The 143,698-nt window shown below is 39.4% G+C and overlaps 6 protein-coding genes, 1 long non-coding RNA gene and 2 other non-coding genes across 17 annotated transcripts; 2 read left to right on the top strand and 7 right to left on the bottom strand.

The window, feature by feature from the left end:
• Positions 1-23,380: 23,380 nt before the first annotated feature.
• cpne7 (copine VII) lies at positions 23,381-79,185 on the bottom strand. Of its 2 annotated transcripts, none has more exons than XM_066647238.1 (16): positions 79,110-79,185; positions 74,983-75,430; positions 60,951-61,133; positions 60,203-60,277; positions 57,057-57,131; positions 51,567-51,650; positions 51,023-51,112; positions 50,787-50,885; positions 50,232-50,318; positions 47,042-47,101; positions 44,478-44,611; positions 33,152-33,206; positions 32,063-32,114; positions 30,572-30,705; positions 29,595-29,831; positions 23,381-27,780 (listed from the first exon to the last, which is right to left on the bottom strand). In XM_066647238.1, the coding sequence occupies exons 2-16, from the start codon at positions 75,154-75,156 to the stop codon at positions 27,640-27,642; spliced, it is 1,680 nt and encodes a 559-aa protein (XP_066503335.1). In that variant the 5' UTR covers positions 75,157-75,430; positions 79,110-79,185; the 3' UTR covers positions 23,381-27,639. The 2 variants fall into 2 exon arrangements, with proteins under 2 accessions (XP_066503335.1, XP_066503336.1); XM_066647239.1 differs by lacking the exon at positions 79,110-79,185 and adding an exon at positions 77,823-77,899.
• A 9,040-nt stretch (positions 79,186-88,225) lies between these two features.
• Positions 88,226-91,823, bottom strand: rpl13 (ribosomal protein L13). Its single transcript, XM_066648217.1, has 6 exons — positions 91,744-91,823; positions 90,833-90,949; positions 90,524-90,665; positions 89,365-89,538; positions 88,576-88,632; positions 88,226-88,433 (listed from the first exon to the last, which is right to left on the bottom strand). The coding sequence occupies exons 2-6, from the start codon at positions 90,934-90,936 to the stop codon at positions 88,275-88,277; spliced, it is 636 nt and encodes a 211-aa protein (XP_066504314.1). The 5' UTR covers positions 90,937-90,949; positions 91,744-91,823; the 3' UTR covers positions 88,226-88,274.
• Positions 88,694-88,781, bottom strand: LOC136672499 (small nucleolar RNA MBII-202). The gene has a single exon (XR_010795878.1). It is a non-coding gene; the product is annotated as a small nucleolar RNA MBII-202 (small nucleolar RNA).
• Positions 89,618-89,700, bottom strand: LOC136672500 (small nucleolar RNA MBII-202). The gene has a single exon (XR_010795879.1). It is a non-coding gene; the product is annotated as a small nucleolar RNA MBII-202 (small nucleolar RNA).
• Positions 91,824-94,699: 2,876 nt separating the features above from the next.
• On the bottom strand, positions 94,700-98,696 carry gcshb (glycine cleavage system protein H (aminomethyl carrier), b). Its single transcript, XM_066648257.1, has 5 exons — positions 98,557-98,696; positions 95,538-95,617; positions 95,289-95,352; positions 95,061-95,192; positions 94,700-94,973 (listed from the first exon to the last, which is right to left on the bottom strand). Exons 1-5 carry the CDS (start codon positions 98,684-98,686, stop codon positions 94,879-94,881), a joined length of 501 nt encoding a protein of 166 aa, XP_066504354.1. The 5' UTR covers positions 98,687-98,696; the 3' UTR covers positions 94,700-94,878.
• A 1,144-nt stretch (positions 98,697-99,840) lies between these two features.
• On the bottom strand, positions 99,841-107,159 carry kars1 (lysyl-tRNA synthetase 1). 2 transcript variants are annotated; one of them, XM_066647529.1, is made up of 15 exons: positions 107,002-107,146; positions 105,118-105,263; positions 104,804-104,948; positions 104,491-104,656; positions 104,311-104,404; positions 103,769-103,955; positions 103,449-103,574; positions 103,177-103,296; positions 102,934-103,096; positions 101,977-102,150; positions 101,721-101,806; positions 101,453-101,538; positions 101,165-101,291; positions 100,935-101,078; positions 99,841-100,589 (listed from the first exon to the last, which is right to left on the bottom strand). In XM_066647529.1, exons 2-15 carry the CDS (start codon positions 105,249-105,251, stop codon positions 100,515-100,517), a joined length of 1,827 nt encoding a protein of 608 aa, XP_066503626.1. In that variant the 5' UTR covers positions 105,252-105,263; positions 107,002-107,146; the 3' UTR covers positions 99,841-100,514. The 2 variants fall into 2 exon arrangements, with proteins under 2 accessions (XP_066503626.1, XP_066503627.1); XM_066647530.1 differs by lacking the exon at positions 105,118-105,263 and having other exon boundaries at positions 99,842-100,589; positions 107,002-107,159.
• A 4,661-nt stretch (positions 107,160-111,820) lies between these two features.
• LOC136672357 (uncharacterized) lies at positions 111,821-113,170 on the top strand. Its single transcript, XR_010795791.1, has 3 exons — positions 111,821-112,007; positions 112,120-112,230; positions 112,561-113,170. It is a non-coding gene; the product is annotated as an uncharacterized lncRNA (long non-coding RNA).
• Positions 113,171-119,686: 6,516 nt separating this feature from the next.
• LOC136671863 (uncharacterized) lies at positions 119,687-126,514 on the bottom strand. 4 transcript variants are annotated; one of them, XM_066647738.1, is made up of 20 exons: positions 126,371-126,514; positions 125,854-126,080; positions 125,586-125,689; positions 124,698-124,748; positions 124,499-124,612; positions 124,296-124,394; positions 124,164-124,208; positions 124,000-124,080; positions 123,730-123,879; positions 123,599-123,642; positions 123,393-123,462; positions 123,192-123,278; positions 123,000-123,098; positions 122,834-122,917; positions 122,490-122,594; positions 121,492-122,301; positions 121,254-121,386; positions 121,072-121,119; positions 120,889-120,956; positions 119,688-120,789 (listed from the first exon to the last, which is right to left on the bottom strand). In XM_066647738.1, the coding sequence occupies exons 1-16, from the start codon at positions 126,379-126,381 to the stop codon at positions 122,161-122,163; spliced, it is 1,512 nt and encodes a 503-aa protein (XP_066503835.1). In that variant the 5' UTR covers positions 126,382-126,514; the 3' UTR covers positions 119,688-120,789; positions 120,889-120,956; positions 121,072-121,119; positions 121,254-121,386; positions 121,492-122,160. The 4 variants fall into 4 exon arrangements, with proteins under 4 accessions (XP_066503834.1, XP_066503833.1, XP_066503835.1 ...); XM_066647737.1 differs by lacking the exon at positions 126,371-126,514 and having other exon boundaries at positions 119,687-120,789; positions 121,072-121,116; positions 125,854-126,317; XM_066647736.1 differs by lacking the exon at positions 126,371-126,514 and having other exon boundaries at positions 119,687-120,789; positions 121,269-121,386; positions 125,854-126,317.
• An 8,312-nt stretch (positions 126,515-134,826) lies between these two features.
• LOC136672100 (uncharacterized) lies at positions 134,827-139,740 on the top strand. Of its 4 annotated transcripts, XM_066648049.1 has the most exons (14): positions 134,827-135,339; positions 135,410-135,452; positions 135,658-135,701; positions 136,293-136,342; positions 136,439-136,507; positions 136,630-136,707; positions 136,825-136,923; positions 137,239-137,295; positions 137,401-137,484; positions 137,589-138,183; positions 138,289-138,421; positions 138,556-138,603; positions 138,719-138,786; positions 138,886-139,738. In XM_066648049.1, coding segments are annotated over exons 2-10 (633 nt in total). In that variant the 5' UTR covers positions 134,827-135,339; positions 135,410-135,450; the 3' UTR covers positions 137,739-138,183; positions 138,289-138,421; positions 138,556-138,603; positions 138,719-138,786; positions 138,886-139,738. The 4 variants fall into 4 exon arrangements, with proteins under 4 accessions (XP_066504146.1, XP_066504145.1, XP_066504144.1 ...); XM_066648048.1 differs by having other exon boundaries at positions 135,325-135,452; XM_066648047.1 differs by lacking the exons at positions 134,827-135,339; positions 135,410-135,452 and having other exon boundaries at positions 135,506-135,701; positions 138,312-138,421; positions 138,886-139,740.
• Positions 139,741-143,698: the final 3,958 nt, after the last annotated feature.

Raw genomic sequence — 143,698 nt, 5'->3', positions numbered from 1 at the left:
TAGTGGGCAGGGTTCTGCAACGTTATCCGTTGAGGCTGTGCAGAGGTTGCAATCCTTTGTACAGTGCTAGTAAAACAAATTTGTAACATAACAAATGTTTTGCCCACTTTTTGTGTAGTGCTGTATACTGAAGAAACACTAACTTCTTCTTTGTAAATTAGGTTCAGGTTTCTTTTTTTTCCACTGTGCCATTGCCTTCAGAAATGTCTTTGAATCAGTTGAATAACAGTTTCAGTGTATAACGTTTCATGCAGTTCTTTCACAAGGATTTACAAGGTTTTACTCAAATTCCTTTGCTGATCACTGTCAATTCAAAGTGAGGTGAGCATATGATTAAAACCTTTAGTCAGCTCTTTCAAAAGCTCTTCATCATTCCTCCGTTGCTAGGCAAGTCACTGTGGATTATATAATCTATTTATTACAGTGCAACTATTTGTTCTGCACTCTGAACAAGGTCCCACAAGACGTCAGTGAAGATCCGGAACTGGATATGGCTGATGTGACTACAACACTATATCCATCAAATGTTAAGCATGCACTAGAGCTCCTCCCAAGCAGACTGATCAATAACAATGATCTATTTCTTGGCACACGGCATCGAGTCTGACAATTGATGTAGTGGTGTTCCAATGTGTCTCTTCCTTACCACATCGGAGACATTAGGCAGCACGTGCCTGACTGAGCTCAGCTCTGGAGACAAGGAGTCTCCCCTCATCACTAATGGATGCACTGAGGACATCATCAATAAGACATAAATTAATACGACTGGACAGTGTCATGTGATTTCATTCTGTGAAAAAGGAGAGCTAATCCATATACTTCAAGCGGGGGGAGTCGAAGGGGCGGGTCAAAGATAGAGATATAGGGTTGATACAGCAGAGTAGACAACACCACTGCCCCCCACATAGCAGACTACTGTTAGATTCCCAGCTTAGATACAAACCAAAACAAAAGAATCCTTAGGCAAGACTCCTAACCCTAGATAATCCTGAAACATGTAAATGTAAAACTGTAAAACGAATACATCAGAACTGTTTATACCCTGTGTGCCAAATCATATTTGCATCATTGTTTTTTTTTTCCTTTTTTCTCTATTGTAACTGATTGTACACATCTTGCAGAGACATCGCAGGCATCGCACACTAACAGACTCACAGACTCCCATCTTCACACTTTCCCATAGTTACTCATACAATGACATCCATGGCCAGTTTCACACAGGTAGTCCACCAACCAACTTGTGTTTTTCCATTGTAGAAAGAAATCAGGGCAATCAGAAGAAACCCACACAGACACAGAGAAAACACTACGCAGACTGAGCACAGACAGTGTGAGCTGTGACCCGTGGCTTTGAACCAATTGAACCAAGGACCCAGAGACCCTGGAGCTGTGTAAGACTACCTGCAGCATCACTGTGCAACCTTGTTTCTCTTCACTATATGTGAAATGACCAAATATTAGTGAACTCTGACTCATCCAATCAGGATTTGATTGCATTCTGCTCATCCAACAGTTTTTCCTGAAAAATGCTTTTAACAGATAGGTTGCTCCTCTTTGTTGCAGTAACAGCTTTCATTCTTCTGTGATGGCTTTGGATTAAATGTTCAAACATAAGTGTTGGAATTTGAATGCAATCAGCCAGTGTTGGTGAATCCAGGCACTAATGTTCGATGGTTAGTTCTGGATCACATTCACCACTTCAGCTCCTCCAAAAAGCCTTCCGTTCCTCTCTAGTATAATTTTACAACTCTGTGGTTTTGCATTGTTTTCAAGTGGAGGATAATTAGCCTTTGTTTTGGTCACACAGAGGGCGCTAAGAGGTTAAACAAATCTTTTTTTTCCTCAATTAATTTCTTGGCCATGAAGTTATTCAGTGCTTGGGTTAAGCCAGCATATTGCACATGCACAACTGTGCCGGGGAATTGCCACCTCTAGTGAGCTTGAAATACCATGTTAACAATTCCAAAAATGGCTTGTGCTTACCAGTGTGGGGGCATTCTCTCCCATAGGTAGTTTGGACAGAGATCTCCCTGATTGTTCTGGCACAGAAGGAACCCTCTAAATCCTCTGCCTGCTGAGTGATCTCACCTACAGGGGCCTGCCTGTGGAAGACTAGTCTGGTGGCCATGTTGGAAATAAGAGCCATCGTTGGCAGGCTATGAAGATTCAAGGCCCAAACCAACTCGGCTGAACAGTCTGCCTTCTGCTGCCACCAAAGAGCTAAATTGGCTCGGAGAGGATTCGCATTTGCCCCAGCTTATGTAGAGCTGAAGCAAATGGAGCAATAAAACTCCAGCTAGAGGACAATGCAGTGATGCGTTAAAGGTGAGTCACTGGGAGGTGGGTGTGAATAACGTTCAAAATGCTGAACTTATAAAAGAGTGACAGTAATAACAGAGGTCTCGTCTACATTTGACCATTTGAAAAACACCTCGAGATTTGATAAACTCTTGATGGACTCTTGGGTCGATGCGGCTAAAAGTGAGCGTGGCACGTGTTTTGTCTGAAAATGAGTCCTGGAGCGAGGAAGGCTTCAGAGAGAGCTGGAAATAGAACATCGCATTTAATTGCTCTGACCCCGGTATCCTTTCCGTGCTTGACTCAACCATTAGCACTGTTCACAGCATTTGGTGAGTTCTGCTTGTTTATGTGTGTGTGTGTGTGTGTGCGAGGAAGAGTGAGGGAGAGAGGACGGGAGATAAGGAGAGATGTTGTTTCGATGTGAGCTCAGAGATTGGAGTCGCATGACAGGTGGGCAGTGTAGGGTCAGTTAGAAGGTCAGTGGATTGGCATCGATTGGACAGCCACGGGAAGAAGCTGGCACTTCACTGAGTTTGAACAACCTCATGAATATTATACAGTTGCCTCTTGCTTCAGGAGCTTTCTCAAAGACATCAATGAGGCAAAAAGGCTGATTAAGCTTTACTGGATTAGTTAATGAAAATCCATGTATAGCACCAATTAAAAGTCTGGACACACTTAATCAAATGTATGCTGTTTGAAGTTTAAAGACAAGGATGTATAGCATCCTCATGGTGAAGCAACAAAAGCAGTAAGCTTGATGTTTGCACCCCTTTTGGAGGATCTTCAGTCTGTTAAACCCGAGTGAAGGACTGAGACTTCAGGTCAATAGGGCCCATATGTATTCCTCTAACCTTACCCCCTGCAGACCCGCAAACCAAGTTGAATAATATGGATACATTCTGTTTGACATGTAATTTCTCTGTTTTTTTAATTTAAAGAAACACCACATAGTATTTTACCTTAAAAATACAGCTTCAAAATTATTGTGATTCTCCACTGAGCTGTAACACTAGCAAAGAGAGTTGTTCAAATAGGGTGAAGATCATTAATTTAGCAATGAGTTACTGATGCTAGAATGCTATCACAAGTGATTGTTTTCCTCACACAGAGAGACAATAAACCTAAAAACAGTGTAAACATGTAACTAATTATAAATCATACCGCAGGAGCAGCTTCATGAGGAGCCACCTGGGATGCTGCTCCCACAGTCTGGAGTCAATGAGGGAATGGTGAAAAGCAGGTTTTTCAATCAGATCACACTTGCCTATGGCTAGTTTGGCCTCTGTGGGCTAATTAGCTAGACATGCAAACATTGTAATGCAAAACGTTTTTTTGAGCTGTTTAAACTCAATTACTCCAGTCGTGAGAATAATTGCTTTGCTTGGATAAAAGCATTTAAAGCAGAGGTGTTCTGCTTTATATTTAGTTGTTCCTGTCTGTGTAGATTTTAGCATGCTAATAAGCTAGCATGGTAAAGTATTGATGTTGTATCAGTTCAGTCTCATGTAACAGATGAAGGCTAATCTTCACTTATCAAATTGTTTGTAATTGTCTTGTTACATTTTATTGCTTTGGCTTTAAAAAACAGTTTTATCTGCTTGTTTCTGGGCCAGTTCTGCTTCTGATGTTCACACGATATGTTGGCTTTTTCACTAGCTACAAGGGTCAATTTGATAAATGTCACTAATGAAATAATGATGAAATGAACACCCATTAAAATGGTATCAGGGATTCCCCAGAGAAATGGCCAAAGCTAAGCTGTCTTTGTTAAGACCAGTATTGAACTGAGTGGTTAAATTAAATCCACTTATACGGTATACTGAGCACTGCTTGAGTGCTGAAATTCTAAATAAGTGGGGAGAAGTAAAATCTTGCCTGGATAATTTTCTATTGGGAGATTCAAAATATTCAGCAGGTACAAAATTTTTGTTCCCAACAATGAATGTAGTAGCAATCATCTTGCAAGCACGATGAGCCAATTAAATAAAACATTCATTGTCTGTAACCGCTTATCCAGTTCTGGGTTGCGGTGGGTCCGGAGCCTACTCGGAATCATTGGGCGCAAGGTGGAATCACACCCTGGAGGGGGTGCCAGTCCTTCACAGGGCGACACATTAACTCACATGTTCACTCACACACCTATGGACATTTTTGAGTCGCTAATCCACCTCCCAACTTGTGTTTTTTTTGGACCGTGGGAGCAAACCCACGCAGACACAGGGAGAACACAACACAACTCCTCACAGACAGTCACCAGGAGCCGGACTTGAACGCACAACCTCCAGGTCCCTGGAGCTGTGTGATTGTGACACTACCTGCTGCGCCACTGTGCAGCCCTTAAATAAAATGTAATATTTAAAATAATATTGTGACAAATAAAAATAATAAATATGAAATTAGTTGTTGAAAGTTTTGTTAAACTGCTATTATACCTATTCATTCATTGTCTGTAAATGCGTATCCAGTTCAGGGATGCAGTGGGTCTGTTACCAACCTCCAACCACTGGGCAGAACACACCAGAATCCTGGGGCTGTGTGAAAGTGACAGTACTTGTTACGCCACCATGCTGCCACTATTATATTTAGTGTTGAAACTTATTAGAAGTTGGCCCTTTATAGAATATTAAAGGGGACTGCTCAGATGTTCTGCTGTAGATACAGGTATAAATATTACGTGATATTTAAGGCTCAGGTATAATACCTGTATTTGGGAGAACAAATGAATGCATCAGTTCTTCATAAGCCCTGCAGCTACATGTACTTCACATCATCTGATGCCTCCTCTGTGGTTTGTTTAAGCTCAGCTCCTGGGTGTCAGGAGCAGTAAGCAGTGACTGAAGATGAACGTTCTTTCTCTTATTTGTCCTCCTCCACATTCTCTGTCATTCTCCCTCTCCCTGTTGAAGCGGGGCCCAGGCTGGGCTGGACTGAGGGTGGACATGGCTTTTTAAATGCAGTTGCCATTGCTCATCTGTTTGCTGTGGCAGAGCTTTCAGAGTTGTTTTCTGTACAAAATTCTGTCTTCACCCACAATGTGCCTGACATTCTGGAGCTCTGGACACCACAAAAAACCCTGCTTTGAGCTGAAGAACACGCTCATCCCCTCTGCACTTTTCAAGCTTACAAAAGAGTCAGTTGTAAGCTTAGACCGGGTGATGGGAGAGCACAAATAAATGCAAGCTTTACAGATGCAGAAAGCACACACACAGAGAATGGTTGGCTTTTTTCTGAATTAGAATCCAATTAACGCAGAACCTCCTCCATGCATGAAAGAGACTGTTGCACAGCAGTAATCCTCTGTAAAAGACCCCAGGCGTGCATGCCATTAACTTCTCTAAGGTTTCAGCCGAGAATGGCTGAGCCCACAACTGTGGTAGAGGTCAGCACAGTGGGCAGCAGAAAGCCAAAGCCACCGCTGACCACATTGCATAATCTTATTATTAAAACTGTATCATATTGAGAAATATTACATATTTTGACTGTATTTAACATGATTTCACTTCCTTTCAGTGTACACTGATTTGAAATATCGTTCAGGGGAGGCAGCTGTGATGAAAGAGGCATTTTGCAAACATATTCTAAGCATTGGTTCATATATGAGGCCTGAGGAAGAAAAATATGCTCATACACCTACTCCTGAAATACTGCAGGTATATACACTCACACAGAACGCAGATGCTAGCAAGCCACCAGTGTACAGATACATGGACCTGAAGTAAATCGATGAAGGTCACAACAGGACGACCTACACGCCTCGCTAACATTGACAGCCACAGGGGTGTCTCACACTGAGCAGCCTTTATTACCGTAAGCTTGCATGATCAAGTTTCTTAACAGAACTAGCAGAATAATTGAAGGCCGGATGGCTCAGGGCAAAAAGCACACTGGCATGCCTCCAGCCATGAAATTAATGTACAGTGAAATAAGAGCTGGGTATTGCACTACACAATTAAACAACAATAATGTCCACATTGTCCATGCATTAGAAAACACTACATGGAACTTAATGAGAGGTACTTTGATAATGCTGCAAAATCTCTAAAGACCCTTTGTGAGGTGAAGCTAACAGAAGCAATTTGGCCAAAATTAGAAATGTAATCAGCACTATATCTTCTGTTGTAAACATGCCCTACTCCCTACAGTGGTTCCACAATAACAGAGAAAGGAAATTCCTGGTATAAAGACTAGAAGAATGTCCTTCTGAATGTACTTTGAAGGTGGGATTATTTCAAAAAATAAAAGTGTTTGGGGTGGCTAAAGAGGGCTTTATTTTGCTACTGTTGTGTAATTTCTTCTGGAGTTGTATGTTGACGACAAAGAAGAAGTCTCTCCTCAGACACTGTCTGAGACAATGTCTTACTAACCCTTACAGAGCCCGGAGAGAGAGTCATCCAATCCTCGCCATCTTGTCTTTCTCTTGTTCAGCTCCTGTCTCCCCAATATGTAGGCTGCACTCGGTCCAATACAAGGTCAAAGCATATGAATATTGTTTAAAATAACCTATCTGTATGGAATGGGGAGAGATCGCTGGGGGACCTCTGAACTCCAGAAAGATATATTGTACCTAACATTTATAGGGACTTAGAAACTATATGTGGAGGCTCAGAAAAGTTAGGCATTCCTAGTGTTGCACACTTAGTATCATATGCATACATGGTAGATGTTCAAGTATAATTTTCATGTATAATACACCTCAATACCTTTACAAGGCAATTGAAAATTCTTTTGCCTGTATACAAGTTGTACGTCAGCGGATTTTGGAGGTGATACTCATTTGTATGATGTACACTGTGCATTTGATAGTGCATTTTAACCTGAGGTGGAAATTACAATAATTGGATTTCTGCAGTCATCTGATTATTCAAGTGGTTATGTAAACATACTCTGATTTTGCGTTAGGAAATTCGAGAAAGAGGACTGGATTTTAGATTAGTAATCAGGTTTCTCAGTTCATGTATACTACTACCTCGATTTATTTAGATTTTCTCTGACTGCACATGTATGCCATTTTAACTAGATAAAGTTTAGCGCCGTCTCTGTCACATTCTGAACTTCTCTCGCCTTCTCTGTATCCCACCAGTCTCTACTACAATCAGGCATTCAGCCGGCACACTTCTCTGTCTGTATCAGAGGGACCCATATGCTGCGCCCAAGAACAGCTGCTCGTCTCAGTCTCTACAGGAGTATAGAGAAATCTTTAGGAGGAGCACCTTTAAATTATATCAGAAAATGTTAAAATAACTAAATAATAAGATCCATTTATGTTTTGGGACTTTGTTCACAAGAAACGTAGTTTGACTTGTTGCAAATTAACTGATTTCATGATAAAGCCGTCTCTGTCACAGTTATTTTGGAAAGTGTTGCATGCATCAAATTTGTATGTTTTTATTATTTAGAGTAGAATGAAGTTGTTCAGTTAAAACATTGGAAATCTTATGCATTTGTCACTTATTTCATTTTGTGAAATGCCCCAACAATTCTGAAAATAGGGCTTGTATACTATTATGCATGCTGGATATTGTAGTGAGAGCACAAAAGATACAAAATTGTGATTAGTTACTAGATACACTCCAGGTGAGTGACTGATAACAATAATTTAGGAAATAAAGGCGTGAGATTGGAAACATGAAAAATGTTCCTAATATTTGGGAAGCCATTTTATATGCATGATCTTTCCAAATTTAAAGAACGAAAGGGTTTTAGAGCTGGTTGTAAATAAGCATCTCCTTTAAAGTGAAATCAGTTGGTTGTTTATGGGAGGCATCAATAGTGACTAAATAATACGCTAGGATAATCTCTGTAATTACCCATTAAGGCTTCATGCAGTCACAAAAATGAATAAAACAACTGAAGCTGAATGATATACTGCTATGAACAATTTGGAGCCAGGGGTCATGTCTGTGAGCAAACAGAAGGACCTGCATGAAATTAAGCACATTAATCTCATGTAGAAGCCTCAACCCGAAATAGTCAGGGAAATATGATTATACATTAGGGAGACAAAGGGCAGCTCAAAATCATTGAAACATCTGCACCATTCTTCATAGTTGGAAAAAGTGATTTTTGTATTTGGTGTGAGTAACATTTATCTGTTTTAAAATCAGTGCATCACAAGTATACCATAGTTCATCCAATCCTGGGCCTCAAGTTTAAAATTCAGTTTCTAGTAACAGTCCCCAGTACATATTTCAGGAGAGCAAATCTGTTTTTTGTCAGACTTTAATCACATTTGCTTGAACAGCCATAGTGCTTTCCAGAGTAATGTCAGTTAGCTGATGGCAACTTGAAGGCTATAAATTGCCCCTAAATGTTTAAAATAAATGTTTGTGATTTTAAACCACTTACAAATTATGGTTTAAATTGGATTTCCTGTGACTCTTTGGCATTCCGACTGCAGAAAATCCTCTCTTGTTCACATCTAATATGATCTAATGTTCTAATAGTCTATTATAAATTCTAATAGTGTAGTTTTCTAATTATCTAATTAATAGGGGTGTTACCCCAATGTCCTTAATCTACTTTTGTGGCCACCTCTGGTCTCTTTCATCCCTATCTTCAAATAAATTGGCTTAATTAACCCTTCTATTCTCATTTGTAGTTAATAATAGTGTGGCGAGTGAACTGGTACAGATTGGCTGCTGTCACATCATCCAGGTGAAGTTTGAAGTGAGTCATAATGTCCCAAACAATGTATATTCCTTTTATTTTTTTTAGACAACCTATATATAAATGTAACTTTCATTCAGATTTGAGCTGCCTGTCTGACCAAGGTGAAATATGTTTATTCTGATTCCACATTAAGAAGTGATTTCAAAATGTAATCTTATGAAATCCCAGTCGTCAGACTCAGTTTTGTGTCATCAGATCAGATTTCAAGGGGATTGGTTGTTTATGTTTTGGGGGTGGGGCTTCCTGCCGTCTTGCCCATATCAAAATCAAGCCTTTATTGTTATGATGACAACCAAAGTGGTTACACTAGCAAATATGACAACAATCTGATCATGCATATTATTTTATATCATTTTTACCTTGCAGTAAGGGCACAGGGTTTAAAAGCAAGGTTTAAGAAACCTCTACACTGCCCTGCAATGAGAACAAGGCCTTAGTCACGCACAAGCTAATTCAGTGCCTGGATCTTCAATTAGTTTTATTATGGTACTGCATTTAAAAAGTTGTAAAAGCGCTGTAGGACTCTGCCCTTCAGAAAGCTCGACTTGCAGCACAGTTGGGCACCTGCACTAGATTCAAAAGCTGAAAAGTCAAAATTAGCTTTAAATGATCAGGTTTCTCACAGGGTACAATTTGACTGGTTCTTCAAATATGTGACTATATTTTGTGTGGATTACTATTATTGAATCACTGAATAGCTTAGAATGCATTAGGCTTCTCGTTCCATATTACATTCTAGTTCTTTTTTATTTCCTTCCATTGCCTTCTTTCTTAGTTAATGTGACCTTTTCCACCTTCCTTTTAGTCAAGAAAACTTTTGATTGATGGATCTGAGCTTTCCTGATAAACGTCTACGCATGCTATATATGTATGGAAACTAATCTACTTTTAGAATGTTTCTATGTTTCTATGCACTCATTTTCCATTTAATCAGAGCCACTAACCATAAAGGTGGACTTTTTTACAATTTATGTTTTAAAATTACAAAGTGTATATCTGTATTCACCATTCTGTTAATTCTAATTCAAGATACTTTTTCTAAACTGGTCAGAAAGAGTCTGACCTCAGCTGCCAATCACTGTGAATAAAATGCAAAGCTAAAGTAGGTTAATACCACACTTTGTGGCGTGATTGACACCTGACATTGTGAAGCGCCACTGCCATGCAGTTTCTGAGAATGTAGGAAAGGGAGATATATGCAAAAGAGAGAGAGGCTGGGGCATTTTCACTCCTTCCAATTGTCATAAAAGAGTGAGATGCAGAGGAAAAAACCTTTAAGTTCACCTTCTGGATTTAAAACTGGCAGGGTATAGAAGTTCAGCAGCGAGGTTGATCAAGTTTAAACCTCTCAGTTAAATATCTCTAGGGTTGAATTAACACCTACAGTTCTAATTAATAAGTCTAAGTGAACCCAAATGAATACTGGAAGAAACAATTCAGTGCTGTAGGTGTTAATTCAACACTGGAGGTTTTTTGATGTGCTCTTCTTAATGGATGATTCACCAGATCATGGAATTATGCCTAAAATAACCCATCTAACTTGTATTAATCACACAAAACACCAGTGTGTTCTTTTTTCAAAACTGTGTTCTTTTTCCAAAGTTCCTGAATACACAAACGTGAGATAAGCATTCTCCAGTTCTGAGCAAATCAGCCATTTGCTCATGTGCTCTGATAGATAGGCTCGTGAACCTAATTATATGCTCTGGGACTTCTTGTCCTCTGATTAAGAAGGAATACCATGAACTTTGAAGACATGAAATAAACCCAACCTTTCAGAGGAGCTTATCTAAATAACCTGTTAATAAGTCTTGTCTATCAGCTTTTTCAGAGAGTTCAGAGCAGAAATACGCCATTTTAGAGGGGGCTGAGGTTAAAGTCAGAGGTAGTGATAAGCCCCTGTCCCAGTGCTTTGAGGAGGAAACATTCATTTACATCAAATATGCTAATGAAAGTGGGGCAGAACATCAAAGACAACATACGGCTCAATTGAAGTTTGTGGTTTTTTCAGGTGTATCAAACCAAGCCCAGATGGAAATGCCTTCCAAACAGGTGAAGGCTGGAGTCTGTCACTTTCTCAACGAATTCAAAGCTTAAATGTGCTAAACTACTGCCCCCTCAAACCCTTATGGGCATTGCTGTTGCATATCATTCATCCCTTCAACTTTGCCTGAAATTAACAGAAGTGTAGAGGTTATGCAGAGAGGGGAGTGCACCTACCATTTTTGGAACAACTTGCCAATCATTTCCTTGGAATATTTCCATTCCTAACACTGTCTTGTACAAGACTTTCAGTCTGATAAACCAACTTAGTATAAAATTTCACATGCACCTTAAAGCAACACTGCCACTAAGATATTGGGTTTATTCCTGTGTGGTCCTCGTGTCAAGTGTTCAGTCCTTCTTTAGAATTTGTGACTTACAAATATTTTAGTAGACTCGCTGCATGGCCCTCATGAGCACCGCAATCATCGCACAACACCTAATTACAGTCGTTTCCATAATTCCTCAATGCTCTGACGTCCTAAGTGCTTAGTCTGGCAATATTAAGATAATTGTGGAGGGAATGAGTTAGACACTTTGTTACACTGTGGATTACACCACGGGGTACAGAGAAAGCACAACCATTAGATGGAGCTTTTAATTGCTAAATTCAGTGGTGCCACATAGGTCATGTAAATTTGTAGTTAAAAGGGACGTTTCCTGCTTCCTTTTGAAAATTAATACATTTTCTGACAGCATGATATGAATAAAAACACATCTGAAAAAGCCCTTGTCATTAGCTCTATCCAACATTTATTCAGTTCACTTGAAAATGGTGTGGGAAAAGAATAACTCCTATATAACTGTACTATAGGTCTACATTTATACATTATCCATGTTATGGCGGTACGGTGGTGCAGCAGGTAGTGTCGCAGTTACACAGCTTGTAAACAAGTTAAACGAGTTAAACAAGCTGTCTGTGAGGAATTTGGTGTGTTCTCCCTGTGCCAGTGTGGGTTTAAAGTTTAAAGTATGTTGTAAAACACCAAAACTGTGTTGTATTCTACAATAATTCATTCATATTCTGGACACAAAGCAAAAACACACCTTGAACAAGGAACCAGTCCATCACAGGATATCAAGCACACCCAAGCAGTCACTCACACTCACACCTCTGAACATTTCAGTTCTGGTGTTCTAATGCAACTTTTTTTCTTTTTTGTCTTGTTTGGTTTCTCATTAAGGGCTTCTTTAAAGCTCCACATCCTTTCAGAACCGTAATGTTGAATTGTCTTCTCACAATGGAAAGATGGACCCAAACACCTGTGGAGTCAAAACTGCAGCATTAGTTGAGACTGACTGTCTCCCATCTCTCAATGATGAAAGTCATTTACATCTGATTCTGAGGGTTTTGATGCTGTGTAGGTCTTGCGTGGTTCAGCTGTCTCTGTTTCTTTTAAGCTTTTGTGATTATTTTCTGTATTCCAGTGTGATTGTTTTCTTCCTTGCTTCTGTTGAACAGGATTTCTAGAAAAATGAGTAATTTCCACTTAATGGCCATTTTGAATGGAAATCAAAAGCACATTGGGCACGCCTTTGCGCAGCATACAAGGAAATGTGGACATTTTCTGCTTTACACTGCCTCGGCCACTGCCGCTTGTCAAGCTCAGTCTTTGAAGACAGGCTGCATGGTTAAGACAGTTGTTCTCTCCTATCATCTTGCTTTCTGTGCATCTGAACAGGATCCAGCAAGTTAAGCCGTATTATTTCCACACCAATTTGTTTGAATCCCTGCTATGTTTTCTTTGAGCACTGGCCACTGGCATAAAATGAGCTTCTTAAAAGGCAGTTTTGATGGTCTGATAGTTCTAGGTCAGCACAGAAATTGAGTGCCACATACATAAGCAAGACAATCAAAAAATCAATGTGTAGGCCCACTGACCAGAGCAAGCACTAAATCTTTGGAGCTGTGGTTGAAAGCCAAGTGTCCAGATGAGATCATTTGTGTCTTGGAATGAACAAGCTCTGTTTGTTTTTGCCTCTTCCCTGAAAAGTGCTTAAGCTTTTAATACTGTTGCAGCCTGCAAAAATAATGAATACCTGCAACGATCACTCAGGCTTAATGGAAACTGCTGAAGGAGATTCCTCTTCCACTGAAGCCTGTGGGATGAACTTGGAGAGAGAAAATGTCACTATACCTGTTTTTTTCCTCCAGAATTTCTTTCTCTAATCGTAAAAAGCGTGTTGGATTTCTGCAGGGGTTTTGGCAACGTTTCCTAAAATCCATGTGTGTTTAGGAAGATAAAAACTAGTCATGTTTTTTAACTTTACACTAGAAAGCACACAGAGATGCGAGATGAATTCATAAAAGCTCTGTGCTCTTAGATACTAGGTGCGCTGTGAGTCAGGAAAATGCTACAAGCAAACCGAACAGACACTGTATTTTAAACAGGATTCTAAAACATCCACAAACTTATTAGATTTATCTGTGTCACCACCGTATATTAAATATATTTGATGTTCCCAGTATACTAATACATAAAACAGGTTTTACACTGTGTAGTAACTCATCTTTAATGTGTAACCACACTGACCAGCACTAGGATGGACCTACTGTCAACCACAGGGAACGTAAAACATGAATAACATGAATAACACAAAAGCGGGGAAAGAAGAGCAAAGAGAAAGCCTTTGAGAGCAAAGGAAAAAATAGAATCCTAGTTTTGCCAGACCGCCATTAGCCATATAGCCATTGTTTGTGGCATTTCAAAAACAGGAAAGCCCAAAATACATACCCTTATCATTGGAAGGTCTGAAGAAGCTTTGGTCCTTCATATCAATGTCTTTCTTTACATGTGGTATTTATTGTGGTGTTGTACAGAAAATATGTAGGGCATATGAAAATAGGTGTACAAAGTTTTGTTCATAATATCAGTGTTTTTCTTGTTCCTTTTATTTAAAAATAAATACTAGAAGATCTACAACCAAAGAAAAAAGAAGACCAATAAAATGTTGTTGATTTAAAGAATTACATTTGCTTATTTATTCAGTGTAACTATTTAAAGCACATGAATTTTAAGGTGGCGGTGTGCAGAGTTTTATAAACACATTAACACCACAAAATGTCTCCCCACCACACACTCACGTGAAATAAGACAAATCCAGCAGTCCTCATCTCTCTGTGAGATATAATACGTGTGTAAATGTTGCCGATTTCAGAGCCCTCCTGCTGAGCTTGTGAACTAACCAACGCCGAGCCAAGGCTCTGGCCAATCACAGCCCCTGAAACACACACAAACGGAGCGTGTTCCTGTCTTATTTCGCATTATTCAGCCACTCTTCTTTGGTTCCAGCTGGGAATGATTTTTTTCTTGTCTGGGAACCAGTTTATTTCAGTGAAAAAATGCATTCCAAATTTAGTCCATGGATCCTCATTGCCACCCACTGTTCTCTCCCACACCCTCTTCTCCCACAACATCCGTGGCTGCAATATATAAAAAAGACAGATAGAGAGTGGCATAATGGGACAGCAGGTAATATCACTGCCCAACAGCTCAAGCGTCCCAGAGTTCAATCCTCATCTCAGGTCACTGTCTGTGAAGGGTTTGGTGTGTTCTCCCCATGTCTGCATGGTGTTACTTCCTACAGTCCTAAAACACATGTTGGTAGGTGGACTGACTGTGAAACTGTCCACAGGTGTGAGTGTGTGAGTGAATGTTTGAGTGTGTGCTGCCCTGTGATGGTGCCCTGTCCAGGGTGTGTTTTTTCTGAATAGCACTCACTGTGAACATAAACAGAATGAAGTAGTTACAATTTTTTTTTTTTACGTTTGCTCCTTTGGTCCAACTGCAGTGATATAACGAGCTCATGATGGATCATGAGTGTCCCTAAGATAACTCACGGTCATTGTGTCCTCATGGAGGGGATAGACAGAGAAACTCAAAGGACACTGGCACTGTGTAGATATGTAATAGCTATTTTACTGTGTTAAGATCACAATTTCAGTGTAAAATATAGGGATGGACTGGGAATGAAGAGTGGAAGGGTTTTTTGAGGACATTATATTAGTGTGTGTGTGTGTGTGTGTGTGTGAGGGACATGAGAGAAGGAGTGCTGCATATCTGTGATTGCCTGAACCTCAGGAGGGCAAATGTGTCTCAACTGAACATCAGTGTGGCACATTAATCCCAGCCATTATAACCACAATGATGCATTTAGTGTCATGATTAGACTCTTAGTGGAGCAGTTTTATTCCCAGTAATCCATTCCTCATCTCCACTGCAGCAAAGAAGCATCAAAACTTGCATTGCAATAACATCTGTTATTATCGATTGCTGCCAGAGAGACTGAGCCCTCAGAAGGAGGACACCGTTTTCAATGATTTTTTGTATCAGTCTTCTCAAGAATATAAAGTTCCCATTTGATGCTCCATTACAAACACTCAACATGCTCTCTGTGTTATTCCTTGGCTCATAAAAGAATTGTTTCCCATCCATCTTCCTCATCATTCTGTAGTGTGTTAAAAGGAAGGTCTATTTTGTTGTTCTTGTATTTCTTAATCACAGGAGAGTGCTGCTATTTCTGCTATCTGTGCCTCACCAATATTCATAAGCACAGAAAATATCCAAAGCCATGCTACTTATATACGGGGAGGTACCAATCCAGTACTTTTTTCTGCAAGAACAACAGGAAGCTGTAGAGTGCAGGTGTGTAATATCTTAGCACTTAGTTGCATTAAATAAAAAGTGGAGACATACTCTATACTGGTAAAAGTTTGTGTATAATAGGTCCATCCAACATATCTGCTGAAATGAAATGTAGTGATGCAGTCTGCACCCTTTTGCTGCATTAATAGATTCTATTCTTCTGGGAAGCTTTTACATCAGACTCTGGATCACAAATGCCACTCCAACCCATTCCACAGGCACTAGTCCAGGCTACGCAGTTCCAATGTTCCACAGATCTGTAAAGGACAGTCTTTATGCCCCTTTAGTTAAAATTTTGCATTCATATGATAACCTAGGCTCACGTGAAGAAAAAGGCTAATGGGCATTCTGAGTTTTGCCAAAGGATTCTGATTGGTATTCCTACCTGAGCTGGGATTTAAACCTACAGTGTGCTGAGTGGATGGCAGTGGTGTTAAATACTATACTCTACACAAAAAGCACTACACGCTAATACAAAAAAGAGCAGTTGATAGAGAAGCAGGGTTAGCCCTCTGTCCCTCTAGGGGGCGAGTGAATGTGACAGCTAATTACACCTCTGCACCCCTTACTCTGTTCCTAGAAATCACTCATTTGCCCATTAGGGTCAGGGACTGAATCTCACACCAATCACTGGTGACCCTCCCCCTCCACCTGCCCCTCCCCCTTATGGGGGGAAATCAACCTGAGCCAAAGCACATTAAAGTCAATCTGATACACAAGGCCAGCAAACGTCTCGCTAATCGCCGCCTGGTCTCCAGGCTCCAGTTTGTTGTTGATTTTTATTGCCAGCGAGTGATTGGATGGACTGAACAGTCTTTAATTGTGGCTGTAAATCAGGTTCTTGGCACTCGGCATCCCATGAGTGCAATGGCTCGGCAGCCAGTTAGCCTGCCACGGAAAAGCTTAGACAGTGAGGCTCTGCTAAATCAATTAAAAATCTTTTGCCAACAGGCCGCCAGCAGATGCATTTTTGTGGCCAGCGCTGTAATAATGATGGAGATAATAAGCACAGCTTATTGTGCTCTTCTGCAGTGTATTACCAGAGCATAAAGCATTCCTAAAATCACAGAGCGAATACAAATTAAATTGCGAGGCTTCAAAACACTCATTCTGTGATAAACAACAAATGAAAACAAATAAATCTTAATGAAGCTAGGATTAAATACACTTGAAGTATAATTAAAAAATAGATTTTAAATTTATGACCTGTAACTTTGCAACAAACTCATGTGACCTGGTCACATGACAGACTTCATCAAAAAAGAGAAATCAAAAATTCCTATAGATAAATAAGCGATTCATATTTCCCGAATCACAATCATAAAAGTCTGAAGGCTGTTTCAGCTCAGTAAATTGTGCAGTAGGATAAATGTCAAAAGACAGAATGAAAACGAATAGTTCATTTCAGGCCACAGCTTCAAATTTGCACAATGAATACAGGCAATGTTTTCCTGTTCAGTTCAGCATGCCCTGATCCTCGCATTGCTAAAATTTATGAAACCTTACACTTATTTTATATAGCACTTAACACTCAGTGTTTGTTCCCTTTTTTTCGGAATTCTTGTGCATTAAAAGTGACACATGATTTTAATCAAAATTTACCCTTGGCTAGCCCTCTATTCTATGTGTTAGTAAGCAAGTAAAAAAACAAATGGTCTCCATCCTGTATGCTGGGCTTTCTCTTTCTCTCTGTGCAAAGAAATTGCATCTGGAGAGGTTTAGACAGTGATGAGACCTTCAAATAATGAAAAGAATGACCCAAGATGAGGATATTTCTCTATTATTGCTCCATAGGTGGGTGCTATTGACTTATTTTTACTGTTTCAGATTACTTTCAGGTGGAACTGATTCCAAATTTGGAAGAGTGATAACCACATGAAAGTAAACACAGAGTGCAATGCTACAAAACTAAACAATCTGAGTTACAAATTATTTTCTGTGGAAATTCAAACAGTGAATAAATTTTTTTTTTCCTCAAACATACCTTTCCACCTTAAAAGAAGCAGGGCTTCTGAACGTAAACAAACCAGAGAGAACAGATGTTCTGCAGAATTGTCGACATTGCTTTTAATAGTCCTCTCCAGTTCCACCCTTTCAATAACTCTTACCAATCACACTCAGTGCCATCATCCTCAGGACGGTGGAGGCGAACTTTTGATTCCCCTGAGACACAAAAGACTAACCCACAGCTTCTTTTCAAACTGCTGCTAACACAGTTCCATTGAACACTTTAACTCATTGGAGAACAAAGACTGCCCAGATCTGTTTCATCAGCGAACAAATGCCCAGGTTAGCCAGCACAGTGAGCAGAGAGATGAGATAGAGGATGGACTGTTCTACCCACCTAGAGATGAGGCCATTTGCATTCTCTAGGCTTTTGAAGCCTCAGAAGAATGAGGATTGAACCAGTGGATTGGACCAGGATTGTTGATTGAACCAGTGATTTCCTGATTTACTCCTTACTTTTTAAAATCAGAAAAATCTGGTATTAATACCTGACTGGTGCAGCCAAATACAAAGCTGCTGTAACTTGTTTTATTTCTTTTAAGCATTAAAAATAATAATTTTCTATACTGTAGTGAAATGACTCTTGTCTCTTTTGAGTTATTGCTTTATCAGACATTTTGCCTGTGTGCTGTTATACTGTTTTTCTACAATAGTGGTGCTTTCTTGCTGTTGTATGTCTCCTGGACCTTTTGACTTTGATAAGATCTCTCAGGATAGCTTTCAGTCTAAAGACAAACACACAGAACAATGGACTTGGGGCTTGTTTGACCGTGTGCAGAAATCTGCTTTCTATCTTTCAAGCTGAGCTCAGATGTGTTTGCCTGTGAAATATGTTTTCTATCGTCTCATTGCTCCATGACATCAGCAAACTCCGCCTGCAGCAGACAGGCTTATGAATCAGTCTCAGCGATACATGAAAGAAGCACTGATGCTCAGATTCCCACAGCGTACTAGAGTGCATGGACCCTTTCCTGCATGATTTAGAGGAGGAGTGTTTATTTTTTTTCTCCTCACTCCCTCTGAAAGACCAGAGCCTCACAATCAAGGCTGTTTGTTTCTCCCAACAATCACTTGGGCCTATTCGCTGGCACCCATCTAACCTCCCCCTCCCAAGCTTGTCTCAATCCATCTCTCTGTCTCCCCCTCCAAAAGCCTTCAGCTATCTCCATGGCAACGACTATTATTCACACTCTGACTATGGCAGGTAAAAGAAGCAAGGCCATCCAGAGGGGCCTTGACCCTGCTGTCTTTTAGTGAGACCACCAGGGATCCTCTCTGACCTCCTGGTGTTGCAGGAGAAATGAGTTCAGCGAGTGTGAAGCACTGTCATGCAAACGCAGGCTCTTTGCTGTCTCCCAGGATGCTTTGATTCCTCTCGTGGACATGCATCTGGGAAATCGTTGAACGCTGAGGCTCACATGACGTGAAAAGTGAGGAAACTGGAAGATGAATAGAGAACAAAACGTTATATATGCTGTTTCCTCTGGGTTTAATGTCTTTCGGCCTGACAGCTGAATGCAAAATGAGTGCGCTTCCACAAAGCGAGTTAAAGCTGGTAAAGGGTGATAAATGCACATGGACTAGGTATTCTCATACCTGCCAAAAACCACAAAATCCAGTGACAGCTATGCATTCAGTATGGTCTACCCCTGATATACTATATCAATTAGAAGGAATGTGTTTGAAGAAACAAGGACACATATTGTCTCTGATGCTCAATCGCTCTGAAATAAAGGCCTGTTTTTTTAGACTCCCAATGGTGCCACCTAGTGGAGGATTTTCAGCCTGCTAAATATGAGTGGGTGGGTGAGTGTGAATAAGAGAGTGAATACATTTGTGAGCTGTGAGCTTGTTCTATATGTGCCTAGCATCTAAAACACATAATCCCCTGTACAATGCCCAAGGAAACAGTTCCCTGCAGAACATTTCAAAGAAACCTTCATTTGAAAGCCAATTTAGAGTCCAAAAGTAGTCCGTGCACATCATCACCCTAAAGCACAATTTGTGATTTATTTATTTTTACAAGATATACTTTAGGCATTTTGACAAAGGTAATAAAATGGCTTTAGCTTGAAAGGCCCCCTAGGGACCCTTGAATTGAACATTTTACCCATTGGAAAGCACTGGCATCCACAGTGCACACAATGAGTTACATAAAGGCTAATGTAATGGTGACATGCTGAGTCTTTCAGTAAAGGATTACTCTACAGTCCCACCATTACTATTAGATCCTTTAGGAGAAGGGTTACATAATCAGCCTGCAAGCCTGCAACCTGTTGGGCATGACCTCTAAACTTCTAGCAAGAAAACTGTACTTTAGTGGAGAGGGCTTTGAAAAACTAAAAGTAATTTTCCCAAAAATGGTGTTCTGACTAAGTTTCTGGTCAATGGAACCCACCCCAATTTTTTATGAATAATTTGCATATATATGCATGAATATATGTTGAGATTTGAAATTAAGCCAATTGAGTGTGGTGTCTGATTTTGGCACAATGTAGTGTCTAGTTCAGGCCAAATATCAGTAAGCTGACTTTCTAAACATAAGCATAAAAACTGGATCATTTTAACTGATAATATATTTGTTAATATGGCACAGAGTGTTCTAATACATGTCTGCAGTACAGCAAACTATATTTAAATTAATTTTTCTTGTGATGGTTATCCTGCTGAGATTCAGTGCAGCCCTAATTATACCCACCCGATTCTCACGCTCAGATCCTGCTGAAAGATTGTCCCACAGAGCCAGGTGTGTCCAGTTATCACTGTGCAATTAATTCAATCATAAATACAGCCTGTAAAATATAATTAAAAGCATGGTCTTCACTTTCATAAAATGTTAGACATTGAGTACTAAGCAGTGGAAGGATTTTGCAAATATTTTTTGAAGCTGCAAATAAACATGGCTTTATCCAAAAATATCTAGATAGCATTCAGATTAGTGATAGCATCTGATTAATGATGCACCCATTTCAGACACTGATGTCCAGATGCACATACAGTGTGTATTCTCTTCAGAAAAGCAATGTAAACTAGCCTCTTTTAGCCTCTAATTTGAGTAAAAGCACTCCTAAAAATAAGAGGAAAAAGTCTTTTTTTAATGTAAGTTTATCTATCATAAGCTGAAAAAATACATTTTGTTAATGTTTAATAAATAAATAAATAAATAAATAAATATAAAAAAGATCCATGGAAAATGCATATGAAAATACAAAATATTACAGCAATCCCCCCTCCCCTTCCCCTCACCTAATGCTGCACTTTGCTGGTTGATACACCCAACTTCTAACATTTATTTTGTGTGTGTGTGTGTGTGTGTGTGTGTGGTCAGCCGAATACAGTGGATACTTGATTTAAAAAAATATAAAATAAAAAACAGCCAGGGTCAGGTGAGAGAGAAATGTGAAAATGATGTGGCTTATTTGCCCACAGTAGGGTGATCAGATGCCCTAAAAAAGAGAAATTGACTAGTCCTAAATAAAATTTTCCTCATTTTTCCTAAACAGTAACTGATTTAGCTGTAGAATTGTTCATATTAACAGGGTAAAAAGAGAGCTGTCTGTATGCTGCCTGATGAAAAAAAAAGTTCACCAGTGTAGCTTCTCATTTGTTAAACAACCATGTCGAAAGACACATCGTCGTGGAAAAGATGTTAAAAAGATGTTTCAGAAGGGCATGCATCAAGCAAAGAAAATGTTGTGTATTGTTTTATGTTCTATGTCTTTTGCAGTTTAATGTGTGTGCACTGTTTTATGTTTGCACTAGCTTTGCACTAGTTGCACTTTAATGTTGTGTATTGTCTTATGTAGCACCTTGTACCTGGAGGAACGCAATTTCGTTTCACTGTGTACTGTAAACACTGTATACTGCTGAAATGACAGTAAACTTCTTGAACTTGAACTTGAAAACATCTAAGAAGATTTGCTGAAACTACTAATATCGGGTGAAGGACTGTCCAACGCATTATTAAAAAGTGAAAGGACATTGGGAAAACCATCTTTGAGGAAGGAATGTTGTGTTCTTCAATGATTGCGATCGGTGATCACTTAAATGTTTGGTGTAATCAAACCATAGAAAAACAACAGAACAACTCAGGGATATGTTTAATAGTGAAAGTAACAGCATTTCCACATGCACAATGCGAAGGGAACTCAAGGGATTGGGACTAAACAGCTGTGTAGTTTTAAGAAAACCACTTATCAGTGACCGGCAAAAACGGCTTCAGTTTGCTAATGAGCATAAAAATTGGACTCTGGAGCAATGGAAGGTCATGTGGTCTGATGTGTTCACATTTATCCTATTTAAGAGTGATGCGTCTCATCAGGGTAAGAACACAGCCGGCTGAAGTGATGCACCCATCATGCCTTGTGCCTACCGTACAAGCCTGTGGCAGTGCTATGAACTGGGGTTGCTGCAGTTGGTCAGGTCTACGTTCAGTAACGTTATGTGCCTAAAGAATGAGGTCAGTTGAATACCTGAATATATTGAACGACCATGTTATTCCATCAATTTTTTCCCTGATGGCACAGGCTTATTTCCAAGATCACAATGCAAGGATTCACTGGGCTCAAATTGTAAAAGAGTGGTTCGGGGAGCATGAGGCATCATTTTCACACATGGATTGGCCACCACAGAGTCCAGAGCTGAACCCCATTGAGAATGTTTGGGATGTGCTGGAGAAGACTTTGTGCAGTGGTCCAAATCTCCCATCATCAGTATAAGATCTTGGGGAAAAATTAATGCAACTCTGGACAGAAATAAATGTGATGTGGCTCAAACTTGTTGAAACTACGCCACAGTGAATGCATTTTGTAATCAAAGCTAAAGGCGGTCCAATGAAATACTAGAGTGAGCTTTTTTTTGACCAGGCAGTGTATGTAGCCAATGATTTCTGTTTTTAGTTATTTAAATGAAACCAGACGGGGAGTGTACCTGCTGTGGGAGGAAAAATTATCAAAAAATCTGTCTTTCACCAGTGTGTGACTAGGAATAATTCTCGTTAAAAAAATTGGGGTGTGGTTGGTGGGTGCTTAGTACCCTTACAGTTCTATTCCTAGAATGGCCCCTCACTCCAAAGCAGCCTTTAATGAGCTCAAAATCCTGACCATACCTTCAGCTCATGGCAGTAGCAGAGAGGATACTGAACCACCTGCTAGAAGAGAAACAGCAACCTGTATTTATTTATTTTCTGACAGTACTCAATGTCTCAGTGTTCACTTTTTATCTAGGAATAATAACTTATTTTCCTTAGAAGTAACTTTTTCAGGACACATTTCAGGTCTTCACTTTAAGGAACGCAGTCAATATTTAGATCTTTTACTCTTTATTCTCTCCACGTCTGAGCTCTGGACTCAGTGCTTAAGTGGATACACAAAATGAAAGGATGTTGAAAATAACTATAAAAAATATTTTACATATATATTTTATTACATATAAGCATGATATAATTATTTTTTATCAAGTCTTATTAAACCTTTGAGAATAAGTCATGATATCAAGGTACATACTCAGATTCTGCCAGAAATACCTCTTCTGCTTGGCTGATTTACCTTCCATAGATATTTGATAGGGGGAGGTTCAGTCAGGACTCTTACACTAAACCTATATTATTTTGGGCTGCATTACCCAAACAAACTATTCAACCCACAATTACTCCTAAACAGTTAATATATTTTACAGAAAATTACAATAAACATGCACACTCAGTTCACTGAGAGGTTTTTATTGGCCTTGTTGCAGGATTAAGAGCACACACACACACTACAAGATCAGGATTGCAGGAGGCAAAGATGGACTCCCCTCACACCATGTAATACTCAAAAGGAACAAACAGCACATTTCAACACAGAGTAAATGCATGCAGTAAAATTACAGTGTTCAAAAAAAGGAGACAGAATAGATCTTGCGAGGCTCGCTACAGACCCTATAGTCTCAAAACCCTTCTCCTCCAGTAGCAGAGGAGAGAAGCTGCAGCAAACTGCTGAAGTGATTTCCCAGCTCGCTTTAATCCAATAACAAGAGAAGCAAGAGCAGTAAGCGTACACAGAAACACAATGAAAGTCTTTTTAATTTCTGCAGAGAAATGTTTGCATCTCGCAACCTTATGGATGGAAATGCAAGCGGCCCAGAGCGGAGTTTGTCCTACATGCATTTTGGCTGACTTCATATGCTGCTGTTATGACTCACATCTCTTGGAGACTTGCTCCCTCTGTATATGTACACTACTCCACTAGCTGGAATGCATAAACCCCATAGGAAAGAAAAAAAGTTATAAGACAAAGTAGACCATGCCTTCAGATATTTCACCTTAGAAAAATATCTCCACGAGTTATAGTCGAGATCTCAGCAAAGTCTCACACTGTGCTCAGATTTTTTAACACCAACAGCTGAGTTAACATCAGAAGCTCAACCATTTCTCTTTAACACTAAGAACCTTCTCTGTTACTCCTCCAAGCCTGAAGGGGCAACATTGCAGAGATATTAAAACTGAAATGAATCGCTCAAACAATCCCACCCTCTGTCAGTTTGTGTATGTGTGCATAAAGAGAATGAGGGCCACAGCTATGGTGAAATAAAAAGGGCAGATAATTGCCTATATTAATAATTAGCATACAGGGTCATATTGGGCAGCCCACAATATAATGCATAATTAAACCAAAATATACAAATAAATGAACAGCTGTTATCAAAATATAATTTACAAGATGCAGTTGGACTGTCTCAGTACAGCTGATCCTTCACTGCAAAAAGACGGCCAACCAGCAACAGCAATTTTTGTAGATGCATTGTCTTAATACAAACTGTCATGTGCCTTCATGTGGAGATCAAAGCCTACCTGCCATTTACATTCATCTGATCGCATGTGTGCGGTGGTAAATCTCTCTCTTCTGCCAAAACACTGCTCTTCAAAGCTCTGGGGGGGGGGGGGGGAAGCAGAGTTCATGCTCATTTTATGGTCAAATGTGGTGTGCCGCTCTCGACACTGAGCATATCCATGTGCACATAAAATACATGGCATTGCATCACCCAAGCAGCAAGTTAAGGCAGCTCCAGGCGAGGCCGAAGCCTATCCAGAAAGCATTTTACAGCTTTGCGCCACACGTCTAAAGGCAAAGCCTGTTTTCCCAAGATATGGTGGTGGTAGTGCCATCTGGACCACCAGCTTAAGACCATAATCATCATGGAACATGAATATTTTATGATTTTGTACCATGATAATAATCCTAATAAAGCATATCCAAGAAAGAAAACCACTCAGTAAAATCTTTTAGAAAGAATTCTTACATATTTTCACTCAGAACAAACTGCAGCACCATGAGATGTGTCTGTAATATGATTACTCACACCAGAGCTGCTCTGGGCAAATTTACTGATAAAGCTCAACCCTGTGATGACACTACTTGGCTGGTTCCTATGAAAAATGAACAGGGGCATGATTAGCTTTTCTGTGTAAATGAATGCAGTGGGTTTGTAGCTATGATTTTCTTTCAGTTGAGTCAGCCAAGCCATTACTTTCCCTTTGCTTTGTTACAATGTACTATGATTTCACCTTAAATACACAGTGACAAATCATTTCCAGCTTTAAAAAACGAGTAAAACGGTAAAAAACAAGTGGTGGCTCTGTTTGTTAATTCCAGTTAAGTCGTATCTGCATTGTGTCTGTTACATTTGCTGTTTTTTTCCAAAAACTACAACATTTGCCTCATATTTGTAGACACCTGCTCAAAATACTGTATGTTTCTCATGCTCTCTTAATTGTTGTACATTTGGCATGTACTATTTTTGAATTATATGAAATTATACAAGCTGTATGTACAGCTGAATATATGTGTTTGGAATAGGTGCACACTAATGTAGATAGGTGTCTACAAACAATTGGACATACAGCCATCCCACAGTATCTGTGAGGGGCCCTGAAACCAATTATTCATGGACAGGGTATCCTTAAACATTACTTTATTCACGTGACTGCAGTTTAGTGCTTGAAGCATGGCAAATTCAGGTTGAGTTTTTTGGGTGTATTTGTTCAGCGACTTATTGAATCTGCAGATACAGAACACACACATATATGAAGGGATGTATATAGCGTGAACTAGAAATTCTTAAAAAATCCAAATAGGCTTGGTTGATGTGTGATATTTGTGTTGTGGGCAACATTACATCCCTTTAATATATATTTTATTCTTATACAGAGTAGAACAACTCTGTATGCTAATGTTAGCATTTTGCTAGCGTGTTAGTTTTGCTTGAGTTACTGATTGTTCTCAGCATTAGCCATTAAAAGATCATGAGAATAATAAAAAAAAACAAAAACAGACTTTGCTTTAATTAATAAAACCATCTCCAGAATGAATCTTTATATGGCTACTAAACTAGCTAGATAGTGCACTTAATTGTCAAAGAGGCATTTTGTCCATGTGCTTATCTTCCTGTGGCAAATTCTCTAAGAATAAGGCAACATCAATCTGTAATTTCTAAATGATGTCAAGAAAAGGAAATCTGATACTAAACCTGATCCAACATTGGGAAGGCAGGTGTCCATATTTTTGAGGCCATTTAGTTTTATTTGTAATAGAAGGAAGGTACTGAGGTGAAATATGGAATATGAAATATATCATCAAAAGTGGACTTCCAAGCAATGATCAGTGAGTGTTGGACTTAATTATTTTCATGTGGGAAAAGGCTGATAGCATGCATATGTAAGCATACTGGCAAATTTTCCCCCACACACTAATCTTGGGACATCTAATCTAAACAATTTGAACTTGATTTTCCAGTATTTTGCAGTTGTGGCAGTACACAAAATGGTTGACCACCACAAGATGAAAGACTGAATACATCTTTTTCATATAATTGAGTTGCCAGTGTGGTGCACATCTTTGTACGGATTGCAAATGATTACTGGGCAGGGCCCCCTCCCACCCCTCACCTCTTTGAGGTCACTTATTATCATGCATAGGGTACATATACCAGCAGCTGAAACAATCATCTTACATCAGAATTAAAAAAAAGATAATGATATACTGACTTCATTCTATTTTTTCCTAAACTTAAGGTCCCAAAGCCTAATCTGTCTGAGCCTAAAGGGAAGAAATCTGTTTATTCATAGGAATAAAAAGTTGGGGATATTCTTGTGTGTTGTCTACAACAGGAACCTGGACAGAAACACAATCTACAAGAGTACAACAGAAGTGTGGAAATAAATGTGAACAATATCAAGAATCTTCATCCTTGGTATGAAATATACATATGTCCAGTGCAGGCAGACAATCTCTTCAGGACTAATAAACATGAGAGACTCATTTACATATTTACGGATCCTCCTAACATCACGTGTTCTTATGTAATTATGGATAATGACCAGCCATTCTCTTCTTACTCAAATCTCGTAAGTAGCTGCCAAAAGCAGGATGATGAAAGGCCAGCCATACGCCTAGAGCTCAGAAGGTAATAAATAAATAGGAACAACACAGGGCCAGAGAAGATGAGCACAGCGGGGGGCAGGGCAAATGCCTGGAAGAGTCCTGAAATGCAAAGTATTTAAAAAATAATAATAATAATAAAAAAGAAAAACAAAAGAAGCAGAATACAGATGTGGCCTTTGCAGAGCAGTTGTAGAGAGCCGTCGGCAGTCAAAAGGTCTAGGACTCTGGTGGGAGGCGTGTGCAGATTTCTGGCCTAAATGTCCTCATGCAATGGCCTTGTACAGCAGGTGGAGGGGAGAAGTCTCCTGCAAGCACCACGCCAGACCCAGGACAACAATTCAGCCTCCAAATCCCATCCTTTCACTCTCTAGAAACATGTATTAACAGAGGGAAAATGGCAATCGGCACAACAATGTAGTGTTTTGTTATTTTTTAGTGTAGTTGTGGTTTTCCTCCATATTGGCCCTTTTCCAAGCACACTCTCCCTCATCCAGTACTGGAGGAAGTGCACAGGGACATTGTGGAGGTCAGGGCTCAAGATAGAAAGGTTAATCTGGGGTGTTGGCGATGGAGTTTGGAGTAGAATCCAACACAGGTCTCATGGGTGGTATGGCCTTGTGGCTGAAGTACTCCACTACCTGTTTGGGCACCTCGGCAAGGACACACTTTGCCAGTGCTGCAGGAGACGCCTGGAGAAAACAGAGGGAGATGTATTCATGTATAGAGACAAAACAGTTTACATTTTATTTTCAGTTTATTCTTGTCATTAAATAACAAAATGATCCAAGTGATTTCAGTTAGCCACTGCATCTATAATATACAAAAAGAAAGCATTTAACTTCTAGTGAAACTGGCCATTTACTTTTTTCAGCATCAGAAAATAATCTAAAAAATATACACAGATCAACTAACAAATTAAACCCCTCTCCATGTTTCTACATTCTTTGTCCCTTTTTCTGGATCCTGTGTGTATATGGTATCTTCCTTGGGTGAGTGGGTTTTATTTTTCATTTGTGTACGTGGCGACAAACTGTGTTCATGGACAATGATTTTTGGAAGTGATTCTGAGCCAATGCTGTGATTTGCACTAGAGAATCTTCAAGCTGAAGTTTTTAATACAGTGCTTTCAGAGGGACTGAGGACCACAGGCGGCCAAAATAGTTTTGTCTCTTAGATACACGGTTTTCTCTGGATTTTGTAATAATATTATGTGCCATAGTTGGTGAAATCACCAAGGTCTTTACTGTTTTATGTTTAGAGACATTACATTAATGAAACTGCCTATGCAGTCTTTCAAATGATGGTGAACCACTCCCTTTTCCCCTTTTATATTATTGCATTCTGTTTCCACTGATTTGATAGTGTCGTTTTAGTTTGTTGTACTGGTAAGTGTGGATCAGACACTCTGTTGGAGTTATGGACCACTGAAGCATAAGTGGAAAGGGGAACAACAAAACAAGTCCCAAATAGACTACATTCTGTAATTCTAAAGCTACAAAATATTATCACTACTTTCGCACATTTAATATTTAACTGTAAACAACAAAAGTCACTAGCGTTATTAAACTTGACTTAATAAATTACAGACTTGGTCTTAAGCAGTGGATCAGGCAAAAATGTGTCTATGAGCAGTTTCTTGTAAAGAGCACATTCAAAATAACGAGAGCTCAAAGCATTGATATTAGTTTTGGAGAGGAAAATATAAATTAAATAATTTGTCACACATATTTGTGACTTGAAAAGGAAAATGGAGTGAGCAGAGCACCCAATCAGCATTAAAACCCAAACCCAAGCAAAATCATAGCAAACTATGTTTTAATAAAAAAAAAAAAACAAAAAAAAACAATGGGGATGTACAAATGTATGATTGAAATTTGGATGAAAGCCAAAATGAGCAGGTGTGTAATAAAAGAAGCTTAATGGTCCGGAAGAATTTTACATTTATACAGCATACAAATCATAAACTAACAGATTTCATTTTGCTGACAACAGAGAGGTATTTCTCAGCAGATTTTTGTAAGAATCTTTGAATTCTACTTATTTCTCAAGATTTTGCTTGTTGTAAGAGATTTTATCTTGTGTCTTATTCTTACTTTTGCTCTTGTTCTGCCAATAGAATAAGACACTTTCTCTAAATAAAATCGCATAAGCAATTACATGTATGCAGAAATGGGTTAAATGATCTCATATTATTTTTATTCTTACAACAAGCCCTATTAGATTAAGTAACAAACACTTCTTAAGTAAAAAACACTTCTAGATGTTTTCACTTAATGAGAGCCTCTTTTGCAGTTAGGCTGTTTTGGGTCCATCTGCAGCTCTGGCATGGCTCTGGCTCTCTGGCTGATTTGACATGGCTCCACTTGAAGGGAAAGCTGGTTCAGAAGCACACTAGAGGACATGCTTGGAGGGCTCATAGATCAAAACTACAGAGGAGCTGCAAGTTGTGTCCTTCTCCAAATGACCGCAGGGGATCTGGTGGGAATTGAGGCCATGGACTCACCGTTTTGAAGTCTCTGAAGGGCACAAACTGAACGATGTCCCTCAGAACTGGTTCTCCTTTAGGGGAACGTAGAACCCCATCATCTCCATCCAGGATCTGCATGTCAGTGAAGTCTGCATTACCCACCCCCACAATAATGATGGAGAGGGGCTGGTAAGATCCTCGGACAATGGCCTCCCGTGTGTCCGCCATGTCTGTCACCACCCCGTCCGTCAGGATCAGCAAAATGTGGTATCGCTAGGAGAAGAAAATATCCCTTACTGGTCTAATCAGTAAAGGTACAAGCAGAGCTGTAAAATACTTAAGAAATTGTACTTTGTTTCTATGATTAATAATTTGGAAGAATTGTACTCCATGTGATTTTATTAGATTTAAATAAAAGCCAATAAAAAATGAATACTTTTTTTTTCCTCACCCATTTGAACCCAGCTTTCCCCTTGAACATTTTTTTTACTATTCAACTACAAGGTACAAGCACAGCAAGCTGCCAGTCAATGGGCTAAAATTGGAGGTGCTGGATGGATTACTGGCCTAAATGTCCCTGGGGGGTCCAGCCGGTATTGAACATGCCAAGTCTGCAGTTTGAGTTTTCCACAGTTCGAGCTCATGTACTGAAACCTGATCACTTTACTGAGAGGGGGTGATCCTGGAGATTGAATAATAAATGAAGATCATTGCAAGGACAAAAACGCTGAAAAACAACCCATCATGGACCTCTTTTGTGGCAAAAACCCTGAGGCCACACAGTTGACCTCAAAGTGTGTATTCTTGTAATATTAGGAGATTTAATGGAATCCTTAATTGATTTTTTGTAGTCATTAGTTACTTAATTTGTTCCCTAAAGCGAATTGGTTTATATACACCCATGTACCACTTCACTTTTGTCTTTGAACTAGTTTTGAAAATATGAAAATGCAAAACACTGGGAAGTAGTTTGTGGAATGGAAATTGTGCTGGGGTGAGGAGGACACACTCACCGAGGCATCTTTGATGGGCTCCTTCCCAGCAGACTGTTTGGCTATTCTGTTGATAATGGGGGCCACATTAGTGGGGCCATAGAGCTGGATCTTGGGCAGGCAGTTCTGGTAAGCTTCCACCACCCCCTGAATTTCTGATGAGAGAAAGACAGATAGAAAGAAGGACAGACAGAAGGGTATCAGTTGTGCTGTGCAAGTACACTTCTCTCTGAAAGGTATGCCGGAGTGTTTGCAACACCGTCAACACAGCTTAAGCAGCAGATTTTAGGATCAGCTTAAAAGAAAAAAAGACTTGGAGCTATCCCTCCTTTGCCGAATTGGAAAGGGATGGAGGGAGCCCAAGATTCTCCACAGCCCCTCACTCATTTCTTCCAGCATTCTTGGCTTTCTCTTTGAAAGGGGCTTCGAAAAAGCCAGGGAAAGGAGGTCAGTCCTGCTCTGTAGAGATGTTCACTTCTTTGGCCAGAGCACAAATGCAAAGAATTCATCAGACATGGTGTACAAACCAGAAACACTGCAAAAATTTTTATTCTTACAAAAACTCACAATAAACAAGTTGCTGTAGTACCACTGTGGCCCTACACAACATTCCAGTCCAAACCTTAAGAAAAGCTATAATAAATAAAAAACTGACATGTTTTGCTTTTTAAAACAAAAGACCCTGGTTTAGTATATAATCGCAGTTACAATATATGTAATTGTATTTTTTCACTTCCCAGCTTTCCTATGGAATGTGAAGTCAAAATTCTTATGTCATGAAGGATCGAATTTCCACGGAAAAAATGTTAAAATATAGTTTAAAAATTTGTTTAAAAAAATAATTTAAAGCAAAAGGTGCTGAAACCCGTCGTTCTGTAAAGGGCTGTTTAGATGGAGGGACAATGATGCGGTTTTGTTTGATCCTTGTGGCGTTTTGACCAAATCATGTCACAGGCTTTTCATTAAGACCCCAGAGAACTTGCAGAAAAAAATATATCCACAAATTCAGCAAGGACTTGCGCCCCCTCCAGGGTGTATTCCCGCCTTGTGCCCAATTATTCCAGGTAGGCTCTGGACCCACCACAACCCTGAACTGGATAAGCGCTTACAGATAATGAAATGAAAAAAAAACAACTAATTCAGCATTCAGGAATGTAGCACTGCCCAACATTCACACACATTCAGTTATGAGAATATATCAGTGACATATAGCATTCAACTAATTTTATAAGAATTATTTTTAGCCTTAACTGCTTTCTGCTTTACAAAGCCCAGTCAGAACAAAGCTCATTCACATTTTTCTGTCTTAAAGGCACACATAGTGACAACCTGTTTAAGAGTAAGGGATAAACACAAGTTGAAAAATGGTCCTGTGAAAATGAACAATGACTATTTTTCTGCACAATGAGCGTAGAATATGGGCCTTCTAAATAATGCATAATGCAGCAGGTAAAGGTTCTTATGAATGTGCCTTTGAGAGAGTAGATTGAAAAGGCTGTTTTTCTTTCTTACCTTCACATTCATCATCATCAGGGTTAAAATTGATGGCAAAGTCATGCGACACCTAAAGGCACAGAAAACATGGTTAGGTGAATGTTATATTCAGATATAAAGGCTTCGTCCGTTAGTGGCAGCGCCGCTAGAGGTTTCAGAGAACCTTCATTTTTCACAACAGAAGATCAGAGCTTCGGTTAAAGGAATAAAAACAACAGCAAGCAAAAAAAATGCAATGCTTGTTTGTTTTGTCTTCATGCTTTTAGACATGAGTTTCTGCAACCCTGTGCAAGAAAAAAAGACTTATGTTACAACTGCATTCCTACTCTCAGCATCTCTATTAGAACAACAGTGGTGAAACCGAGGATAAGGCTCAGTGTGATCTATGAGTCAAATTGAGTTGTTTTTATTGCATTTTAGTCCATTTTGCTTTCTTGTATTTACTTATTTCCACTTTAAACTTTCAGCCTGTGTAGTAATACACTGAAGCCTACATACTGGCCTCATCTTTGTTTGCATTGTGCCTCAGAGCCAGGCCCCAGGGTACTAGTTAAAATGACTGCCTGCTCTCTGTTCTCAAGGTCCAATCTGCCTAAACAAATGTGCTTGTGGAAAAAGAAGTCCCAAAACCTCTACACAGTTGACAGAAGGAGTGGCCTAAGCGTCATGCCATTATTTTCATTCCCTCAGCCTCTTTCCGCCTGCTTTTTCCTTGCCTAGGTTGGAATATCAAGGGGAAGGAAGAGGCTGTGAATAAAAATACACTCAATTTCAACATATCAAATGTGGGTTATTTGACAGAAAGTAGTGTGGTGAATGAGTGGGGGCAGGTGAGGTATGATAATAAGATGTGTGTGTGTGTGTGTGTGTAAGATGTGGTATATATATATATATATATATATATATATATATACACACACACACACACACGCACACACTTATGGTAAATGGTAAATATAGAGTATAGAGATGGAGGATAGGGCTTCTCAAGCAAATCATACGCCAATAGAACAACAGTTTGCCAAGGTCATATGAAAAGAAGAGTGGGAGCAGAGGCTAAATCAAAAGACAAAAGACGAATCTCAATGAATGGAGACATTCTCTCACCTCGTAATTTGGTGGAATTCTCGCACCAAAGCCCAAAGCTGAGAACCTTTTGTCACTGTCATGAAGGAAAAACAACAAGAAAAATATATTTAAATATTTTTAAATATTTATCACTTTTAAATGATAAACTAAAAAGAATCCCTACTAAATATCATTAATTAAACTCCCCAAATCTCTTTTAGCAAAACGCAACACTCATAGATTGATGAGCAATCAGAAAAATGACAGGGACATATTTGTAATCGAACTTCCCACATATTGTCCCTGCATACTAATCACTCCTTATCAGCGTAAGTAAATCAAATGGACAAAAATCTCCTTACATCATCACAATTTTTTTGGATTAGACAAAAGCTAATCTACTTCATTTTATTTTTAATGATGACCACACCTGTCAAGGCTGAAACGGGGAGGTGAACTCAGATACATTTTGGGCTAGAGTTTGGGGCAGATTAAGAGTGTGCTTTGAACAAAAGTTTATACAAAACATAATACAAAATATGAATATTGAGGTTGTCATCAGATTGCTGGCCTTCATATTACTCAATACTGGGTGAAAATGCAAATCTGGGCTATCACTTATCCTTAGTAACAGCATTAAAAATCCTTCTGATTCTTTTATTTTTTCTTTTCAAGTTCAGCATTACTTATCCCAGTTAAACACATTCAGTGTGTGATCTTCTATTCTCTTTGTTGTTTAAACAAAGTAGCCAGGTTGGTACTGACAATTAACTCAACCCCAATGCTAACATTTTCTTGACTATTTTATAAAAACTTTATTCATTCATTCATTATCTGTAAGCGCTTATCCAATTCAGGGTTGTGGTGGGTCCAGAGCCCACCTGGAATCATTGGGTGCAAGGCGGGAATACACCCTGGAGGGGGCGCCAGTCCTTCACAGGGCAACACACACACACACACACAGACGGACGGACACTTTTTTTTGAGTCGCCAATCCACCTACCAATGTGTGTTTTTGGACTGTGGGAGGAAACCGGAGCACCCGGAGTTGTGTGGAATCTGGTGTAAAATTGGGTAAGGGCAGTGAGCAGTGTAACGCAGGAGACAGCGGAAGGATGAAAGCAGACCCTCAGTGACAGGGAGGACGAGGTGAGGCAAAGGGAGGATGAGGCCTGGCACAGCAGGACAGAATGGCACTCAGATCATTACTCAGCAGGCCCCGGCTCTAAGCCCAGAAAGGCGGGGTGGGGGCAAGGAGGGAGCAGCAGGACGCTGGACACAGCGGGGGACGAGCTCAACCGCAGCCTTGGAACACTCTCGGGAACAAGAGACTCAGAGCTATCAGACAGAAGAGAGCCGAAGTTCTACTGAAACAGAGCTTGTCTTTCAGCAGCCTAATGAAGGCCGGGAGTGCTATCAGTATACAGCAACAAAACACACTGCTATAACCAGAGGCTCAGAGAATTTATAGTAAGCTTCAAATCTCTCAGAGCCACCATCCTTCTCGCCAGCTGATGAGGCATGATTAGAATAAAAGGCTCCATTTAAAGGGATGTGGAGTATCATTCTGATCTAGTCTGAGACGAGCATTCTTCACAGTGGCCCAGCTCTAATGTACCAACACTCTGGGCTCACAGGAAGTTCCTCGCATCAGTAGCTCACTTGTCTTGAGGCGCGATGCCATTTCAGCCATTTACAATGTGTTTTCCATGCTGAACCACGGACAGGAACTCATCCATTTCCAGCACTGCGCAATCTCCTCTGCAGTCTTCATAACAGCATGCTAGTTGCGGATGTTAACAAGAGTAATTAGCCTTGCTAATTCGTTTAGTGTTGCGAGGGGAGATACTGAGATACTCCCACAAGGCAAAGTCATAAGCCCAAGCATGCAAGACAATCTTCACAGTTTTGTCTCGCTCCTCTAGCTTCATGCTACCTGCTATAATCTGCTTACACTTCCCACTCCTGCCCAGACGACACATCAGAACAAAATACAAAAATAAACGTCAGGAATGAAATGAAATTGGTTCGTTATGTACAGTCCAGTAATACGTCACTGTGCCAAAGTAAAACAAAGTTTTTGACACCACACTCTGCCTTTTACTGTCACTCTGGTGGTACATATTCAGTACCTTTAATTATTTAGTTATTTATTAATTATTTGTTTAAGTCGTGTTGATTTCACACACCTAATTTTATCTCAAGGACTTATATTTTGTTGTTTTTTTTAACACAGTTCTATGAGGAAACCTTTCCTTATGAAATGAAATGTTCATTCAGGCAACACAACCGGACTTTAAAACTAATTTTAGTGATAATAACGTACCTGTACAGTACCTTTTTTTCCATTAAATGCTAATGGAGAGCATAAGTTGTGCTTGTACATGTGTTACAACAATTTAAATAGAAATGTTTAATCTTTTTTCTTTTATGTCTATCTCCCTGTTTTTTTGTTCGTTTTATTCATGTTACATTTTTATTCCCCACAGACGCAGTAGCAATGATGAGTTTTTCTAGTAGGGAATTGCCTAAAACAGTATCACATGTTAATAGTGCAGTTATAGTATCCCAGAGAAGCAGAAACTTGTGTGCAATGTTCTGCCACGGCCTTTGGCCCTTGTCTCTGTTTATTCAGTTTTTATCCTGGTTCATGTGTCTTTCTGTTTTGTTTTGGCCTTCATTTCCAACCTCTCTGTTCTTCATGCTGTTCCCTGCCCTAGCCATGCCCTCCAGCAGCCGTGGGTAACAGTAGTAATTTGAGAGACATCACAGATGTACCCTGTGCTCTGTATGTTTAAAATCCCTATGTCTTCGTCTCAGCCTGGTCAATCATTTTCTGTGTGTTTGTAAAGACGTCCCTAAAAAAGACGTTTGTAAAGACGTAAAGACATGTCCCTATATTTTTGTTTTGAATTTATATCCTGTAGTTTCCCTATTTTTCACCTGTGTAAAATAACCACATTCACACCTGCATCCTGTCTCTTTGTCTTTGCCATATAATTAAATTTATTTGACTATATTTGTAAACTGCATCAATTAGCTACTACCAACACCAGCAAATGTTGTGTTTTGGACACCGGTATACTCCTCAACAAGCATATCATGATCAGCAAAACCAGCATCAGGCATGCATAAACTGGCATGGACCTGTACGAATTCTTTTGCTGGTATATGATTCCAGCAGAGAATCCTAGAGAATCAAATGCCCGTCTAGATCCAGATGTAGTCCTAATTTTCATTAATGTTAATGCATTGGCATCTGTGAACGTATGTATGAAAATAAGTATATATACATCAGCCTACAATCCTCATATTGGTGCATTCCTGCTCCTCGAACTCTACTTTCTGCAGTTTCTAGGTACAGAAATTGGTCGTCTACGTGTACTTCCCACTTTAAACCATTTCAGATGCTGCCAAAGATAATGTACAAGCGCAATCTTACAACCCTCACCTAGGGAAGAAAATCACTTCCCCACTCTACAGAACACTCCAAACGAACTGTCTGACATGCTGTATCCGTCAAGAAGAATTACAGCATGGGCGCATGATGGAGCTCTGCTTGGCGAGCAAAAGCCTTCTCACATCCATGATTGAGAGGCGAGCTGTTCTGACAACTGTGACTCCTTCCCACGCAGTCAACTGCTTTCCAAATGGGTAACGAACTATGCCATGTCAGCCTTCCCGAATGTGTGCTGCTTTTTTCCTGACTGCCGAGTCAAAATGGGTCAGGAGAGCTAAGCCCCTATTAGGCAGCAACAATCCGTTTATTCAAAGGCTGTAGAGATGAATATGCAGCACATAATTTGGAGCCTAATTACAGTGCTGACCTTTATCACAGCATCCTAGTCATCTTGCGTTTGCATTTAAGCTTCTTTCCAGCCTTGCTCGACCCTCATTTTCTTCATATTGTTATACACACACACACACAAATAAGTACATCATGACACTGTCAGACACGAGAGTAACGCTGTGTAGTGGCTTTGTCTCCAGGCACATCATGCTCTCAAGAGGACATCCATCTCTCCAAGCAAGAAAGCAGAAGAGGCTTTAAAAGCTCTGATCAATTAAGAAGAGAAACACAAAAGCTTTTCACACTTCCCTTCTCCAACCATGTTCCCTCTTAGAAAATGCACCCCCCATCCCTTCACAGGGAAACGCATCAGTATGTCTCAGATCTGAGCAGTACACAACAAATATCCTGTGTTCGACTACGTTCTAAAACACAGCCAAAATGCTCTCTTAGAACGTGAAACTACCTTGAAAGTAGTTTATATATCTAATGAGAAATGAGATGGTTGTAAGAAATGTATAAGACTCAAACTATTCCTAGAGGTTTTTACATGATTTAATTAATTTTATCCAGTGAAAGCATCCCCTTGAAATATACTGCTGCCAAGCAAAATGTTCAGGAAAAAGAACAGGACTCTCTTGATAAAATCACTTAGACTGGATGTATCTAGAACTAGGTAGAATATTCTTCTTCATATACATCACTAGTTATGTCTTAAATATCAGTAGCTATAGTCTATGTTTGATTAAGTCAAATATAATTAGTACATTTGTTTGAACCACTTGACAATACAAAAACATCGAATGCAGGCCAGGTACAGAGAATCAACATAGATATGTGTTTTCTGCTTCTTTTCAGACATAAACAATCTCATTATTTTCTCCTCAGAGAAACCTGCCTGACAATGAAAAATGACAAATGAAAACACTAAGCGGTCAGCAATATCAGGACACCAACTTAGTCCACAGGGGGCAGAATGCAGCTCAGCATTGTGAAAGGGCTAATCCAGCTTTTAATGAAAGCCCTAAAGACAGGGGATGACCTGCAGTGAGCCAGGCAGGAGGGATGGAGCAAAATTAGTCATATCTGCTGGCCAGAAGCACATTTGCTCTGACAACAGATCAGAACAAATGCAAAAATAAACTGCATCAGGAGTGAGACCAGCGCGTCCTGATTAGTTAATTATTTTCAGTCCAGTAGGTGAGTCATGGCGCCGGATGGCAGAAACAGCTTTTGGCTACAATATATGCTGATGGACAACACATCCATAGAGATATACGTGATATATGCATGTGTTTATACACTGCCACACACACAAGAGTTCATAATTATAAATACACAACTCAAACCAGCACAAAGAAAATCTCAATCTGTTCATACTTCACACCCTTGGTAAAGTGACATGTTTTGTTGATTTTTTTTTTAAGGCAGAATAAATGAACACAACATATACTTCTACAACTTCTAAATAAAATGTGCCTTAACTTTTGCCCTGGGCACATGTAGTGTTGTTTTTTTTTATTATCCAAAATATGTTAAATGAACCATAAACATGAATTCCTCTGAGACTTGTGTAGCCAGATGCTGCTTCTTCTTGAACTGCCATTAATTTATATAAGCCTTTCCAGTCTGCCCTTGTTAAAGTTGTGAATGACTTGCTGATGTCTACAGATGCTGGATTGTTTAACATCCTGGTCCTCCTTGACCTAACGGCAGCCTTTGACACTGTTAACCATGAAAGTCTTACTTCTTGATTACAGTCTGTTGGCATTACAGGCCTAGCCCTCCAGTGGTTAAGGTCAAACCTTGCTGATAGGCGTCAATGCATAAACACTGGCTCTATTAACTCCATAACTCTTCTATTGCTCCTGCTGATCATGGAATGCCCCAGAGATCTGTTCTCGGACCTCTCCTCTTTATCATGTATAGTCTACTACTTGGTCAGATCATTCGTAATCACTGTTTTAGATTTTACTGCTATGCTGATGATCTTCAGATCTATGTCAGCACTACTTCTACCTCTGTCTCTGCCCAGGCTCTGAGCTCATGCATCTCAGATCTTAATGTCTGGCTGCATAATAATTATATAAAACTTAATGCAAGTAAAATCTGCACTCCCCCGAGTAACAAACTTTTCAATTGGCATTGATGGTGTTGCTATCAAGCCAGCCCAAGTCATTAAAAACGTTGGGTGCCTTCTTGACTCGACGCTCTCTTTTGAGTCACACACTAAGTCGGTCAGCAAAACCACATTTTACCCTCTGCATAATATTGTACGATGACGCCTTATGCTATGATAGTGATTCTAAAATGTTGATTAATGCCTTAATCTTTTCCTGTATCGACTATTGTAAGTAATTTTTTATGGCCTACCAGATAAACTGATCAGTCATCTCCAGTATATTTAGAATTCAGCAGCCAAGCAGCCTTACTTTCACCAAGCATAGAACTCATATCACTCCCGTTAATCAACAATTGCATTGGCTTCCTGCAGAGTCTAGGATTAAATACAAAATTATTCTTTTAACCTACATGGTCTAGCTCCTACATATCACATTATTTTGATTCTAATTTCGAACTTCTTACTGTGTCTTCTTTTAGAATTTCTACTATGGGAGTCGGTCTTTCAGTGTCGCTGTATCCAAACTCTGGAACTCTCTTCCTCCTGCCCTTCGTAATTGTTCAACCCTGTCTCACTTCAAATCTCTGCTCTTCTGGGTCCTTAGAATATTTTTTATTTTCACCTATGATTGTAAAGCATCCTTGGGTTTGTGAAAGGCGCTATATATGTTGAAATAATTATTATAATTATTATTATTAACATGTCACCAAACAGAAGAATTCTAACTGCTCAGTTTTGTTTTGTTAGCTGACACATGCTTGCAATGGCTAGTTTTATACTGATTAATAATTGGGAGAGGGAGGACTATCCTATACCACCTTGAGAGAGCAAGGCCATCTGTGTTTTCTTGGACTCCTGGTCTCAGATGTCTGAGGCATCACTAGGGACTGAACTCACAATCTCCTGAAGACAGGGCCAACATATTGCCATTGATAGATATGTACATGGAAAAGATCTCATAAATATGATATTCTTGGTGCATCTCCACTTATAAGCATTAATATTGTCCTGGTTAGTATAAATAGCCTCAGATTAAGATACCGCTACAGAAATCAGTGTGCATATGTGAAGGAGAAAAATACAAAATATATTAAATAAAGAAAATATCAAAATAACACAATTGCAATGTCATACAGCATGCAAATACAATTTCTGAGACCTTGGATTGACACCCAGCTGTGCAGTTTAAGATTTCAAGCAATGGTTGTATCTTCTTCATGTGTACAGTGTACATTAAGCAGTCAAAATGAATGGCTATGTTTTCATATTTGCCACATTATCTAAGTATTAAATAAACTAATGTAAAATTCCTGCAAGCAATGTGCATCTCAGGCCACTGCAGGTCCACCGTGAAGCAGGAGGCAGAGAGGAGATACAAAAAAGAAAGTGAAAAGCTGAAACATTCAGAATTTCTGAAAGGATTCAAACAGATCATGGGCTTTCATTTGTAACACAACTGTCTATCATTGGTATGCGTTCCTGAGGGAGCATGAGTCATTAAAACTGGGTATTCATACTGTTCCTTCTGCCTGTAAAGTGTGAGGTGGTGCATTTGTGTGTGTGTGTGTGTGTGTGTGTGTGTGGTTCTCTATAAATGCAAGCTCATTTTAGAGAGAATATAAGCATATGTGCCTCATATCTATTTTGGGACTTTGGGATTTAAGTTACTTTTATTAAACATATATTTTAGCATTTTTATTACTAGAAAGAGGATAAAAATGAGCATTTACACTATTTTACATGATTAGTTCCAGCTAACACGATCATTGTTATAGTACTCCAAGGTTATTGCATAGTACTTCATGACTCTAGAGAATGTAGTTCCACTGCTACACAGCCCAAATGCTTGGCACAGAGCATTGTGAATTTAGGCTTGTGTGACAGCTCCAGAGCATCTTATTCCATTGGCAGTCATTTCCCCTACTGAGTGTGTGTATATTATGTATGGTGTGCATCCTAAAATAGTGGAAATAACTCAGTAAAAAGGTGCCTACACAGTTCTAGGCACAGTGTATGTTTGAATGGGCTTCCCACTCACATAAGCCTCATTCATGTGAGGAAAAACAACATGAACCTTCAACATTTCAACACTTTTTATGGACACCCCAACATGTCCTCCAAAATGAGCATGGCCTAAAGCCTAAGAATCAGGAGACAGCTGTAAGACGTGGCAACAGAGCTGCTAATGAGAAGCTGATAAATATGGAGATTTGATTGGACAATGTGGCATCTCATTCTCACTTACAACTCTCATGTGTGTGGGCAACTCAGAAGGGGGTGGGGGTGTGGTGGTGGTGAAAGGGGAGTAGAGGTGGTGGTGATGAGAAAACAAAAACCCTACTCCATCCCACAAGCAGAGCCATATTTATATCTGCAGGTGATCACCTGATGTGTGTGATCGCCCCACAGGCTGCTCAGGAAACCCACACAGTGTAGGTGTCCGACCCTGAGGGCTTTGAGCATCCTCAGCCAAACACTACATCTACCTGTTGAACTCATGTTCCCATATTCTCTTCATACACTGAAAGTGCCTACCTTTAAAGGTAGATAGTTTAGAATGAGGCCATAAGTCAATCTACAGCATTAACAGCGGCGCATTTAGATTTTGTTCAATGGTGGGATTCATTTCAAAGCTCAAACCTTAGTTTGGCTCTGTCTCGCTGTGACTGATCTCATTACAGGCGTGCGAGATGCTAATTAACTGCTTCCTCTGAGGTCAATTTGAGGAACCTCAACGCAAAGTGAGGTAATATTAAATTAGCCATTCTGAGACCAGCACGACAATGAGTATCAAAACAAAGGAAGGTCGAGGGAAATTAAGAATGCACACAAACCCCATATGTTGAAGCAGAGTGTAGATCTGTTTTTAGGCTCTTGGGATGCTCAAAGCTGCTCTGGGTTTTCTACTACATTTGCTTTCAGCCTTAAAGGAGTATTGCAGCTACTGCTTATTTTGAATATGGTTGAGAACAGCTAACGCTAGCAATAGATTTAGATGTTTCCTGTACGTAGGAACCCAGCTGACTCAAAACTCATTCATAATAGAAGCCAATGGCCAGTTACCGAAGTCTCTGAGTGAATATATATGTGAAACACATGAGTTCAGTTGTGTGTGCACTGCTGTCAGATCCTCACAGAGAAAAAGATGTGGAGCAGCTGTGCATGATCCTGACGTTTTGTAACCCAGAATATCACCATAAATCTTCCCACATCAGCACCTGACCTCATATATTTCTTGTAGCTGAATGCCATCCTCACAGAAATCATCCAACCTCCCCTGTAAAGTTTCAAGTACACTACAATTAAATCTTTACACTACAATAATTCCTAAGTGTTCACCTCATGTTTCAAAACAAAGTGTTTTGCCTTTTCTGAGTACAACAAAAAGCACCAGAGTTACTGCTGTTGTAACTGATTGTATGAGACAGATGCAGTAGGTTGAAAACAACACTGGAGTGTCCCACTAATAAGCAGCGTTCTTCAATGAGATGTTAACAGGATGATGCAGTTGGTTTAGATTTCTGACTCGTGTCTGTGTGCTCTCCTCTGGGGCTGAGTGTTGTTAAGGCTGGAAGTCTCTAATAGGCTCCAGTCTGTTGGCATAGGGACCGTGCTCAGTGCCAAGGGCTGGCATGATGTGTGGTGCCACTGGTTGTTAGGACACAGCCTGGAGGAACGGTCCGGCTCCTGTAGCTTCTGTCATCTGATCAGACAGACCACCAGACAGCCCAGCAGACAGCCCACTGACACCTTCACAAGCTGTCGCACTCATCAAACAGCAGCAGCAGCGCTAACAGCAAAACAGCACAGTGTGCAGACAAACAGTGTCTCAAATACCAACAGAGCCTCTAGCCAAGCTAACTGGAGATTTCCCTTGTGTCTGCTCCTCTGGTTTGATGTGCATCTAGGTTGTTTCACTTGGTCTTGTTTTGGCCGTAACAAACACTTCCCTGGCTCATCATTAGAAGAGCTGCGAAAGCAACCGGACAGCTCTGACACTCTGACAGCTCTATTAACATTAGCCTCCTCAGATCCTGCCCTTGCACTAGTGTACATGCAGCTTCAGAGGCCAATTTTGGAACAAATTCAGAACGACAAAATCTCATTCAGATTTGGTCGATCCCATACCTGGCCTGAGCACAATTAATTGACGTGATGACAAGACTAATAAAAGCGTACTTCATTTCAAATGTAATAAACAAGTGCTAGCGAGTGGTGCATCTGTCTAAGTGCTGGCTTTATTGTCAGGAGACAAAGGAGTAGATTTGTGGAGACAGGCACATGTATAGATAGATCTGAGGAGCAAAAAGTGCTCCTGCACCCTCTTGGACTCTGAAAGGTATAATATTTTACAGTTGCGATATGAATATTTGTGAAACTTCATTTTAGTGAGACTTAGTGAGCTCAGCCTTGCACCAGGAATAATGCTGGGAGGTTTTCTTCAGGTTGCACACTCTTTCACACTCTTGAGCACCCACTCTGGTATAACACTGGTGCCCACAGAGATTTCACATCAGTAACTTTTCAGGGATGTGTGCATCGTAAACAGAGCTGAAAATTCCATCTACAAAGCACCAATAATCTCCAAACCCCATTTCCAGAAAACATGTGGCATGACATCTGATGATTGGATAATTTTCCTTTATATAACTGATCAATGTACAGAGAAAATATTTCCAAAGTTGTCACTAATCAACTTGATTGTATTTTGTAAAAATATACAAATTCTACCTTTGATGCCTGAAGCACAATCAAAAAAAAAAAAGCAGCCTCATTCTGCACTTGCTACAACAGTGTGGATTTGAAGACAAGGAGTGTGTGTGCAGTGACTGTAAGGTAATGTGACTGTATTGGGCATCACACAGAGGAGAATCAGACAATGGTTGAGCAGCTCAAGTGTTGAGTGTAAATCAACAATGTACAAAAATAGCAGCAATTAGTATCCTTGGTTCCTAAATGATTGAATAGTGTCATTAAAAGGAAAGGTAATGTATCACAGTGGTTTATATCCTTCTATCAAACATTTTTAGAGTGTGCTGTAGGCATCAAATTCTAAATGTGTTTGTATTTACATATTACACTCAATTATTCAAAAATCATCTTTTCCAGAAATGGGGTATATAAGAATTCAGCTATTTATTTTCAGCAACCTCTAAACATCAACAAAGGCAGTGCACTTGTAATGTACAACGCTGTAAATTAAAGATTTTAAATGACATTTCGGACGTTTTTCTTCCAAAAATTACAATAGATGTTCCACTATGATTTTCATTACATTCTAATCATTCAAGCTCATTTGAGGCAGGATGGGCACAGCCAGAGTAACCAACATATTCAGGCTCAGAACCAGATTGAGCGTAAAAGCCGATACACAATTCCATTTTCCACACAGCAGAAAGGAACATCTCCTCTGATAGAGACTGGCTCTTTCCTGCACAGTTGTCAGGACTAACCTGTCATAATCCTGGCAGATCTCTCCCACAGCTATCAAAGCCTTCAGATATTCGTTTGGCTGGTAGGGGTTGATGTAGTGTAGTGAGCAGCTATTGCGGGGGTCTCCATTAGATGCTGTGAAGTCAATGGCCACCTGGAGGGAAAGGAAACATCACCGGAAACACTGTTAAAATACTGACAAAGACAATAACTGACAGAATGGATCATCACCATCATAACACAATTCATTTTTTCCATGCTTATCTTATTATTGTGTGAACATTTCACAATATATTGACGAATAGAAATGGTTCAAAATAGGAATAAAATCTTTTGACATTAACATACAGTCAAGTTATGAAAGCCTGTTCCTTCTCGTATAAAACTACTACATCAGAGATATGAGTTTTCTTCATATGATCAAAGATAGAAAACATGGGGAGAGGAGGATGGGGGGAGAGGGAGGTGGGTGTCATATTTTCAGAGCTTCCAGCTCAGTAAATAGGTCCTAATGGGCTAGCATTACTGCTGAAAAGCCATCCACAGTTCAGGTAATAGAGAGTCTGTCTATCTCTAAAAGGCTCAAATTAGTTGGCAGTCATTGCGCCTTCAGAGAGGCTATTTGAAAAAGAAAAAAATAAATAATAAAAATATTCTATCTGTAAAAAGGCTCAAAGTGTTCCATAAGGAAATGTAACCTGCTCAACTGCAGTGCCATTTATCAGAATACAATTAGCCTTTGCCCTGAATGTAATATGTAAAATGCAAACTGTAACAGCATCTAATAGTACATTATATGAGAATCACAGCAGAATCAGACACAACCGTCTTGGTGAAAAAATACACATCACTGTACAAAAGTCAGAGACAACCTTCTCAACCATTCAAACAACCATAAACAACAAACTCTCTGTTCTGTTGTTCAGGAGATATTTCTGTGGAGACCAGTCCATTTGCACAAGGAAAGGGAAAAGTAAAATGAAAATTAGCAACACTATCAAATCTTTAAAACTTTACACTTAAATTAAACCTTTGCTTAAGATCTGACATGTGCCTTTTGTGCAGCCCAACACTATGTATCTGAAAGATTTTTTTAGCTGTCAGAAGACATACTGAGAAAAGCTTATTTGCAAAAAAGAAGAAAATGTGGCCGGCAAACAAACTGGCTGTAGGTTTATTCAGAACGATGGACTGGCCACTTCAGAACCCAGACCTCTGCATTACTGAAAAGATTTGAGATAGTGAGTAGAAAATTAAACCAACACCTAATCCTGAACTTTTTGATGTGTGGGAAAATATTCCTATAAAAGCAAATCTATTGAAAAGAATGAAAGCTGTAATTAAGGCAAATGCTGGACCGTAAAAAAACTGCATAGTACATTAATGGCTGTTTTCATTGGAAGTTAAATAAATGAACAAAAATAAGTCTCTGACTTTTGCACAGTACAGTATGTATATATCGCTTTCATATACTGTTCCTTCTGCATCATCTATGAATATTCACTTATTAATATTCTTGATTGTCTGGTTAATTCTCATGGGGAGTATAAGATGAAAAGTGGCAGAGAAAGGGGCTGGAAGAGATTTTAATTTGTTCGAGACGGTGCCTCTAGCAGAACACTTCTGTGCAACAATGATTCACATTTAAACGCTGTGTGAAAACTTAAAGTGGCAGATATCCCGCGCAGACGATGAGAAACAGCCTAATGTGCTTTAGCAAGTGTTGTAACATTTAATCAACAGAGCTGTAGCATTGCATGATAAAGGGCGGAATGGAACAAGAACATGAATCAGAGGCTTCGCTGCTTCTTTTCATTTTGCAGACCCTGTATCAGCCAAGGTCGAAGCACGGTCATGTACGCTCCCAAAAGATTTACCCAAAAAAAAAATGGGCAAAGGAAAATTGACAAATAATTAAGCTTTTAATAGGTAATACATTTGCAAGAAATATAAATAATAGATACATTTATTGAGTATGAGAAAACATTTGCCAAATTCAATGCTGAAGAATTGTAGAGAGCTTTTCACAGAGTCAGAACTGATTCACTCACTGCTGATGAAAAGCCCATTTCCAAGGAGTTTTGTATTTAAACCAAATACTATACTAGTTTATACTATAATAAACTAAATACTAAATATTCTCTGTAGGGTGTAAAACTGGACTCTGACCAGGTCAAAACATGAGCCTGATGGGTTTGTACTCAGACCTCTTTAACATGTCTAATAAATTGTACACGGGACGTCTTTTCTCACAACATCCATGTTTTTGTTGCTTTATGTCAGCTTTATGAATCTCAGATCTGCAGAATACATCCTCTAAAAGTCTTATGCAGTGGTCCAAAACAGAACATCGGCCAATGTTAATGGGACAATCTGGCTCTTCCTCTGAGAAAACAACTTTTCAACCATGGAAAATAACTTTGCCGTACTTTATTTATTCATCATTTGTTGTTAATGCAATTAAAGACATTTTGCCATTTTGGGTTTTGGGCTTAACCCTTTACATACAGTAGTATGAAGCAGACTCTGGTTGATTCAAGACTACATTTGCATTGAGTTGTAGTACACTGTTTCCCAGACTTACTGTGAAATGTATTTGGCATCCTCCCATGATGTAGTCCAGGAAGGAGTAGAGTCTGTGAAGCTGGAAGAATGGAGAGAGCTCAGAATAAGTCATGACCTATCAATGCTCTGTCCACAAGTGCATTCTCTCCTTTTGTGAAATGGGACTGGCTGTACAGAACACTGGCAAAATGGAGAAATTGTAGAAAATTTAATTGGTAACACTTGCATTGTTGTTCAAAAATCTATACTAATACATGACACCTACATATGTCTTTCTTGACAAAGGACATACATTTACATAAACATAAAAAGGCTTGTGTAGGGTAATGTCGCATCATGAAAGGCTGTGTGGGTGTCCTCTGAGCATGTCATGACAAGTGACATACATTCATAAACATCTATAAAGTTTTACTCCAACCAGTGTCAGTTGTTGTAATACTTTCTAATATTCAATTGTCAAAATCAGCTTTTATGACATTAGAGGCTTGTTGGAACAACTATTTAAAATATCATTAAACACTAAGCTTCCATCTTTAAGTGCTAGAAGGATAGACTATGTTGTCATAGCTAATTGCATGTTAGCAGGTTTGAAATATCAGATCTAACTGAACATTCCTGAAAGTGTGCTCATTACATACATTAAGATGATACATCACATTTCAGTTAATAATATATACGACAGTGATACACTTAATGGCAGAACTATTCTGTAAAGCTTGTCCAGCATCACACCACAGCTACAATAAAATGTGAATAGAGCCTGGAGAGAAAAATGTTGTACCACTGCTGGAGCTGTGAGGAATCCCAGGTATAAGTTACACTTAATGCAGCCATGCCATCATATAGAAGAACAGATTTTCCTTGCCAATTTAACACTACCAAAGCCTCATAGCAGTGTTTAAGTGTTTGATATAGCATATTAACCCCTGTGATTTAAGGACCACTGTACTCTTCTAGTAAATGTCCTTGGGCAAGATTCCTAATGCTAGTTTCACCTCCCTCCGCCCAAATGTGATGCCCATGTACTAATTGGCCTGTGCATGACTAATCATTTTTGTGATGAATTAATATATATCCATCAATTCAGCACCCAACAGTTTAGCCCAACTGTTAGATAATAGCCCTTTAATCAAAGAAAAGCAAAAATGAAAACAGAATTTTGTTTTGCACTTCTGGATACACTTGTGGAATCTAAACAGAGACCTGTTTTAACACAGACTCTGCTCAAATGAGCATGGCTTCATTTTGAAATTAATCCAGATAAACAGGATAAAAGAGTATCAACACAACAAGGTCACAGGGTGCCAAATCAGCTCTGTCAATTAAAAATGCTGCTTTTCAAAAAAGCACAACAGTGAGAACAGCATCCACCCACTTCTCTCCTGCTGCTGATGTGCTCAGATATTTGCCGCACGCTCCCATATTAATAACACTATCTTCCATTTAATGTTTACACACTGCTGTGGCAGCGTTATCACATGATTAACCTTGCCTTACCTTAACATTTCCTTGGAATTACAGTCAGAGACATTGCCTTTGTCCCCTTTTTGTCATTACAATCTCTCTGTAGAGTAGGTGAGATGTCATTAAGTATAGTAAAATGTATCAGCCTATGAAATTGGAGCATCCTCTTATTTAACAGGTTGTCTGTCATTATGTAAAAAAGCACCACACTGCATATATTGTTAGATGCTGTGAGTGTGCACATATTCAGAAATTAATTCAAGTGCTTCTTATTGATTTATTTCCTAAAAATAACAATAATATGTGGCTGAAGTGTCAAGAACATTATTATTCTAAGTACATTCTCTCAGTGCAGAATATGATCAGACAAGAACAGTCTCATTACAGCTAGTCAGAGAGAGATATTAAGGCAGGATTGCCATGCATAATCTCCTCATAATAAAGACAAAGACACATATAGCAGTTCAGAGCCATAAAACCAATAGTTACTGATCATTGTGGGGGTGTGGTTTGGGTTTCACAAGTTCTTCAAATAAAAAACAAATTCTTACTGATCAGTTTAATCCTATGATTAAATATTTCTATACTCATGGCTGTCTCTACCAGAATCCATCTCTCCAGTATAGTTTCTCACACTTTTGAAAGTGTACTGAAGCTGTTTTGGAGGTTCAGAGTGGCCTAACATTGTATTTAGACATTTTATGCACGTCTTACTTTTCCTTTAATTCATCACCACGTGTACTTCACATTTCAATCTCACAAAAGTTACAGAAAAACAACGTTTTAGTCTTAAGATTAATTAGGACAGTTCTTCTACATAGTAGGGTCCTTTAACATCTGTATGTAGCTCCTGCAAATGTTTAACCAGTCTGTGGTGGTATCTTTTTTATGTTGTATTGTACTGTGGAGACAGCAAGTAGAGAGACAAAATGCAAAGGAACAAGTTGGTCAGGTGAGCGGGTCACTCTGTAGTCAGTGCGGCTGAGAGAGGGACTCATTGCAAACTGCTCTCCAACATGAATGATGATGGTGATCCACTACACGCCATCATGATGGAAAAGAGAAGCAAGTTCAGTGGCAGACTGCTGTCACAGAGCTCTATGGATAGAGATTCTATGTCAACTTTATATTTGGTGCTTTATTTAGACACTTTATATTCAGTATTTTATTTTTGAAGCTTATATGTAAGGGGTGGGTGATATGGCCCTAAAATAATATCACAACACGATATTTCTGTTTTATTTTGGTGATATGAAAAAACAATGAAAACTAATTTTATTAATTTCAAGAACTCACTATTGCAGAAAATAAATGTTATCTTAATATAAATTATATTAATGTAATAATATATTTAATTTCTTATTAAAATTATGTTTAATTATATTTTCTTTAGCACAAATCTAACAATTTCAAACATTCTGAAGAAACAACAAATACATATGACATTATATAAAAATATTTAGAATATTGATATTTTATATCCAAACCACCTCCACATGACTGAAGTCACTCGTCTTTTGGAGCAAATTTCGTACCTGTTTCTGTGCCTAAATGTATATATATGTATATGTATATGCTATCTCCTGTACACTGTAAAATTATTTCTTTAAATATTATCTATGTATCTATCTAATAATAAACTCCAAGAGTTGATGGAGCAAAGTAGAAATAACAATATTTTTCCTCAGAATTAAACCACTAAGTTAAAAGTACAAATCTTTTCACAAAGTTCAAGTGGCTCTTACCTTGAGGTCAGTGAGAATGACCAGGCCAGAATTCTTGTAGTTCTTCTTCTTTAGTTTGTACTTTGGGTTGACACAATCCCAAGTGACCTTCAGGAACAGAGGGAGAGAACAGAAAGTGACAAGTTAAGCCTTGTCAGGGACTCTGCTGCTAATTCATTGTACCACATACACAGAAGCTTGGTAAAATGTCAGGACATGGGCCTTACATATGGCCTTTATGCATTGTATATATAGCTGAATAATTTAATATAACAAGATGACTTTTTAAACCTTTTAAACCTAAATAAGCATAACATTAACCCATTAACCTCAGTAACCACCCAGAACACTCTTTGTTTTTCTGTAGCTTATGTCATTTCTGTCCTTTAAAACGTACAAGAACCACCAGAGATATTCATACCCAATCACACACACCCAGATAGAGCTGCACACAACAGGACTGTGGCATTTCTTTCATCCACTCCAGCCACCGTGCGAGAAAAATTGTCCATCTGTGACGCACATCAAACGCAAGGAGTCTGTGTGTGTGTGTGACTGTGCATCTCTCACACTGACCTTGTTTCCTCCAGTAGCTTTCTGCATTTCTCTGAACGTGGCGTAGAATTCACCGATGAAGTCGTGCTTCCCCCTGGAGTCATAGTCCCACACTAGGCACTGCGGGTAGCACCCACAGCAAAAATATTACAGACAGAGCCTACAGTTAAATGTATGAACTCTGCATACTTTTGGTTATTTGTTTCTTTTTTTTTTTTTGCTGATTCGCATAATTATGTTCATGTCCTCTTACTCACCCTTAACTTTCTGTCCTCGTCGCAACTGCATAGAGAGATCAGGGAAACTTTAAAGGGTTCCCACACAGGATTCAGGTTATTCTTGATTACCTGTAAAAGATAACAGTGGCATTAGAGTTATACTCCAGCTTTTTTCAACCAAAGGTCTATCTGCATTATCTGTAAGGTGTGGTCAGGTTCCCAGTTAATTAACCTGAGCAGAAAGTGCTTCGTGTTTGGAGGCACTGGGCAGTTGCTAAATTATATCAATAAACGTACACAGAAACCAAACATAAAAAGTACTGTGTGTATGCCTTAAATAGTTTAATAATCATGAATTTCACATCTTTAGCTGTGCTATCCCGGAGCTGCTAAGTAGCTTCTGTTAAAAGGTTTTGAGCCCATTAATTTTCCCAATCTTACACAGAAATACACTGAAATTACTGTCAGTGGTAAATGGTATGGTCCAGATGTGGCAGTAAGGCATTCGGCTGCAAGTGAAAATTAAATGAGTAAATAGACAGAGAAAGCCCATTAAGAAAGTCTATTAAGCTGCACGACTCACTTCTGTCCGATGTACAAGCTGTTCTGTCCCATCATCATTAACCCGATAAATCTCCAAGAATGGGTCAGACTTGCTGAAGAGATCCTAAAACACAACAAGGGGTAATAATCATTAAAAACAATAATAATGCTTCTCCAGTGTGAGTCCTGTGTAGCAGGAAATTGAATTCAGTCTACAGTTATTTGTCATCATTCAGTTTTTTGTAGGGTGCCTTTGTTTTCACTAACAGCTGTAACCAAGCAAATCAGGGGAAAATGGCGTGAAACACTCATTTGACACAAGGTTTTGAGTCAGGGTTGTGAGCGCCATCAGTAATCAGTCTGAAGCAATTGATTCCGCAGGACACTGAGGACACGGTCGCAGGACTGGTTGAGGAAATGAAGAGAGATGACAAAAAATAGAAGGAAAGAGTGGGGTCAGAATGAGCTATTAAATGCCCCCTGTTTCTTGCTGCATTAGCTACATCTCCCCAGGGACAGGGAAACAGGAGGTAACCCCACTATCTGGTTGTCAAGGTAACATTTTGCCAATGGCTTCAGTACATACTGATTTAGGTGAGTGATTTGTCCTCAGTTTTGTCCTCAGTTTTTATTACCTGCACAGTCATCCCTGGGATCATACCTGGCATTTGAATTCCCATCTGTCAGGTTCTATACTGGTACACTTGATTTATCTTTCTTTCTATTGCCAGAGCATGTCTAGCACAGCAATAATCCCAAGGCTGTAATGACATCATTAACCTAGAATTCTATCTCTCATTTATCTTCTAACCTGTCCTGTGTGGTGGTGAATATTGTATATAATGTGCTCCTAGCTATACACCAGTCAATCTACTAAGAAGTACTAAATGTATTTCGAAAGATACTGACTGTATTTCTTTTCTGAAAAATATGGGATTGGTCAAAGGGCCTTTCCTCCATGCAAGACACAACTGATATGAAATTCAAATTAGATATGTGCACTTCAAAACAAAGCTAATAGATGTTGGGAAAACTATAATTATGTCCATTTAAACTCAGCCTGCTAATGTGTCCATTCTATTTTAGTCATTGCTGTGAAAACTAATGAGAGATTGAAAGTCATTTGAACAGACTGATTTTGTCTGAAGATTGCAGTGCAGCCATTATTCTGTATGGACATTAAGCAGAATTCATCTTCTGACTCATACAGCCAACTACAGCCTAATTCCCTTGGATTTCTGGCAGATCTAGGATTCAAATGATAAGTGTGTACTGCACACCATATTTGGAATGGCTAAAATTGAGTCCTCATGAACCTTATTGTCGGTTCATAAAGCTGCCAGCTATAGAACACTGATCAGAAATAATAGACATAGTAAACGAATCATAATGAACAATCCACAGAGTACAGATAATAATCCTGAAAGTGTTGTGATAAAACATCTCAGTGGTGCTATTGTTTTTACAATGGAAAAGCAAAGGCCTAAGGCAAAGCAGCAAGAACAACCTCTACACAAGTTTTATGATAAGTGGCAATTATATACACAATGACAATAAACTATACCCAACACACAAGAGCATCATTAAAACTACAGGACTGAAGAGATAATATTGGAATACATAGCTGATAGATCAATCACAGACGATGAACATGTGGATTCATTGTTATTGCCTTATGGAATTTGTTGTCATTTGCATTTCAGATTTAGCATGTCTGGTGTTCATTGAGCCAGGCTAATGGGCTCAACATTCAGAGGGAAATAAATTAATAACATGCATCAGCCTCCCCTTGGCTTCTATGAATATGTAATGTGTCCATTCAGTGTGTACGACTCCCCAGTCTCAGAAGAATAAAGGTGCTTCCAGCAGAGAATGGGGCCAGTGTGAAATCGACTTCATGAGACCATGGGGACCTGCTGGTGGGAGGCTAAGCAGAACAGATTGGCAGATTGTTGTTCTTTTTTTAAACTCAATGGAGGTTTGGCGAGTGAGTGGCATTCCAGGTCGTGAGATCAGAAATCTCTGCCTGAAGGTCTATGTGGGCGCTCGGGCTGCTCGCGTTTAAACCCAAATCTGAGTAAATCTAAGCCATTTCACTGAAAAAAGAGGCCAGTTTTCCACATCCCCAATGGCATCTCTTGCTTGAGGACTTGGCTGCTTCCAGTTTGTGGACGAAATCACCACCAGACTCGTGTTGAAGTGAGCGAGATCAATGATCTCCTGCAGATATCAACACTCTGTCACCCCACACTGCTTGAGATGCATGAATTCAGATGGAACAGTGTTAACCAAATGAACAAAATGCTGCGTTTCACAGATTATCACTCTGCACAAGCATGGCCTCTGGCAAATTCAGGGAAAGTAGGTGGGGGGATAGAGCATATGAAAGAATAACAGAGGGAGGTATGCAAACAGAAGGAATGGAGAGGGAAAAGAGGAAGAACAGAGTGAGAGGGAGGGCAAGGGGAGTGGAGATGAGTGGAGAGAGTGGGAGGGAGAGGTATAAAGGGGTTTGCAACGCTATCGTGGTAAAGGACACCTGCAGAACTGCAGGGTGTGGAGATCTGTGCTCAGGATGCTGCGTGGGAGAGAATGTTTACACGAACAAAAGCAGAGACACCCCACTGCTCCTGACGCTGTGCCCCGTGCTGCCCTCAACCCAGACAGACCACTCCAGCTTCCGTATAAAGCTCCCGAAGCATTATAAATATTAATATGAATTTATGAGGCACACGTCCGTGTTCTGCTTGTAAGCCATGTGGTGGAGTTGTATCTGTAGATTCTATATCTGAGTCATGCATACATTGTCCTGGTCATAACCTTGTACATCTGAAATAAAATTCTCATTTCCTGAAAATTTGGACTTTGTGTAAAATGAAATAAAAACAAGAATCTGTGATTTGTAAATTCTCTTTAAACTGTATTTAACTGACGAAAACCAGAAGCCAAAAAACAAATAGGCTTCCCATCTTTTCAAAGGACAAACTGTCATGCTACTGTGATAAAGATAGGCACATGGGCTTGGGAGCATTTAACAGAGTCTGCCACTGCATCAAGAACTTCAACCTGTAAATCTATTAAACAAGAAAAAAAACCATACATAAGTTGTATGTGGAATGTTAACAAGTTTTCTGGGCACAAGCTCATCCAAAAGACAGCAAAAGCATGCGCTGTGGTCAGAGGAGTCAATTTTTCAGGCTGTTTTCATAAAAAATGAAAGTCGTAACAAAAAGGGACTGTTAATATCTCTCATTGTATGGGATAATGCATCAATGACCAATATGGCATGGGTGACATGAATATGTAAAAACTTTTCACGGATATGGAGGCAAACATTGGATTTTAGAGAGACATACGCTGCCATCAAGGTGACGTCTTTTCCTGGGAAGTCTCTAAATCCAGCAAGACAATGTCTGATTCTGTATGTGCTACAACAGCCTGGCTATGTAGACACAGAGTGTGTGCTTGACTGACCTGCCTGCAGTCCAAATCTGTCTCCTATTACAAATCATGAAGAGGAGAATCAGGCAAAAGTGACCACTGACTGTTGAGCAGCTTGTGGACTGTTCATACTGTCTTATATCAAGCCTTGGGCAAAATTTCCACTTTTGTTTTGTTTATATTTACCAAAAAAGGGTGTTCACTGAAAACACTAGCAAATGTTGTGCTTCTGTCACTTAAGAGAATTAACAGATCACATTAATTTATTTTAACTAAGAAGCTGTGAACACAATACTTTAGAAAAAGCCTAATGCACATTTACTCTTTCTTTCCGTCATATATGTATAAAAATATATAAATATTTGTACACCTTACGGCTCGCCATTAGTATAAACCTATATGCTATAATGCTTTGGGGCTGTGTTGCCAGCACTGGCATTGGCAATATTGTACAGGTAAATGAAAAATGGATTCCAGGGGGAAAAAAACAGCAAATTCTGAAAGAAATATTTACATATCTGTTAAAAAGAGAATGGCTTCTATAACAGAATAATGATCTAAAACATATCTTAAAATCCCCCATGAACTATCTGATGACCTGAAACATCATAGAGAATATGTGGATAGACTTTAAACAGGCTGTGCAAGGGAGGCAACCCAAGATTATCCACAAGCTTTCTGCTAAGAAATGTGTGAAACGTGGCTGCAAGCTGTGATTTCTGCTAAAGGGGCCTCACTAAAGATGTGTAATGTGTCACAGCTTTTGTATAGGCTACATTTATATTTTATGCTATGAAGGAGCAAGTAACTGTATATCAGGACATGCAGAAAATATTGTTTTTGTGTAGTGTGTACTAGTTCAAGCTGAGGTCTGTCATTTGGTAAAAAATCCAACCAAAAAATGCCCCACCACCTCCTTCTAAAGCCACTCCCATAAACACAGAAATGGCAGTGTTACAAATAGAGTCAGCAAGCTGCAAGGAGTGAGGTGCCCAAGGCGTCATATTGGAACATCATCCACCCTCCTCGTGTCTCATTTACATGTAAGAAAACACCCAACAGATACACAGATGTTCACTCTGGTTTGCATTCTGGCTCCATCCAGCCTCTCATTGTTAAAAAGCATTCACCACCTCTGTCTATCTTTTATGCACCCCTCTCCCTCAAGCCAATGCATGTGAATTCTCTGCGCATACATGCAGTGTGTGTGCATGGGGGCAGTAAGCCAATCATTACAGTCAGTCTGAATGAAATGGTGGGATTGAGTTTTTACAGTCCTGCTGCCTATATAGAACAGGAATCTTTTTATTGTGTTGTCAGAGCATTTAATTTTCTGATTGCTATTGGGGTGAAAAGAGAAAAATCACCCACTCTCGTCAAAAAGTGACCAAATGTGTCACTTCAACAAAGGTGCCCAACATCTTACGTAGAACTATATATAAAGAGTAGCTGTTTTTTTCCTGTGTGGTAAAGACAAATAAGTGTTTAATTGAACTGTTTATTGTTGATGTTAAAACGTAATCACTACATTTTCAAATAATAATAAATCTCCAATGTAATTGTCAATCATGTGTTCATTTATTTCATAGATTCTGCATCATAGTCAGAAAAAAATCACAAAGGGTCCTGATAAATGTACTTCTGAGCATTATTTTTTGAGGCATATCTTTCTAGTATGGTTCATTTTGACAATCAGGCAGCCCTACATCCTCCCTTAGACGCCCCCAGCCTTGTCCAGGCCAGTCTTGGCTGATTGCCTCTATTTTGACCATAATACTCTCCCCGAACAGCCTTGTATTACACAGAGTCACATATACCGGTTTATTTCCAGACTCCACAGCAGCCCTAACTATGTTCCTTTACTATTGGTGATGGGTCAGAAACATTAATCAGAATCTATTAGGCATCCTTGAAGCCAGATGAAAAGATTCTCCAGTCCTGCAGCTATCCAGAGCTCAGAAATCAATGTTTTAGTGAGGGAGATACATTTTTTTCATGAGCAGGTAAAAAAGAGCTATCATTGCAATAAGCAGGTGCTCACCTGTGAATGCAAAGTATTGAATTTTGAATAAATGACATAGCCTCTTACCTTATCATCCAACTTTTTGGCACAAAATGAGAGTTCCACATATCCATTGTTGCCAGAAATCTCCTCTGCATGAATCTAGGGAAATAACAGAGCACTTCAATTTAATGCTTGTTTTTTCTTTGTAGGTATTTGGTTGTTAGCCAGGTGGCCTAGCTTTATTTCTACTGTAGATACAGTAGATTCTATATATGAGCTATATAAAGTCTTGGTTTGCTTCAATAGCTAGTATTTCTTTTGTAGTATCTCACTACTGAGTCATTTTGAAGGAGGTATATTTTTAAGATATGGGTCAGCTGCTTTTATTTCACTGCCAAATGCAAACAGGATAGAAAAAAGAATTAAAGTACACTCTGTAGGGGTTTTTTGACTATTTTTGTCAATGTGAGACAGTGAAAGTTAAAAAAAATGTAATGGATTTTAGTGTTTTCCGCCAAGCGCATTGTTAATAGGATTGCACAATCCAACTGGCTGGCACATCAGATTCTCCTACACCCAATTACACACTGAACTTGCTGTAGTTCCAGTTCTGTTCTGGTGGAGCCAAACATATTTTGTGGTCTCTTCATTCACTCGACTTCTGTAACTGCTTCATCTTGATCAGAGTCCTGTTGGGTCAAGACCATACCCAGAAATCAATGAGCATAAAGTTGAAAACTAATAACTTGTTTTTAGACTGAGGGTGGAAACCAGAGCATGAAGAGGAAACCCCCACAAACACGTGTGGACCTGGAACTTGAGGACCTGAAAGCAAATCCAGGTAAAGAAAAATCTCAGCTATTAGCATCTGCCACAAATTTCCATGTCAAAACATTTTAAAAAATCCATACTGTAGACGGTAGGCATTGACAGCCATAATCTATTTGATGTTTTCCCCACACTCCCCTCCCATACAGCAGGTGGCAGTATGTAGATCATTAGTTGTAATAATAGCAATAAAAGGGGCACTGGAAAATTTCCCTTATTTTCATGTCTCTGTGTTGAAAGGTATGTTAGTTGTCAGTACAATCTTTTGTTGTAACATGAAGAAGATTCAGTGAAGAAAACCTTGATGAGCTTTTCCCCTAGTCGCTTTTCCACCAGCACAGCTACCCCACGAAATGTAGCTGTGATGTCTCAAAACCCTGTCTCTAACAGGAATTGGGGGCTTTGAAAACCACAAAAACAGAGGTTGTGTATTTATTGTTTTGGGCTTTTTTGTACTGAATACTGCTCTGCAGACCATTAAATAAGCAGGTTTTGTGCTTTGCTACATGTCTGGCTCTTGCTGGAGATTTTTCGTACCTACTCGGCTCACCTGAATACACGAGTGACTGGGGACAAAAAAGTGCCCAGTTCTATGTACCAGATACTAGATTTGCCTGGGGGAGAAGCAAAAAAACAGAGCAGAGGCAAGTAGATACCATGCAGTGGAAAAGCGCCATAAAAATGACAATGGTGCAACCCTTAACAAGATACAGCAGTTACAGAGAATGGATGAATGAATAAATAATGAATGAATGATTTAAAGAGGGATCACTCCTACATCTTTTTTAGGGGGATGGGATGGACTGTTACCCAGTTTTATCCCCAGTTTTTATTCATTGAAAATTCCTCCCACAAGCCACATCCCTCCATATGATGCAATTCTACGAAAAATGTGATAGTACATGCTTCATTTGAGACATATGGATCTAGCCAACATTTCTTTCCAAACTGACTAAAAATATAATTGAATCTCAGTATTCTTGGAGGAGAACACAAATTCTATTATGTTAGCTAACAGACATCCACACTGGCTAAACCTGTGCTGGCAGCTATGGGTGCAACTTAAAGTAGCTGAATTCAGCTCATATCATATAGCTTGTCCACAGACGTGCGGACATATACTGTAAGTCAAATTAACATGGAAGGAAGTTTCCAAAGTAAAATGCTGCCTAGGGCCTACTATGGGCTTGTCTGGAGGATTTGGTGAATGCTAACGTAAGGCGTTTGGAACTGCCCAGTTGTAGCTTTCAAAAATTTGTGCAATTTTAGGAAGCATTACAGAAGTCGTGAAAATACAGGAAATATGTCAATAACTTCCATTTCCAGCAGTCTAGCTGACTAATCAGCCACACATTATCCCAATAGGTCAGTCATCCCATTCCAGAAACACATTAACTTTTTTTTCTTTTTTTTTTTACGTGAACTAGGCCACTGGTCTGAAAAGAACCATAAGGCTGCATGACATTTTTCTAAGCAGCTGCTATCACACGCACCAGCAAATCTCCTCCAAGCAGCACTGTCCCTGGGTCATTTTAAGCCAGAGAAGGAATGCACCAGAACTGCAAATTCAGCCATACTTAAAAACATAGTCAAAGGCTTGTAAAAGGCTGCTATATGACAAAAAAAAAAACCTCACAAAACCGTTAAAGAATCATCTTCATTCAGATAATCTGCTGGGGTTGCAGGTGGAAGCTCCAGTTCCATTCCAGTTCTGCCATTGGCACTAAGCTACAGAACCTGAGATAATTGGAGCAATTCACCTTCCCCTCCCGAACGCTCTGAAAACAGCCTGACTCGCATTCATATCTATTAACACATTAATTGAGGGCCTCGAAAAACACACCTCTGCAGACAGTGTTCTCTTTTCAATAGTGCCTTGGCCTGACAGATGGTGTTTGCTCCTTTTTTTCCCACTCCCAACCTCCACTCCATCTCTCTGTTTTTGCCTGAGGTACTTCAGCCTATTCAACCCTTATTAAACGTTTTGTTTTGTTTTCTATTTTCTGTAATCTCCTTGTGATGAATAATTCAAGGAGCAAATTGTAGTAATGGTGTGAGCTACAGAAATGTACCCACAAACTATTCTTCTACAAAAACGACAAACTGTATAATGTTTGTCCATTAGTGTGTGTGTGTGTGTGTGTGTGTGTGTGTGTGGGTGTGTGTGTATTGGTCACTTCTCGGGACCAAAAAAGCACATCCTGACTGTTCTACATGTTTTTATGCCAAAATTAAAAGCAAAAAATTTTAGGTTAAGGTTGGGGTTATGGTCAGGTTTAGTGATAAGTACCAACATTTGCCATAACATCTATTCAAAGTCCTAACATTTATAGTGGAACCAACTGTGTGTGTGTGTGAATTGTGAAAACACAATAATAGCAGTTTGTAAAAGTGTAACTTACTGTAACAGTTGATTTTCCTGCATATTTTCCGTATTTCAGCAGCAGAGGCTTTGTCATCTTTTTCTGAGCCACTATCTGTTGGACAGATTCAAAGTGCAAAAAAACAATGCGTTTATTTAATTTAAGAGTAAACTTTTGATCCTAAATGTCTGTATTTTCACTCACTGGTGACTTTATCAGACTCTCCTGTGTACAATTACATACTGTAGCCCTGTTATCGTGTGCCATTCACCAGTCAAGTTTGTCAAAATGTAATCTGATTAGTGCTGACCAGGTTATTTCCTGAAACCATTTTCAACACTGAATAAACCCAGATCTGGTGTTGTTTGTGGTTCTGATGTATGGTTCACAGCGAAAGTACCCAAAATCATCAGTCTTGGGTCTGGAATAATTTGAGGGGGATTTGGTTTGATTGTTTTTGCCACCTGTCACTGTAGAAGCATGTGTAAACATTAGTGGGTTTAGTGGGGCATGATGAATGGTTGGCACTGATACCTCTAAATGATTTCTTGACACAAAGATTTGGTTCTGCTTGGGATTTCACACATGCCAGTGTCCCTGCTAGGCTAGCAACCAAAAATATCCAGCCAAGAGCAGATGTCTGATCAGAAATCTACTGCAAATGGACAGCTAACAAAACATTAACAGGTGGGGTAATTGTGCACCAACAATGTGAACCTGTAAAACATTTTTCTAATAAAGTGGGTAATGAGAGTAAACACAAAATTAAAAATACTGAAAATCTGACCTGGCCAAGGGTGCACTCCACACCCCCTAGGAAGTCATCATCCCGAGTTCCAATGCTGTGGGTCCCATGAATGTCGTAGACTTCAAAGCGCAGCTTCTGCACCTCCTCAAAGTAGTAGTCCAGCATTAAGACCTTGGCAAAGACTGGGTTCAGGTTGCTCTTGATCACCTCTGTGCGATCCAGCTGAATGTTGAAAAAAAGAGAACGTACGGGTCAGTCAGAAAATCAGCCAACAGCCACATCAACAGAAAATATTCTTTTTTAAACTGCTCTGACCTGTGAATTCTGAATGAATTCGATGTAGATGTGAGCTTGTGCTAAAACAAGGATTACTGGAGTGGTGAAAAGAATGGAAGCTGTAATAAATGCAATGAATGCACTTCTTTCTCGGCTATTAAGTGTTCCCGCTAGGGGTCACCACAGTGAATCATTATGATCCCAATATTTGGCCAGTCAGATGACCTTCCTGATGCAACTCTTCCATTCATCTGAGGTAGGGGCCAGCGCTAAGAGTGCACCACCAAGTGGATCCCCTGTGGCTGGGACAAACAAACACTACACTAATAGACAATTTTACATAGCCAATCAACCCTCTAATGTGCGTATTTCGACTGTGGACATGGGGAGAACATTCCGAATTCATCACAATGACTTTAGACGAGGCTTGAAACCAAGTCCAGAAACCTGGAGCTGTTTGGCAGTGACACTAGGTGCAGCATCACTATGTACCCAAAAGCAACAACTGGACTAAATGCTGAAAAAACAATATTATATTTAGTTGTTGGGGACTTAGTGTAATTGCTTATGAACTAGAACAAATTATTTGGAGCAGCTGCACATGAGCATAAGATCACCAAGCTCAGTGCGAAGCGTCGACTCGGAGTGGTTCTCAAAATTTGCCTGCAATGTTCCTCTTTTATAGACATACACTGTAGATAGAATATTTTCAAGCCCCATGACTTCAGCACACACGTACAGGTCTTTTGTTTCCAGACTCCACTGGAATTCATTTTAAACATTGTAAGTCATACAAAACTGCAACTTCTTAAAAAAAAACAATATCAAAAATTAACTTTACAGTGCAAATATTACAGCACTGTGCATCTCATACATTTGGCTTTCTGTGCCTCCCCCTGCTCTGTAGCTTCCCACTTTGTGAGCCACCAGGCTAGAGAGGGGATGAATGTAATGAAGCTTCTTCTACTACCTTTGAGTGATTTTTGGATAAACAGCAAAGAAGTAAAAACTGTTATGTAATTAAGAAAATTGAACAAGCAGGTAGCCACAAACATATGTGATGTAGCTCTATGCTCTAATAGGTTTGACACAGCATCAGTGAAGCTAAGAGCTCTCGCACACAAATATCCACACACAAACACAGCTGAGCAGATCATGGCCTTCCCATCTCCCCGAGGGTTTAGTCATCCATCCAAACTTACATCACCTCCACCCTCCATAATGTTCATATGGGTATATGAAAAATTCAGCCGAGCTAAAAGTCATTCTGAAGTAGCGTTATTGTGTTAAGTCCTAAACCCTAATTGTGCTGCTCCTCTGAAGTGCTGTGGGCTCCATGGCTGAATGCAAATGAATGCTTGTGTTGTGTGTTATCATGTAATTTATCACTATATGAGAGATGTAATCACAAAACGAAAGTGAATCAAGCTTGCTCAGTTATAAGATTAATACACAGGCCTCCTTCTCAGTTTTAAATGATCTGTATCAGTGCCGCAACAGCATCAATGTTTTCTTTTACCCATTTTCTCCCCATTTTTGTTATTGCCAATTCCATCAATTAGCCAAGACTCCCCATTCACTCACAATGATTCCAAGCTGGGAGAGTGAGACAAGCACATGATTCCTTTTAAGACATTGAAAACTAGCAAACACTTGTTTGTTTTTTTAACGAGCCATAAACAAACTTCCACAATTTAAACAAAATGGACAGCTTAACACACTTGAAGGAGAATACTAACTGCCCAATTTCCTTTTCCTCTTAAATTAGTATCACAACATGTTATTTAATGTCAACTGGAACCATTTTCATTTTGGAAGCTTGTCTACTGGCTTATGGTGTCACAGATGTGACAGAGCTTGGAAGATTTAGCTCCTCCCACACGTCATATTACAGTCAGTCCTTGTAGGATGTAACTACAAAAAGCAAAGATATGTACAACATTCAAACAAATATTACATGCTTTCTACTATCTTTTAAGATAGGAAATTGTTTATCCATAGTGTCTCACCTTATATTATAAAATTGTACAAGTAAATATTATATAATTTTCTCATTACCATCTCTGGGAAACAGGAGATTAAACATTTGAACCTCACACTAAGAATCCCTGTTCATTAAACTAAATTCAGCAGGAATGACTGATCCTGGTTGGGATTATTCCACGGGTTAATATCCTCTAATATATCATTATGTTAGAGGACTGTCTTTCTGCAGTAACTGATTAAGCCACCAAATACTGTATATTTATGTTGCAATATTCATGCTGAAATTTTGCTGATTAGATTGCACATTTCTGAGAGAGAGAGAGAGAGAGAGAGAGAGAGAGAGAGAGAGAAAGAGAATCAACTGTCATTACCCAAAAGCATATCTGAAAAGGTCATTTATACATCTCTGCCACAGAGTGAACAGGAGGAGTCGATGCATGTGAGCGGGTAATCAATCTCACTAACACCAGAATAGTGTCAGTGTCAAAGGCCTAATGTGTCTATATCACACTCATCAGGAAGAAGGAACTATCTCCATTAGAACTGTCCTAACAGAGCCTCACCTTCTCCAGCTGTCCCTTTAAATACATGTAGTCCTTGAAATACACACAGCACTGGCATAAAGAACATTCTAATATTAACCTTACACAAATGGGTTAAACCAATATTGCCATTGAAATGTTCAGCCTTATTCAACAGTCAATCCACATACCGGCATGATTTTGTAAAAAACCACCACAGACAGACACAGGGAGAATAAAATACCTCCCAGATATTGACTAGATGTGGCACCTGGTAGGGCTGTCACAGTGAAACAATTTCCTGTGCTGTGTTTAATATGTGATATTACCACCCCAAATTAGTTAAATCATCCTGATTTTAATTCTACCCTCGTTATTGTCACATGGAACTGACCTAAACTGTTCCTTTTAAGGCTGCTCCATGACTCAGTGTTGGTGGAGGCTGTTGGTCTCCAATAGCTGGATTAAAGGTAGCTAGATGATATCTCAAGTTTTGGATTTCCCTGTTTTACAGCGTCCTTTCAGGTACAGATTTTGCATATCTCCTCTTCTGAATTGCCTGGCTCTCCCTTTTAATCTGGTTTAAAGCTCCCAAACTGTCGAAGTTGCATTTGGTTTTGTGACTAGGTTTGCTGCCATTTTTTAAAAACGAAGACTGACACTTAGCCACTCAGATGACAACAGTTGGTAAAAATTACACTCGTAACCTTTTTACGATTTTTAAAAAAACAATTTGGGGCAATGCTGATGTACTGTTTGATCCTTGTGGTATACTGACCAAATCTTGTCACAGATGTTTAATTAAAAAACTGTGTTGATTTGTGTGCAGTGGAAGACATCAAGGACACAAGGACGTAAAAAGGTTTTTATATAAAATTATGAGAATTGTGGTCAAACACTGGGTCATTGTGAGGTCACTATTTCTCATTATTGATGTTATAATTCAACACAAAAGAGACGCTTAATCAACCAGGATTTTGTCTTTACCCCGGTGGCTTTTTTTTGTGCAGTGGTGCAGATGCAGCGGTGGAAAGTATTTGATGTGTGATTCCCTGGGGGCCATGTTGGAGAGAGTTTACACAGCATATTCTCATGTGATCTGAGAGCCCCAGGGTTATGTAAAAGAAGGGAGTGAATTAATTAATAAATAAATGTGGCTCAGCTTCTGCAGAATTGTCAGCAGTCCCTAAAACACTTGTGGTAGCACAAGTGTATGGTGACGAGAATGAAAAATACAACAGCGTGAGTAAGAAAAAGGAACATAATATGTATGCGCGTGTGTGTGAGAGAGAGAGAGAAAAAGAAAGAGAGAGAGAAAGGGAGAGAGAGAGAGAGACAGAGAGAGAGAAAAATATGAAAGAAATAACAGAGGAGGAGCTGGTTACAGACAATACAATGTGAGTGGGTTTGCTCCAACTCTATTTAGCAGTCACTAATGATTTACATGACAATGGTACCTCTCCATTGAGAAACTGTGGAAAAGAGTAGACCACCTAATGGTTCATATCCTCTCTGACCACACCCTATAATTTCCCCAGGAGAAAAAAGCTGTGAGCTGTAATCCCAGCCTTGCACGGTTCGCTAAGGGGCACGGCAAAAAATTAGCGCACCCAACTTCCTCAGCGCTGATACAAATGTGCACAGACCCTACATATAAGCATGAAATATATATATATATATATATATATATATATATATATATATATATATATATATATATATATATATATATATATATATATATATATATATATATATATACACACACACACACACAAATCACACTCTCAGTGAACAATGTCTCACAGCCCATCCTCCTACAAGCATGCATTCTTGGACTGTGGGAGGAAACCCACACATAAAATCCTAATAGAAAATATCCTAAACTGGGGATTGAACCCAAGAATCCCAGGAACATGGAGCCGTGTTGCAGCAACACTACCTGATTGTATTAGATTATTTTGGCCAATATAAAATAATTGAGACACTTGTGGTTTGTTCACAAACATTTCATTAATTCATTCATTCACTCATTGTCTGTAACCGCTTATCCAGTTCAGGGTCACAGTGGGTCTGGAGCCTACCCAGAAGGCAAGGAAAGAACACACCCTGGAGGGGGTGCCAGTCCGTCTCTTTATTTACTTTTTTTAATTACTGTAAAGATTTCTTTCTCAGAAATTCTGATCTAATTTTATTTAATTACAAACTGGATTTTTTAGGAATTATTATCAATCTGAATCCTAGCGTGGTCACACTTTTTTGTGTGTGATGTCATAATATCCTGGTGTTTGTGATGTAATAACACTGTACATCTCCCACTGCCCCACACGCTGACTTAAATGTGTTTGACAGTATGTTGGGAAGCAGTCCTGATGCTGTAAACGGTATTGTTCTGTTGTGTGTTTGCAGTGACAGAGCTCTGGGAGTGACTCAGTGGCGTGAATCATGTGCCCACTGCCTGACAGCTCGTAGGTTCACATCTAAACCTGGATGTAAACACACAGAGACTGTAGGCCAGTGATGGCATAATTATGGACTTGGAATCTCATGCAAAGCCACACAGAGCACGCCGCGCACTAGTGACGTGACGCAGAAAAGACGCCTACATCTCAGTGTAAGCTGGAACTTACATATACATCGCTCTGAGCACTTAAGTGTAAAAAGCAGGAACACTAAAACTTGAGTCTGCACACAAATGCATTTAAGCTCTTGCAGCTGAAGATAACAGCCATATCCTGCACATGCAAACATCCCAGATCTTTTCAAGGGAATAGGACAAAGTATAATCTTTTTTTCATAGGACTGCACTGACTGAATTCATATGTACATTAAAATAATCTACAGATGTGTTCAACTGTAAAATGAGATTCCAGGCCTTAGCGCTGCAAATGAAGCTCCTGTGACAGAAGACAGGATTTGAAACAATATAACCATGGAAAAAACAGAAAATATGGAAATCTGAATTTGTTTATGTTACAGAAATAATACAGCTTTATTACAGGAACCTTCTTTAATACAGTCTCTCTGTTCTTATATCATCACTATCGGACCAAAATTGTCAATTTATAGATCATGTATGTAAAAGCTTTCCATGTAATTTTTGACAGATCTCTAAACACTGTGAAAAATGAATAGTGGTTTTGGTGGTAAACTCATTAAAATATAGACAAGTTCTGACAATTCTACAGTTTTATTCCTTCTTTATACAATTGCACTAACAACTGTATATTTAATTACTATAAGATCGAAGGATTCTGAGCCACTCAGATTTAACACACCCACACACACTCATAATTTTGTATCTGTGAATTGTGGAGACATTGCATAGATTTCCATTCAATTTTGTGGAGACATACCATTAACATTTCTATAAGAAATACTAGTTTAACCCTAACACCAACCCAACCTTAAAATATGTCTTCACCTTAAACTGTAATCATTTATAATGTGGGGACCAGCTGGTGGCTCCCACTAAGAAGACATGTCCCTATAATGTGATATATCCCTGGTACACACACACTCACACAAAACATCTCCCAGCACCTAAAAACAATCCATCTTATTGACCACACGCGGTGTCTACTATTTCTCATGACTAATCTCCACGGTGGCCTCACCAATCTGGCAGAAAAACAGATTCAGAGACATCTCTTTCTTTATTCATTGGTGATCCTAGAGTCTGATGAAAAGCTTTGAAGGAACAAGGCCTTGTTACTCATAATAACAACTGTCAACTAGTCTGGCAAACAGATCGAAAAAAGGAGAAAAAAAATGAGAACAGTTTGTTGCTTCACTGCTACATCTCTTGTGAACAGCAGAGGTGCTTTAGGGAATGTGTCTTTTCCTGCAATCATCAAATTCCCCTGTTTGTTTTCTCCCATGAGATCAAATCCTCAAGAGACAGAGATGCTCCCAGCTGCAGCTAACGGATCCTGTAGTGGTTTAATGTTCTAACTGCTTCATCACACCTCATTCTGCTCTGGAAAAGGTCTGATTATACAACGTGTTGTGTAAAGTGTTAAAAAATAGAAGAAATCACTTAAATGTACAGTGCCGAGGCCCTCAGGACTGAGAATAAATGGGCTGTAGTAATATTAGCTTCTAAACACTTTTTAAAAGAACCACTTTCTACAATTTTTTATAAGGATACACTTTATTTAGCCTGTACCCTGGACAAATGATATCTTATTATGTGTAAATATCTTCAATACTGTGTGTGTTTATAAGATTTGTCATTACATTTTAGTAGGAATATTTTATGATTGGGCGGCACGGTGGCACAGCAGGTAGTGTCGCAGTCACACAGCTCCAGGGGCCTGGAGGTTGTGGGTTCGATTCCAGCTCCGGGTGACTGTCTGTGAGGAGTTGGTGTGTTCTCCCCGTGTCTGCGTGGGTTTCCTCCGGGTGCTCCGGTTTCCTCCCACAGTCCAAAAACACACGTTGCAGGTGGATTGGCGACTCAAAAGTGTCCGAGTGTGTGAGTGAATGTGTGTGTGTCTGTGTTGCCCTGTGAAGGACTGGCGTCCCCTCCAGGGTGTATTCCCGCCTTGCGCCCGATGATTCCAGGTAGGCTCTGGACCCCCTGCGACCCTAAACTGGATAAGCGGTTACAGATAATGGATGGATATTTTATGATTATTAAATCTATTCCCGCTCTGGGTGACTGTCTGTGAGGAGTTGGTGTGTTCTCCCTGTGTCGGCGTGGGTTTCCTCTGGGTGCTCCGGTTTCTTCCCACAGTCCAAAAACACACATTGGTAGGTGGTAGGAGTGAATGTGTGAGTGTGTGTGTTGCCCTGTGAAGGACTGGCGCCCCCTCCAGGGTGTATTCCCGCCTTGCGCCCAATGATTCCAGGTAGGCTCTGGACCCACCACGACCCTGAACTGGATAAGCGGTTACAGATAATGAATGAATGAATGAATAAATCTATAACTTAAACCCAGGCACCCAAGCCCCTGAAGCTGTGAGGCAGCGACATCCCCTGCCACAACACAACCAGCCAAGACACCCCAGCATGTTTCCTTTTTTTTTTTTTTTAGGTAATGGATTTTCCACTACTAGTTCAACTACTGGTGCCAGCTCTAAATGAATCCAAACTGTAAAAAAAAAACAGAAAAAAAAAACAGGAAACAGCGATATGTAACCTCTCTGCATGAATCCAAAAAGAAGAGGTTAACCCCTACGCTGTTTCAGTGTGAGTCAGCACACTCCCATGACACTGGTTATTTTTGTTTGTACAATTTTGATTTGCAGAACATTAAAACTTACCTTAAATTTTACCTGTAATTCTTGTTATTAAGTCATATTTGGAAGAAATTCTTAGTTCTTATCTGTAATAAAACAATGAATATGAAGTAGAGATCAAAGGTAGAGAACAATTTCCCTACATTCCAAAGTCAACATTAATCCTGATTTAAAGTTATTCCTACAGGAACAGAAGGGATACAGGTGAAGCGTATTTCATTGTTTAAAAACATTCTATTTCACAATATAAAAAAAAACAAATGTGAATATAAAATTCTTAAATTTTTAGGAAAGGCAGAGCTTTAAATGGCCTTAGTACATCTGTGCGTGCAGGACATCACCAGTTTCTCACACTGCTCCGGTCTGATTCTATTGCATGCTTCTCCCTGTGTTTTCCAAATTAACTGTAGTGGTCTTCTTTGCCATATTATTATTATCCATGGTCTTCCAGAAACTTTTGATGTTCAGATCACGACTCTGACCTGGGAGTATTTCAGTAGTAACAGTTTCACCATTTCTTTAAATTCAAATGACTAATATTGTCATGTAGTATATTTTTTAATCTTCACCTAAATCCCTTTGATGTTAGGAAAACTAAACTGGGATCAGCAGTGACTTTCAAATGAAGGAAAATGTAAGTTCAAGTGAGCAAACATTGAACCTGTATTTCTCAATTTAATAGAAAAAAGAATGGTAAGAAGTCATGACCACTATAAAACAAAGCATGGAAAAGAAAGACTTGTTGCTGATATTCCTTCAGGATCAGTAAGTGTTATCTTATCTTTTGATTAAAACAAATCAAAGATGATCAAGGGAGTGCCCTGAGGAATTGTGGCTTTGAAATAACAAAGCCCCAGACCCATGGTCCTCTGGGCTTGTCAATCATTTTCATACTGTGTCTGCCAATTATTTGTTGTAATTGTTTTTTCACAATATTAAATAAATGTCTCTTGGCCTGAACGTATGGTTCTTGCTTGAACATAAACTTCTCAACACTTGAAGGAGTTTTAAATAATCAAAACTGATTCTGCTATGGCACTGTTCCAGAGAACCTCTTTCTGGCTTCTTCACTTTTTGCTTTACTGCATATTTCGAAACATAATAAAATCCTTGAAGGTTTCCTCTCCTTGTTTCAGTTGTTAACACTGATACACTGATGATATTATCTCATTTTTCTGGTTCGATTCTGTTGACAATATTCGTTAAATTGGATATTGGCCAGTCTGCCTCTTGATTCTCTTCTAGTTGTGTGTAATTTCTGAAGAGCCAGGGCTTTTATTGTCCAGTCAAAATGATCACAAGTAGTAGTTATTTTCCCATTATTCTTGGCTAACAGAACAGATATTTAGTGAATTAACTGATTAAAAGACTCATTCCAAGCAGCACTTACTCAAACAAATGACTTGAAATACGTTCTGCAACAAATTTCTGCATCACTCAGTTTTTAAAATGCTGCCACAAAGAGTTCTTTAATAACGCCATAGAAGAATCACTGTTGGTTTTCTAAAGAACAAAATTATAAGACTGTCTGGATGCTAGCTCATCCAACATTTCTTTAAAACTTAAGGAAATTACAAGGAAATTATAGTAAAAGCTTGTCTTATTGAGGTTGTACAATAGATGTTGGGACATTTCCATAAACATTCGAAAGCACTCAGCCTTGGGAGCATCAGTAAGTTCACATATCGATGGATGGTTAGTTCTGGATTACAAACATCACTCCAACTCATCATGTAGATATTAGGATAAGCTCCATTAATACTGAAAAAACTGTGAAATTAAGCTCTTATGCAGCTGACCCAGAGTGTCCGATTTCATATAACGCTTTTCTATGAGTTTTATTAAAGGACCTTTACCTAAGACAAATTGCTATAAACGAATCAATATTCATTTATTATTAAAGAGTTTTTTTACCTGCAGATATAAATGGTTCTCTGTCATTTTGCTATGGCATCATGATAAGAATTCTTGGTACCTTTATTTTAGGAGTTCACTAATTACTGTATGTGAGAGTTTTTTGAGGTTTTTTTTCAATGATTTTTTGTTGCAAAAGCTTTGAAAATGTTTTGTCACTGTTTATTTTAAATTTTGGATTTTAAAAATACCAGCAGCACTTCTTCATTTTGTGAACATTCATAACAGACAAATGGACCAATAATTATTGGACCAAAGAGTATCTCTGTACATAATCATATTTCAAAGCTAAGAATGTGTTCACTCTTTCTGTAAATTCACCATTTCAGATAAAGTTTTGTTACGATAGCCAAACAAAGATTAAAAGGCCTTTCCTGATAATGGAGCAAAAAAGAAACAGACATTGTCTAAGCTATTTCTATTGCTTATACTTATTTATATTAGTTTTGTCATAATTGCATAAACGTGCTCAAATATTTTGACGGTATGCAGTTGTGGCAGGTTAATGGAAGAGTGGGAGACAACGAAAGTGTGGTGTGGGGTGGATGTTTTTTGCAGTGTCTCTGTGTGATCACAATCCTAATACTGCTCTCTACTGGGAGGGTAATTTGCATACATTATAATAGATTTCAACCCACCACTTTTTAACAGCTCTGTGTTGGCACTGTCAGAATGAATCATCTTCCCGCAGTCGGGAGACAGTAATGCATTCAGTCTGTAAGTTCGTCCAGTAACTACTGGGAAGGACTGTCTCTGTGTAATCACCTTTCTCTCCATTCCATTCACATGTCCGTATGTCTTTATAAATCTGCTATCAAATTGACTGCAAAGCATTATAGATGTCACTGAAGAGACTTGAGGGATGGAGAATAGCTGAGAATTTCATTTGTTTCTCATTGGACACAGAGATTGGACAATAATTCATTCATTCATTCATTATCTGTAACCGCTTATCCAGTTCAGGGTTGCGTTGGGTCCAGAGCCTACCTGGAATACACCCTGGAGGGGACATTGGACAATAATGTAAATATCATTTCCAACTGTTCATTATTCCAAGCTGAACTCACCTCTGTTCTGTTTCTGCAGTGCACTGGGAAATTAGGAAGTGTCAAAGATTTGTACATATACCTAGTAAATGCATTATTTTAATGTGAAATATGTATTGTCACATACATACATACCATTGAAATGTGATGATCTGGAGTTGCACAAGGGGGATAAAGTCCACCCCCAGACTCTCAGGCTCTCAAACGTTGGATATTATTTGTCTGAATATTTGAGGACCGTCCAACACCTCTGATATATAGTAATCCAGAACGAGTCATCTAACAGCGCCTGGCCTTAATAACACTCATGTGACTAATTGCCATTAAATCCTTACAGAAACGTTTCAGAGCATCAAAGTTCATTGCAAACATTTCTGTGTAGATTTGCCAGGTTAATCTTAAACTCATGGAATACACCACTGCCACAGCAGGGTTTGAGTCCAAAACTAGACACCACTAATGCGTATTCCAGAAAGCTGACCTGGCTGCATACGTGGACCACACAGTATGCTTAAAGGCTAAGCACCAGCTATATGAAAATGTCAAACAAATAAATACAGTGGAATTTGAGTTCCTAAGTTGTGTTTATTGATAGTCAGAAAACATGTTATTTCTTACTAATTCAAGGAATAAGGTTTAAAAGAACCTGTTCGGAAACTCTAATAGGCGTCTTGCCTGTGACGAAGATGGTGGACAACAACTCTAGAAGTTGAACTTAATTTAATACAAAATGACGAAAAGGTGTGTTGTTTTTGACTGCAATAATTCAATGTACAGTGGGACATCTGTGCACAAATGGCCCAAAGATCCCAAAATATCCAGAAAATGGACCAGATTTGTCAACTTTAAACGGGCACTTTGGAAAGGACCATCCTCTCACTCCGTTATCTGTAGCTCATTTCACTGGCACTTTTCCAACAATATGGGCATGTAAGGACACCAACGAAAGGTGTTCAAGAGCCTCTGTATACATGAAGGTAAACAGGGTAAGGACACTTACTTCGCCTGTTTTAGTTGGTGTTAGTTAACGTTAGCTTGACTCGCTAAACTCGGTGGCTCAGATTATACTCGGCTACGTAGCTGCATTACAGAGGTTTATAGTGTCGGATGAATTTGAGTTCGACTTCGATCACATTTACAAGAATAACGGTACCTCTAAATTTGAGTTTAGCTTATTGCTAGGCTATTGTCATGAATAATGTTTGTTATGTAGCTAGCTAGATACTGTCATAACAGTCAGTCATAACGGTGTTTTACCGCGGCGTTGTTCAGCTGTTGTCCACCAGTGACGTCACGGTTGCGTTCAAGAATTTCCGTAGCGAGCTCGGGTTTTTCAGTCAATTTAATAAAATTGTCAATTTTAAAGCAAATTAAGCAGCTAATTTCATTTTAATTCATACTTATATATGTCAGTAACTAAAATTATGTGAAATATTCATGGAGGTCCATTAAATGGTGCTTAGCCTTTAAAGTTTTGTGGAGACCTGCTCATCCAGCTTCCACACTTCTGGAATGTCTGTGCACTAGATCACTAAGAACAACAGTGATGTCAGGTACAGATGTTGCCTGTTTAGTTCAGGATCACATTGCAAATATTTCCATTAGAACTGGATGAGATTCCATCACTTCTGAAAACAAAGTTGCTTTAATCCAACGCTCAGGGTCTCTATACACCTCTAGCCTACGCATGTTGTTGAGCATGATAAGCTTAGGCTGCTCGTTCTGTCAGTTGATGAAGGTTTTTCTGTGGAGATTTTACACACGTTTGTCAGCCGTGGGTGCACTTTAAAGTAGTAGTGTCACTCATGAAGGGTGTCTATGCATTTTTAGACATTGTATTGAATTATAGTGCCAGAAATGTAAAGACCTTTCTTAGAAGCCAACATCTAAGCCAAGATGCATGTCATTGACAATCTGTTCTATCGTTCCTTCTGTTTAATCTAGTACCCTACAAAAGGTATCAGTATAAAACAAGAACAGAGATGGCAGCAATTCTGCTGAGGTTGAGCCGGAGTGCCGTCTCTCAATGGTTTACTTTGTTCTCTGTGATGTGCTACATGACACAGCTGCTGGAATAATGGGGCCAGGATTAAGATTTCATCCCTCAGCCTGACACGTTCCCTCAGACAGCTCCCCCTTAACTCGCAGAGCTGTCTTCAGCCCACAGCTGGGCTTTCAGATAATGTTTTGCTTAACGTGACTTCTTTGATATGAAAGAACGAGGGTGGGCTTGTCTTTCGTTTTTGCTTCTGCAACCACTCTGGCTTTGTGACAATGCTTCTTGTGGATTCATTCACAAAAAAACACTCACACACACACACACCCCCACACACACAGAATCACACACTCACGTCTAGTGCACCTGCTATCCAAACACTCAGGATTAGAAATGGAGCCCTACTCCACACTGGAAGATATGAATTTCCGTGTAATTCAATGGCTAAGATGTAAAGAGTCATACAGAGATGTCTGGAAAGCTTTATTGCAGCGCAACCCGCAAGTTCAGGTTACTTTACAGTGGTAGTGATAGGAACAAGGGGTCATTAATATAGTCATTTTATTTACTATCCACAGCAACCATGAACCTAAATGTATGTCGTCTGATTTGTATATGTAATGGTGGCAATAGTAAAACAGCATTACAGTGGAATTATATATAATAATTAGGCAGTGAATTGATAACATATTTGTCTAATAGCTTTTTGTGATGTAGCTTTTAGAGGCATTACACATCTGCATTAGACAGTAATGCAGGTGTCTCTTTCCAAGCTTTACCTCCCGTGTAAAGAAATCAAACTGGGTGACTTTTTCCAGAATGGAGTACTTCACATCAAACCTTTTGAAGACATTTTGAAATATTACTAAAATGTCCCTTCACAGCCACACAGCTTGGACAAAACAAACAGCACAGTAATTCAATTACCCCAAACTGCAACAGAGATATGCACCGTATTATATTACAATCATTTATCTGTTAGAGTAGTGTACCCAGGCTTTAGAGTGAGAACCTTGGGCTGTATGCAACACAATACATGACTTTCAGTTTCCCTTAATCTTCATGACATGAGGAAAAGGTCACTCTTACCTCGGTCCACTGGCCTTGAGCTTGAACCATGAGAATGACGCAAGGGTCAGACTTGTTGAGCGTGTCTCGGTCCAACAGGGACTTGCAGGAAACACGCAGCTCCACTTTAGTGACACAGGCAGCAGGGCCGCTGATGCCAGCCACAGGAGAGGATGCTTCCTGTGACTCACTCATCTTTGGTCAGAATGGAGGGATGAAGACCAATCAGAGCGAGGGGTCAGGGCTGAGGAAGGCTTTTGGTTCACAAAATAACAGCTTTCAAAGAGAATTCAGAGACCTTCACTGGGCAAACAGACGCTAGGTGTAGTCATCTCTCTCAGCTTGGCTATGGTTATGGTGGACTTTTCCAGAATGAGCATATGGGGTCTTTCGAGCCTCACAGGAACAAAGGGAGACTGGAGAATGTTCAGATATGATCTCGAGTCAGTGCCCTCCTCCACATGGGACCCTAAAGAATAGACCATATAATTATTAAAAGTTATGAGTATGAAAATTATATGATTATTTAACATATTCCTCCACAGTTTTAATAGTTTCAAGTGATTTTATCCAGAAAACTCTTATTTAACTGGCAGATCATTTTGCTATTTGAAGATTATCTTTAAAAAAAAAAAAATATTAACATGAATTCTTAAAATGAATCAGACTTTCTAGAAGAATAAGACATTTATTGCATACAATGCACCAATACACAAAGCAAGACTGGTGAAAGATTGGTTTGATGAACATGAAAGTGAAGGTGAACATCTCCCATGGCCTGCACAGTCACCAGATCTAAATATTATTGAGCCACTTTGGGGTGTTTTGGAGGAGCGAGTCAGGAAACGTTTTCCTCCACCAGCATCACGTAGCGACCTGGCCACTATCCTGCAAAAAGAATGGCTTAAAATCCCTCTGACCACTGCGCATGAATTGACGCTGTATTGGCCGCAAAAGGAGGCCCTTCACCATACTAATAAATTATTGTGGTCCAAAACCAGGTGGTTCAGTTTCATTGTCCAACCCCTGTATATATTGATTACTTGTATGTATGTGGAGATACATGATTGTCCAAAGAAAATCATGTATCTCCATTTTTGTTGACTTTTAGTTTATTAAATTACGTAAACACAACACTTGTCCTTCACACTGTGATGATTGGACCAATAGAAATACTCCAAAATACTCCATTACTGTCCATTGAAATTTAAGAATGTTATTTCCTTCTCCTGTAAATTTGCTACTTTTGAGATACTTGTTTTCCGTTGTACAGCAACAGTATATAGGTTTATATATTAATTAGATTATTCCACTTTACATTTATAGTTATAGCATTCAGCAACAACTATTATCCAGAGCCACTTATCATGTTACAGAGGTATCTAACTGTGGTGTTAGGAGTCTTTCCCTTTGACTTTTATTGGTGTAGCTCTGTCTGTTTACTCAGACAGCAAACTACACTACACCAATCATTCCACATATCATTGTTTGCAGTATCCAGTGCTTTAACCTTCTACCTTTATTACTAGGGTGATGTTAGCAGCATTTTTAAACAAGCTAAATATGAACACCTGCAAGCGCTCAATCAACGTAGAGGCACATTTATTACACATATTGCACGGTATATGAATTATGCAAAATAATATGTAATTTATTTTTGTCAGACATACATGTAACATGACAGCTGATTGCTAAAACTCTTTTAAAAATGTAATGCATAGCTGCAAAATGTCAAAGACCACCCTTTCCATTATTGAACATTAAGTACAAGTCATTCATTTTTCATTTTTTTCATCCATTCATTCCTCTTCTGTAACCACTTTCATCTTTATCAGGATCATGGCTGATCATGAGCCTGTCCAGAATTGTGCGCCACAAGGCATACTAGCACTGTCTGTGGTTAGTTTGGTGTGTTCTCCACATTTCTATGTTCGTCTGGGTGCTCCAGTTTTCTCCCTCAATCCAAAAACACACGTTGTGGGGGTTGTCAGTGACAATATTTAAATTTGTCCAAAGCAGTGAATCTGTGATGTCCTGTTATGGACTACTGCCTTTTCAAGGAGTGTTCCTGCCCTCATGTCATGACCTCAGGGTAGGCTCCAGACCTCCACAAACCCTGATCAGGATGAAGCGGATAAAGAAAATAAAGGAATGAATGAATGAATTAATGTTCTGAAAATAATGTAACTAGAAATAAGGAAAACATTACTGTATCTGCTGAAGCTTTGTGAAATTTCCGTTTCAGGGGGCGTGCCCCTTTTTTTGTCCCTGAGGCTGGGAAATGAATAACAGGTATTTCACAGGTCACCGTGACTGTGAAGTAAATACATATTAACAAGGTTGCTTTCTGAATTTTGAACACAAATGTGATATTAAAGCATGCTATTCTGTCTGTGATAGTAACCACATTAATGCAATAATCGTGTAAAGCGTTTTCCTTAGTGAAGCAGATATGAATGTTAGACAGGATTAGGCTCATCTTTATCTCATCATATTCAAGCGAGTGAGGAGGTTTGGACAGCGTGTATCTGACTTTACTGGGCGGCTCCTTTTAGCTTCAGCAGCAAACGACACCACTGCTCTTTTCACCTGTCAGTGTTGGCTGGCACATTTCTATATTTTGGCTTCACAACACCCTGAACAGGAATAGCCTTAAATCCAGCTACTGAGAACCGCGAAACAACGGCAAAGAAAACAACAAAACCGCTAACAAAGCGAAGAGAGAGAAGCGCGCGCTCAGTACAGCGCGTTCCAGCAGCGCGGCGCGCACACGTCTTCCCGCGCTTAACGCCGACTTCACAGTTAAACCCGGTGAGCTTTAACCTACACCGGGTTATATGTCCAAAAGTGTTTAGACACACCTTATAAAGACGGATTTCTGCCCCCATGGTTGACTCGGGCGCTCAACTGTGCACACTGAGATGACAGTCTCACAAGAAATAAAATGGAACAGCTACGAGACTGACGTCACCACGTCAATGCAAAGCGTCAGATAGAAGACTCTAAAGCCCACGGTATGAGTAAGTTTCTTTGGGCTGCCATCCTTACCGCAATCTATACTTTAATACACAGACCTCTCCCAGGGACAACTCAAGCCTTAAAACATAACATGCCTGTGTGTTTTGGCTTGACATGGCTTGACTGCGGTTTTAAAGACAGTCTCACACAGGCAGATTCCAACAGCGAGGGTTTCTTATGTCACATGCCTAAAGAACTGTCAACTGACAGCGCAGGGCTTTTGAGCTCCAGGCAATTGGCGTAGTGGGGGGTAATGGCATATCCATAGATCCACACGTACTGAACCATCGAAACAGATCTAAACTATTTTTAAGGAATCAGGTTTTGTTTGTGTGTGTTTGTTTTCTTGAAAATATATTTTAATTGTAACATACAATTCTCATGAACAGAGAAGAGTTTAGCGGTGGTGTTTAACCCATGACCAGAGGTGGACTTTAAAACCATTTGGCAATATATATATAATCAAGGCAAAACATGTAACATGTACTTTGAAAGTTTGTGTATACCGGCATTTGATTATTTTCCCAAGCTGTGATGAAATACCGGGGTCAGGATCTAAGACTGATAGCCCACTGTTGTTCTGTTGTAAACTCTGCCCAGTCCTGGTTTAACGCACATGAGCGCGTTCTCTCATTCATTCAAGCGCCATCCTTCACCATTCAACAGCTCTCCATCACTGACTCAGCTCCGCTCCGTAACCCTGCTCCCTCTCACACAAACAAGTTCAAAGTTAACAGTTAAACCTTAAAGATGAGCCGAGGAACAGAAAACACATCCTTGGTTCGAAGCACTCAAAATGGGGCTATGTTACTTATAGTAGTACACCTTTTGACCCCAGTGAGAATCGTTTTCACAACAGGTTTCCCATCAGAAAATATTATTCAAACGGGTCTGTTTTATAACCCACTCAAACGGTTACTACACCATTTTTTTTCTAGAGCGAGTGAAGCCTACTCTCTAATATTCCATGTAAATAAAGTCTGCATTCATGTGCATTGTTGCTTCCCCAACACAAACACACCGAGATAATAAAACACCCTCCAGCAGCAGAATTCTCAATACAACTGTCTCTGGAATAACTCAAATGAAAATCATGGAATTATTTTTTTCTAAGCTCCGACAGGTCTTACCTTTTTGCAAATGTTCCCTCCACGTCTGCTAAATATGTTCCGAAAGTGATGTGCAGTTAAGAGAGACGGGGAGGTGTAGAGAGAGAGAGAGAGAGAGAGAGAGAGAGGGAGAGAGAGCGAGCGAGCAAGAAAGCGAGAGAGGCGTTGTTACTCCTATTTCCACCAGCATTCTGACAAATCCCACCTTCTGAGCGCTGATTGGCTGCTGGAACTGACTGACAAATATAGTTAAAACGCTCTCTCTGATTGGTCAATAGTTGAAATTCTAAAGCAGTTCACCAATCTTCAATACAGAAAATAATTGGGGGGAAAAAAGATTGAGGAGTGTGAAGTTTGATCAGAAAGCTGATAGTGATGCTGCTGCTGCTACTGATGATGATGAAGATAATTCATTTTAGATTTTAATAACATGCGTGACAAAAATGAATAAGCATTTTTTTGCATGATATAAATGAGAACATAATCTTTATGCATCATCTGAGTAGCATGGTAACATCAGAAAATAATTTAAAGCAACTAATCATTGCCTTCTAAATGTATATACAAACTTCAGCGACTTTAATGTGCACACTATGTAAACACATGTTCACTTGTGTACACAGATTGTATTTTTTCTTTACCTTAAATCACCATGCTCAATGATAAGCATGGACTAGAGTGTAAAACCCTTTAACATATGGGTCTGGAGCAACAGAACTGCATTATCTGGGATGATGTTGCATATTTTAATACCGTTATTTAGTAATAATCATCTAACATCACCAATGATCCCTTGATCCCTAATGAGAACAAAGCACCATTAAACTCTGCTAGTGCCTGTAATGAAAGTAGCTGATCATGTCCTTCTCTTTATGTGCACTGTAAATAATTTGAAAGGATCTATAATTACATTCAGAACTGCCTTGAATTCAAAATAGTAGCTGCAGTCCTTATTTATGAAAAAATATAGTAATAGTCACTTGCTTAAACTGTCATACTTTTAATTGAATTTTGTAATCTATAATTATCCTTTGAATAACAATAGATTCTGAACATAGTTATGTGACTTATTTGTGAAGTGTTTGTTAGATATTCATTCATTCATTCATTCATTCATTATCTGTAAGCGCTTATCCAGTTCAGGGTCGCCGTGGGTCCAGAGCCTACCTGGAATCATTGGGCGCAAGGCGGGAATACACCCTGGAGGGGGCGCCAGTCCTTCACAGGGCAACACAGACACACACACACACACACACACACACTCACACCTACGGACAATTTTGAGTCACCAGTCCACCTACCAACATGTGTTTTTGGACAGTGGGAGGAAACTGGAGCACCTAGAGGAAACCCACGCGGACACGGGGAGAACACACCAACTCCTCACAGACAGCCACCCAGAGAAAGTAAAGGCACGGACGTTTGTTAGATATACCAAGTAATAACCACATATTTCTAGTACCATGCCCTTTACTTACACTGTACTTATTTTATCTTAAGTCTTACATACTCTGTACTTACCCAGTTATTAGCGAGCTGTAATATAAAGTTTTACCCAGTTTTCTTTGCTCACTTATTCATAAATGTCAACAATTACACAGGAACACATGAAGAAAAGCTACTGTTGTTTTCCTCTGAGGAGTAAAATATGAGCAAACCACTTTTTCTGTGGGGGCTAGCATAAATACTAATATACCATCAGCCTCCAAACTAGCTATCACCTTAGCAAAAAACATTTTGAAGTAATATCTTTTCAGTATATTATCTGACAAATAAACACCCATTAATACTTTACATTCTGCTCCTGTAATAGTGCCTGGTGACTTTATGCTCACTTGGAAGAGTAAAGAGTTCACTCAGTTGGTGTTGGCTTCAGCTGCGGAGGACACCCTTGAGTACCATTACAACAAATATTGAGAAGGTAAGAAAAAACATAAAACTAGAACCTTCAATACAAGGCCGATTCAAAAAGCACAGTTCAGTTTACCTGGTGGCAAAGGTTCTGAGGAAAAAGAAGTTGTAAAAAAAATCAGCTCAAAGTTATATTCAGTGGTAAATGACTGATATACACACGAGGTAGCAATTGCAGATCATTCTTTTAAGCACAAATAATCATCTGAAAGGGGAATATGATCTCACTCTTCATGTGTAGTCTTTACAGCACCATGATCCAGGTATAGTAGAATAACGTGTTATTAAAATACTCCATCTTCATGTCATAGTCTGATGCATTCTTTATGAAGGTGCAAGTGGTTAGTAGTGAAGGAAACTGCTTTATTTATCACAAAAAACCCTGCTTGAATTAAAGAATGCCTCTTTACAGGCTCAAAAATAAAGGTTTTTAAATGGCATTTGGCTTGTAGGGTTACATTATCAAAAAAGGTCCATCCCACGTGGATGCATTCAAAGTTTCAGTAGGGAAGAGCTTCTCAACCATTAGGTTGTGAACCACAAATGGGCACTGTCTAGTGGTCCATAGTGGGTTAGCAATTTTTCCTTTAAATAATTTAGGGAATCATATTCTCCACATAATTTATAAAAATGCTTTCAACTGATAAATAATAATAATACAAGCCCTGCAGCACTGGCACACAAAGCTTTCTGTGTTTACGTCCCTTGCGCTTGAAACAATACAAATTTGACACCCAAAGTTTCAGTTATTCACTTACAAGCAACTGATTGATGTAAAGCGCAATATCACATCCTTGAGGAGAAGTCTATAAATGTGACTAAGTACATGAGCCTTGCAAATAGGGGTACAGTGTCAAATAAAATGTCTTAAATGTCATGAGAAATACTGCCTCTACTGCAATTCCTAACCAAGGCTGAGTGAGTATGTATGAGATTTACCACAAGGACCATGGAGCTTGGAGCAGCCCTCACTGTTGCGAGACCATGCCGCCCTCCAAAACTTATATTTTATTTTTTTAGAGAGTTTATAATATTCTTCACAAATGATCCCTGGCCAAAAGGTACTACCCATCAACCACCAGGACAAACACCAAAAAGAAATCAGGAACAATAACACAGTGTCATTATTGAAAGGTCAGTAACAACCACTTTTGAAACAATCCCTATGTATGGGTTAGTGTTTGAGAAACAACGCTCTTTGTGGTGCAGTTCCAGACTCTGAATGAGTCAGTAAGTGAGTAAAACCAATTTTGACCAGCAGGTTTGAAATCAGTCAGAGACATTAAGTGCTCCAATTTCAGATGCTTCTACAAATCATTCCAAGTTGATGGTGTACTGTAACTAAAAGCTGCCTGTACTTACATCGTACCACTGGAACATCAAGTGTGGTAATGTGGTCATTTCAGGTTTATAATCTATTGCGGTGGAAAGAGAAGCCACCTCGTCACAAATCCAAGTCTGGGTGTGTAGGCAGCTGCAAAGACTAGGTGCCAGGGGAAAAGTGAGAGATGGACCACAAGCTGCTTGTGAACTGATGAAAACATGAGAAGAAGGGAGAGGAGAAAGACTTAAGAGAATACTGAAGTGGTATGTTCTTAGTAATTATCAGAATCTTAAAAAAGAAACTCCCACCTCTTTTTCCAAAGCTAATCCCCCAAAACACATGATTATCCACTGCCTGACTACAGCTGGAGGAGCCCATAAGAGAGAGAGAGAGAGAGAGTGCTGGAGGAATGCTCTTTCATTTTTTCTTTATTTAGCAGTGCAAGCTGCTGTAGGTATCAACTGAATTTTTTTCTGCCATTTTCTTCAAATAGATTTCAGCAATGTGTGTGTGTGTGGAGACATGTGAAGTAAGTAGACAGGCAGGTACGTCTGAATGAAATCACAGGATGGGTGTCCAGCAACTTCCACAGTTAACAAATCTCTTTCTTGTTCATTCATTCATTGTCTGTAACCGCTTATCCAGTTCATCATCATTGGGCGCAAGGCAGGAACACACCCTGGAGGGGGCGCCAATCCTTCACAGGGCAACACACACTCACACATTCACACCTACAGACACTTTTGAGTCGCCAATCCACCTACCAACGTGTGTTTTTTGACTGTGGGAGGAAACCGGAGCACCGGGAGGAAACCCACGCGGACACGGGGAGAACACACCAACTCCTCACAGGCAGTCGCCTGGAGCGGGAATCGAACCCACAACCTTCAGGTCCCTGGAGCTGTGTGACTTTTATTATTTCCAAATATATATATATATAATATATATATATTATATATAAATACACTGAAATAAATATTTCAGTGAAACAAAAATACTTGAAAATATGGAGAAAGCATCTATTGGACAATTTAGATGTTTTATGTGTAACGTTACATTTACATTTTCATTATGTTTCATGAATGTTCCTTCAACTTCCTCCAATTGACTTTCCTCCAGAAATTCATGGAGAAAAACAACTGACTGTAAAGAGAACATATTTAGAAAGAGCACTAGTCCTGTACTGCACTTTCCTTTAACTGATGGTTCTCCATTTAGAAATCTTTGTGCTTCAGGACTGGGCTTGGACTTCATCATTGTGGAAATAAAACAAATTGGTAAAATACATCAAGAAGTGAAGTGCTTACCAACGTCATATGAAAAAACGGCAGGTTTATGAAGCTGCGGCCTGTTCCTGACGGCTGTACATCAGCTTAACACACTACCCACGAAACCATCCAGCTTACATAAGCATCACTCACTCCACTGGATGTGTGCTTTCTCACATGAAGTGCCCGAACACATGAGTTGTTGAAGTAGTCCTTTACTACAGCATTTCTCCTGCATCAGCCCACCTCCCGCACTTAGAAAACAAGAGACAAAAACATCCAACTGAGTCCATTTTTGGCTGAAATGGAAAAGGTTTAGGTTCCCTCTCCCTAAGGATAGGAACATTTCCTCCACCTCCAGGTAACTTACACACACACACACAGAGAGAGAGAGAGAGATTGTTTATCCTGGCCGTATTGTTGATGCCTTTGCTAATTCAGTTTGCTGATTTCTTCTGCTGATATAATGAGGTCAAGAGACACTTCGGCACTGGAAAAAAAAACAAAATTGTCCACAGTCCTAATGAAAATGATTGCTAGTGCACATGTAAACCTGGATTGATGTGGCCGACCCTCTTGCTGAACAGCCCTTCAACTTTTCGCAGGCTCCAAAGTGATGATTTTAATTACTCGCTTTATTGGGCTGTTTGTCTCACAGACAGGCTGCTATTTAACCCTTTCAGCTATTGTTCAATTACTGATCTTACGTGGTACTGACTCAGTAATATCCTTTATTTTTCTTATATGTAGAGCCACTGGCATACTGAACTGATTTCTCAGATTGTTGGAGAATGTGTTGTATATGGTGCTATATTTAGCACTTTAAAAAATCTATTATAACAATCTGGGCTTCATAAGAGTTGAAGAACCCTTTTTGATGCTATTTAGAACCATTTTCAAAAAGATGCTCTTTAGTACCATGTACAATTCATTTAACACCTACAGATCAGCATCCAAAGAACCATTTCATAATGCAGTGAATCATTTCTCAATGTAAATAATTCTATATAGAATTATTGCCTTTACTAACCTTTGAAGATCCCTCTTATTTAAGAGTGCACAATCGGCAATCCTTCACAACCTCACAGCGTTAGATCATTCATACTTTTCATTTCTATGAATGGACTAATAGTCAAACTGAAACAGTGATTTCTCCTTTACCTCCATAAGATCCACATTTTTTAAGTGGATGTGTTCAACACATTGCAATAATCAGTGAATTCAGCTACTTTAAGGTGTGCTCATTGTGGAACTAAATGTCTGTTCAGATTAGACTCTGATCACACATAATTCTGAAACCAGCTTGTTTAGTCCCCCTTATGCTGCCAAAACAGATCTGACCTCTCAGGGCATGGACTCCATGAGACACTTTTACAGTGTTGCAGGATGCATTATCCTGATGGAAGGGTCCACTGCTATTAGAGCTTAGTATACTGGAAGTGGGGAATTTGGTCTGCAATAATGTGTAAGTAAGTGCTACATTTCAGGGCAATGTCCATATGAGTTTTATGACCCAAGATTTTGCAGCAGAACATAGGCCAGAGAATCACACTGCCTCCACTGGCTTGTTTTCTTCCTATAGTTCATTCTGGTGTCAGTACATCAGACCAAATGACACATGAAAGAGCCTTGGGTGCCCATGACCCTGTTGCTGGTTTACTGGTTGTATTTCCTTAGAACAATTTTGGTAGAAAAGAACCAGTGCACACTGGGAACTCCCCACAAAGCCTGCTGTTTTTGGTAAATTCTAGAACTGACTGTTCACTTGAGGCCTACGATTTCCCACCCGTTGGCAGGTGCCACTGTAATGAGTTTATTCATGTCACCTCTCAGTGGTTTAAATATTGTTGCCGATCATGTATATAATGTTTGGCAGATTATATGTTGTCATTTTGATTATTTGATAAATGACTTGTCAATGTAGAGAGACAAACTGACTTGACAGATTTATATAAGTAAATACTGTCCAGAAGGATTTATTCTTCTAAATAATCTTAGTATATTCATACAACGTCACCATGAGAAATAATAGATTATCGGCTCAATTTTAAAAGAACACAAGCTTTTTTTTTTTTTTTTTTTTGCAGTGCATACAACGAACTGAACAGGCTGCTATCATGTCTCATCTCCCACTGGGGCCTGCAGAGCCCAGAGGGGAAGTGTGTGACTGTGAGGAGCAGCAGGGCTCCAAGAGCTCCACCTGAGCTCCATCACCCAGCACTGAACCACTGCCATCTGCTGCTCCAAGAACAGCAGAAAAATACACACACAATAGCATATGACTCCACTTACTCCACAAACACAGCACCATAAAACCCCACACACATTACCATATAACCACACATACACGGCACCTTTAAAATCCCCATACACAGAGTATCATACAACCTCATACACACATTTTCTGGCTTGTCAAAATACAATGGTAATATATCAGATGTAATGGCTGCCACATCAAAGCAAATTTATCTAGATACAAACACATTAATGATGCATAATATCTGTCATTTACCAATGTACAAAACCATGTAAACCTTACAGATAAAAATTAACCTGAATTCTTAAGCACTTTCTCAAAATGGTGGCTTTGGAGCAAAGTGAGGTAATGCTGATGCTGAGGAAACTCAGCCAGCGGAGTGATGTGCTAAAGAAACAACCTCAAACTCAAAGGGAAGGATGGACTGCAAGGAAGAAGTAACAGTTCATATTTCACTGTGGCTCTGATGAATGGGATGTTGAATAATCATTTGCTCTGGTGTTCCAGTTGAGGCTGTTGGTGTGTTTGCAGTTCTCAGAAGTGAATTCTACTTACACAGCACTACACAACTCAACAAACTGAAACACACTCGGTACCAAACAATTCCTCATATACATAGTTCCATATGGAGATCTAAGCCAGTACAATACAACCCCACACATACAACACTTCAGCCTCACCATCGTTCAGCCAGATAAGATTATCTTCTGTGCTTAATCTGTGGGGAGGTCTAACCCAAAATACTCGAGTATTTGAGTAGCTAATTTAGCACAAAATGAAGTTCATAGAGTTCATGGAACCAAGGTATGTGTGGCAAACTGTTAAAGCAAACTGTATTGTGTAAATTATGGCTCACAACTGGTTAAATTAGTGAGGGCACAAAGACAGTGATTTAATATAGTAATAATATGCAAGTGAATGCTCTCAAACGAGCTGAAAGGTCTCATGTTTCCTCTAAGGTGACCAGACGTCCTCTTTGACCCGGACACGTCCTCTTTTTTAGACTTAAAAAATGTCCGTGCGGAATTTCACAAACGTCCGGGATTTTGTTTTTCTAGAGCTTCAATAGAACTTCGAGAAGCGTTTCGTTCACAAACTAGTCCCGCCCTCCCCTACTCCGATTGGTTCGCTTGAGTGAGAAGGGGCGTGGTGAAGTAGCCTACATTCTTCGGATTGGACGGTCTGACTGTAACGCTATTGTTACTGGTCGATAACCTTCTCTGTAACATTAACATTAAAACGCAAGGATGAAGTAAACAGTGGTAGCCATTCCTAGCCGTTGCATTAATGGCATGTGTTTTTATTCTAAAAATAAGTAATGAACTAAACAAAACATATTTTGGGCTCCTTACATAAGCTCATACGTGTTTCTCAGCTAGCTCCCACTCCTCTGTATTGAGATATTCTCAGCTTCGTTGATTTTACATGTAGGTTTCAAGCTGATTCAAGATTCCATTCATTCATTTGATGCCATTCTTGCAGCTGTCCACTTTTCCCCTGAAAGGCATCCAGAGAATATTTTGGGGAAAAAAAGAAAGAAAATTAAGGTTCTCAAGATCATTTTAATTCAACCTCCATTGTCTCTTAGCAGTGAAATTTAATGAGCCTTGAAGTTGTCAGTCTCTGAGAAATGTTGCATTAAAACATCAAAACAAAAGACATCCGTTTATTTAATGAAGCCGAAATGTGGTCTTAGCACATCAGTGGGCTTACATACTCACTCATTTAACAAAAAGGTTTCACGAACTCATTCACCCCCAAATAGTCAGCACTGAGGAGGATGCACATAAGGTTTGCATAACACACCCACCATGCATTCTGCTTACCAAACGTCCACACAGGTAAGACAACACAATTTATGATACTGAGCATACTTGGTTGTATACAGCTAATAATATACAAAACAATATATGTATACAAAATAATAAAATATAAATCCATCAGTCATCCAGCGGTTGTGTAGGACACAAAGCAGTGAGCTCCACGAGTGTTTGTACAACCCCAAAAACTCCAATTTCTACCACACAATTCTAACATCCAAGATGAAAACAGTGAGTTGTATTACACATTATTTTTTTTTTAATTCAATCAATAACTAGATTTTTCAAAACCAAAAGTTGGTTATAAAAGCACTGCCACAAAGCCCAAAACCCAACATGTAAAACATACAATACAGCCAGAAAACGCCGTTTGCTACTTTCATATGCTACCATCTAGTGGCAACGAAGGGCTTTGCTCCATCTCATATTTAAGAGACAGCAGATGCTTTCACACCTTATTCAATGTTTAAATGTTCCAGTTTATACTGCACCTACAGGTCATCACATTACACATGAAGTCACGAGACTCAAACCCCTTAGGAACAAACAATACAGAAGACAGTATTTTTGAAGAGGCTTTATTTTGAGTTTCATACAAATAATCATCTATTTCTTCTTCTCCACCTCCTGCTCTGCTGCCTCCTTTGCCCTCTTGGCACGAATGCCAAAGAGTCTGGCATTGGCGCGGGCCATGCGCAGGCTGGCGAAAGCCTTGAATTTCTTCTCGTCCTCCGAGATCACGCGGGCCTTCTCTTTCTTGTAGACCTGTGGGGGCGAAACCAGAGTAGGAGAGGAGCGAGATTGTGTGCATTAGAAACTGATGAATAAATCACTATTACTTACAGATTATGCAGATACCCCCCTCTGATTTTACAAGAACATATACATTTCTTTAAATAATACATACGTTTTTAATGGGCATGACTGGTCCAGTGAGCTGTGTGGCCATCTTGAGCTCCTCCTCCTGGAAAAAGTTTAAAAATGGGTCAGCAGAAATTCAAGAGTGCCATTCGGAAATGAAATTTAATAAAATTAATGCAGTCATCAGATGGAAAAGGGTTCAAAAGATGGATCATCAAGGAATGTACAGAGATTCCGGAGAAAGTGTCATCATTTGACTGCAAACTGAATATGAAAGGATTCAAAACATTGCAAATAGTGGGCTAAAAACAGCTTACTGCTACCTATAGCACAACATTTAATAGTGGTCACATTAACATTGCAGGTTAGGCCTTGCCTTCACTGGTACTATTTCCATGACCGGCTGAAACAGAACCAAAGCTGTTTGCTTCTGGTTTGAAAAGCTTTAAATCGTTGATTACCCCAGGTTCAAATTTGAAATAATCAATAATTTAATGACTTTGTATATACACTGCCAAAGATTAAAATTTAAATTATTCAGCCCTGAGAAATATTAAGGTATTAAATTATTTAATTTAGCTACATTAACACATTTAAGTGGAGAAGACCCCCCCCTTTACATTTTGACCCACTGCCCCGTACATAAATCATAAAATGTTGATTGAAATCAGACAGTATGTAGTTATTTGAACCTTCCCATGCCAATAGAAAACCCCACATTGGACCTCAGATGTGTAATTAAAAGCTTAATGTCAAATGCAATCCGACTAGCAATAGCAAAAACGCAGTTATCAAGATTAGCAACATATTAATTTAAATTCAAGAAAGTACTTACAGTGCTGTCTCCCTTCTTGGGTGCAGATGTCTTCCTGGGGAAGAGGATGAGTTTGGAGCGGTATTCCTTCAGCCTCTGTACATTGGCCTGCAGGGACTCTGTGGATCTGTTGCGACGACGAGGATCGACGGCAATTCCGATAGTGCGAGCTACTCTCTTGTTAATGCCAGCAGTCTGAAAGTATAATTTACAAATTAATCCTGAATGATGGGCTTCACTGAATTTTCAGCCTGCACACTAACATGCAGCAACAACTTAGAGCAAAACAGTCATCAGCAAAAGGGGTTCAAGAGTGTCATCAAAAGATGTACAGAGATTCCGGAGAATTTGTCATCACTTGACTGTTGCTCTACATGTCTGTCATAAGCAGTTTGTTTTAGCACGAAGACCAAAAACCAAACATTTATCCGAGAGTCAACACTAGACAGATGTTCAGATTTGGCCAATATTTCAAATTGATTTTAAACAGTTTCATGAAATAAGTCCACTGTGCTAAAGGATCTCAACTTTACTGGAGTCCTATGGACGTAAAAAATATTTGTAGCCGTAGCCATGGTAGATTTAGTCCCTCTTTCTACATTTAAGGAAGCGCCAGCCAACAGGTGCACATCAAATAATTGCACACATTTTCCAACTTAAGTACAGCTTAGAAAAAGCCTACACTTAAATGTTTACACTACTCTACATTTAAAGACTGATTATCATTACAATAAACAAATTATGATACAAAGTCCTGTCACTACAATTCCTGAATTCGCAAGACTCTTCTGTAATCTCAGCTACTTCAACCTCAGTGACAAAGGATGCACATTCACAGCCAACCCACACACTACAACACACATTGAGAAAGTTGACAGTTTTGAAGGCAAATAAAAGTTGATAATTCTAACTGCAGTCAAAAGATGAAGCACTGATTCTTAAAGTTATTTTAAGTAAAAAAATTGTGGGGATAAAAATGCTTGAGTGGTTATTTTTTAAGATATATATCACTACTTGGTCCTTTTACCTGCCTCTACTGATCAGAGCTCAGGAAGGTTAAATATGCAAAATATGGGGGTTGACGAACGTTATACTCACAACCCCTCATCTTGAAAAGCCCTAAAACCTACACAAATAAGGTAACAGAAAAATATATTTAACACAATTCCTTGTTCCATACCTTCAGCTCTTCCAAGGAGAAGCCACGTCCGGCGCGGACCTTGCTGTGATACCTGATCGTTGGACACCTGACTGCTGGTCTCAGTGGTCCAGCGACTGGGCGAGGAGCAATACGACGAGCCTTGGCCTGACGAGCCTTACGTCTGCAGGGAGAGTGCAAAATCAAAAATTAAAATTGGTCCTTTTAAGGCAAAAAAAAAAATCAGCCAGGAGGAAATTATGGTCATAAGACAAAACAAAACCACATTAATAGACATTTATACGCTTTACACATGATTTACAGAACACACGCGATTTGATGTCATCTTACCTGCGGAGTTTTCTGGCTGGCTGGTTAAACCAGGTGCGAACCCTCCTCTGCCAGTCTTTATGAAAGTGGGGGTTCAAGATCATGCCATTCCGGCTGGGGGCCATGCTTGCTTATTCCCTGTGAAAATATACAAGAAACACTTTAGTTATTGCACATACAACTCTGACAAAGACAGCACAAGGATATGAGAGCAATGACACAATAAGACTCTTATATTAGCAGGAATTCTTTGGTGCTACATTTCAAAGCTGCCACAGAAGGTGGGCTGACTATTAATCTTCCTCAATAAACACAGTGTAACAAACTCAGTTTAACAGGACTAAATATGCATCATTTGTAAACGAATATTCATTGAGTGCCATTTCACCATTGAGTTTGTTATGATGGCGTGTCAATTTACTGTCGCCCACCATTACAGTTAATCAAAAGAGCAGAATTTAACGTTAAGTCTACTTTATTAAAACAACAACATTGCTAGAACACTCCGTAGACAGCCAAGTATGTTCATTAATTCACAGCATTTTGAAAGAGCCAAGGCCAAAACCACCCGGCGAGCTCAACCAGCAAGTCACCAAAAGGTGCTACTTTATCAAGGAGAACGCATTAAAGCACACAGAGGCAATTCGAAGCTTCTCCACACCGAAAAACACAACGTTTAACGTGTAGTAAAAGGATAACTTCAGCAGTTAAGTGTTTTCTGAGGCTGACATGCGCACCACCATCAGACTAAAACACACAAACTCATCGGTCTAATTCTACAAGCTTCACGATCCACATATAGAAAATAATGGCACGATCTAATAAATAACAAACAACACTGAACATCGGATAAACCAAAGCTAGAGTAACATGTGCAGGAGAGGAGGATTAAAGTGGATAAATTTAAAGATCTAGAGGAAAACTCGACATACCGTCTGGGGAAGAATATGGCCGAAAAGAAAAAGGAACGCTTCTCGCGGTGCTTTGTGGGATATGGAGCAAGCAGCCAATCAGAGCGTTGCATCCCGGGTCTAATACGCTAAAGCTAATCGACCACAACAACAGACTTAAGAACATTTTAAATATACCTAATAAAATCAGTTTATGCATTTATGAATAATTTTAATGATTAATAGATTTTTATACAAATATCCACTTACTGTACCGCTACACTCTTAAGTTCAGGACAGGACTTTTATTTTGCTAAATGCTCCAGAGTTGTATTCTTGCAGTTTTCTATACAACTTTAGTTTATTACGGAGTCCTGCTGCTGACATAACCTCAAAATAAATTAAAGGGAAAGAGATAATTTGATTTATTGAAACGTCTTATAATACAGGGGAACTAATTCATCTGCTTTTTGGGGGGAACCAATTCAACTGCAAGTTTTCTTTCCAAAATCTTATACATTTATAAACTTATTTCTTATTTTATTGCTTTGAGATCTTTTTTCAGCCTTAATATATTTTACAGGCATGATACCAGCAGGTCTCCGTAATTTTTCATAAATTATATTTTATGTAGTCCTCAAACAACGACAACAATAACAATTAAAACAAAAAATAAAAATTTATTATAAAAAGTCATGTGGGGTATGGTGTATCTACAAAAATCATATTTCTTACCTTTACTTCGCCTCTCTCATCTGAGGCTGTTCTGAGTGTTGGTCACCAGGGGGCACAGTAAACAAGCATGTGTACAAATGTTTGACATTTATTATTATTAGATAGCTTGAACCATTTTGCTGAAATAACTGCTTGTCCTCTTCTGCGAAGGTTTTACATAATTTCCTGGAACATTTCTTTGTTTATGTGAGTGCCACAAAAACATTAGTGAAGTCAGGTACTGTTTTTGGTTGACGTTATGTATCACCAACATTGGCTAATTCCATTGATGATTTCTTCAGATCCCCAGTAACCTTCTCAGAATAACTAACTGGAAAAAAAGAACGTTTACAAAATGACATTAAGAATAAACAATAATTCTTAAAACTCCCCCTGAATTATCAATTAAATGCCTAAAACCTCTAATCTATTCATCAAAATAATCTATTTAGAAGTTATTTCTAAGTCAAAATCCCCTAACGCCTTAAAGTTGGGTTTGCTGTAACTATGCACATTCACTTTTATTCAGTATGCATGGATTTATGAGTGTACTATTAGTTTCTGACTCTGTTTCCACTTAAACACTCTGGCAGTCACCTGCAGCTTGAAAGCCCTGAGCAACAAGTTGATGGGACGATTCCTTAGATTTATGATATAAAAAACCCAGGTTATCTGAATCTGCCCAATTTGCATTAAATGAGAATAAATACTCAGTGTCTAGTAGTTTGTAGATACCCAGCCACACCCAACAATCAACTCTGGGACATAAACATCATTCAAACACATCCTAAAAGGTATTCAATGATGGTCCATCTCTGTAGAAAACAATTCTACTGTTCTGCAGCCCTGAGGAGGTGTAACAGCATTCTAGCTGATACTTTGCGATTGTAATGGTGTCTTAGGTTTCTGTGGCAGCTCCAGATTACCACAGAAAGGCAAAAAATTAAATATTGTCAGTGCTATACATGCTCTATTTAAGCAATGCGAACCCCCATGTTGTAAACAGTAGCTGGATTATTTACATTTTTATCTACAACTACGCTCTGACTTACCAAGCACTAGTCTACAAATATGCAAGCTGAATTTTTCATTTAATACTCAAAATCATAAATCAAATTTAGTAGGACAAGATGTTCTAGTGAAATAGAGATTATGCTCATCATTTCATTAATCATTAATAATCCTCATACTGTGAAACTAATCTTCATGTTAATCTAAGGGCAAAGGTCAATGTGCACAGTGCTTGCATGAAACACATGGAGTATTTCCTATTCTTCTTACCTGTTCAGCAACAGATAAGGTTTTAATATTCTTTATAGAGAAGGGATTACTCGTTTACAAAATCATTCTCTGAGCGACTCTTAAAAGCACCTTTCCATCTTTACTTATATATCAAACAAATAACTGCATAATTACATACCTTCAAGTCTCCTTCAACAAAGATGCTCAAATCTTTTCCAATCAAACATGAAATGAATAATATGCATAATATGAAATGCATAATAATAGGAATTTGGAGGGTGAGCACATAGTTCATTTATGTAATTGTGTTTATTCCACTTGAAAATTATAGTTTATTCAAACATATTCAGAGGTTTATAATGATTAAATATACCTCTGACAATTCACAGCCTCATGGGTGGCTTAAAACACAATGCATTGAGATGCAGGGCAGTAAACATTTGTTTTTTGTTTTTGATTGTATCCATTTGTCCTTTTTCAGTGTTAGCAAGAGGAGGATTGTCAGTTGTGGTTATTTTAAAGGGAACATTTCAAAGGACAAGAAAATATCAGTCATCATTTCTTCCCTAATAATTAATAAATATCCCTGGGGTCATTATGAAACATCTGTGAAATGTGTTGGTCAAAACACCACAAGGATCAAACAACACAGCACCTTCTCCTATCTAAAAAGCCCTGTTCAAAACAATGGTTTAATCATCAGCTCCTTTAAATCAGCTACTGATACACCCACCCTCAACAGTTTACCCTCATGCAGCCAGACCCCACCTTTGCACTTTCATGTATAACAGTCCAATACTCTTGAATGCAGATACTCAGCTGAAGTTCTAAAGTCTCCACACTTGACAACGGAAGTGGAGCAAAAGCAGAGCAGCTCTTATTTCCCACGGAGTGGGTTGTTTTATTTCACAATGAACATGTTGGTAGGAGCTCCGGGTGGCACTTCTGCTTCAAGCCTGGGCAAGAGGCTGGTATAATCCTTTCCTGACATTAATTATTTCTCTTGAAATGTTTGGTTACTATCACAATAACAAGTTTTCTGAAAGGTTGGCCAAAACTGGCCTGAGGCTGTAACCAAATCTCTCAGGAATAATTGCACAATCATAATAAATATACTTTATAGAATTTTATTCTATAACTTTATAGGACAATCTTGAATGGTAGCAAATTACAGTGATTTTGACTTTGAATTTGATGCAGGACATTATCAAACTTAACAGGTTACTCAAGTGATTTGATGTATTTCTCATAAGCAGCTTCATCCATGAGGGTTTCAAGTTCTCCAGGGTTTTCTATGGTCATCTTAATCAACCATCCTTAAACACAGGAGAAAGAATTAAGGAGTGCATTAGGGAACAAGATGTGGACCACTCAGATTTTCTGTTACTCTCTTGCACACTCACCACGCTCGTAGCAGGATGAATTTACGAGTCCGGGGTTTTCTATCAGCTCTGTGTTGATTTCAGTTACTTCTCCGGTCAGTGGAGAGTACAACTCACTAGCAGCCTTCACACTTTCTAAAGCACCAAACTCCTCTGAAAGACAAGGAAGAAGATTGTTTACACTATGCTGCAACTTAAAAATCAGGAAAACATGTCTCTTGACAGACATTAGTTGACACTATTTCTCACCCATTGGTTGAAGCTTTGTCCCAACCTCTGGCAGTCCACAGTAAACTACATCACCTAATGCTTCCTGTGGTTAATGCATGGGAGATAAATTTAGCATGACAAACAGCACAAAGTGACTTCACAGTGTAGTGGGCAAAGGTCAAAGGGCAAAGCTTGGTAAGATTAAATGGTTGAACAAAATTAGTTAAATATTTTAAAAGTTAGTGAGCACAAATTAAAGTTTTTAAATAGCTTGATAAGCAAACGTACCTGAGCAAAACTGCTGATGCCGACTGTTCCGAAACTCCCATCTACCCGTACCCATTCATGTTTGTCTGTAAATTTAAGAGCTGAAAAAGAAGAGAAAGTATGTGATTTATGAGTTATGAAAAAGTCTAATTTACTTACCCCTGCAGATTCACTATTGCCTTTATATTTTCCTCCCACGGTCCAAAAACACACGTTGATAGGTGGATTGGCTACTCAAGTATCCATAGGTGTGAATGAATGTGTCGCCCGGTGAAGGAATGGTGCACACTCCAGGTTGTGTTCCTGCCTTGCGCCCAGCGACCTGAACTGGATAAGCAGTTACAGACAACTAAATGAAATGAAATGTATGTTAATGTTTTCAATAATATTTTGAGTGCTGTTGTGTTTCTTGACGCAATAAACTCTTCAGATATTATATTTCTATTATTACAGTTATGAAAATTAATCAGCAAACTTCCCTAAAACCGAGCATTACCCACTGAACCGTTCAAATAGCTTTTTCCCAACCTAAATCTCCAATAGTCACCAGACCTGCAGGTTACTTTATTAAAGAATGTCCTGAATGGTCGCTTGTGCTATAGCAGACTTTACTCATTGCATTTTCCAAAGCTCATAACAAAATGTTTGATTCCAAACCAAAATTGAGGAGTTCCAATCAATCAATCAATGATTGATGAACAAACGTCGGCTAACGTAAGTAATATACATTCATTCATTATCTGTAACCGCTTATCCAATTCAGGGTCGAGGTGGGTCCAGAGCCTACTTGGAATCATTGGGCGCAAGGCGGGAATACACCCTGGAGGGGGCGCCAGTCCTTCACAGGGCAACACAAACACACACACACATTCACTCACACACTCACACCTACGGACACTTTTGAGTCGCCAATCCACCTACCAAGGTGTGTTTTTGGACTGTGGGAGGAAACCGGAGCACCCGGAGGAAACCCACGCGGACACGGGGAGAACACACCAACTCCTCACAGACAGTCACCCAGAGCGGGAATTGAACCCTGGAGCAGTGTGAGTGCAACACTACCTGCTGCGCCACCGTGCTGCCCAAGTAATATACAATGTATGTGAATATTATTTTGTTCCTATAAGTGACTCAAGCATATGTACACTAGGGGCACTATTTAGTGCTTCCAATCTATGACGCTGTTTATACTTATATATACTTGTATTGGCAAGGCCTTACAGATTCGACATTATGAAATTGGGCACTTAGTGTAGGTCATAGAACAGGTTTAAAGTCCATGAGACTGCACAGGTTGACATGTTGAAAAATGAAATATGGAATATAGGTATGCACAAATTTAGGGGAGAAATCTGTAGAACTGGCATTTAACATAACGCCCCGTGGCAAATCCTGGCAACACAGACAAAACACAAATGCAAAAGACATCAAAAAGTGCTCCAACACTGCAATGACATGACATAGTGAGCTAAAGGGAATGGAACACAAAGCTGAAGTAGTCATCATTAATATTCAATCTTATTTGGCAGGAGCAGAATATTTCCCTGACATTAAGTGCCAGTCAAGTGTAGTACAGCTCAAAGGACGCTTTAATGTATTCTGGACTAAAGCCAGATGGTCTTGTGCAACACAACAGTCCTTGCGCACCTCCTCCTCATTACTGACCACAGAGTCCATCCAAAAACTGGGCACTCCTTGTGGTGAAATTAAACCCTGAAATAGACACACTGCTTAAACCACGAGACCTCACGAGTAGCATATTTCTGCTCACTATACACAGGAGAAGTTATTTCACTGTCATCCAAGCCCCTAAATATCGGCAGTACATGAAACCAAAATGAGAAAACTACCAGAAGGTGGAACTGAAACGATTCCCCTTCTACAGTTGCATTAGAATTCATCATCAATGTGAATAAAAGATCTTGGTGGGAAAAAAAAAACAAGGAAGACCATCAAGTGTAGGCCTGATTAGGATTCCCCAAGGGGCAATTAAATGCCTCAACAGTTTCCAACGCTAGCATCAGCCCATGCAGAAAAATACAGGTTTAAACCAGATTGTGAACAGTAAGGACACTGAGACATGGCTGTGGGAAGCAGCCCCCTTTTGTGCTTTGACTGGAAGGAATTTCTTGTTTTTTTAAAAGCAGCCTGTCACATACAGCAGCAGTGCAGTTCTGAATCAGGAGAGATCAGGAGAGAGGGAATTTTACAAACTTCCAGGTCAGATATGCTACTGTTTCCAACCAGCCTGAAAATTAAGAAGACACTGCTGCTTTGTTCAGTTTTCCACACTGTAAAATGTGGAACAGGGCAGAATCTGCTTTGATGAACACTTTGTTTCACTGACAGTGGAATGGAGTTGAATAGGAGCAGTCATTCAATCACTTGTTACAACACTGAGTGAATCAAGTTGAACTGATCAATCACTTTTACGGTGTGGGTGATCATGAGGTCTGTGTTTGAAGTGATAGCTCTACTACACAGGGATAATTCTGCCCACATGGACAATAGAGTACAAACATGTCCCATATTTATATCCTATGGCAAACTAAGGCCTGATCAGGGCTGTGTCTTTATTGTCAACACAGGCTGCAATGCCAAAAATCTCAACCCAATTCCACTCTTCATTCGCAAGAAATATAATAGAGTAAAACAGAACTCCAAATACAAGAAACAAAGATTTAAGGTTTAACGTTCAATTCAGACCTGCAAACTACATTTCATTTCCATTTAATACACCCTTACTGGTCTTGCACAAGAACTTGCTAAACTTGACTGAACACAATAACAAGCGCAATTTAGACCCAAGGTAAAAACAGCTTGCTAAACATTTTTGGTATGACCGAAAAACCACACCAGTGTTAGAATGAAGACTTTGAAATGTCCATTTTAAGCGTCAGAATAAAGTACGGGACTAAAATTTAGAAAACACATGTGAAAACAGCCCACAGCCACAGTCCGCTGGGAGTCCGTTAGGGAGTTGGTGGCTCGCTATTCTCGATCTCTCGTTCAGTTTTAAAACGTTTTTTTGTGCGTCTACCTTCCTCGAGTCGCGAGCTGGTGCTGAACCCCCTCCAAGCGGCAGCTCTCCGTGCGGTGTGTCCCGAGAGAAGCGGCAGGACTGCGGAGAAGTTGGAGGAGAAGCGCCGCAGTACCGCGCACATCGCCATCTTCAGCTGCTCAACTGAAAGCCAGCCAAATAACAGGTATCCACTACTGACTCCTCCACGAACCGACTCTTTGGGATTATTCAACCGAACCGACTCACAACTTCAGATGTAACGGAACCTTTGTAGCGTAGAAGTACGGTTTACCCCACAGTAAACACACTTTCAGTGCATGAAACGACTCCCTCAGTTTATCTTTTAGATTGCTCGTCAGTTGTGTATCCAAATTGTGTATCAAAAACCAGTTAAAGTTTTTCTAATGGCATATTCAAAGGTTTGCGTACACTGAATTATGGCAATGTAAAATTGACTATACACTTTAGGGATTTACTTTTTTTAAAAAATAACTTCTAAATATGTGGTTTTGACAAAGGGACTGATGTTTTAAGGAGTTATATACTGATCATCAAGGGAGACATTCATTACTTTCCAACAAGTCAAATAGAACGTGAATTATTCTGTGACTAAGTAAATAGATGTAAATAAATATAATATTAATGTAAGTAAATATATTATTTCAGCACCATAAACATGAGCCTTACGTCTTTGCTAAATACAAAGTGCCAAAGTTAGAAGTAAAATTTCACTGAATCAATGAATGGTTTATTCGTTGTGACGGAGAGTTTGAAAGAATCGGTTCAGTAAAATGAATTGAACTTCCAACACCAGAGGAAATCGAGCGCGTTGTAGGCGCGCTTCAAGTTCCCCCGGGGCTCTATAGGAGCACACCAGCGTCAGTATTAATACTGAAATGTAAATTTTTGCCAAAATCCCTCGCTTTAGGTCCCTAAATTATTTGCATATTTTATCAGCTGATCAATTTGTGTTTGTCATCCTCTATGACAAGCTGGTGAGTATTTCCAGTCCAGGAGTGACTCTGAAGTGTTGTAATACTCCAGCAGCACTGCTGTGTCTGATCAACATACGGACCATCGCCACATCGGTATCACTGTAGTGCTGAGCATGATCCATCACCCAAATTTTACCTGGCCATTAAATAACAGGAAGAAATGGTGCCAACACCTCCATACGTGCTGCCCTAACTGTACAAATACAAAGTGCAAACGTATGGTCAGGGGAGCTAACAAGGTATGTTTAAACAAGAAGGTAATTTTAATGTATTGACTGATTGGTGTAACGCAATCACAGATACAAACAGGTATATAGCATGGTTTGATGTGACAATAACACGCCTCATTTTTGCATTTTTTCGATAATGGAAAAAGTTTAATTTCTGAAAATTATAATTTCTCTGGAGGCTACTGTGCCTTACAACATAATGTATAGAATATTTTATGCTTCATTTACATGTATTATGTAAGCAGATTCTATGTACTCTTCAGTAACATGTTAAATGCTAAACATCCACCCACCTTCTGTTCCAATTCACCTTAAAGCATACTAATATTCTAAACAAACACCATCAAATAAAATCTTGTTTAATTATTCAGTTTATTTCTGACCATTTTGAAGATTATTAAAAATACAGTGGACAGTAGATTTTAAAACCAGTATAACACCAATAATATGGCCTGCTTGATTGCTTAAAGCCACTAATTGATGTCAGGAAAAGACAACAGGCAAAAACAATTGTAAAATGGGGTTCATTCTTCCTGCCTGACTCTGTGCATCTGTGCATCAGAGACGTTGATATAGTCCCCTTTTTACTTCACGTGAAAACTTTTACTTTGTTTACTGTGTAGAACCCACAACCTTAACAGTTACCTGAACAGTTCAGTTAGAAAACAAGAACCCCAGTATGGACGAATCATTTCTATGTTTCATCACCATGTCACTTATTTCTCAGCAGGTGGCACCAGAAATTACAGTATTAAACTGAAGTGCCCTCTGCTGGAGGGGAAGGCTTATTATCATCAGGTTTCATGGCAGGGAAGAGTAGGACTTCCTGAAACAGAAAATAGTGACAGATTAAATTTTATTTTTAATTAAATATTTATAGATGAAAGATTTTGTGGTTAACACAAATGTTTTATGATTTATTTACCTCTATACATATGTTTTTAATGTTCACTTTTTATTAAAGTGCACAATGTTTTAAAAATTTTTGGTTTACCTATTAGAAGCTATAGCACTTCCTATATATACCACATCAGGAAATATAGTTAAAGCCTGCTGATATCGCAGGCTTCAGGAAGTCATTGTATTTAAAGGATAAGCAAGACAGTATTATGTGCCAAATATTATGATGGCTTCCAAATTTTTAATTTTTTTTTGTAAGTGAGCAAGTCACCTTGATGTTATTTGAGTCTGTGAGGAACATGGTAAGGCGGTCGATACCCATGCCCCAGCCTGCAGTAGGTGGAAGGCCATATTCTAATGCAGTGCAGAATGTTTCATCGATAAACATAGCCTCATCATCACCTTCTGCTTTGGCCTGAGAAATTGAGGTCATGAAGTTAATATCTGCATACATATTTATCAATATTCAATTATGCATTTAAAAGAATCAAAATAATTCACCTTGGCCTGCTGTTCAAAGAGCTCTCGTTGCCTGATTGGGTCGTTCAACTCTGTATAGGCGTTGCAGATCTCTTTCTTCATGACAAATAGTTCAAAGCGTTCAGTCAGACCTTTCTGTGATCTGTGCCTGGGCAGAAATAGTTCACAGAACAAAGAGGAAAAAGAAAAAAAAAAGGATCCAATCAGTTTACAACTTACCAAATCATAGACGATTTTGGGTCATAAACGGTACAAAGGAACAGGGACATTTTTCTGGACTGGCCGTAAAGTAACAGAACAAGTACTTACCATTTTGCCAGAGGGCTCATGATTTGAGGGTGATCACAAATGAATGTTGGGTTGATGCACGTCACTTCCAGAAACTCTCCCACCAACTGTAACAGAGTAATAGACCACAGAGCACTGTAATATTTGCAAAATATTAATTAAAACTACAAATGAGTTTCTCTAATGACATTTTAACACTGTGAAAGCACAAAAAAATAACACCATTATGGTGCTTTAAGACTATGTTACATTTCTATTGAGTTAGACAGATGTTAAAGAAGAGATGTACCTTATCTAGCAGACGAGCTGTTGTTCTGGGAGGTGGACATTCCACTCCTTTCTTGGCACACAGCTCATCCAAGAATTTGCGAGTTTCTACACAAAAAAATACAAATGTTAATTAATAATAATTTGACTTAGCTCAGGTTTTCCTCTTTAAAACTGTTACCGTTATTGAATTATTCTGTTAAATAAGCACATTCTGCTCATAGTGTAAGTCAGTGCATTAATTAGAATCTCTAGTATATTATGTGCTTCAGTTTTACCATCGGAGTCATAGGTTTCAGGTGCTGGGAACTTCACTCCCATCACTTTTTCCAGATCATGGGTCATGCTTATTCTTCTGAAAGGTGGAGTGAAGTCAATTTCATAGGCCTGACCCTCTGGGCCATCAGGGTGATAAGTCACCTTATAACCACCTGTAATATATTTCACCATTCCTGGAAGACAGAGGAAAGATTTTAAGTGGCACTTAACTGTATTTAACCTGGCATACAACCCATATCCTGCAGCCCTATTGATTTACTTTTTTCTACTTTTGCCCATCAATGTTCTTTCATCTAGCATGAACTGCACAAATCACCTCCTTACATCACTGAAGAAAAAAAACACATTTCAATAGCTCAAACATTTCTATATATGACATATGAGAAATTCAGCATTATGTAATTCTTGTTGCTTATGGACCGATGGATGTGGAGAGAATTTCACACAAAGCAGGAACGTGTTCTGTTCATATGTGCAGAAAATAGACTAAGCTCTTATTGTGACAATAACAGTAACAACAACAATAATAATAATGTGCATTTTAATTGCACAGAATATATTTTAAAGATTCTCAAATGACTGCAAAATGGCACAAAAGCATGTTCAATAAACACTTTATAACAGAAGTCCTATTCACAAATTAGTCAAATTTGAGTTTAATATGGGAGATATGTCGTTTACGCATATCTGATATAATTTATTACATGTGAATAACTATTCATCAAACCATCTTTGCATGTCAACAGGCATATTACATTACTCCTGTTACAAAGACATGCAAATCTACTTATTCAAAATATTAACCATAATTTCATATTTGTAATTATGAAAATACGATGAACTCTTATTCTGCTAAAAGAGTTGTCCTTTATCAGTAAAACAAGAACAAAACCTTTTCAAAGAATGCTTCACTGTGAAAAATTAAAACCCTTGGGCAGGGGAGACGGGACACAAACCTGAAAGAAGTTTCTCTGTGATCTCCATCAGGTCATAATAGTCAGCATAGGCCATGTAAAACTCGCAAGTGGTGAACTCTGGGTTATGGGTGAGATCAATGCCCTCATTACGAAACTGACGGCCAATCTCATAAACACGGTCAATGCCTCCAACCACCAGCATCTGAACAGTAATCATCCAGCATAAGCATCTATCCATCTGTTTGAGATTATTGATAGTTAGTCAGGAGCATACTACTGTACCTTATGGTAAAGCTCAGGGGCAATCCTCATGTACAGGTTCATGTCAAGTTCATTGTGGTATGTGACAAAAGGTTTAGCCACAGCACCTCCCGGGATCAAGTTCATCATTGGAGTCTCAATCTAAAGAAGACACAGAAGACAGAGTAGTGATGTCAACAATAGTGTTAATAGAACAGTCAATCCACATCTGATTTCTAGGAAAATTCAATGCATATAATTGCATTCTTTCTTATTGTAATTGCTGCATTTTCCCTAGTGAATTATAGACTCACCTCAAGGAAGCCGAGTTGGTCCAAGAAACTGCGCAGGTAAGTGATGATCTTGGCACGAGTCATAAACTTTTGTCGCACAAAATCGTTGAGAATCAAGTCCAAATATCGCTGACGGAACCGTGTTTCCTGTCATAAAAACGCACCAAGAACACTCAGGAGACTCCTCTATCGTAATCACCATTATAAAAATATATTATAACAACTGTAACAATAATAACTAAAGCAATCAGCTGAAACTGAAGAACGTATTGCAGTTCTTCTGGACTAATGATCTAGGATCAGACTCATGCAGGGATTTCCAAATTGTTTTCAGGACTGACCTTGTCTTTCAGGCCAAAGTGGAGATGGGGAAGCATATGCAAACATGGTGACAGCAGTGTCATCTCAACTGGGATAATGCTTAGTTCTCCTTTCTTTGTCTTCCCAGGGTTTCCACGGACACCGATAATGTCACCACGTCGTAATTTGTTGTTGATGTGAACAAAATCTTCCTCTGATTTGTAGTTTCTGAATGCCAGGATGTAACCACAGATGAATTTACATGTATGAAACTGACACAGTAATAGAACAACAAAAAAAGCAGGCACTCCTACAATCTGTGTGTATGTTTGCCTAAGAAGAATACTTGCCCAGAAAATGTCACTCTTTAAAGAAAACTTGTATTTTCAAAAGTGTTATTCTAGAAGTACATTAAATGTACAATAAATAATTATTTTATTTGGATTAATGTTTTAAAAATTCTACTACAAATTAACAATGGAGGCACTCTCTGCCTATTACTAGAAATCTTACAAAGTGTTAATTAAAACATTTATGAACAGCCCAGAGACATAACTTAATTGAGCAGTATGTTAAATCATACTTGGAATTTGCCATGACTTGCAACTTAACCCCTTCTCCTCGCAGGTCATAGAAGAGTAATTTGGCACCTGAAGCCCTCTTGGCATGGACACGGCCTGACGAGAAAATGACATTTGGGTTAAGAGTTCAACTTTAGAAAATAAAAATATAAATCATCAAATAATAAAAAACAAATGTGTACCTGTCACATTAAGCACAACATCTGTTAAGTGGTCCCCTGCCTGTAGGTGACTGTACTTTTCGATGAATTCAGTAAGTGATAAGTCCACATGGAACTTGTGGGGATAGGGATCTTCCCCAGTTTCTTTCAGTGCCTGAACGGCCTGTGTGCGGATCTTGAAGTATTGCTACAACAGAGAAATATTCAAATAAATCAGTCTGCATATGGGCCATGTGTTCAGAAACAACAATGTGTTTTATGCAACCAGACATACAGCGAATACAAACGCTCCCATCTTCACTCTGAATTAAAGTTATATAAACCCATGACTTACATTTGGGTCCAAGGACTCCTCATCAGCCCCATATGCATTCTGCTGAGACTTGTCATTGGTTTCCTTATTAGTCTGTGTTTGGTCTTTAACCTTAGCTTCTTTCTCAGCAGCCTTCTTCTCTGCTTTCATGCGCCTTTTCTGCTCACTGAAAACACAAAGGAACAAGTGGTGTGACTGCAGGTCTCGTGTTTGCAAAGGAACAGTGTGATTGTCTGATGGTGTAAAGCACTTGACAAAGCATTATGTACTTCGGTGACAAAAGGTTGGTTGTTTTTTTGTTTTTCTTTTCCACATTAGATGTAAACACCACCAACCTTTTGTCACCTCTCCATCGACATCCTTGAATAAGGAATGGCGCGGTTTGCTGACTTCTAGGAACAAACTTCTGAGAGGGCAGCCGAATGGCATGACACACCGGCTGCCTGGCTGCTCTGATAAGGGTCAACATTCTGAGTGTGACCTATTTAAACGAACCAAAAAAAAAAAAAAACGCACGTCACATTCATGTGAAAATCTGAGTGCAACATGAATAAATATCACTGTTCAAAATCCATATCAGGATGAAAACACTGGGACGGGTATTAGAGGGAAAAAACCATATCCTGTAACAAACCTAACCTGAGGGAATCTTTAAAATTGAAATCATCCATGTAACTCCTGATAACTTGAAGGTGCTGACTTCTGATAGTGAGAAAGAACAAGCTAAAATATATCAAAAACGTAATAACATACACATTTCCAGGGTTTTTAAATCAGCTCTAAATTAGCTGCGTGTTCTATGACAAGAAATCCCCCGATTTGAAGTTTCCCCTGATGTGTGGGTACCCTCTGAGTATGACAGAATAATAATTTGGTTTTATAAGAAAAATTACCAAGCATTAGACTAATGAGAAATATCTAGTTGACCAATTTTGCAACTGTTATTGTCATTTAATCTGTGATTATTTTTCTATAAATTAAGATCTAGGTTTTTTTTTAGAACCAAGAAATCCAATACAATCTGGCTTCAATTTTGTGTTGCCTGTGTTGTCTAATACCGTTTCAGGTTCTTAATATACCCCTAAACTGGAGAAATGAAAATGGGTTTGGCGCCATTTGTGGCTACAAAATAACCCCGTTTCATGACACTACCTAGAATCTTTCAGTTGTCAAATGATTGCATCAGCTCCACTGCTGGAGAACACACACAGTTGGGCGTGTATACCATGTTTAGTTAAATGATATATAACATCTCCTAAAAATTCAGTGCAAACAATAACCTTGCCAAAATGCAAACTTTCACATCTTTCTTTTGTCAGTCTTGGGGTTTAGGATCATTAATAGCAGTGGATCTGGACCAGTATTTTATCATCATCAACTCTGATGAAAACTTAAAGCAGATGCTTTATGTTACCACTGTGGTTTTCCGTCTCAGGGCCCTACACAGTCTCAGTCATCCTCTGCACACTTATCATCACCATCTATAGATACCACTGAAAGTGAATGCAGTTTCAGTTCTGTCTTCCTGCTTTATTGTTCATTAAACAGGTTTGTTTGGTTTGTTTAACGTTATCATAAAAGCACTGATGTTTACGCCCTCTATGTCTGCATTTATGGCATTTCTGTCTAAAAATAACTGCTGTATTTCAACAGTTTTCAAGAACATCACAAGTTCTGTGCTGATTTACAGGAACACATGGAGAAGTCCTCAGTTACATAAAAATTACAACACCTGTTATTTCTGTGTCTAACCCGAAATGAGCTTCTTTCACTCGCACGTTATGCTGTAAAATGCTATATTTACACTGTGGAATACCCAACAAAGCTCAGCGTATGTTTACAGCCTTTTACCACCAACGCTAACTTAGTTGTCAAACCACACACCAACACAACTGAAGTGTAAATGGCGCTAGGCTAAGCTATGCTAAGCTAAGCTAAACTAACCCACCACGTTGCCTCACGAGGCTCAAATGTGCTTACAATTCCCAGCTTTTAATGGCAATTTTACGCTCCATTTTAAATAGTGTAACACGGCGCCCGAATGTAACTTTTAAGTCCGGTACAATTTAAGGTGGAACGGAGAATTCCAGTATGAAACCGACAACTAAGAACTGAAGCTCCACGAGTCCTAGACTTGAAACAACCCTACATTTCTAAAGCGGAGGCCTTAACAGCGCACTTCAGACCTGCTAATGTATCGACAGGTGCAGTTCGCTTACTTTTTACTGAGTGTCTCTGCTTCCAAAGCACCGTCTGCCATCTCTCTCTCTCTCTTGCAGTCCTTCACACACCGGGACAGGGGAAAGGCCGGTGTTGTGCCGAATTCGAGAAGCCTCTCGCTGCTAGTGATGTGTCGGTCGCGAACGAACCGATTCAAAGAGCCGGCTCTCGTAAGTGAACGATGAGAGCCTGTTCCCGTCTAAGACCGAGCCATTTTTTTCTAAGGCTTGTCATTTAACCAATTACAGAACAACAAGCAAGCGCCAACCCTCCAACCCTCCAAGCTGAGACATTTGGTTTTCCTGAATGCCAATCTGCCTTCCAAAAAATAGTTGAAGAAAATGTTAAATCAGTTGTGTTTGTTGACAGTTGTGGTTGTTTTAATCACTACCGTTAAATGCTGCTGTTTTGCACTTTGCCGAGTATTTGTTTATTTTATTACCCAGAAATGGATGATTATTTAATTTAATAAGCTATTTTGTAATACCTACCTTTTGGGTTCCATTGGCTGTACTTCAGAGTTTACAAGTGATTTTTATTAAGGTGTTTAAATAAAAATCCAGTTATTTATACAATTTAATGTGTGAGTGCAATCAGTGAGTTATTACAAGACAGCCATAAAACAATTGGCCATTGCAACACTATTTATTATTTTTAATATTGAACAATAATATTTTGTCCATATAGGCATGTAAAATGTAGGTAATATTGTTCTGTACAAGTGGAAAAAAGTGTTAAAACAAAGAGCCATTTAGGAACCGAAAGAGCCGGCTCTTTATGAAGAGCCGAGCCAAAAAAGCCGGCTCCCCAAAAAGAGCCGAAATTCCCATCACTACTCGCTGCAGCCTGTAGGAAGGCGGAGTTGAACATCCAAACCCGCCCTCTCACCACGTCAGACTCTGTGTCCCAAATGGTGCTCTAGTCACTATATAGTACACTATTTTAAGGTAGTGTCTGAAATGGTTCCCTACCCTCGTGAATTCGAACACACTCACGCTCACGACCAAAACACTCTAACAGAATTTTAACGGAAAAAGTAACAGCGCACGTTATGTCGGTGAGTAAAAAACATTTAGTTTGTAAGTATAATTACAAAGCTCGTTGTTGTCAGTGTTTTTGCTAGATACACGAACACGTTATAAATACGTTATTTCAGTATATATTAGTAGGGTCGTAGATAAATACACGAATATTCAACTGCGGCACGCGTGTTGTATGTGGTTTAGCCGGCCGTCTGTCTAGTCAAATAAGTAACATTCATTCATTCATTATCTGTAACCGCTTATCCAATTTAGGGTCGCGGTGGGTCCAGAGCCTACCTGGAATCATTGGGCGCAAGGCAGGAATACACCCTGGAGGGGGCGCCAGTCCTTCACAGGGCAACACACACACTCACGGACAGTTGCCAATCCACCTGCAATGTGTGTTTTTGGACTGTGGGAGGAAACCGGAGCACCCGGAGGAAACCCACGCGGACACGGGGAGAACACACCAACTCCTCACAGACAGTCACCCGGAGCTGGAATCGAACCCACAACCTCCAGGCCCCTGGAGCTGTGTGACTGCGACACTACCTGCTGTGCCACCGTGCCGCCCCAAATAAGTAACAGAGTTACTTAATTACACACAGAAAAAAACTTGCTGATAATATTGCCTCCGTGTAAGTAACAAGATTTTGATAACTTAAAGAAAAGCTTACAAATGTCGCTGTGGTACCATATTGTTGTATCAGGCCCATATAGTTACATTGAACATGCATATCACAGATAAATTGTAATCTCCTTTTATGTTTTATTTTTTTCAGCATCCAGCCCACGTTCAGGCCACTTTTGACCCTTCAATGTTCAATGTTCCCAGCTGTATGTATGGTATGTTTCAGTATGCATTCTACATGGCCCTTGGTTGGCCTTTTGACTTCAGTCAGGTGATTACTTCAGATTATGACTTTTTTGAGGATACATTTCCAGTAAGGCTTTAAACTGCATTCTAAACTTTGTCATTTGTCTGTTAGAGTGACACCCCACAGCTCCGTAGATGGTGGTGCCGGTTACTTTTAGGGAGCATGTCACCTGCAAGGTATATACACCTGATACTCAAACAAAAATATTTACACATACATGCAGCTTTCTCTTCAGACACATTGTGCATTGTACTGTGATGTTTTGCATTTTGGAGAGACCACTTGTTAAAGTCGTTGTATTGAGTTATTTAAGTTGTTTTTCTTTGATTGGTATATTGCAAACAACTTAATGTTTTAGCTTACATAATTTAAATTCCAACTGTACTTTAGAATAGTGAGCTCTAATGTACAAGGAAAGGCCAGTAAGCACAAGAAGGGAAAGACTGAGGAGCTTTCAAGGTATGATGGTTTATTTGAATTTATAAGGGCACATGTCGGTGTGTAACTAGTCTGACTTAAAAGCAGTTATTTATAGCATCTGATAAGCTCAAATTAGATGACATGGTCAATTGATAAAAGTATTTATATTAATTTCAGTCTGGATTTCAACTTGTTTTTTACTGTTAACAGTAAAGGAGATAAAATGTTTACCATCTCCATTGAGCAGGTATTTATGTGTCTGTTCTTCAAGCTGAACTGGGCATTTCAACTTTCATTTTGCTTAATGTGCAATAGCCTTCACAAATGAGAAAACTGTGGTTTGTTTTAATAAATTAATTGGAATGTAGGTTCTGTGGTAAATTTATATTTAGCTTTTTTGTTTCACTAAATTTAAATAAACTGTAAAACAATATCTGCATTCTTCTATAATGTCTTTAACAGATGCCCCTTATGGTCCTGGAGTAGATTCTATTAGAGGTTGTCCTGGAAGAGGGTGACCAAGCTTTTTTAAAGCTCTCACTGGTGTGTCGCCTGTTCCGGGACACTGTTGGAAGACAGTAATTCCGGGCCCAAGCACATTTCAGTGGCTTGACAGTAAGTATAAAGTGCATTATTTTATTTCAGTAAACTTTATTTTAAGATGTTTGTATTCCTTATAAGAAGAGGTGGTAATCTGATTATTAATTCTCAAATTCGACACATACAGCTGTTGTGACTTGGAAACTCTACAGCACAGAATACAAACAACAGTTTCGCACAGTGTATTTGGTTTTATAAGAAAAATTGCCAAGCATTAGACTAATGAGAAATATCTAGTTGACCAATTTTGCAACTGTTATTGTCATTTAAACTGTGATTATTTTTCTATAAATTAAGATCTAGGTTTTTTTAGGACCAAGAAATCCAATACAATCTGGCTTCAATTTTGTGTTGCCTGTGTTGTCTAATACCGTTTCAGGTTCTTAATATACCCCTAAACTGGAGAAATGAAAATTGGTCTGGCGCCATTTGTGGCTACAAAATAACCCCGTTTCATGACACTACCTAGAATCTTTCAGTTGTCAAATGATTGCATCAGCTCCACTGCTGGAGAACACACACAGTTGGGCGTGTATACCATGTTTAGTTAAATGATATGTAACATCTCCTAAAAATTCAATGCAAACAATAACCTTGCCAAAATGCAAACTTCCACGTCTTTCTTTTGTCAGTCTTGGGGTTTAGGATCATTAATAGCAGTGGATCTGGACCAGTATTTTATCATCATCAACTCTGATGAAAACTTAAAGCAGATGCTTTATGTTACCACTGTGGTTTTCCGTCTCAGGGCCCTACACAGTCTCAGTCATCCTCTGCACACTTATCATCACCATCTATAGATACCACTGAAAGTGAATGCAGTTTCAGTTCTGTCTTCATGCTTTATTGTTCATTAAACAGGTTTGTTTGGTTTGTTTAACGTTATCATAAAAGCACTAATGTTTACGCCCTCTATGTCTGCATTTATGGCATTTCTGTCTAAAAATAACTGCTGTAGTTCAACAGTTCTCAAGAACATCACAAGTTCTGTGCTGATTTACAGGAACACATGGAGAAGTCCTCAGTTACATAAAAATTACAACACCTGTTATTTCTGTGTCTAACCCGAAATGAGCTTCTTTCACTCGCACATTATGCTGTAAAATACATTTCCAGTAAGGCTTTAAACTGCATTCTAAACTTTGTCATTTGTCTGTTAGAGTGACACCCCACAGCTCCGTAGATGGTGGTGCCGGTTACTTTTAGGGAGCATGTCACCTGCAAGGTATATACACCTGATACTCAAACAAAAATATTTACACATACATGCAGCTTTCTCTTCAGACACATTGTGCATTGTACTGTGATGTTTTGCATTTTGGAGAGACCACTTGTTAAAGTCGTTGTATTGAGTTATTTAAATTGTTTTTCTTTGATTGGTATATTGCAAACAACTTAATGTTTTAGCTTACATAATTTAAATTCCAACTGTACTTTAGAATAGTGAGCTCTAATGTACAAGGAAAGGCCAGTAAGCACAAGAAGAGAAAGACTGAGGAGCTTTCAAGGTATGATGGTTTATTTGAATTTATAAGGGCACATGTCGGTGTGTAACTAGTCTGACTTAAAAGCAGTTATTTATAGCATCTGATAAGCTCAAATTAGATGACATGGTCAATTGATAAAAGTATTTATATTAGTTTCAGTCTGGATTTCAACTTGTTTTTTACTGTTAACAGTAAAGGAGATAAAATGTTTACCATCTCCATTGAGCAGGTATTTATGTGTCTGTTCTTCAAGCTGAACTGGGCATTTCAACTTTCATTTTGCTTAATGTGCAATAGCCTTCACAAATGAGAAAACTGGGGTTTGTTTTAAAAAAATTAATTGGAATGTAGGTTCTGTGGTAAATTTATATTTAGCTTTTTTGTTTCACTAAATTTAAATAAACTGTAAAACAATATCTGCATTCTTCTATAATGTCTTTAACAGATGCCCCTTATGGTCCTGGAGTAGATTCTATTAGAGGTTGTCCTGGAAGAGGGTGACCAAGCTTTTTTAAAGCTCTCACTGGTGTGTCGCCTGTTCCGGGACACTGTTGGAAGACAGTAATTCCGGGCCCAAGCACATTTCAGTGGCTTGACAGTAAGTATAAAGTGCATTATTGTATTTCAGTAAACTTTATTTTAAGATGTTTGTATTCCTTATAAGAAGAGGTGGTAATCTGATTATTAATTCTCAAATTCGACACATACAGCTGTTGTGACTTGGAAACTCTACAGCACAGAATACAAACAACAGTTTCGCACAGTGTATCGACTGGAGTGCTGCCCGTACTGTAGAGGGACATATAAACACCTCTTACCAGGTTTGTGTACTCATATGAATTTTGAGAATTGTTTCTTTTGCCAGTGGTTGCAAAAAGTTGACAAATAAATGTTTTATGATCAGAAGATTTTGTTGGAATTTTGCAGAGTCAAAAGCAGTGTTGCTGGCTTTAATAATAATAATAATAATAATAATAACAATAATAATATAATAAATACATTTTAATTATACAGCATTTTTCAAGGACTCAAAGCATTATGCATGCATTACGATACAGAGTACAAAGAACATCAAAAGACAGACAAGATAAGGAAGTAAAATAAGAGAACATATTAAAAATATGCTTCTGTTTATTATTTGTTGTCCACAGGCTACTTTGTGCATGGGAGACGTAGGGAACTTGTGGGGTATTAAAGCGAGGACATGCATCCTGGGTTCTGCAGCCCATTCTGCCAACAAGTTTATGAAGATTTGGGTGTGTGAGTGAGCCAATGTTTGTGTGGGGTGTGAGTGTATATATATATATATATATATATATATATATATATATATAAAATGTTGTATAGACTTGAAAAAAAAAATAAAACTACTGTGCCAGACTGCACACCTGTGACTTAACCACATTTTAGAGTTCTACATACCAATGCCAATAAGGATATTCTATTTGACTATATTTCAAAGCGAATGTAGGGAGTTGTGAATGGAGTGCTAAGTTGTGTAATGTGTTTCTCTTTTTCTTATTGAAACCAATCCAGCACAACTGGACATCTGAACATGTGTTATATATTTTATTGCAGCATTTTCTTCACTTGGACATTTGGAATATTGTCATTATCATCATTATCTCTTTACTTTTATTTCACAGCCTGGCTAATTACCCTTAGATATCTCTAACAACTCACAGGTAGTAATTATTAATCATTATGAAATAAGTGGTACCTCTAATATTTGTGAATACTTATTTGTCTGAACCTCAAAACACAGACATTTAAATACATATGAAAATTGTATAAGCTTCTAATAAATTTTATGCAGACAAATAGCATTACCTATGGAAATCTGTATGTTATTAAAATTAGAAGATGTTCATGACCAGGCAGTGATGCTTATTTTTTCAAGGCACTGTACACTTAATAGCACTGGATTTTAAGGGAGAGTCCAGACACCCTGCGGAGAAAACTCATTTCAGCCGCTTGTACCCGCGATCTCGTTCTTTCGGTCACTCCCCAAAGCTTGTGACCATAGGTGAGGGTTGGGACATAGATTGAACGGTAAATCGAGACCTTTGCTTTTCTGCTCAGCTCTCTCTTCACCACAAGAGACCGGTACAGAGCCTGCATTACTGCTGACGCTGCACCGATCCGCCTGTCAATCTCCCGCTCCATCTTTCCCTCACTCGTGAACAAGGTATTTAAACTCCTCCACTTGAGGCAGGATCTCACTTCCAACCTGGAGAGAGCACTCCACCCTTTTCCGACTGAGTACTATGGACTCGCACTTGGAGGTGCTGATCCTCATCCCTACCGCTTCACACTCGGCTGCAAACTGGTCAAGCAAGAGCTGGAGGTCCCGGCTCGATGAAGCCAACAAGACCACATCATCCACAAAAAGCAGACATGGAATCCTGAGAGCACCAAACTGGACACCCTGCGCCACTTGGCTGCGGCGAGAAATTCTGTCCATAAAAATTATGAACAGAACCGGTGACAACAGGCAGCCCTGACGGAGTCCAACACTTACTGCCAGCCATACGAACCAGACTCCTGCTCTGTTTATAGAGGGACTGGATAGCTTGTAGCAAAGAGCCCAGTACCCCATACTCCCTGAGCAAAACCCCACAGAATACCCAGAAGGACATGGTCGAATGCCTTCTCCAGATCCACAAAACACAAGACTGGCTGAGCAAACTCCCATGCACCCTCCAGGATCCTAGCGAGGGTAAAGAGCTGGTCCTGTGTTCCACGACCGGGGCGGAATCCGCATTGTTCCTCCTGGATCCGAGGTTCAACTATAGCCTTGAGGAACCCGGGACAAACTTCATCCACCCCCGGGGCCCTACCGTCAAGGAGTTTCCCTACCACCTTGGCCACATCAGCCCCAGTGATAGACGAGCCCCCCCGGGGGTCCCCAAGCTCTGCTTCCTCTGCGGAAGACATGCTGGTGGGATTGAGAAGATCCTCGAAGTATTCCTTCCACCGCCTAATGACGTCTCCAGTTGAGGTCAACAGTTCCCCACCCCCACCATATACAGTACTGGTGGAAAACTGCTTTCCCCTCCTGAGTCGCCTGATGGTTTGCCAGAAACTTCTCCGAGCCGACCGAAAGTCATTTTCAAGTCATGTTCTCACCGAACTCCTCCCACACCCGAGTTTTTGCCTCAGCGGCTGCCTCCGGAGTCCCCTGAGCCAACCAGGTTTGATAAAACTCTTTCTTCAGCTTGACAGCCCCCCTCACCCGACAGGCACCAACAACCTTGCAGCCACAGCTCCATTCAGCCGCCTCAACAATGGAGGTCCGGAACATGGCCCACTAGGACTCAATGTCACCAGTCTCCCCTGGGATGCAGTTGAAGCTCTGCCGGATGTGGGAGTTGAAGATCTTTCTGACAGGTTCCTCTGCCAAATGTTCCCAGCAAACGCTCAGCACATGTTTGGGCCTGCCAGGTCTGTCCGGCATCCTCCCCCGCCATCTGATCCAACTCACTACAAGGTGGTGATCAGTTGACAGCTCAGTGCCTCTCTTCACCCGAGTGTCCAGAACATATGGCCACAGGTCAGATGATACGACTATAAAGTCGATCATCGAAATGCGGCCTAGAGTATCCTGATGCCAGGTGTACTTGTGGGCACCCTTATGCTCGAACATGGTGTTCGTAATGGACAAACTGTGACGGGCACAGAAATCCAATAACTGAACACCACTCGGGTTCAGATCAGCTGGGTCGTTCCTCCCAATCACGCCTCTCCAGGTCTCACTAATATTACCCATGTGAGCATTGAAGTCCCCCAGCAGAACAATGGAGTCCCCAGAATGAGTGTTCTCCAGCACCCCCTCTAGGGTCCCCAAGAAGGCATGGTACTCTGAACTGCTGTTCGGTGCATAAGCACAAACACCCGTCAGAGTCCTTTCCCCAACCCGAAGGTGCAGGGAAATTACACTCTCGTCCACTGGGGTAAACCCCAACGTACAGGCACTAAGCCGGGGGGCTATGATTAAGCCCGCTCCTGCCTTACGCCTCTCACCCTGGGCAACTCCAGAGTGAAAGAGCATCCAGCCCCTCTCAAGGAGATTGGTTCCAGAGCCCATAGTGTGTGTATACTCCGGGCAAAGGAGGCTGTGTCCCTGTTCTTAACCTATTTATCCTTGTCTTTATGGACAACTCTTTGTCTGGCTGATCACCTAGGACCAATTTGCCTTGGAAGACCCTACCAGGGGCTATTGCTCCGACAACATAGCTCCTAGGCTCACGCAGGCACGCAAACCCCTCGACCACGTTAAGGTGGTGAGCCAGGGATCCACACACTGTTCGAAGGGAAATTCTTCAATCTGTTTTTCAAGCAGTGGCGATTGCTCTAAGACTGCAAGGGAAGCTCAGCTTCCCCTAAAATGCCAAAAATAAGTGCTCAAATATATACTGTTGTGTGTACATGTCAATTGAATAAATATGCACTACAACGCAATTAACTTTTGTTCAGAATCAGCTTCTTATCGCTGGTAAAGACGTGGCTTTCGTCTCAATCATTTGCGCAGATTCACAGTGATTTAAACAGCGCGGACGCTGAGCGTCCACAGAGTTCAATGGAGAAGCAGCAAAGTGCAGGGAAACGAGACGAGTGATTGGATAAATGCTGGGCTTTGTCCCGCCCATCGGACGCTCAGCGTCTCTGGGGGTCTATGGGGCAGTGGGCTGGCCTCGGCTGGCCCGGACCCTCAGCTTCTGCATGATGATTGGATGATCTGTCTGAGGCTGAATCCCTTTTTGATTCACAGCGAAATGAGCGAATCAGCGACCCTTTGGTGTAAAGATCCGAGGGAGCTTTACATTTTCATTCTGTTCTGCGTGGAACCAGGCTATCTTAAACCTTTTAGCGGGATTTTCTTTGTTAAAAACTACTAGCGACAAATCGAGCTTCTATTTCTGGTGGGGTTTTTTGTAGCTGCTTGTGTTTGGAGACTGACTTCTATCACTCTTTCTGACTTCTATCGCAGTTTCTGACCAGCGGGTGCTGCTGAGTCCCTCCACCGTCACAAAGCACTCACAGGCGGACACACTTCACATGGGCCAAGGCCGTTTAAGCAGCCTAGCTCTGCTGGCCATTGAGAGGACACTACTCAAGTCCCTGGAAAAGACGCCTTGTTGGTACGACCGGGTCACAGATCATTTTGTTGAAAAGGAATGGAGGGTAGAATTTACGTATAAATAAACCAACACATTTTATGATGTAGGCCGAAATTGAGCTTCCCCTCCTTGAAAGACCAGCATCCGCCACTATTTTCAAGGTAGCAGAGCCTTTTGAACTGCTTGGTATGGACCTCATTGGCAAACTGGTGACAACCAAAAGAGGGTATCAGTACATTTGTGCACTGGTTGACTACCTCACTAAATGGCCACAAGCCTATCCACGTAGATCTAAGTGTGCAGATGAAGTGACTGAGTGCTTGAAGCTTTGAAGCACTGAAAAGGATTCTCACTGACCAGGGCCGGGAGTGTGTCAATGCGGTAATTTTGAACTAACTGAGAATTTTCTGCCCCAAAATAAAATGATGCATGCATTGTTGAATGTTTGTATTTACAAACCGAATTCCAAAAAAGTTAACACTAAACAAATTGTGAATAAAAACTGAATGCAATGATGTGGAGGTGCCAACATCTAATATTATATTCAGAATAGAACACAAATCACAGATCAAAAGTTTAAACTGAGAGATTGTATCATTTTAAGGGAAAAATATGTTGTTTCAAAATTTCATGGTGTCAACAAATCCCAAAAAAGTTGGGACAAGGCCATTCTTTACCACTGTGTGGCATCCCCCCTTCTTCTTACAACATTCAAAACACGTCTGGGCACAAAGGAGACCAGTTTCTCAAGTTTAGAAATAGGAATGCTCTCCCAAATGTTCTCTGTAGGTGAAAGATCTGGACTGCAGGCTGCCATTTCAGTACCCGGATCCTTCTCCTACGTAGCCATGATGTTGTGATTGCTTTAGAATGTAGTCTTGCATTATCTTGTTGAGAATCTGTGTTCTCTGCCCATGCCACAAGCACTCATGCAACCCCATACCATCAGTGATGCAGGCTTCTGAATGGAGCGTTGATAACAACTTGGGTTATCCTTGTCCTCTGTGGTCCGGATGACATGGCGTCCCAATGTTCCATAAAGAACTTCAAATCATAATCCATCTGACCCCAGAACAGTCTTCCATTTTGCCACACTCCATTTTAAAAGACCCTTGGTCCAGTGCAAACATCTGAGCTTGTGGAGCTTGCTTAGAAATGGCTTCCTCTTTGCACTGTAGGGTTTCAGCTGGCAATGGCGGATGGCACGGTGGATTGTGTTCACTGACAATGCTTTCTGGAAGTATTCCTGAGCCCATTCTGTTATTTCCTTGACAGTGGCATTCCTAAACTTTTGATCTGTCATCTATGTTCTATTACGAATAAAATATTAACATTTGCCATCTCCACATCATTGCATTCAGTTTTTATTCACAATTTGTTTAGTGTCCCATCTTCTTTGGAATCCGGTTTGTATTTGAAAAGATCAACAAGGGTGTTTGTGACAAGCTGGGAATAAAAAGAAGTCTGTGTTCTCTCTATCATCCTCAAACAAATGACTTGGTGGAGAGGATGAATGGGACAATCCAGAGGTTAATGAAAAGGACATTTTTGTTCCTGAATCAATGCATTTATACATAGTCCATTTGTGAAATCCACAAGAATATAATATTTAAATCTATATTTGTTCGGGAATGGCTAATAAGCAATAAGTCACTTTTTTTGTTTTGTTTTGTATTTCAGCGCTCTGAGCAAACTTGTGGGAGGGAGGCCGGAGATGTGGGATGAGTACTTAGATGCAGTAATGTTTGGGTTATGTATCAAAAAAGAAATTACTACAAAATTCTCACCTTACTACCTTATGTTTGGAAGGGAGGCTCGCTATCCTTCAGAAGTCCCTGAGCACTACCAGGTGTTTTTCAAGAACAGTGTGAAAAAGAAAGAAATGCAAGCCGCAACCAGAGAGCTTGTCCCAGACAAAATTATATTTGTAACTCTAAAATGAAGATAAGTTGAGTCATCAGGACATAATTCATGTTTGCACTTTACATCTGTCAATTTATGAAGCCCAGAGAAGTCGGCAGCGTTTCTGGACTTTGATATTTGATTTCCACTGTGCATAGTAAAGTCTTAAATGTATTTTGAATAAGCAAAAAGTGTTGTTATTGATGAGATTTGGTATTCCTAAGATTGTGTGGCTATATTCATCACTGAAGCATGTCAAACACATTTTATTGGACATTCCATATACATTTATAAACATAAATATAGTAAAAATCAAAGATTTGTTTTAAAAAAGTTATGGATTTCCACGATATGGATAATTAAAGAGAATTTAGGTCCCTTATATTTATTGCTAATCATTCATTGCACACCTGCACACCTTGTTGAATTCAACACTTTTGCACATTGTAGTATGTAATTCTCAACTGTGTACGTGAGCGTAATTGTCTTTACTGCAAAATGTTCCTATATAACATAACAATGTATTATGTCACTGCTTTAAATGTTCATCTATTTGCTTCTAGGTAGACAGTAGTGTTGAGGCCGTCATTAGTGAAGAGGCAGTGTCAGAGGACATTAAACAAATGGATGAAATAAAATAAAACGTAGTAAAAGGAAATGTTGAAAAGGTGCAGGACTCCAAACAGCGGAGGTTAAAGTCTGGCACGCCCAAGTCAGACTTTAAAGTTGGAGACAGAGTGTGGAGGCAGAACAGAAGAAAACAGCAGAGGAAGGGTGGCAAGCTGGAAGACATTTTTTGATCACAGACATACAGGGCAAGAGTGCAGACCTGTTGGGGGAAAATGGTGCTGTTTTCGGTAAACGTGGATCACCTACAGCTTGCCAAAGACCAGCTGCCACGTATTCCACACAAGCTTGCAGCACCAGCCATATCCCCTTCAGTGTCAGCAGCACCACCAGCAGTATGGTCTTCTCCAGCACCACCAGAAGCAGTGTCCTCTCCAGGACCTCCACCAGCAGTGTCCTCTCCAGCACCACCACAAGCTGTGTGTGTGTGTGTAGGGTCAATTCTCAGCATTTAGGTGCAACATTTGACCAAGGCTTTTTCACCATATCGTCACTATTCAATGAAAAATATCTCCAAAATAGCAACTTTACAGGGAAAAAATCTTACATTAAAAGATGTCATTTTGGAGAATTTCTATTGGTCCATTCATGTGTTCAAATGATGTATTAAAATTAAAATGGCCAAAAATTCAGATACACTTTTCATTGGACAGTGCGGATGTGCTTGCCACAAAGTAGCATGTTAACTGGTGCTATTAGCTTAGCTGTATAATGCAATATGAAAGTGCCTGTGTCTATTTTTCCTCCACACATTTATGCAGGTTTCTATTCATCTGTAACTCATCTGTCTATATGTGTTCTTGTGGAGCCATCTGGTGGAACTTCTAACAAGAATCTGCCCTGAAGGTTGCCATTATTTTAGACTCTTTAAATAACAGACATACACAGATGATTAAGTCAGTTTTGTTTTATTGGGGCTTTTAATTTCAAACCCAGATTTTATAAAGAATTATTTATCATTCATTCAAACCTATATTCCTTATAGATAAGGTATTCCTTTTATAGATGATGTTTAATCCTTTTTTAACTCCCAAAACATTGATTTTTCAGTACATTCTGTCTTCAATTCAAGCATATACCACAACAAAAGGAAGGCTTTTTTGCTTCTGGTTTTATGAGGCAGATTGGCTCTTTTTTCTCCGTATACAGGCGCCATGTTGAGCCGCTCAAACTTTCTCATTCATTCTCCAAATGAAATCAGCCTCCTCTTCATTTATGTAGCGTTTATGTTACAATATATAGGTTTGAATGTTATGATATTTATACCGCATCTCTGTGTGCAAGGTGCAGACAGCTTCAATCTATCCATTTCCGAGAGTCACAAGGTGCTGCATGCACTTCTTCACTTCACACACACACACACAAACTGGGAAAGGATCTCGAGTCAAATTAATAATAACACTAACACAGCGCCTTTACATCTCTCTATTGGAAAATGATGGCTGCACTTCCTTTTATAGCTCACTATGCAATTATACAGTCATTACAGTCAGCAACCCTTCCCCTTGCTCCAAAACCAAATAAGATTCAAGATCCAGTGGTGGTCTCCATGACATCTATAGAACGTGGGAGTAATGACAGATGTCCTCATACAAAGTATGAGAACAAGTGTTTCTTCGTCTCAGCCGTGGACATGCTGGTGCCTGTTGCAGACCAGTCCCCACGCTGGACTCTCCCAGCTCTGAGTCAAAGGCAGACACTTCAAATCATCCCCTTCTTTACTGACTCCTCCTGAGGAAAACAACAAACAGTATGATTAATATTCCTCATATTCTGAATGTTATATATCTTCTTACATTTTGTATACAAATCAAAATAGGTTTATCTTACCTTGTCTGTAATGTTGCCAGTTGTAGGCTACTCCTTCAGCTGGTCTTGGTATTCCAGAGCTTCTGAAGCTGAAGATAGAAAAGTAAAGAATCTGAATACTCAACTGTATCAAGATTTACATAGAGAAAATAAACATGGGGAACATGCAGGCAAAGAGTGTTAAAATACTGCAGGATTTGTTACCATATCACACAGTGGCCCTCCCTGCTCTCTGTCTCGGTGTGGAGGCTCCTGTCAAACACACATAGAGAAAAATAGAAGGAGGACAATGGTTAACACAGGATCACACATACTTAAAATATCTTTCACATCCATACATATAACACTATATATAAAACAGCAGTCAACTACAGAAAAGTGATTACCTGGAATGTACGTACGGGGGGATGTGGTGGAGGTGCTGTGGGGCTAGAAGGCGGTGGATGACATCACGGGAAAGGTCTCCTCATTTGATCCCCATTTCAGCGACTGGAACCTAAACACAGTGAGCGACATTCCCTGCAGACAGAGAGGAAGAGTCAAAGGCCAGGCTACTCCTTAAGACGTGCTATATATTACTGCCAATATTTATATCAATAAAACACAATCACATATTCAACCCACCTTGCGTCTCACAGCATGGTCAGGAACAGAGAGAAAAGAGAGAAACGAGGAACTTGGGTTAGAATTAGCATTAGCATATATTTTCAAACTCATTACAAATACTAAAGCAGTGGGTGAAGAACGAGAATGAGATTAAAAACAGTTTTACAGTGAATTCTTAAGTTTCTATCAGTAAAAAACTGTGCTGTAAACACAGATTGCAAATGCTTAATTATAAACTACATGCACAAACTAACAGATCAATAATAGCACAACTATAACACAGCAATAAAGGCATTAATATGTCATTGATATATAATGTTTTTCTTTGTTTTGTTTATTTTTTAATTTTTTTAAATTTTTTATTTTTTTTAAAGGAATGTAGGGAAAGGACAGGGGTGGGGTGTAACTCAGTGTGTCTCAGTGCTTGTCCTGGGGTAGCCCTGTCCCACACATTTCTCTGCTCAGACACACCAGATTCAAAACATCAGGTCTTTAAGGAGGCCTTCATACACTGAATACGGTGCACTGAGGAGGAGAGAACACCCAGCTGCTCAGAGCAGAGGAACTCTAGGGGAAATTTAGGACCAGGACTGAGAAACACTGGACACACGGGCATAGGAAAGGATAAGGAAAAGGCTGTGAAGGGATGAGAGGGTGATCAGGTGCTAGATTAGAAATGAGGGAGTTCTAGAAGTCCTCAAGCCTGTCCAGGAGCTGCTGGGTGTGGTACTCAATATACTCCCACACTGCAGAATGCAGGGTCCCCGGATCCTCATACACACGCTCCTCCAGGGCAAAGACGTCATCCAGGAGCTGCAACAGCGTGCTCTGAGAGACGAAAAGAGAGAGGCCAAGTGACGAATTATGTACAAACTGAATTTCACTCTGAAATAACAGTCTTTACTTCATTTGACTGAATCAATGTGTGTGAGTGCAAAACAAGTCACTTAATGTTCATCTAAACTGATTAAAGACAATTCCTGTAAAGCTCTCTCATGGTGGATAATGACTGTTACCTGGATGGTAAGCTGGAATTGGTCTGCCCTGGGATATCTCTGCTCAGTTGAGGAAAAGAGAGAGTGCAGCATGGCCATGAGGTAACTGAGAAATCCCCCTGGAGTCTGAAAGAGTGTGAGAGATAATGAAGATCAGAGTAATGTCATAGATTTGCTCTTGTAGAATGAATTTCTACATGTGAAAAGTCCTGATCCTCCATCAGGGCTGTAAGATATTCTATTTTTCAGGTTTACTCAGTTCCAGTGCTGTGATACTGGTTAAACCCCCTGTTCTCACTACACACTGTACAGCCTTTAAGATCTAACTCTATGTAGTCTCTACTGCTATAAGGAATCTCTCTTACTGGACAGTTCTGAGGCCTCATTCTTCCAAGAACTCCAAATAGCACCAGTTCAAACACCACATCCATGAGGTTGTAGTGCATAATCTGAGAAAACAAGATAATCCGGTGTCAGAGTAAAATCAGGTTGGTAAATTGTGTTCTGATTTTGACTATAATCTAAACTCACCCCAATCTGCGCCAGCTCTGCTTCGATAGCTTCACGGTTGGAGGGACACTGAGCTACCGCCAGCAAGCTGTCAAACGCCACTTGGAAGACAGTCAGATTCTGCAGGAAGGAGACAGATGATCAGAATGTTTCAATTAACCCCTCAGTTTATAATGATTCAAGATGCATGTGTTTTAGGTCATGCTTTCTTACCTTGGCATTTAGACTGGCCAGTGCACCAAGGATCATCCTGCCAGCCACAGAGACGTGATTGCAGCAAAACTGGTCACTCATAATGGCCTACAAAGTGAAGGGGAGAAAAGAATTCACAGAAAAGTCAAGCCTGGAGAGACTTTATTACTTAAAAACAGTGAGAATTCATGTAAAAATTCTTATCTTCTGAGTAACACTTACAGAAAAAGCATGGCGCAGGGCATCCAGTCTAAGAGGGAAGTTGGTAATACTCTTAGACAACATGTAGGTACTGTGAAAACAAAGATCATTCCATATGTACTCATGACCCAGATGAGATAGAGTAGAGTTTTAATCTTTGAGAGAAAGGAGAAATGTACTCCACTCTGAGAACACAACTCAATGCTGTGGATGTATAAAGTACTCACAATAAAGCAGGCACTTCACAAGCCTCAGCACAGTCACCCTCAGCCTGCAGAACCAAATATACAGTGTTTCTTACAGCCATGTTGAAATTCTGAAGGTAATTACACCTTATATAGAGACATTTTAAATTTACCTCAGCTGAAGGCCTGGACTGTTCATATGGAGGGGAAGTGCACGTAGGCTGTGGCTCAGGTGGAGCATTTTCTGGCTCAGAGCAATAGGTAACAATCCAGCTATCATCGAAGATGTACAGTTCCTGATAAGTCTGGAAAGGCTCTGTGACCTGCAGAACAACAGATATCCAATCTATAGCACCTTTGGCTAAAATGCAGAACTGGGACCTTGCTTATGAGGGTATATGATACAAGCAGAAATGAGTTAGCATCAACTGGAACCTACTTACCTGCACACCATTCTCAGATGAAGTGCGGAGGTGCTTGGTCAAGCTGTAGGAGCCCACTTTAGCCAGCCGGCCATCAATGTGCTAAAGTACACAACATAAAATTCCTGTTAAGTGACACCTCACACCATTTATCATGTCTATCATACTTTAAGACAAGGTCATACCTCAGCAATGGTGACTCTGTGCACTGAGGCATAGAAACAGGGGCCCTGTGCGAGAAATTAAGAACTTTTGTGAATAACTACTGAAAACAATATAGGAACATTAGCATAACTACAAAAGAAGTGTAATTTCACCTCATCAGTGAACGTATAGAAATCATTGGTGAGGATCCACCATGAGTGAGACACTGTCCCATGCACCTGCAGCACAAAGTGCCGCCTGATGTAAATGCTCTGTAAAATAGAAGTATATTAAAAACACTTCTAAATCAGTCACATCGTGCTGTTAAAAGCAACTGCTGTGTAGCTCTGAACAAAGGTGGAGGTGTGTAAGCTACCTGCAAGTGTCCACAGAGCCAACGTTCATGGGAAAGGTGCAGAGTCCTGTTAGATTTCTGTATCTCACTGGAGAGAAAAGTAGGGACCAGCCTCTCCAGGAAAAGCCTCAGAAACTGCAAACAGGAAGAATCCTGTTGGACACAGTTATGGAAGTCACAATCACCACATACCAAAAGTGTGGCCTGTCTTCACACTTACATCAGTGGTCACTGGGCAGAGTGCAACCTGCCAGTTCTGGTCAGCGATGTCCTGCAATCAGAGGAGAACAGAAAAGACATTCGTGACAAAATATTCACAGATAAGGGACTTAAACTAGTGTAAATTAGAGATGATGCCAAACCACAGCAACAACATACCAACACCCTAACAACAACCTGGAATAATATATGAACTGCTAAGCACTACACCCAGACACCACAGCCAACGCCAAGAAACACATAACAACCACCTTAGATAACTCCCACACACATCCTAGCAAATACACGAAACACATACAGATTCCATAGCAAGCGCTGAGTAACACACTATCAACTACATAGCAATGGTTTAAAATACTATAAACTGTTTAGTTACTGTTGCTGAGCTGCATAATCACACTTTACATTAATAAAAAATCTTATATGCAAGCATCTATAACCACCTACACAGTACATTCAGCAGTGTTAAACCCACACTATTAGTGTTAAATTAACAGTTAGTGTAATAATTTAACACTCTCAGTGTTAACACCTATAGTGTTGATTTAACACTGTTGAATTTACTGTGTAGCAACACCTTAACAACAACTACATGGGATAACACAGAAACTGCAATTACACACCAGCAACCAATTGAAAAACGAATGCAACTACCTAGTAATGCCATATTAACCACCTGCTAAAGGTTAAACAACCATAGGAACGACAGGGCTTCTTAGCGAGCACTTTATACGTAGCAACTGCTATAAAAACCAACTGAAACACTTTAGCATCCAAACGCGTTTTGTTTGTTCGGTTGTTTATTTTCAAAAATACTTACTGTAAATCACACATTAATATATTAAACTACAGCTGTGATTCATACAGATTAAACATTTTGAAAACTCACCTCAGCCTGGGCACTGGAGAGAGGTCCAACATCAGGCTCAGGAACAGCGGACAATACGCTGGGCTCCGCCTCGTGCAGCGCTGACTGCAGGGTCTCTACGGGGTCTGAAGACAAATGAATTAAACACGAATTAAAGAAAATCTTTTTGAATTTGTGTAAGTTTGAGAACAGGCTCGTGTGAGCTCCCGTTTCTCTGTTCCGTGCTACAGAATTTAAACAAGGGCACATTTTGCAGCTTTAAAAATTAATGGTTAAAATTTGACAGTACCCTCAGGTTCGGCCTGAACGTGGAGGTCCCCCGCTGTCGTGGGCCGATGCCGAGCTCTCCTGCGGGAGTAGAGGACGTAGAGTCCAGCAGCGGCGGAGACGGTGCCAGCCGCCAACAGCAGGTGGCGCAGCTTCAGGTGAGAGAAGCCGCGGGAACCGAAAAACTCCATTGAAACAGTGGAGAAAATCTCGGAAAAGTAAAAAGAAACTGTAGAAATCTGTGGAAAGCTGGAAAAAAGAAGAATAGAAAAGTCTGGAGCTCTGGAAAGTTCAGTTGATCGCTTTAAGGGTCCGTTAAGAACTGAAGCAAATCGCAGGTAGAAGCGCTTTACGTTCAAATTAAACACAAACATGTTTACTTTTGTTTACAAACAAACAGTGTCCAACTTCTCCGGGGCGACGGGAGTGTAACTAATCTACGTCATCACTGATCACGGAAATGAATAGTTATTTAGAATTAATTATGATGTTTTAATTAAAATGTAATAATGAATTAAATAAAAAGATCAATACTTCACCAGTTTGGCATTTTAGTGTGGAATTTGTGTTTACAATTATCTTCTCACAGCATGATCTTTGTAATAATGTCAACGTAACTGTCGGCTAAGTGTCTTTATTTTTTGCTAAATTGTTTAAAATGCCATTATCCTTGTTCCTGATTGTTGAACAGGTGTTGTGCCGAAATCAGCACGCCCGCCGCGAGAGGCATCCCCTGATTTGTTTTGAAACCGGAAGTAGCCCGCTGCATATTCTTTGGATTATTGATTTTTTTGTCGATCAAAAATAAAGTTAATGTAATGCATATCAGTCAAAAATAAAGAAAAAAATCACTTTGTGGGTGTCAAATGGTAGTCTCTGTGTTATTTAAACAATGATGTATAGTAAATAATTCAATTAATTTTAACTTTGAATGTTCACTTTGTACCACAACAATTTCACTTTACTCAATATTAGGGTCAATATTGCCTTTTATATTTATAGTCATTATTGAGATGAGAAACTCATTTGTGTATTTGTAAAGCTGTAATAAAAAGACATTTAATATTTAAAAGTCATAAAAAATCACTGGATGTTGATACCTGAGAGATATAAATAGAATCATATCGTGTCATAAAGTAGAAAAAAAAAATCTTGAACTAAAACCAAAATAATTCATTAATTTATTTAATAGGCCTTATATTTCATGGCTTCATACACATTGTCACCAGGGATGCACTTCCTGACTAGCTATCCTGTTTCATAATCTAACATAATATCTGTTGGACTGAGGTGTTGGTTGAGGTTGCTGAGAATGAATTAGAAAGAGTCACGCGCGTATGAAGAGTAAGGATGGAATTAAAGTAGAGATGGAAAAGTTTACAGAGATGTTTTTGGTCGCAACTTGGTTACTGTCTCCCACCTTCAGTGGGAGCGCACACAATTTATAGAAATGTTATCGCCCTCAATTGTTCCATAAACAATCTTCCCCCAAGCATCACGGTTATAAACCGATGATACACAGGCAGAGAAGATATAAACAACTCTGAAAGAGATCACAGTAACATAAGAGAATCCGAATAAAATATAGGATTAATATGAAATTAATCACTTTCCAACATATCCTTTAAGAGCCTTTAAACCTCATTGTAGAGTGGGCTAGATTAGGCTACTTTTTTTCCATAGTTTCTGCAACGCGAACTTGCGCAGCTCGATCATTTCAGTGTGGTCTAATGATCTTACCATCATGGATCCTGACTTGTACCAGAAAATTGTCAAATATAAAACAAAGGCAGAGTATCCTGGTGGTATGTCAAAGGCAGAAAAATGTGAAATTCGCCGTAAAGCCTACAAATCTAATGTAGAAGGTGAGATAGTTTGGTGTGCCGAGCCAACCAGAACATAATAAAACAGGTGGTGGAATATACTCCCATTACGGTAAATATGGTTTGTTCAGGTCTTTGGTTCTAGTAATTGTTGAAATTTTGAAGGGTGGATGAAGTTAAGAACTACTGCTCTAAACTATGCCATTTATATCCTGTTGAACTGTTCTAACATTTTCAAAATATACATCTCTACACAGTTTCTGAGTTGTCAGAATATCAGAAAGAGGCTTAAACACTAACTGGAGATTAACAACCACTTACTCACATCATCCATAATTACATTTCCATTTCTGTTGACAACCAATGATGAGAATCCATCCATCCATTATCACATCAAATCAAATAAAATCAAATAAAATCAAGTTTATTTGTATAGCGCCTTTTACAACTGACATTGTCACAAAGCAGCTTCACAGTTTCAGAACAGAACATTTAAATCAAAGCCCAATGCGAGCAAGCCGAAGGCAACAGTGCCAAGGAAATACTCCCTCGAGGCTGGAGGAAGAAACCTTGGAAGGAACCAAGACTCACAAAGGGGACCCATCCTCCTCTGATCAAACTGTAGATTGAATTTTAAATTATCACCAATGAAGTGTCATTATGCTACTTAATAATAATAAGGTGAGCAGCTGGTCTGGTCTGGTCTGGGCCACAGGAGAATCCAGCAAACAATCTTCCATCAGTGGGCCACCATTTTCTCAGAAAACAGTAAAGGGAAGCAGTTAGTTTAGTTGAGTGCAGCAGAGAAAAAGAGCATGTGAATATTGTCATTAGTATAGTGACGGATCTGACTGTAACAGACTGGGAGGAGGGAAACCAGAAGGAGCTCAGGCAAAGACGTCCTTTCGTTCCAAGCAAGAGAAATTGTGAGCACATCATCCACGTTTACCCTGAATCTCCATGTCCATGAGTTCCTGAAATGACAACCTTAAACTAGACAGAGGTTAGTTGCCAAAGGCTAAACTGAACAAGTGTGTTTTGAGCCTAGACTTAAACATAGTGACTGTGTCTGCGTCCCGAACACTAGCTGGAGTATTGTTCCAGAGCTGAGGGGCTTTGTAGGAGAAAGCTTTCCCCCCCGCTGAAGTCTTATGAATTCTGGGTACTAGTAAGAGGCCGGTGCCCTGAGATCTGAGTAATCTTGGTGGTTCATAGTGCGTGATGAGGTCTCGCAGGTATTCAGGGGTGAGACCGTGTAGGGATTTATACATGAGTAAAAGAATTTTGTAATCAATACGGAATTTAACTGGAAGCCAGTGAAGGGCCGATAAGACTGGGCTGATATGATCAAATTTTCTAGTTTTAGTGAGAACCCAAGTTACTCAAGTTTCTGCTGGAGCATCCTAATAAAAGTGCATTGCAATAATCTAATCTTGATGTAATAAAAGGATTTTCTTAACTTAGCGAGGTTCCGAAGATGTAGGAAAGCTGTTTTTGTAATGTTACATATATGCTGATCAAATGACAGGTCTGAATCAATTATAAGACCCAGATTTTTAGCCGATGAGCTCGGGAGAACAGGGAAGTCAAAATTATGTATTAAGTGTGATACCTTATTTATAGCAGGTTTTGGACCTAGAAGGAGAACCTCGGTTTTGTCGCTGTTTAGCAGAAGGAAATTGTATGACATCCAATGCTTCACTTCTTTAACACAGTCCTCCATTTTCTTTAGTGTAGGTTTGGCTGATATGTATAACTATGTGTCATCTGCGTAACTGTGGAAGGTAATGCCATGCCTGCTAATAACTCTGCCCAGTGGCAGCATGTATAATATGAATAGTAAAGGTCCTAGAATGGAGCCTTGGGGAATTCCAAATCTTATTTTTGTATGAATAGAAGAAACATTATTTACTTTTACAAACTGATAGCGATCTGTGAGGTAAGACTTAAACCATGATAGGGCCGTTCCTGTTATTCCAACCATGTTTTTAATCTTTCTAGCAGAATAGTATGATCAAAAGCTGCACTGCACTGATACGCAGCCTCGATCAAAGGCGAGGTCGTATGTTATCTTAACTAAAGCCGTTTCGGTGCTACGGTGTGGCCTAAAACCAGATTGAAATTTTTCATATATGTTATTTTTATGCAAGTATGACCTAAGTTGTTGGGCCACAACTTTTTCTAAGATCTTAGTTATGAAGGGAAGGTTAGAGATAGGTCTGTATTTGGAAAGTACACAAGGATCAAGATTCGGTTTCTTGATCAGGGGTTTAATAACTGTTAGTTTAAATGGTTTCGGTATGTGACCCAGTCTAAGGGACGAATTTATGATTGTTAAAAGCGGATTGATTATGACTGGTAATACTTCTTTAAATAGTTTTGTTGGTATTGCATCAAGTGTATGTTGCAGTCAGCGCTGCACGAGGCGGAGCCCAGCGTATTGTCCGCTGTTCCTGAGCCTCTCTCCAGTGCCCAGGCTGAGGTGAGTTTTCAAAATGTTTAATCTGTATGAATCACAGCTGTAGTTTAATATATTAATGTGTGATTTACAGTAAGTATTTTTGAAAATAAACAACCAAACAAGTTGTTTGTCTAATATTTTCAATCTTCTTGTTAAAAAAGTCCATAAAAGCATTGCTGGTGTGAATGGCTGGGATCTGTGTATCAGTAGCTGCCCGATTGTTTGTAAGTTTAGAGATTACATTAAAGAGTGCTCTAGGATTGTCTTTATTATTTTCAATCAGTAAGGACAGATGTGCTGAACGTGCATTGACGAGCGCCCTTCTATATTCGATAAGGCTGTATTTCCAGGCACAGTGAAATACTTCCAGTTTAGTCGACCGCCATTTCTGTTCTAATTTCCTTACGATTTGTTTTAAGGTGAGGGTTTCTTCATTATACCAGGGAGTGAGTTTTTTCTGTCGTAGCTTTTTACGCTTAAGTGGTGCTACACTATCTAAAGTTGATCGAAGTGTGTTATCTAAGTAGTCCATTAGTCTGTCCAGCTCCAGTGGGTCTGCTGGACTACTGACTGAGGTCAATAAATCAGTGATGTTTTCAGTAAATTTAGGGGCTGTAGATGGGGTTAGTGAGCGCTTAATATAGTAATGTGGGCGTGTACATTTTTTAATATCTAAACTCAGTTCATATGAAATTAGGTAGTGGTCTGAGACTGTAGAAGACTGAGGGAGAATATTTAGGTTTTTTATGTCCGTGCCCAGGGTCAAAACCAAGTCTAGTGTGTGATTACAATAATGAGTAGGACCTGATACATTTTGTGTGAAACCAACAGAATCTATGATTGATGTGAACGCCTTTTTTAGGGGATCATCACTTTTCTCAAAATTAATGTTAAAGTCTCCTACAATTATTAACTTATCACAGGACACTGCTAAATTAGCAGCTAGTTCACCAAATTCTTTTATAAATTCTGAATAGGGCCCTGGTGGTCTATAAATGTTTAATAAGGAGATTGTGTTCTTATTTGTGGTGGGGTTAATTAAATTATGTTAATGTACATGATTTCAAAGGAAGTAAAGTTTTAACCATGTGTTTGGTTAATAATTAAATTATTTTTGTAAATTATACATAATCCACGCCCTGTGCCCGTCAGTCTGGGGCTGTGTACGTATTTATAGTCTGTAGGAGTGACTTGATTTAGTGCTAAATATTCATCATTTCCGACCCAAGTTTCATTAAACTCAAATTTCTGATCCATTATTATTTCATGTATAATGACTGCTTTAGAGTTAAGTGCTCTTATATTGAGTAGGCCAAACTTTAGGTCTGAGGGGAAGATACTACGCTCTGTTTCTGATGGTTTAATAGTGATAGGTTATTGGGGCACGCTGTTTGATATTTTCTGGGTTTACGCTTGATTTGGGGGACAGACACAGTCTTGATACTGTAACAAATATTTATATTTCTTAGAGCAAGCTTTGTAGATACACCCTTACTATGGGCAAACAAATGGCCATTATCTGTAAGTGTATCCTTAAAATCACTTACCTGTTCGCTGTGTAATCTACTTGCCTGGTTTGTGCTGGTGGGTGGGATTAGTCAAGACTGGCGTAGAACATCCTCGATGTTCCCAGAGAGAACTGCAGAACCTAGACCACTAGGGTGAAGCCCATCCTGGCAGTAGCGGGCAGGACGTTCCCGAAAACACTCCCAGTGGTCGACGTAGTCCACACTGACAGTGCCACACCAAACCCGGAGCCAGGAGTGGAGTGCGAAGAGCCTGCTGTACGCCTCACATCCTCGTCTGTAGGTGGGTAGGGGGCCGGAGACGACAATCCTGGCGTCCGTCTTCTTCCGAGTACACACAAATATGGTTTGTTTCTGTCAGTACATATGTAGGATCAATATAAAAAACCTGTATAAGATTCATGGCTAAAATAGTAATGCAGCCAGAACTAAAATTGGTTACATTTCTTTCTAATTCAACTATTAATATTGCAGTTATGTTCACGCAGTGGAAGCATGTGTACATTTTCATGGATATAACATTTTAGCAAATACAATAATGAAGTGGTCATTTTATTTACAATTTGCTGCTTTTGTCCTAAATTCCTGTTTATTTCCAGTGTTTAATCTAAATATTCTATAAAAATTGCGACAGGATATGTAGGAGTTTCATTGTGGTCAGAAAATGGACGTACACTTTGTTGTAGAATAAGTCGAAGCTGACCTCAGAAAAAGCCGTCGTGCGTGTAGATTATATGATTTAATTATTTACAAGCGACATTTTCTTACATCTCAACATCTAGAGTGTGTCTACTCTGGGAAATGTATGTAATGCATATCAGTCAAGAATAAAGAAAAAATCCTTTTCTTTTTCAAATGATGGTCTGTGTGTTATTTAAACAATGATGTATAGTAGATAATTCAATTAATTTTAACTTTGAATGTTCACTTTGCGGCACGGTGGCGCAGCAGGTAGTGTTGCAGTCACACAGCTCCAGGGACCTGTAGGTTGTGGGTGTGTTCTCTCCGTGTACACGTGGGTTTCCTATGGGTGCTCCCACAGTCCAAAAACACACGTCGGTAGGTGAATTGGCGACTCAGAAGTGTCCGTAGGTGTGAGTGTGTGTGTTGCCCTGTAAAGGACTGGTGCCCCCTCCAGGGTGTATTCCCACCTTGCACCCAATGATTCCAGGTAGGCTCTGGACCCACCACGACCCTGAACTGGATAAGCGCTTACAGATAATGAATCAATATTAATTAAGCACTTTTGATATCACTGTGCTGGAGGAAATAAGGACGTGTTAAGAATTGAAATCTAACAGAGCATTTGCAATTAGAAAGTAGTTTATTAACCTTAAGGTGGTCAACACACAATAGCACAGAGTACTATGTGAATGTGGACAAAGAAGATGTTTTCACAGAGAGTTTATGTAGGTAGTTTATACGTCATAAGCATAAGATAATCACTCTACATTTCTGCAAGCTTATTTTCCTTAGCGACATCCCAGTTTGATAAACAAGATGTAGGACAAAATGTTTTGTTTTTGATAAAGCACTGACCTCGAAACTGACCTGACACACACTTTTTCTGAGTTGCGTTGATGGTTAGAATTGAATATACAGACAAAACATACAGACAGGGTCTTTCAACAGAGACATATAAAAATGTCCATTACAATCACAAGCAAATTTACAGCACATATTAGGTTATATATTACTATGCATAAATTATTCAAAAACATGTTTAACTCTAACAACAGTTTCATTAATTAGGTTAGTAGATGAATCCTCTTTATATAATCCAATGTGCAGTAACAAAAATAAAAATATCCTGGTAAAAGTATTAAATAAAACCTTTATAAACTCTAAAAAAAGTCTTGTCTGACTTTCATTTACCAGTGTGCTCTTTATTTGTTAGCATTACGATCATGTTATATTAGTTAAATACAGCTCGAGAGAATGAACAAATCACATATTTGTTTTACAAGAAGTACCACCTTTTCTGGAAATGAGGTTTATTTCATTCATTACATAAGATTTTGCAAGACAAACTACATGTCAGTTAGGATTGTATGTTGTGTGAACTTGTGTTTATTTCTTTGACCACGTAGAAGACATTAGATGTAGAAGTGCAGACAAAAGAGGAACCTGTGATTTGTTCACTGTCTTGAACTTTTATTTAACTGACAGATTTCCAGTGTTTTCAAATATCAACTTGACTGTATTTTATAAACATTAACAAATTTCATATCTGCAACACACTCAAAACATAAATAAATACATTGGGACAGGGTAAAATAAGAGCGAAAATCTATAAAGTTTACAAGAGGTTCTGCGTTGTTAGATCTTTGTTGCATTTTGACAAGAGCATGTAACAAAATTTCATTAAGACCCCAGAACTGTGTTAAAGAAACAGTACGTATGATCTGGGTTTTTGGCTTCTTAGTCTGCCCCTATTTTTTTTCCAGCACTGTACTGGGGACGGAGTAAGTACATAGTGTACTCTCTGCAGTGCTGAACACACACAAAAAAAGCAAAAACAGAGGCTCTGTTCTCCATTTTACAGCTCGGTGTAGCATTAAAATGAATTTGAAGCTGTAATTGTAAAGTAAAAATATCACGTTCCTTTAACTTATAGAAAAGGTGTAGAATATGTCTCTTATCAGCTGTTGTGAAAAATAATTTTATTACTTTGTATTAGTGGACAAATATCCTTAAATGATGATTAGTTAAAATTAGAAAGTATAATTACATATTCATTGTATTAAACCTTGTATTCATATGAATGATTAACCAGTATTTTAACCATGCATTTAAACAGTTTAGAATCTGCACACTAACTGGCATGCTGACCTCTTTGTACTTAGGAAACACATAAATTACAACTGTTAGCCAAAAGGGGGAGTTGAACTTTAGGGCATCTCAGTGACCTTAAGTCCATTAGTGACCCCTCTGAATCTTGGTGACAGAAAAGGAATGTGGGTAATAAAACCTACAGTGTCAGAAGGGCATGATGAGTGTTTTGGGGTCATAGGTGCATGGGAAACCTGCACGCGAGGAACCTGAGTACTGACATGTCTAATTATGCATATTAATATATGTTAATCAGCCAGAAACGCCTTGCCAGCAGGGTATACGTCATTTGGGGTATAAAACTGTGGAGTCAGATAGGAAGGTCAGAACTTTGCGTGGAAGGGCACTAGGTTGCGTTTCTTATGTATTAGTTTTCCTGGTTCCAGTATTAAAATAAATACTTTGATTTGCTTCGAACTTCACTCGACTGGTCTTTGTAAAACTTCCGGAACGAGCACGCCTCCCTCAGGAGAGAGGGTGTATTTTGGATCTTTTGGAGATCTTCTAAATTTTAATTACTTTGGGAACGGTCCAAAAAGAACATTAATTCTACACAGCTAAAACATCCTTGTAGGGAGTGCTTCTGCTCTGTGTTTTCTTTTTTCCCGTCTGTGAGAGCTACTCAACACAAGCAGCCACTGTGGTCTACTAATGAACACAATCACGTATTATCCAATGTTTGACACATCAAATAACTGGACACAACAAGATCCTGCTGAACATACAGACTACTAGTGGACACTAGTGAACACTACTTGAGATAACTGGGCATTGTTGGATTCTACTGGACATTACTGGATTTAGCTACACACTATTGGATGCTACTGATCACTATATACTACTGGAATTATTCTGTATTCTTGGAGGTACGTAGGCTTTAATTTCTGAATCTATTTGGATCAAGGCAGTGACCTAAAACACGACTTCATCTCCCAGGCTGAAGGAAGCTACAGTAGAACCTTGGTCTGTACCATGGAATGTACGTAATAAAACTTAATGTTATTATTCAAATTTCAGTCGTTCACCGACTTTTCTCAGAGACAGACGCACACTGCTCTACTCTCTAACACTGCGCTTTCTAGGATGGATTTTCCTTTTTTTCTTCGTGGGCTCAGTCTGCGTCCAGTGCTGTACTTCACTGGATTCACCACTGCAGCTGTAACTGCCTGTGTTTTTCTTCACAGGAGGCTCAAGTCGAAGCGGTCAGCTGAAACGGACCACTTGGAGGGTAAGTATCTTTTCTCCCAAAACTTCACTCAGTAATTATACTTAGCAAAATACTTAAAAAATGACAGCCCTGTGGGCTTGTGTCTTGTTTAACCCTTTGATAGCTTTAGTGTGTTTACGAAGCTGTAATGGCGTGCATCGACCAGTTAGCGGCAATGCTAACCTTTTGAATGTAATTTTCTGAGGATTTGTTGGACTTCTAAACTCACAAGTAGATGCGGCTGTGGACTAAAGTAATTTGTTATATTTTGTTATTGCTTCAAAATGGCAAAACATTATGTGTTTTAGCATTTTAGTTATTTGTTTCCATGGCAAACGACGGCCTATGATTCGAGTAAGTGTCGATACCCTGATATTCAGTGTCGATTCTTTGAATCAGTTCAAATGCTCTGACGCCACATAAAACAATGGTGTAGAGTATTTCTCTCTCTCTCTCTCTCTCTCTCTCTCTCTCTCTCTGTGTGTGTGTGTCTCTGTGTATGTATATATATATATATATTACACAGAAGCTGAAATGCTACTATTTACATGTTGCTAGTTCATCTGTTGTAATGATGAATGTGTTTATTCTGTTGTTTTAATCTGACCACAGAACTACAGGAGCTGGCTGTTACTTTGCCAGTGGCTGACAACAGCTATGAGGTAAAATCACATCATAAACCATCCATAGATTTCAGACAACATAGTACTACTTGCTCTGAATTTCATATTTAACAGCAAATATATTTTCTTATTCAGGATCTCGTTGCACCAGATGCCCAGGGGCCCTCCAGCCGGCTGTGGATCTTACCACGGTTGACGCTGAAGGTGAGAAATACAGCCTGTCTGCTGCTTAGACAAAATTATTATTCTTTAGTTTCTCAAGCTTTTAATCAGAAGTGTTCTGGTTGTCCATAAAGTTTTCATTTTTCTTTGTTCTGGTCCAACAGGAGAGCTGTGGGTATGTTCTGCGTGTCCACAGGATGCAGGCCACAACTATCTCTCAGAGTTTTTCTAATGGTGAAAAGGTTTGTACTTATTTATGTCTTAAGAGTGGACATCTAAGAACAGAGTGATAATACCATAGTTATAATTCTTTCTCCATGGGTCATTACTGTTCATTACCTCTCTCTTAATCTTCACAGCAAGTGGAGGTGACAATGCAGCACAAGTCTGTGTATAGAGGCCTGGAAAGTGAACATTGGTGGGTGCTCACCAATGACTTCTATCACCTGTTTCCAGAGGTAATGTTATAGAAATGAATGGAAAGTATTTTTACGGTATTCATCAGTCTGTCAATGCTTTTATAGTTTAAAGATTATAACTCACGACTTGATAAACTTTCTTTAATGGCTTTACATCTGCTTTAAGAATTATAAATAAAGCATTGTTTTCCAGGTCTGTGTGCTAGTGCTAGCTTTGTGCTAATCAAACAGCTGAATGGAAATTTAACTGTGTGCAACCTCACATGCGGTTGCACCGGTGAGGTTTCCTCATCCTGAGGAAAATCTGTCTATTATTTGTGCAGTGCGAAAATAGAATGTCTATCTCTTTTTCAGGACTCACAGCTCCCTCCCATGTACTTTGCCACTGTGAAGGCTGTGGTCTACATTAAGGTAAAGCTAGTACCAGTTTCAATAGTGGAGCTTTTCACCAAACAGTGATCAGTGGCAAAATGATTGTGGAGTAATTGTGATAAAACACTTCCTCTGCTCTTTCAGTGCGTTGGACACCAGATTTCTGTGCTGACCGCCAACCTCAGCTCAGAGTCGAGCATCACCTCTGTGACCCGCTCACAGTTTCTTGTAAGAGTTTCCTGATAATGTACTCTCACTAAATAAGCAATTACTCTTGATATTCTGACTTCTTGTACCTTATTTATTCATTGTTTTTCTGTGTGTTTTTCCAGCAAACTAAAGTGTCCAAGACGTACAGAGGAGTCACTATCGAGGATGGGTGCTTTCGTTTTTCTGAGTCCAGCAGCACCCATATCCTTGAGACTCCAGTGGTTCCACAGCTAGCTTCCAGACCTCTTGGACCACCACCTGGGTTCCACTGAACCACATTTTTACCGTATCCTTTAACGCATCTTTCATTCTACTTACTTTTTAATTAGTGTATTGTGTAGTATACACAGTTTACTCTGTGACAGCTGTTCTTATTCTGCTTTAGTCATTTTATTTGTACACAACTGTTATTTTACATGTTTATTAAAATGTGTTTTTTTTTTTTTACAGGTGCCACAGACATTCCACCATCATCTCTCTCTCTCTCTCTCTCTCTCTGTATAATTAAGCATTTGCAATCTGTGTTTACATCACAGTTTTTTACAGATAGAAACTTAAGAATTCACTGTGTAAAACTGTTTTTAATCTCATTCTCGTTCTTCACCCACTGCTTTAGTATTTGTAATGAGTTTGAAAATATATGTTAATGCTAATTCTAACCCAAGTTCCTCGTTTCTCTCTTTTCTCTCTGTTCCTGACCATGCTGTGAGACGCAAGGTGGGTTGAATATGTGATTGTGTTTTATTGATATAAATATTGGCAGTAATATATAGCACGTCTTAAGGAGTAGCCTGGCCTTTGACTGTTCCTCTCTGTCTGCAGGGAATGTCGCTCACTGTGTTTAGGTTCCAGTTGCTGAAATGGGGATCAAATGAGGAGACCTTTCCCGTGATGTCATCCACTGTCTTCTAGCCCCACAGCACCTCCACCACATCCCCCCGTACCTACATTCCAGGTAATCACTTTTCTGTAGTTGACTGCTGTTTTATATATAGTGTTATATGTATGGATGTGAAAGATATTTTAAGTATGTGTGATCCTGTGTTAACCATTGTCCTCCTTCTATTTTTCTCTATGTGTGTTTGACAGGAGCCTCCACACCGAGACAGAGAGCAGGGAGGGCCACTGTGTGATATGGTAACAAATCCTGCAGTATTTTAACACTCTTTGCCTGCATGTTCCCCATGTTTATTTTCTCTATGTAAATCTTGATACAGTTGAGTATTCAGATTCTTTACTTTTCTATCTTCAGCTTCAGAAGCTCTGGAATACCAAGACCAGCTGAAGGAGTAGCCTACAACTGGCAACATTACAGACAAGGTAAGATAAACCTATTTTGATTTGTATACAAAATGTAAGAAGATATATAACATTCAGAATATGAGGAATATTAATCATACTGTTTGTTGTTTTCCTCAGGAGGAGTCAGTAAAGAAGGGGATGATTTGAAGTGTCTGCCTTTGACTCAGAGCTGGGAGAGTCCAGCGTGGGGACTGGTCTGCAACAGGCACCAGCATGTCCACGGCTGAGACGAAGAAACACTTGTTCTCATACTTTGTATGGGGACATCTGTCATTACACCCACGTTCTATAGATGTCATGGAGACCACCACTGGATCTTGAATCTTATTTGGTTTTGGAGCAAGGGGAAGGGTTGCTGACTGTAATGACTGTATAATTGCATAGTGAGCTATAAAAGGAAGTGCAGCCATCATTTTCCAATAGAGAGATGTAAAGGCGCTGTGTTAGTGTTATTATTAATTTGACTCGAGATCCTTTCCCAGTTTGTGTGTGTGTGTGTGAAGTGAAGAAGTGCATGCAGCACCTTGTGACTCTCGGAAATGGATAGATTGAAGCTGTCTGCACCTTGCACACAGAGATGCGGAATAAAAATCATAACATTCAAACCTATATATTGTAACATAAAAGCTACATAAATGAAGAGGAGGCTGATTTCATTTGGAGAATGAATGAGAAAGTTTGAGCGGCTCAACATGGCGCCTGTATACGGAGAAAAAAGAGCCAATCTGCCTCATAAAACCAGAAGCAAAAAAGCCTTCCTTTTGTTGTGGTATATGCTTGAATTGAAGCCAGAATGAGCTGAAATATCAATGTTTTGGGAGTTAAAAAAGGATTAAACATCATCTATAAAAGGAATACCTTATCTATAAGGAATTTAGGTTTGAATGAATGATAAATAATTCTTTATAAAATCTGGGTTTGAAATTAAAAGCCCCAATAAAACAAAACTGACTTAATCATCTGTGTATGTCTGTTATTTAAAGAGTCTAAAATAATGGCAACCTTCAGGGCAGATTCTTGTTAGAAGTTCCACCAGATGGCTCCACAAGAACACATATAGACAGATGAGTTACAGATGAATAGAAACCTGCATAAATGTGTGGAGGAAAAGTAGACACAGTCACTTTCATATTGCATTATACAGCTAAGCTAATAGCACCAGTTAACATGCTACTTTGTGGCAAGCACATCCGCACTGTCCAATGAAAAGTGTATCTGAATTTTTGGCCATTTTAATTTTAATACATCATTTGAACACATGAATGGACCAATAGAAATTCTCCAAAATGACATATTTTAATGTAAGATTGTTTTCCCTGTAAAGTTGCTATTTTGGAGATATTTTTCATTGAATAGTGACGATATGGTGAAAAAGCCTTGGTCAAATGTCGCACCTAAATGCTGAGAATTGACCCTACATACACACACACACACACAGCTTGTGGTGGTGCTGGAGAGGACACTGCTTCTGGTGGTGCTGGAGAAGACCATGCTGCTGGTGGTGCTGCTGACACTGAAGGGGATATGGCTGGTGCTGCAAGCTTGTGTGGAATACGTGGCAGCTGGTCTTTGGCAAGCTGTAGGTGATCCACGTTTACCTTCAGGAAAACAGCACCATTTTCCCCCAACAGGTCTGCACTCTTGCCCTGTTTGTCTGGGATCAAAAAAGGTCCAATGAGGTTGGTTTCCAGCTTGCCACACTTCCTCTGCTGTTTTCTTCTGTTCTGTGTCGTTACCACGACGTGTTAATCTTGTATCTAGTCTAACTATAATACTTGAAAGAATAAGTTCTAATAAAAGTTTCTAGTTCTTTTTAAAAATACTTGAAAGACGAAGACGATTTCTTGGAAGATCAGCAGGTTCCTTATTTGGAGAGCAATCACAGAAGGCCTCCTGCAGACTCACTCACAATGACATACTGAAAACCACAGTTTACATACACTTTTTGGGGTGAGATCATCTCGCCCCTCCGATTTTTTAAATTAAGTTGCATTCCATAGAACCCCAATTAAAATGGTACCCTTATCTTCTAGGGATGCAGTGTATCATAGGAGCCCAATTAAAAAGGTATTCTTATCTCCTAAGGATATCTTATCACGCTGTACCAAACAATCTCATGCTACCATTCTCCTTTTTTCCCCACAGAGTTCAAGCCTAAGTTTTAGACTCAAGTATCCCTTTGACCATTTTAATATTTTTTGCCATAAATCTCAGGGACCTGCAGGTTTTGGGTTCGATTTCCCGCTCCGGGTGACTGTCTGTGAGGGGTTGGTGTGTTCCCTCCGTGTCCGCGTGGGTTTCCTATGGGTGCTCCCACAGTCCAAAAACACACGTCGGTAGGTGAATTGGTGACTCAAAAGTGTCCGTAGGTGTGAGTGTGTGTGTTGCCCTGTGAAGGACTGGTGCCCCCTCCAGGGTGTATTCTGTTGTAGAAAACAATTTTATTACTTTGTATTAGTGGACAAATATTCTTAAATGTTTAGTTAAAATTAGAAAGTATAATTACATATACATTGTATGAGAACTTGTATTTTATATGCACTCATATGAATAACTAACCAGCATTTACACATGCATTTAAACTGTTTAGATTCTGCACTGGCATGATGACTCACCTTTCTAAATTCTTAAACACTTAACATTGAACAGATCTGCACTTAGGCTTTTAGCATGCTGATATAAATTAAAAGTGTTAGCCAGGGGGGGGCTGAACTTTAGGGGCACGGGGTGACCTGAAGTCCATTAGCCAGATCACTAAATTTTATTGTAGACATGGGAGGCATGGGAAGAGAAGGTGTATTGTCACGACTGGGCAGAATGAATGTTTTGGGGTCACAGGTGCATGTGAAACTTGCACGCGAGAAAGTTGAGTACTAACATGTCTTATTATGCATATTAATATATGTTAATCAGACAGAAACGCCTCACCACCAGGCTATACGTCATCTGGGGTATAACTGTGGGGTCAGATGGGGAAGAGGTCAGAACTCGACTGGGAAGGGTATCAGACTCTTTTCATGTATTAGTTCTCTTGGATCCAATGTTGTTAAATAAATACTTTGATTTGCTTTGAACTTCACTCGACTGGTTTTTGCAAAGCTCCCGAAACGAGCACGTCCCCCGAAGAGAGAATTTTGGACCTTTTGGATATTTTTACATTTTAATTACTTTGAGAACGGTCCAAAATAACATTTTAATTTTCAATTCCCACCTTGCACCCAATGATTCCAGGTAGGCTCTGGACCCACCACAACCCTGAACTGGATAAGCGCTTACAGATAATGAATCAATATTAATTAAGCACTTTAGATATCACTGTGCTGGAGGAAATAAGGACGTGTTAAGAATTGAAATCTAACAGAGCATTTGCAATTAGAAAGTAGTTTATTAACCTTAAGGTGGTCAACACACAATAGCACAGAGTACTATGTGAATGTGGACAAAGAAGATGTTTTCACAGAGAGTTTATGTAGGTAGTTTATACGTCATAAGCATAAGATAATCACTCTACATTTCTGCAAGCTTATTTTCCTTAGCGACATCCCAGTTTGATAAACAAGATGTAGGACAAAATGTTTTGTTTTTGATAAAGCACTGACCTCGAAACTGACCTGACACACACTTTTTCTGAGTTGCGTTGATGGTTAGAAATGAATATACAGACAAAACATACAGACAGGGTCTTTCAACAGAGACATATAAAAATGTCCATTACAATTGTCTCTAAGGACACTAAGAACATACAGAAACTCTAGGATCTGCATACCGAAAAAGAAACTTGTATTAGTACACATTGAGGTTAAAAGAGGAAATAAATAATAATATATGAAATGTTTACAGAATATGAAAAAAATACAAGAATTGAACATCCGCTATTACATGTTAGACTTTCTGCAACAGTTTAATAAATTCTCATATTTAAAATAGTAGTAAAGCATTGTAATATCATCACATTTAAACTGAGTTATTTGTTTGTTCAATTTCAACATAGGAGGTGGTTTTAAAGAGGAGGTGGTTTCTGTCTCATATAGGAACCTTTTTGTAGGCTTGACGAGATGAATTGAGAATGGAGAATGGGGATTAAAATGTTCCTGCATGAATTTGCTTGTAAGATTATAACTAATTTGTGTCTAAACCCATCCAAGCTTTATTCACTTTGAGACAGATTGTGTTTTATTCATTTCCAGTTAATACTCATGTAAGGGCAATGTCAAGGGTTAATTGGGGGATGTCACTGTAGCCCTATAAGAAGGGGGAGTAGGAGGACTTAGTGATTTGTTTGCCCTGCTTGGCTCCCGCCCTTTCCGGTGAACTTGACCTTCCTGTCATTGGTTTGGCGTGTGGTTTGGCGTGGTGGGTTCAGGTACAACTGCAACGATTTGTGTGTTTTAATTATTTTAGGTAGGACCATGGGTGTCGGTATATTTTTTCCTATTTGTGTGGGTTTACAATGTGTGGAGTAACGGGGTGATTTTTGTGTGTATTTAGTAGTGATTGCTGTGGGTGTTGTGCCGTGGTCTGAGGCCTTCATTCATTCTCTGCTTCGCATCGTTGCTGCTTAGTGCTTTGCATCTTCACTATTTTGCTGCTTCACAGCTTAATTCCAGGTAGGCATGTTCCCTCTCTAAGAATATTTACAGTCGTCTTTTGTATTTACATTCTATATTTCATTAGAACCGTCACACTGTCAGCTGCTCCTTCTCTCCTATCGGTTGTCGCACCTCCGTGCCGACAGAGATAGATTAACTCCTTTTAAATGGAGTTTAAACATTCCCCTAGCTGCTCCTCCTCTCGTGGTGCTGATGTTTTCTCCACGTCTTGACTAAGTCGTGCTGCTGCGCTGTTATAGATTCGTATCATTTACGGGTCTGTTAAATCGTTTTGTTTGTTTTTGGTTATTTCCTTTTTTTTTTTTCGTTTTTAAGGCGCA

This window comes from Hoplias malabaricus, chromosome 16 (genome assembly GCF_029633855.1).
Source record: "Hoplias malabaricus isolate fHopMal1 chromosome 16, fHopMal1.hap1, whole genome shotgun sequence".
In the NCBI taxonomy this organism is placed as follows: domain Eukaryota; kingdom Metazoa; phylum Chordata; class Actinopteri; order Characiformes; family Erythrinidae; genus Hoplias; species Hoplias malabaricus.
Note: the sequence above shows the minus strand (reverse complement) of the source record. Positions and strands in the feature narration are given on the sequence as shown.

What these genes read in the sequence shown, in the direction of transcription:
- cpne7 (XM_066647238.1), bottom strand. Translation starts at nt 75,156, where the DNA reads ATGAGTGAGTCACAGGAAGCATCCTCTCCTGTGGCTGGCATCAGCGGC. An exon ending in CAGGAAAATCAACTGTTACA is followed by an intron (nt 57,132 to 60,202) that starts GTAAGTTACACT and finishes TTATTTCCCTAG; the next exon opens with ATTCATGCAGAGGAGATTTC. An exon ending in GATGCCAAATACATTTCACA is followed by an intron (nt 44,612 to 47,041) that starts GTAAGTCTGGGA and finishes CTTTCCCTCCAG; the next exon opens with GTGGCCATTGACTTCACAGC.
- rpl13 (XM_066648217.1), bottom strand. Translation starts at nt 90,936, where the DNA reads ATGGCCCCCAGCCGGAATGGCATGATCTTGAACCCCCACTTTCATAAA. An exon ending in CCAGCCAGAAAACTCCGCAG is followed by an intron (nt 90,666 to 90,832) that starts GTAAGATGACAT and finishes CTCTCCCTGCAG; the next exon opens with ACGTAAGGCTCGTCAGGCCA. An exon ending in TCTCCTTGGAAGAGCTGAAG is followed by an intron (nt 89,539 to 90,523) that starts GTATGGAACAAG and finishes TTATACTTTCAG; the next exon opens with ACTGCTGGCATTAACAAGAG.
- gcshb (XM_066648257.1), bottom strand. Translation starts at nt 98,686, where the DNA reads ATGGCGATGTGCGCGGTACTGCGGCGCTTCTCCTCCAACTTCTCCGCA. An exon ending in GCATCAGCAGTTTTGCTCAG is followed by an intron (nt 95,353 to 95,537) that starts GTACGTTTGCTT and finishes CATTAACCACAG; the next exon opens with GAAGCATTAGGTGATGTAGT. An exon ending in TTCATCCTGCTACGAGCGTG is followed by an intron (nt 94,974 to 95,060) that starts GTGAGTGTGCAA and finishes CCTGTGTTTAAG; the next exon opens with GATGGTTGATTAAGATGACC.
- kars1 (XM_066647529.1), bottom strand. Translation starts at nt 105,251, where the DNA reads ATGTTGACCCTTATCAGAGCAGCCAGGCAGCCGGTGTGTCATGCCATT. An exon ending in AGGAGTCCTTGGACCCAAAT is followed by an intron (nt 104,657 to 104,803) that starts GTAAGTCATGGG and finishes TCTCTGTTGTAG; the next exon opens with CAATACTTCAAGATCCGCAC. An exon ending in CCCCTGAGCTTTACCATAAG is followed by an intron (nt 103,097 to 103,176) that starts GTACAGTAGTAT and finishes ATTACTGTTCAG; the next exon opens with ATGCTGGTGGTTGGAGGCAT.
- LOC136671863 (XM_066647737.1), bottom strand. Translation starts at nt 126,205, where the DNA reads ATGTTTGTGTTTAATTTGAACGTAAAGCGCTTCTACCTGCGATTTGCT. An exon ending in GGCTCTGTGGACACTTGCAG is followed by an intron (nt 124,395 to 124,498) that starts GTAGCTTACACA and finishes TCTATTTTACAG; the next exon opens with AGCATTTACATCAGGCGGCA. An exon ending in TGTGAAGTGCCTGCTTTATT is followed by an intron (nt 123,463 to 123,598) that starts GTGAGTACTTTA and finishes TTGTTTTCACAG; the next exon opens with TACCTACATGTTGTCTAAGA.
- LOC136672100 (XM_066648047.1), top strand. Translation starts at nt 135,557, where the DNA reads ATGGATTTTCCTTTTTTTCTTCGTGGGCTCAGTCTGCGTCCAGTGCTG. An exon ending in TGAAACGGACCACTTGGAGG is followed by an intron (nt 135,702 to 136,292) that starts GTAAGTATCTTT and finishes ATCTGACCACAG; the next exon opens with AACTACAGGAGCTGGCTGTT. An exon ending in TCTATCACCTGTTTCCAGAG is followed by an intron (nt 136,924 to 137,238) that starts GTAATGTTATAG and finishes TCTCTTTTTCAG; the next exon opens with GACTCACAGCTCCCTCCCAT.